This window comes from Vigna umbellata, chromosome 4 (genome assembly GCF_029865625.1).
Source record: "Vigna umbellata cultivar VRB3 chromosome 4, Vumbellata_1.0, whole genome shotgun sequence".
Taxonomy (NCBI): domain Eukaryota; kingdom Viridiplantae; phylum Streptophyta; class Magnoliopsida; order Fabales; family Fabaceae; genus Vigna; species Vigna umbellata.
In genome coordinates this window covers 47,291,378-47,405,559 of record NC_142168.1, presented here as the reverse complement: position 1 = coordinate 47,405,559, position 114,182 = coordinate 47,291,378, and the positions used below count along the sequence as shown (strand labels likewise).

The following is a 114,182-nucleotide window of genomic DNA, read 5'->3' as shown; positions in this document are numbered from 1 at the left end:
TAATAATTGAGTTATAGGGTTCTGGGAAATTTCATCCCCTTTCTCTTTGTTTCAGCGAGAAAGTTGCTAAGGTAGCACCTTTCTTTTCTTGAACCAAAAACTCTAGCAATGGGAGTCTGGCGGCGTACATAGGAAAATTCTTCCTCTTCCTCTTCTGGATTCTTCGTACCATGGTTGCGGTCTTGTGGGGAGAAGATCTGATTGTCGTTTTCGGCAGTGGTGCGTTTCGCTTTAGAGTTTGTTCCTCCTTTCGACCTTGTTCGAACTCGCGGAGTAGGAAGAATAGACGTCTTCCTTCCTTCTCTTCTTCTTGGTTCTGCTAGGGATTCTTTAGGTAGGAGATAAGCTTACCGGTGGCTAGGACGCAAACCCTTCCACGTGGCACGATGAGGGTGCGGTAGCGATGGCGTCCCGGCGGTGCTCTAAGCGTGGGCGTTCTCTGGGCGGTGGGGGTCGCAGGAGCTTTCCTCCTTGGAATCAACTCGCAAATGCGGGTTCAGTTCTGACCGAGCCTATGTGCGAACGGCGTCGCGGTGGTGAGAGAAGACGAAGACAATGCGTTAGGAGTGATCTCCAGCGACAACAACGAGGGCGAGTGACTGCCTTATCCGGCGACCACAACGTCAACGACGAGTTGTGATTGGGAAATTCTTGACTTTGCTATTTAGGGTTCCTTTTGTTATCTGATTTTGGAGATTAGGTTTTGCTCAAATTGAGAAATTAGGGATTCTCTGGTGTAATTGAAATTGCAATGTTTGAATTGGGATCTTGATTTCTGTTTTCGTTTCTGAGCTTCAAATTGATTTCTCAGTTGCTGGTTGCACTTAATTTCTTTTCTTTTACCTACTTTGCCCTTTAAGAAATCTGATTTCCCCTGTCTAAATCTGATTTCCCCTGTTTGCAATCTTTTTTTAATACAAAATACAATTCAAACACGTTTATAATGTCATGTCTAATTAAACAATATATTGTCTATGCCACGTAATTCAATATTAAACGATCGTTTTTCCAATTTAACGGTAAGCCTGTAATTGATTCAATTTTACAAAAATAAGGACTCAATTGAGACGCCAAAAAAGAAAGGATCATATTTGAGATTCTTGACGAAAATAGGAACCTATTAAGACATTAAACCTATATTTAAAGTATTACATTGACTTGAGTCAAAACTATTTAAAAAAAACTAAACTATTTTTGTAAAAAAATTATGGAATTTCAATTTGAAAATAATATTTTATAGAGTAAATTGATTATTTTAAAAGATAATGTAAGAAACATGATCATTTAAATTTTTAAATCAATTATTCCACTTATGTATGTAAAATATATTACCTTTTATTGATTGAAATGAAAATTGATTTAAAAAGCCATTTTTTAGAAAAAAGTAATTAATATAAAAGTGTTTTTTTAAAATTGATGTAAAACAGCCAATGATGTAAAGAAGTCATCTCTTCTTAACAGTATCATCAGTAAAAGATAATAATTTTACGAGGCAAGAAACGTAACTGTGTTTATCTAATTGATAGTTTAATGTATAGATATTTAAAGTCAGAAGTAAACTTTTATGAGCTAAAAATATCGAGCTTCATAGTATATGTATATTTTTTCTTAATAAAACTAATGTTAAACATTAGTATGTATTGTAATATCAAAACTAGGTTGATATTCTACAAGCACATCAATGATTCATTATTACATTAAAATTATTATTAAAAAATAATAACAAAATATTGGAATCATACTAAATCCATGTAAAAAATATATATATCTTTCTTCAAAAGAAACTAAACAATTTTATACATAAAAAGTATATGTTCATTATAGAAAATATCAATAACAATCACAAATAACGAATTTTAAACTTATTAGAGATATAATATCTTTGTTAGATTGTACCACTCAAAATTGGAAAAACATTAACAGTTTCCTTTTTTCCTCAAATAACTACTTCATAGTTGGTTTAGGCTACATAATTTATTAAATTTAACTCTTTATTTTTTATTTCTATCAATTTCTTTTATTGCATCCCACTTTTTTTTCATCTTTTTCTTTCTGAAGTCCATGATGTGGTTGATTGTCGTTGTTCATGTCGTCATTTTTCTTGAGTTGTGTCACGCCCCATTAATTATTCTGCTTAGTCACCTCCCTGCTTCCATTAATACGTGTGACACGTGTTCTGTGCCATTAAAGAAGCACACGCCCTCACTCTGCATGCCACCGCCAGGTGTCAAATTGGAAGGTTCTGAGTTTGATAGTGGAAGCCAAGTGGCAGCGCAGGAGAGAATGTCCGTTTGACTTGGGAAGAGAAACTAATTTTCTGAAACACTCTTCCCTTCTCTGCGTGCTCTTTCATCTTCCTCAGAAAACCAAACCCTCATTTTTCTCCTCCTTCTCTCTAGAACTCTCCGTCTTCCCTCTTCTGCAACTCACCCTCCTTTTCTCCGTTCACGTTTCAGCACCGTGATAATCAGCACTGCACCGTGAGCTTTCCATCAAACCGATTGGTTTTGGATTCTGAAACGGGTAAGTTTCACGTCCTCAACCACTCTTCATTTTCCACATGCAAGCTCGTTTTAAATCTGCATGCACCTTCTCTGAACCAGTATTGGTTTTCTGAATTTTTAGTTGAAGAGTTTTTGGGTTTTTGAACGAAAAAGGGTAGAAGAGTTGATACTGGGATCTGGTTTTCTTTTAAAGAACGAAAGCACGTTTCCAATCCAGGTAAGGGAAGCTTGTTAGAATTTAATTCACATGATCTCTGTACTGCATGCGCGTTACGTAATGTTTGAAAGTATGATTTATGATATTTGACTTTGGAGTTTAGGATTATGATTCTGAGATGATATATGAAAATGTTGCATGTATGTACTGGGAATTATATGCTGAGTGTATGAATGGTCTGTGACGTTGTACGTGGATGATTTTGATATTTGAATGTTAGTATATGATGTTGATTAAAAGCATGAGAAGTATGGAAAAATACTATGTTAAGATTGATTTAATGCATGAAAGTTTATACTGGAAAATGAGTTACTGTAAAAGAAGAATTATATGAAAAGTGCATGAATTTGAACGTTCGTATTGATACGGTCATTGACCGTTCGGTATTATCAGTAAATTCTTGTATTAGTCGGACCCTTTCATTTGGAAAGGACTCCCTTTGAGAACGAACGCCCTCTAATATATTTTTACGTTGTGCTTTCGGCCAGACGTAAACATCACGAGTGTTGTGTGAGAATTGAGAATTTTGATAATATCCCCGTGAACTTTTAGTCAAATTATTGAAACATAAACTTTAAATATCTCATCTTATATAAATCCCAATTTCTATGATTTTGAATTCAGCCAAGAGTCTCGATCTAAAAACGTACGTCCTAAGTGGCGTTCGGTCTTAGACCGAACGTTCGTTCAAAAAGGCAAACGATTAGTAGCGCTCTTTCTTTTGTCGAGCGTTCGTCTTTGGTGGCGTTCGACCTTATGTCGAACGTCCGTTCTTGATAGCGTTCGTTCTTATGTCGAGCGTTCGCCTGTGGTAGCGTTCGACCTTATGTCGAGCGTCCGTTCGTGATAGCGCTCGTTCTTTTGTCGAGCGTTTGTATTTGATAGTGTTCGACCCTTGTCGAGCGTACATCCTTAATAGCGTTCGTCTTCTGTCGAGCGTTGGTCTTTAAATAGCGTTCGTTCTGATCTTAAATAGCGTTCGTCCAAACAGTGAAATAACGTTCGTCTTTTTATGGAAGTGTAATTAAGAATGAAAATGTGATGTTGAGGGAAGTATAAATTGTGCGAACCATATATGATATGATATTATGATTTTGGAATTTGAACGAGCGTTCCAGGGTGGAACGACTCTTGACTGGATATTGATATTTGTAGTATGAACGTGGTAAGCTTAGATGGTGATCCATCCTGATATTCCGTGAGTGCTCGTTCTCAAGTAGAGAGGAGTAGGTCATGCGTGGGAATGGCAGGAGGTCTAGACCATAACTGTAACTTGGCAAAAAGACTAACCTCAGGTGGATACTGATGAGCATTCCAGTTACCCCACCTGAGTGCATGGACGCCTTAGCTACACAGGTTTCATACAGTCCGGACAGTCTGTCTAGTATCAGGAAGTTTGATTTGAGTTAATGTATGTATTGGATGCATGTGTTGTGATGTATTTGATATGATTGATAAGTATAAATTGTATGTTTGACTTGAATTAAATTCAATAAGCTTACCCTTGCATTTCCTTCGTGTTGTCTTGTCTATGTATATCCGTCTTGTCAAATGCAATGATCATCCGTGTGGATGTGAGCAGAGGGAGATGCGTCTCTGGAGCAAACTCTTGAAGAGGAACTCGTTACTGAAGAAAATTTAGTAGAAGTTGAGGTGAAGGCCGAACAGTGAGGCGTTCGGTTATTTAGTTAGTTTGATTAGAGTAGCGAGCGTCTGTGAGCGAGCGCTCTTTTGTTGCTGTATATATATTGGAACGTTCGGTCAATTCTTGTAAACCGTTCGTCCTCCTTGTTTTGTAAACGCTCGTTGTTTTAAATGAAAGGCCGTTCGGCCATTTATTCAATCTGCTTACTGTATTATTAAACTGTTTTGCCATATTGATTAATGTGATTATTCTAAGTATATAGTTGATGACTGTATATTTCTGGGATGTTACATTATTGGTATCAGAGCAGTTTTGTTCTCTTAAGGACGCTGTAGGTTATGAGTGCATTGCATTTTGCTGTGTGCTTTTTTAATGTTTAATGAGTTACTGTTTTAACTCTTAGACATGACTAACGTTCGTTTTCTCTGATCCAGAAAACGATGGCGCCTAGATTACCTCCTCCCCCACAACCAAACGAGTCTGATGCACCTAATCACACTAGGTTGTTGGAGACAGTGATTGAGAGGCTGCAACAGCAAAATACTACCCTCATGGAGCAGAACGCTGCTGCTCTACAGAGTTTGGAGGCCGCACGCGCCAACTCTGAAGCCACTCAAAGACAATTGATGGAATTAATTGCCGCCACCAGAGGCACGCCAGGAGCGTCCTCTTCCAATGCTGTTCATCATACTGAATGGAGTTTAGAGAGCTTTCTTCAACACCATCCGGCCAAGTTTAGTGGGAAGGGCCTTCCGGATGAGGCAGACCAGTGGCTGCAGGATATGGAACGAATTTACAATGCTAAAAGATGTCCAGATGAGAATCGCTTGGCTTTCACGGAGTATTTGCTTACTGGAGAAGCAAGCCACTGGTGGGCGAGCGCTAAGGCTATACTGACGGACGCTCAACGTCCTATTACCTGGGAAGTGTTCAGAGGGAAGTTCTATGAAGAATACTTTCCAGATAGCGTTCGTTTTGCTAAAGAGGTGGAATTTCTTCAACTGGTACAGGGAGGGATGTCGGTTTCAGAATATACAAACAAGTTCAAACATCTAGTGAGGTTCTATACAATGGCTACTAGTGAAGAGTGGCAGTGTAGGAAGTTTGAAAACGGGCTGAGAAGTGATCTCAAGGTGTTGATCTCTAGCTTGTGCATTCGGACGTTTCCAGCCATGGTGGAGAGGGCTAAAGTATTAGAGAAAAATATGGCTGAGGCGGAACAACAGAAGAAGCAACAAGTATCAAGAGGACCAGTTCTGACAAGGACCAATTTGAATCGTAACAGGACCCCGTACGCTCGTCCAGCTCAGTCAAGTGGTTCACAAGCTATGGTAGTTGCTGGACAGTCAAACCAACAGGGGCCGGTTAGATGTTTTCAGTGTGGAGGACCTCATTTCAGATCATCATGCCCGCAATTGGTTGGAGGAAAGTATTGTAATCGGTGTAGAAGAACTGGACATCTAGAGAGTGAATGCAATATGGGTGGACGTGCAGTGATGAGGCCACCCAACACTGGAAGAAATCAGACTAGAGGTGGTGGACGAGCCCAAGCTGTTGGGCGTGTTTATGCGATCACTGGTGCAGAAGCAGCGAGCTCAGGTACGCTCGTCACTGGCACATGCTTGCTGTATGGAATAAATTGTTGTGTGTTGTTTGACTCGGGGGCGACACACTCCTTCATCTCGAAGGCGTGCGTTGATAAGTTGGGGATAGTGGAGCGCGAGATGCAGTTTGATTTGGTGGTGTCTACACCAGCTGCTGGTGAGGTGAGAACGTCTACCGTATGTGTTAGATGTCCTCTTGAGATTGAAGGGCGTAGGTATAAGGTGAACCTCATATGTTTGCCTCTCAAGGACTTAGAAGTGATTCTGGGGATGGATTGGCTTACTACCAATCACATACTCATTGATTGTGGAGCAAAGGAATTGATTTTTCCTGAAGAATATGAAGAGAAGTTGGGTGTGACACTCGGCCAGTGGAAAGAAGATATAATGGAAGGAGCCAGTTGCTTTTTGATCATGACTCACGTGGATAATGAATCTGAAGGTTCTGAACGAACGCAGTCTAATTGGAGAGAAGCAAGTTCAGTAGTAGGTGAATATCTAGACGTTTTCCCTGATGAGGTGCCTGGATTACCACCCGTTCGTGAAGTTGAGTTTACAATTGATCTGGTAACAACCGCAGCTCCCATATCCGTTCAACCATACAGGATGGCACCTGCTGAATTGGTTGAACTTAAGAAGCAAATTGAAGAATTGATGGACAAGAAGTTCATCCGTCCAAGTGTGTCACCTTGGGGAGCGCCTGTACTGTTAGTAAAGAAAAAGGATGGCAGCTCACGGCTATGTATTGACTATCGTCAATTGAATAAGCTGACCATCAAGAACAAATACCCACTGCCTCGCATTGACGACCTGTTGGATCAATTGCATGGAGCGAATCATCTTAGCCGAAGGTCATCACAGCCGTCTTAGCATGCACCCTGGCATGACTAAGATGTATCATGATTTAAAGCAATCGTTCTGGTGGCCAGGAATGAAGAATGATGTTGCACGTTTTGTAACATCATGTCTAACATGTCAGCGTGCTAAAGCTGAATATCAAAGACCAGGTGGACTACTTCAACCTTTGGAGATTCCAGAATGGAAGTGGGACAGCATCTCAATGGATTTTGTGACACACTTGCCTCGCACATTCAAGAATCACGATTCCATTTGGGTGATAGTGGATCGTTTAACGAAGAGTGCTCATTTTCTGCCCATTAACCTGAAGATGTCATTGACTAACTTGGCAAAGCTCTACATTAAAGAGATCGTTCGTCTACATGGAGTGCCATCCAGCATCATCTCTGACCGAGACACAAGGTTCACCTCTCGGTTTTGGCAGTCTTTGCAAAATGAACTTGGCAGCAAACTCCAAATGAGTTCAGCATACCACCCTCAAACGGACGGTCAATCCGAGAGAACGATCCAGACGTTAGAGGACTTGTTGAGGACATGCGTACTTGATCACATGGGCGTTTGGGATGAAGTCTTGCCTTTAGTTGAGTTCACCTACAACAACAGTTTCCAGTCAAGCATTGGAATGGCTCCCTTTGAAGCGCTTTACGGACGCAAATGCCGCACACCTCTTTGCTGGTTCCAAGAAGGAGAGAACATATTAACAGGACCGGAGCTTGTTCAACAAACAACTGAGAAGGTGAAATTAATTCAAGACAGATTGAGGACGTCCAGAAGCAGGCAGAAATCATACGCAGATAAGAGGAGACGACCTTTGGAGTTCAAAGCTGGTGATCACGTTTTCTTGAGGCTGCATCCAACTACTGGAGTAGGAAGAGCATTGAGATCAAAGAAATTATCTCCCAAGTTCGTAGGGCCGTACCAGATCACAAGGAAGATTGGACCAGTTGCATACGAGATGGCTTTACCTCCACAGTTGTCCAACCTTCATCCAGTGTTTCACGTCTCGCAACTTCGGAAGTACGTAGCTGATCCCTCGCACATATTGGAGCTGGAAAACATTCAACTTCGCCAAGATCGAACGTTTGAAATGAAGCCAATTCGCATTGAAGACGAACGCACCAGGCTATACAAAGGGAAGGATGTTCGTTTGGTGAAAGTGTTGTGGGACGACAAAACTGGTGATTCTACTTGGGAAGTTGAGGATGCCATGAAGGACCTATACCCTCATCTATTTCCCTGGTAAGTCTTCCATTTTCGAGGACGAAAATTTTTTTTTAGTTAGGGGGATTGTCACGCCCCATTAATTATTCTGCTTAGTCACCTCCCTGCTTCCATTAATACGTGTGACACGTGTTCTGTGCCATTAAAGAAGCACACGCCCTCACTCTGCATGCCACCGCCAGGTGTCAAATTGGAAGGTTCTGAGTTTGATAGTGGAAGCCAAGTGGCAGCGCAGGAGAGAATGTCCGTTTGACTTGGGAAGAGAAACTAATTTTCTGAAACACTCTTCCCTTCTCTGCGTGCTCTTTCATCTTCCTCAGAAAACCAAACCCTCATTTTTCTCCTCCTTCTCTCTAGAACTCTCCGTCTTCCCTCTTCTGCAACTCACCCTCCTTTTCTCCGTTCACGTTTCAGCACCGTGATAATCAGCACTGCACCGTGAGCTTTCCATCAAACCGATTGGTTTTGGATTCTGAAACGGGTAAGTTTCACGTCCTCAACCACTCTTCATTTTCCACATGCAAGCTCGTTTTAAATCTGCATGCACCTTCTCTGAACCAGTATTGGTTTTCTGAATTTTTAGTTGAAGAGTTTTTGGGTTTTTGAACGAAAAAGGGTAGAAGAGTTGATACTGGGATCTGGTTTTCTTTTAAAGAACGAAAGCACGTTTCCAATCCAGGTAAGGGAAGCTTGTTAGAATTTAATTCACATGATCTCTGTACTGCATGCGCGTTACGTAATGTTTGAAAGTATGATTTATGATATTTGACTTTGGAGTTTAGGATTATGATTCTGAGATGATATATGAAAATGTTGCATGTATGTACTGGGAATTATATGCTGAGTGTATGAATGGTCTGTGACGTTGTACGTGGATGATTTTGATATTTGAATGTTAGTATATGATGTTGATTAAAAGCATGAGAAGTATGGAAAAATACTATGTTAAGATTGATTTAATGCATGAAAGTTTATACTGGAAAATGAGTTACTGTAAAAGAAGAATTATATGAAAAGTGCATGAATTTGAACGTTCGTATTGATACGGTCATTGACCGTTCGGTATTATCAGTAAATTCTTGTATTAGTCGGACCCTTTCATTTGGAAAGGACTCCCTTTGAGAACGAACGCCCTCTAATATATTTTTACGTTGTGCTTTCGGCCAGACGTAAACATCACGAGTGTTGTGTGAGAATTGAGAATTTTGATAATATCCCCGTGAACTTTTAGTCAAATTATTGAAACATAAACTTTAAATATCTCATCTTATATAAATCCCAATTTCTATGATTTTGAATTCAGCCAAGAGTCTCGATCTAAAAACGTACGTCCTAAGTGGCGTTCGGTCTTAGACCGAACGTTCGTTCAAAAAGGCAAACGATTAGTAGCGCTCTTTCTTTTGTCGAGCGTTCGTCTTTGGTGGCGTTCGACCTTATGTCGAACGTCCGTTCTTGATAGCGTTCGTTCTTATGTCGAGCGTTCGCCTGTGGTAGCGTTCGACCTTATGTCGAGCGTCCGTTCGTGATAGCGCTCGTTCTTTTGTCGAGCGTTTGTATTTGATAGTGTTCGACCCTTGTCGAGCGTACATCCTTAATAGCGTTCGTCTTCTGTCGAGCGTTGGTCTTTAAATAGCGTTCGTTCTGATCTTAAATAGCGTTCGTCCAAACAGTGAAATAACGTTCGTCTTTTTATGGAAGTGTAATTAAGAATGAAAATGTGATGTTGAGGGAAGTATAAATTGTGCGAACCATATATGATATGATATTATGATTTTGGAATTTGAACGAGCGTTCCAGGGTGGAACGACTCTTGACTGGATATTGATATTTGTAGTATGAACGTGGTAAGCTTAGATGGTGATCCATCCTGATATTCCGTGAGTGCTCGTTCTCAAGTAGAGAGGAGTAGGTCATGCGTGGGAATGGCAGGAGGTCTAGACCATAACTGTAACTTGGCAAAAAGACTAACCTCAGGTGGATACTGATGAGCATTCCAGTTACCCCACCTGAGTGCATGGACGCCTTAGCTACACAGGTTTCATACAGTCCGGACAGTCTGTCTAGTATCAGGAAGTTTGATTTGAGTTAATGTATGTATTGGATGCATGTGTTGTGATGTATTTGATATGATTGATAAGTATAAATTGTATGTTTGACTTGAATTAAATTCAATAAGCTTACCCTTGCATTTCCTTCGTGTTGTCTTGTCTATGTATATCCGTCTTGTCAAATGCAATGATCATCCGTGTGGATGTGAGCAGAGGGAGATGCGTCTCTGGAGCAAACTCTTGAAGAGGAACTCGTTACTGAAGAAAATTTAGTAGAAGTTGAGGTGAAGGCCGAACAGTGAGGCGTTCGGTTATTTAGTTAGTTTGATTAGAGTAGCGAGCGTCTGTGAGCGAGCGCTCTTTTGTTGCTGTATATATATATTGGAACGTTCGGTCAATTCTTGTAAACCGTTCGTCCTCCTTGTTTTGTAAACGCTCGTTGTTTTAAATGAAAGGCCGTTCGGCCATTTATTCAATCTGCTTACTGTATTATTAAACTGTTTTGCCATATTGATTAATGTGATTATTCTAAGTATATAGTTGATGACTGTATATTTCTGGGATGTTACAAGTTGCAAACGCACTTCTCTCATAATATCATCTTAATTTAGAGTCAAGGCATGATGTCTCTAATCTCATTCCTTAGTAGTCTGTAGATCTCTATTCGTCCCTGTCTTTTCTATTTGTCCCTAAGTTTTGTCTCTTTCCTTATTTGTATTGTTTTTTTATCCCATAAATTTTATGTTTTCATTGTTACCTTTCTAACATGACACTTTACATACAATTTTATGTGTTTATTGTGCAATGGTGTTTTGTTTAGTTTTGACACCTTACATGGGTTTTACTAGTGAATGCCTTGTTGGCAAAAGTAGAAGATGAATTTTGATGACGATATTTTTGAGAAAGATTAAAGACTTAAAAAATGATTTGGTTTAAATGAAAATGGTGTTTTGTTCAGTTATTGAAGACTTGTATTTACATCGTCTGGAGAGTTATAACGTCTGGAGCTTTACAACATCTAGAGAGTACAACGTCTAGAGCTTTACAGTGTGTAGAGAGTTACAACGTCTGGAGATTTACAGTGTTTGGAGCTTTACAGTGTCTGGAGCTTTACAGTGTCTGGAGTTTTACAGAGCCAGGAGTTTTACAGCGTCTGGAGAGTTACAACATTTGGTACTACAACGTCTGGTCTGGAACTCTGCAGCGTCTAGAAACCTGAAGTGTCTGGTACTGCAACCTCTAGGAAATTGAAGCGTCTGGTACATCAACCTCTAAGAAACTGAAGCGTATGGTACTGCAACCTCTAAGAAACTGAAGCGTATGATATTCCAACATCTGAAATTCTACAACATTAAGGGACTCAAAGTGTCTAAGGATTCAAGTGTCTATCAATTCAAAGTGGACCCCAAAAGCATCTATCAAATCAAACAACAAGTTGTATGCTAGACTTAACTATCCCAGTAAATATTCAGAATTAACCAAGTGCCTTTGGAATAATTGACTATTTCCTTAGATAATTAATTATCCCAGAAAAAAATGATTTTTTAAATGTCTAGAATAATTGATTACTAACTTAGAATAATCAATTATTTGTGACAGTTGCGAAGAGATTTTAACCTATTTTTTAAGATGGGTCTATAAATATAAAAAGCTTTTGCAAAAGTTTATGAGTCTATCTTAAGAAACTTGTGTGCAAAAAGTGAATAATTCATCCTTTTTTGTATCATCTCTTGTTTGTCAAGAGAGGTGAACCCTAAACCTGTACTCTACTTTGTACTGTATGTTCTTGATATTTTTAGTGTTTAGTTAATATCTTCTTTAGAGAGATTAACAATTGAACATATGATCTTTTGATTTGAACCAGTATAAAATATTTTTTGCAATCTTTTTCTTCCTTACACTCCTTTATTTATTTGCTTTTATTCAAAGTATTTTTTCAAATTTATTAGAAAAATTTTTAAAAGCAAAAATCTATTAAAAAGAAGCAATTTTGCGTTTTCTGCTTGCCTTCCTAATTTCATGAATATTGTTTGCATGTCATGTTTTATGTTTGTTAATATGTTATCAAGCAAGTTTAGGTTATACAGAGACTAAACTTCTAGAAGTTACTTCTTCATTAGATAGTTATGCTTCCCATGAAATTTAAATGAAATTAACAAAAAGAGATTACATTAAAATAGGGAAGGCTTACAAAGTATTTATAATTGTTAGATAGATTATCTTTTATCTTTAATTAGTTTGTTATTATTTTTTATTTGTATTTTGGACTTTATTCATATTTCTTCTAAAAAATCCTGTGTATATTCAATACAAAGAAGATTAATCTCATATATAATTTTTTATTATATTCAACAATAATTAATTATTGCAATAGTATTTATAGTTAACTGCTTTACACAAATGTTACAACAAATAACTATTATACATATTATACATACATATTACGAAAACAAATCTAGGAGATTCATTTTCATAATAAAAAAATTTTAAATTGATTTTACATTCAAGAAATAGTTAAATATATTTTTAATTACTAAATTTTGATGTAAAATTGGAATTTATCATTATGTGAAACTTTGATAAATTTAGGTCTCTAAACTTTAAAATTGAACGGATATATTTATCTTAATTATGTCAATATTTTAACGTATTTTCCAATTAATATTGAAACAAGAATATGAACTATTCAGACAACTCAAATGTTAACATAAAATACTATACATTAAAAACTTTTGAAGTAATTAAATTTAAAGGATTATATTTATTATTTTTAAAGTTTGAAAATAAAAATGTATTAAAGTTTTATACACAGACAAATTCTACTTTTGTATTAAAGTTTAAAAACTAAAATTATATTTAACTTTTTAACATAAATAAAAACAACTTAAAAATTAGGCTTGGTCAACACATCATCATTTCCCTTTTGATGTTCGGCATTCATGGACTGTAGTAGGATCTATCAACTCATTTGGAAGCAAATAACTTCTTTGAAAGTACTTAGAAGCTCTCGGAGAAGGGAAAACAAAAATAAATTAAGAAATAAGTGTGGAAAGAACACGTCATCTTAAAAGTACAATAGTGAAAGATTGAAATAATTTTACGATAAAATGGAAAGGTTTATCTAATCTATTATAATATAAAAAAGGTTTAATGTCTCGGTAGGTCCCTATTTTCGGCGTGAATCTCAAATAGGTCCCTTTTCTTTTCGGCGTCTCAATTGGGTCCCCATTTTTGTAAAATTGTAACAATTAGGGGTCTGCCGTCAAATTGGACAAACGGCCGTTTAATTGTTTCTTACGTGGCATGAACAGTGTTTTCAGTAATGACACGTGGCATGATTCCCATCTGACACGTAAGAAACAATTAAACGGCCGTTTGTCCAATTTGACGGCAGACCCCTAATTGTTACAATTTTACAAAAATGGGGACCCAATTGAGACGCCGAAAAGAAAAGGGACCTATTTGAGATTCACGCCGAAAATAGGGACCTATCGAGACATTAAACCTATAAAAAATGTTAATGTATGGGCTGAATTAAGGTTTATCTAATCTATTATAATATAAAAAATGTTAATGTATGGGCTGAACTGTTACCATCTAGGATCGTTTGGTCCACACGCTACACCAATTAAGTTCAACTAGCTCAAATGATGTTGGATTATAATTGGGTCAGCGTTTAAATCATTATTGGATCAAAAGTCTAGTCGACTATTAAAATAAACAAAGATATCTAATTAGAGATATTGATAAAGCTATTAATGAATAACTAACCGAATCTTCAGGTAAGTTTGTTATTATTTGGTCTATAAAGCACTTATAAATACAATGACAGGGCCAAAAGTCAGGTACGTTTAATTGAGACTCCACTACATTCTATTTACGTTCGATCAGGACTTAAATATTAAACTATGATAAATAGTTCATGAAATCGCTCATAACTTGAGCGTCGAAGTGCCTTTTGCAAGTACCTCCCCCATCAAGAGTACAACCGAACCGCATCCAGAGTCCAACCGAACGACATCCATAGTCAAACCGAGCGGCACAGACAACTCAAGCATTGGAAAGTAGCAAAGCCACGTTTGAAAGGTTAGTCTCTCAGTCCTACAAATCCCCACCGAAACATTTTGCCGCCCACCGTGGGACTGAGTGGCATCCCACTGAAACCGCAAGGAACCAGACAAGGGCGCAGTCTCAGCATCATCATGTTGACCAGGCCCCTACATATTGATCTCGATTGAAGAAACTCTCACCATCAATGTCAGCAAGCTTCTACGACTTTACAGATAAATATTTTGATATAACCATCTTAAATTTAATAAAAGGTTTAAAGAATAATTCTGATGTATTATTTCAAAGAGTAGAGTGTCATATATATACATTCAAGGATCTTATAATTCTTCATCTATTAAAGGAATGACAGGTGCACAAATATGCACAAATTATAATAATATCTAAATTATAACTAACACAATATTTGATTGCCTAATATCCTTTAATAGAATATTTGGCATATCTTAACACCCCCACTCAAGTTGGTGCATGGATATCACACATTCCCAACTTGAATAGAGACTCATTAAATAATCTTCTTGACACTCCTTTGGTGAGAACATCAGCCAATTGCAATTATGATCTTACAAAAGGAAATGAAATTATTCCAGCTTCAAGCTTCTTTTTGATGAAATGTCTATCTATCTCCACATGCTTTGTTCTATCATGTTGCACATGATTGTGAGCAATTGCTATAGCCGAAGTATTGTCATAGTACAAACTCATAGCTTCATTTTGTTTAAAGCCCAAATCTGATAGCACATTTTTAATCCATAAAAGTTCACATACACCTATTGTCATGCCTCTGAATTCTACTTCAGCACTAGATCTTGCTACTACAGGTTGTTTTTTACTCCTCCAAGTTACAAGATTCCCTCTTACAAAAGTAAAGTATCCAGAGGTAGATCTTTTATCATCTTTTGAACCTGCCCAATCTGCATCGATGTACCCTTCTACCTTTAAGTTTTCATGATTTGAGAACAAAATTCCTTTTCTAGGAGCAGACTTCAAATATCTCAAAATCCTTTCAACAACATCCATATGAAGCTTCCGTGGGTCATGCATAAATTGACTAACAACATTCACTGCATAGGTGATATCTGGACGTGTATGGCACAAATAAATTAATTTTCCTACCAGCCTTTGGTATCTTCCTCTGTCTATGCTTGCTGAATCTGTGCATTGAAAAAGTTTATGATTTTGTTCAATTGGTGTATCAACTGGTTTACTCCCAAGCAGCCCAGTTTCCGATAGTAAATCAATAGTATATTTTCTTTGGCACAGAAAAATATCATGTTTTGATCTAGCTACTTCAATACCCAAAAAATATTTGAGGTTTCCAAGTTGTTTCATCTCAAATTCAGATGAGAGGTATTGTTGTAAACTAGAAATCTCATCTTGGTCATTTCCTGTAACAATCATGTCATCTACATATATAATCAAAGCTGTAATTTTTCCTTTTTCTCTCTTAAAAAATAAGGTGTGATCAAAGTTACTTGCTCTATAGCCAAAAGCCTTCATAGACTTGGTAAACCTTCCAAACCATGCTCTTGGGGATTGTTTTAATCCATATAAGCCTTCTTTAATTTGCAAACCTTCATTCCAATTGAATCAGTCATGCCTGGTGGAATCCATATAAATTTCTTCTGAAATTTCTTCGTGTAGGAAAGCATTTTTCACATCAAATTGTAGAAGAGGCCAATCTTGGTTTGCAACTAGCGACAAAAGTATTTTCACAGTATTGACCTTGGCTACTGGTGCGAACATCTCTTGGTAATCTACACCATAAGAATGAGTGTAACCTTAAGCCACAAGTCGTGCTTTATACCTCTCAATAGTTCCATCAACTTTATGCTTAATTATAAAGATCCATTTGTAGCCCACAGTTTTCTTCCCTCTTGGTAAGGACATAAGATCCCAAGTGTTATTTTTTTCTAAAGCTGTCATCTCCTTAACCATTGCTTCGGTCCATCTAGGATCTGTCAAACCTTCCTGTACATTACTAGGAATAGAAATTGAAGATAATTGAGATACAAATGATGCATATGACTAAGATAACCTATGAGATGACACATATTTACTAATGGGATTTTTAACTTTGTCTTGGAGGTTTGGTTCATATTTAACTAGAGGTTGACTACGGTTAGAACGAGGTGGAAGAATATATTGAACAGTAGTAGACTCAGTGTTTGGTGTGGTGGTGGTCTCACGCAGAGAAGAATCAATTCCATGATCAATTTCATCTAAATTAGTATTATCAGAGATAAGATCAGAAGGTACCTCTAAATAGTCAAGTTGAACCTGTGGAGAAGATTGAGCCAATTGGTTATGATCAGAAGACACTGTATTATCCAGAAAAGAATGGTCCATATTTAGGATTGGCTCACTTCCTGCAGAATGATCCTCACACAATAATTTATCTTCACAATCAAACATACCAACATCATGATTATGCACTTCACTTTCATTGCCTCCCTGAAGTGGAGAATCAACATAAAAAAATTCATGCTCATTAAATTACACATCCATAGAAATATAAAATTTCCTTGATGGTGGATGGTAAGCACGATAACCTTTTTGAGTTGATCCATACCCAACAAAAACACATTTGATCGCTCGTTCTTCAAGCTTTGTACGTTGATGTGGGTGTAAGTGAACATATATAACACATCCAAAAATATGAGGTGGTAAATAAACTATGGGAGGAAGGATATAATGATCAGATAACACATCAAAAAGCCTTCTAAAGTTAAGCACACTAGAAGGGGTTCAATTAATTAAACAAACGGCAGAGCTCACAGCCTCACCCCATAAATGAGATGGGACATTACCATCTATCAAAAGTGATCTTGTCACCTCTAATATATGTCTATTTTTCCTCTCAGCCACTCCATTTTGTTGTGGTGAATAAGGACATGTTGTTTGATGCAAGATGCCTTTGGAGTTCATGAACTCTAATAATTCAGTCTTAAAATATTCCCCTCCATTGTCTGATCGAATGACCTTAATAGATGTGTTAAATTGTGTAATAATCAAATGATAGAAGGAACGAACCACATCACACACATCACTTTTATATTTAAGCAAATATACCCAAGTTACCCGAGTACAATCATCAACAAAATTGATAAACCATTTTTTTCCATTATGTGTAGATTGCGGGGCAGGTCCCCAAACATCTGTGTGAATTAATGAAAAAGGAAAATCAGTTTTGTTATTGCTTAAAGGAAACACAACACGATGATTTTTTGCCAAACACAAGTTTCATAAAAAAAAATCAGAAATATTGCATTTATGAAATAGTGATGGAAATAATTTTTTTAAATAACCAAAAGAGGGATGTCCCAATCATCTATGCCACAACGAAATTTCTTTTTTCTTTTTATCTTGTATGTGATCGTTCGCAAGACAAGTCAATCTTTTTTTATGGTTTGATTGTGAGACATTTTCAAGATAATACAATCCTTTACTCTCTCTCTACCACTAGCAATCTTCTCCTTGGAATGGATGTTCTGAAAAAGACAATGGGTTGGGTAAAACAAGGCAACACAAGAATGTGATTTGGTTAACTTGCTGACGGAGATAAGATTACAGTTTAATGTATGAACAAATAAAACATCAGGAATCGATAAGGAGGGTGAGAGGGATATAATACCTATACCTTCAATAGGAGATGAGACCCCATTGGCATTAATAATAACAGTTTTAGAAAAATTAGAGAAAAAATTATTAAATATATGAGGATCACAAGTCATATGATCAGTAACACCCGAATCAATTATCCAATCACTACCCTTAGTAACAACAGAAAGATTAAGGGCAAAGTTAGATATACCTGACTTGGTCACAAATCCGGCAGCAGTAGAAATATAATTCTTGGAATCAGCGAAAGTTCCAGAATCATGTTTCTCCGATTGATTGTCATCGGAAGAAGCCATCATAAATATTCAATGAAAAAAAGCACTAATTCCTATATTGTAGAGGATATCAGTGTTGGCTCTGATACCATATTAGAAAGTGGGTTTAAGCCTAACTCATCCCCACAAAACCGACTTGTAAGGTGAGGTTTGCACCTCACTTATATATTATAAATTGGCCTTATCTCTAGTCTATGTGGAACTTCCAACACACCTCCTTCACACTGAGGTATAGACATCTCGTTCGTGATGGTAGAAATTGGGTGGTCCGATAACGACTCGATAACGGGTGGAATAGAAGAATAGAATGTCCACATAGAACTCGTTAGGATAGACTCTAATCATGACTCTGATACCATAATAAAAGGTTTAAAGAATAATTCTGATGTATTATTTCAAAGAGTACCATATATATATATATACATTCAAGGATCTTATAATTTTTCATCTATTAAAGGAATGATAGGTGCACATATATGCACAAATTATAATAATATCTAAATTATAACTAATACAATATTTGATTGTCTAATATCCTTTAATAGAATATTTGGCATATCTTAACAAAATTCACTTTATATTATATGATTTAATTTATACTTCTAAACCATTTGGAATATTCATGTTATCCATCTTAACATATAAAAACATCTCCACGGTGGGCGTCAAAATGTTTCGGTAGGGATTTGTAGAATTGAGAGACTAACCTTTCTGACATGGCTTTGTTGCTTTCCAATGCTTGAGTTGCGTGTGCCGCTCAGTTTGACTCTGGATGCCGTTTGGTTGGACTTTGGATGGGGGGAATACCTCCAAAAGGCACTTCGACGCTCAAGTTAGGAGCGGTTTTATGAACTGTTTATCACAGTTTAATATTTAATTCCTGATTGGACATAAGTAGAACGTAGTGGAGTTTCACTTAAATGTACCTGGCTTTTGGCCCTGTCATTGTATTTATAAGTGCTTCATAGACGAAATAATAACAAACTTACCTGAAGATTCGGTTAGTTATTCATCAACAGCTTTATCAATATCTCTAATCATATATCTTTGGTTATTTTAACTGTAGACTTTTGGCCCAATAATGATTAAACATTGGTCCAGTTATGACCCAACATAATTTGAACTGGTTGAACTTAGTTGGTGTAGAGTATACTCTATACGGTACAATTAAGAAATTTATTTTATTATTTATTTATTTTGTAATCATTTAATATTGTTGTTTATATTTAATTTCCTGCCATATGTACATAGAAGTTATTTTATTATTTTATTTTATATAATTGTTTTATTTTTAAACTTATTTGCCTTAAAAATGAAATATGTTTGTGTACTATTTTTTTATTCTTAATTTTATCCTTTTAGAATTTTTAATTATTTAATTATTAATAAAGTTTAAAAAGATATATTTTATTTTTATTTTTTAAAATAACATTATTAGAAAAAAATATGTATTTATCAATAAAAAAATTCTTTTGTGCAAATATATTCGAACGCAGCTCCCTCCAGAGACAACATGCTTCACCCAGACGAATACACGATAATGTTATGCAAATATATTTATATAATTCATAATTAAACTGATTTTGAAAATAAAAATAAAAATAATTAGTAATTAATTTTATACAACTCTTAAACACTTTTATCATCAATACTATACCAAAATTAAATTATTTAATATTAAAAATTGTAAAATAAAAATAAAAGATATTTTTCTTTTATCCGTGTTTTACACTCCTTACCTTGGTGAATACTAAGGTTTTATGTATATCCCAAGGATTATAACAAATCTCTCTTTGCACTAAGGTTGATCATTTTCTTCTCTCCAATAACGTTTCTCTCTCTCTTTCTCCCTTCTTTATTTTTCTAATGATAAGAGTTTCTATATAGATAGGAGGTGTCTCTCCCTCTTGCACAGTCTTTTTATTTTTCTAATGACAAAAATTTCTATATAGATAGGAGGTGTCTAATATAGTGACAACTGTGTATGTGATTATTTTTTCTTGTGTGAAATATATACATAGATACTGTATTTATAATAAAGTCCCATAAATAATAACAACCAACTAAAATAAAAAAAATTTATCTTTAAATTTTGATAAGTTTCTAATATCTTCTATCTTAATATTTTTACTAGATAATATCTGTAACATCCCAAAATTATACAGTCATCAACTATATACTTAGAATAATTACACGTATCAATAACCCAAAACAGTCTTAAAACACAGGGATCGACAATAACGAAAGAGGATGAACGACCGTAAATGAAGAATAATTTAACGAGCGCTTACAAAAGATAAGGACGAACGGTTTACAAAACAAATACCGAACGTCCAACTATAAACAAACCATAAAAGAGCGCTCGCTCACAGCCGCTCGCTACTCTAACTACACTAACTAGAACCGAACGCTCACTGTTCGGCCTTCACTTCAACTTCTACCAGATTTTCTTCAGCAAGCAACCCTTCTTCAAGCCTTTGTTCAAGGGATGCACCACCATCTGCTCACACCCACAACGGATGATCATCACATTTTGACAAGACGGAAAATACATGGACAGTAGACAACACAATGGAAATGCAAGGGTAAGCTTATAATATTTAATTTATACAATCAACACATACATTTACATTTCAATTCGTACAAACAACATGTGACTTATCCAATAACAAACATAAAAATACATATATATATAAGACAGACCGTCCGGACTGTATGAACCGTGTAGCTACAGGCGTCCTTGCACCCGAGTGGTGTGGTAACTGGGAAACTCTCAACAGCTGCCACTCGAGGTAAATCCTTCGCCCCTGCTAAGTGAGGGATACGAAAGACCTCCTGCCATTCCCACACATGACTACCCCTTCTACGTGAAGATGAGTATCACGGAATATCAGGATGGACCAAGCCAGCATTAGCATGCCCACAGTCATACTTTACAAAACTTCAATAATCAATCATATCTGAGACGTTCCTCCTTGGAACGCTCGTTAAAATCCATTTCCAATAATTCGTTCAAAATATCATTCGTCCATATTAAACATTTCTCATATTCACATTTTCATTCTATGTTCCACTTTCTTAAATACACGAACGTTCATCACTCAATCAATAGGGACTAACATGTTACAGTACTCCTACATCCTCGTTTCTGAACAAAAGAAACGAACCATTTATCCACTCAATACGTTTCAACACTTAAAAATTTGAAGGTACTGATCTTAGAAGATATGGATGATACTTAGAAAAATTTTAAGTATAAAGACTCCAGGTAGAATCCAAAGGATACAGTCAGTAAGAAAATATTTAGATACACAACCAAATATGATTGGATTTCAGAAAACAACACTGCCAGTCAACGAACGAACGTTAATTAACAATTTGGACGAACGCCAGTTACGTTCGCTCAGAATTCAATGATAAGGACGAGCGTTCAGTTATAAAACCGAACCCTCCTTGGACGAACGCTGGGTCAATGACCGAGCCCAAATCAGAACGAACGCTTGGTATAAACCGAGCGCTATCTTGGACGAACGCTTCGGTATAAGACCGAGCGCCAATTGGGACGAACGTTCAATATAATGACGAACGCTCTGTAAAACGAACGTTCGACACAAGGTCGAACGACATTAAGGACGAACGCTCGACTTAAGGCCGAACGTCACGTATTTATAAAGTTTCAAATATTTATCTATACTGAGCTGAAACGAACGCTCATTCACTAAATTGGGGACGCTCGTTCTCGAGCAGAATTCATTCCAAATGAACGAATTCCAACTAAGTTATTTTAATGAAAAACCGAACGGTCTATGACCGTACAGTGACGAGCGTCATTCATAAAAGGGAAGATTAAAATTCCAGATTTCTCAAACTTAACAGAATTTTCCAGATTTCATTTTTCCAACTTTATAACATTCATTCCAGATTTAATTCACCTTCAACATCATTATCATACAGTTTCAATATCCAAATCCTTCCAAATATATCATAAACATACTCCATTCATACATAATCAATTCAACATGCTTTTTAATCAAGATCAACAACATATATCATACATAAAAGTCAGTGTTCATCCATAACAGATCAATCAAAACCAGAATTCATATCAGATCTCAGTAACCATTCATAACAGCTCAACTTCATGAAATTCATACATGCACAATAACAGTGATCATCCATACAACTCAAATCTTATATTCTTCATTCATGCAACTCAGATCATTCAACATACAGTATAAATTAAACATATAAGCTTCCCTTACCCGGATTGCAGTGAACTTTTAACAGTATAACTTGCTTCTGTCCAACTAGGGCTTTCTACCCGCTACGCTCTTCCTTACGCTCCTCAACTAGGTTTAACCAAAGAGAACTCAGAAACTCAGATTTTATTCTTTGCATGCAACTGAAACAGTGTTCCTAGAAATTCTAGATCTAGGTTATGGTTTGGAACTTACCAGTTACAGGATCAAAAGAGGTTCGGATCAAAACGAAGCTTACTGGCCCGTGAACGTTTCTATGGTTTCAGAAAACTGATTGAAGTTGAAAGAAGTGAGAAATGGTAGAGAGAAGATGAGAGTTCTTAGTGAGAAGTTGGAGAAGATGGAAGGTTCCTAGAGAGAAGGTGGGGAAGTCGTAGAGAGAAGGAGGAGAGAAAGAATTTTCCAGAATCAAGAAAGGAGTGTGCGTGTAGAGCGAGGGATGAGTTTTTCTGAGAATGCATGCCTTGTTTCCAGTGCCGAACGAACGTCCGCTCCTCGTCAGCCACGTGCATTCCACTAACGTTTTCCAGATTCCACTCGCAGTGACACCTGGCGTTCTCTAGTGAACTGTCGTGCTCTCCGAGTGACACGCAAACTGCGCTGCGTTTTCCCCACTCCAAACTCCATGCAGCGTGACACCTGGCGCAAGCTGTTGGAATGCTCCTCCCTGCTGCCGCCACGTACGCTGTTGAAGTGTCTAGTTCTCCAGTTGCCACGTGTACTCCAATGTACGTTATTTTCCAGGGTCTTACATTCCCTCCAACTACAAAAATTTTCGTCCTCGAAAATCTAGGTATATTAAAGTGTAGACGGAGTACTTTGTCCATGCTAGCAAACCTTCAACTTATCTTGTAATGTCGTCATTCTTCTCGTTCCAGACCACTTTCACCCATCTGATGGATTTTCACTTGAACACTAGATGGGGTATCTCCAATACCTACTGGTTGGATTTATACAATCGTTATCCTTAAATACGAACGTGTTCTAGTCCTTCTAGTCCTAGCACATCAGACGAGTCTCCAATATATAACCAAAGTGACGATGCGTGAAAACTAAATGAGGATTAGCCAATTGAGAAGACAATGATATCTTCATACGCTACCGTCCCAAAGCGTCTACAATCCAAGAACATTCGGCAGCAGCTTCCTAGGACAAGTGACTTCGTCCCACACACATGTCTTTAGCAATTCTTCAATGTTGACTGGTTCCAACTATAACGAACGGTTATGTTTGGGTAAGGACTAAAGATTTATGGGAAGATGATAAATTACAAGGGAACCGTGAAATAAGGAACCAGTAGATGATTTTGAAATAAAGAGACATTGGATTTGAAAGGTTAATGGATTGGTAACATCATACCGAACGAGAGAAATTATCATTAGGAAGAGTCACAAGTTTTCCAAGAGGAAAAGAATTAATATTGAAGTATTTTACTATTGGATTAGAATGTTGAAAGGATAAACAGAATCAACAGATGAGAGAGAACATAAAAGATTAATCTGAATATTCCGGAATAAATTGATTATGGAAACTAAGACAAGTAGATATATATATATATATATATATATATATATATATATATATATATATATATATATATATATAGCAAATTCAAGTAAAGGGTATAAATGACGAACGTTAAAGGACAAACTAATCCGAGCAGTCAAAGAACCCGACCCTTAACAACCTAGTATAACGGATTCAGAATAACCTTGGATATAAAGATCGTAGGCCAACTTTAAAAGGAACAGGATATAATCAAACGAATATTTAGTGCCCTGAGAAAGAGTGTTAAATAAGACCAAGAGTGGACATTTATTTACTGGTAATTTGGGACGAACGCTATTTAAGTACGTTCTGAAATTCAAAGTATGGACGAGCGACCGGTATAAGACCGTACACTTCTTAGAACGAACGCTCATTTCGAAACCGAGCGCTTGTTAAGAACGAACGCTCGTTTCAAGACCGAGCGTTATTAATACGAACGTTCAGTGTCGAACCAAACGATATTTAGGGCGAACCCTAGGTAGTTGACCGAGCACAAAAATAGAACGGACGTGCTTTTAGAACGGACGTTCGGTGTTAGACCGAACGCTAACTTAGGACAAATGCTCAGTCTAAGATCGAGGGTTCACTTGGACGAACGCTCAGTATAATACTAAGCGCTACTTATGACGAACGCTGGTGAACAAAACCGAGCGGTCTAAATACACTTCAATTTATTTTCAATCGTTGGACACGCTAGGCTGAGCCGAACGCTCAAACCTAACCCTTCACACAAAGGACGCTCGTCTCAATCAGAATCCTTTCCAAATAAAAGAATTCTTATTCTAAGTCATTTTCATGGGATACCGAACGCCAACATCCCATTCACATTAAATCTCTCCTAAGTTAGTCAATTCTAGAAAATAACACTCTCACTAATCATAGTAATAAACATCTATCTCACTGGTCGGATATCTAAACTAACCCAATTGTTGGTGTTTACACTGTCTGACCGAACAGCTTCCTTATCACAGTAATTAAAACAGTGTACGGCAAGGCAATTCATACCACAAGAAAGTGCGGTGGATGAATATACCTGAGCTAGCCGCCTCCGCTCCAGTTATCGCATATACACGCCCAACAGCTTGGGCTCGTCCACCTCTCCCTTGCTGATTCCTTCCAGCGTTCGGTGGTCTCATCACCGCTCGACCACTCATGTTGCACTCGTTCTCCAAATGTCCATTTCGTCCACACCGGTTACAGTATTTTCCTCCCACCAACTGAGGACATGACGAACGGTAGTGTGGTCCTCCACACTGGAAACAAGTAACGTTCCCGTACTGTCCGGCTTGTCCAGCAGGAACTAAAGTTTGAGAACTGCTCGTGCTAGATGGCCGACTAGGACGAGGGTAAGGTGTCCTTCTCGGAACGGTACCTCCCCGGGATACTATAGGTCCCCTACTAACTTGTTGTTGCTTCTTGTGTTGTTCAGCTTCTGCCATATTTTTCTCCAAAACTTTGGCCCTCTCAACCATGGCAGGAAACGTTCTTATGCACAAACTTGAAACCATAACCTTCAAATCACTTCTTAGACCGTTCTCAAACTTCCGACACTGCCACTCCTCACTGGTTGCCATAGTATTGAACCGCACAAGATGTTTGAATTTATTGGTGTATTCGGAAACTGACATACCCCCTTGAACCAACTGTAAGAACTCAACTTCTTTTGCAAAACGAACGCTGTCAGGGAAGTATTCTTCATAAAATTTATTCCTGAAAAACTTCCCACGTGACTGGTTGTTGAGCGTCCGTTAAGATGGCTCTAGCGCTCGCCCACCAGTGGCTTGCTTCTCCCGTCAACAAGTACTCAGTGTAGGCTAAACGGTTCTCATCCGGACACCTCTTAGCATTGAAGATCCTCTCCATATCCCTTAGCCACTGGTCTGCCTCATCAGGAAGACCCTTTCCATTGAACTTTGCCGGATGATGTTGGAGAAAACTCTCCAAGCTCCATTCTGTAGCAGGCTGGGCAGCGTTAGAAGAGGACGCTCCTGGCGCGCCTCGGGTAGCAGCAAGAATATCCATCAGCTGCCTCTGAGTTGATTCTGAATTCACCCGCGAGGCCTCCAAACTTTGCATTGCATCCTGATTCTGCCTCATCAAAGCAGCGTTTTGCTCGATCAAGGTCGTGTTCTGTTGTTGAAGTCTATCAATCACAGTTTCCAAAATCCTAGTGTTGTTGGACGTGTCAGTTCACTTGGTTGGGGTGGAGGAGGTAGCCTAGGTGCCATTCGTTCTCTGAACACAGAGGAAAACGAACGTTAATTATGTTCCAGAGTTAAATAATAATAACTCATTAAACATACAGTAAGCACACAGCAAAAACGCAGTGCACTCATAACCCTACAGCGTCCTTTAAGAGAACAAAACTGCTCTGATACCAATAATGTAACATCCCAAAATTATACAGTCATCAACTATATACTTAGAATAATTACACGTATCAATAACCCAAAACAGTCTTAAAACACAGGGATCGACAATAACGAAAGAGGATGAACGACCGTAAATGAAGAATAATTTAACGAGCGCTTACAAAAGATAAGGACGAACGGTTTACAAAACAAATACCGAACGTCCAACTATAAACAAACCATAAAAGAGCGCTCGCTCACAGCCGCTCGCTACTCTAACTACACTAACTAGAACCGAACGCTCACTGTTCGGCCTTCACTTCAACTTCTACCAGATTTTCTTCAGCAAGCAACCCTTCTTCAAGCCTTTGTTCAAGGGATGCACCACCATCTGCTCACACCCACAACGGATGATCATCGCATTTTGACAAGACGGAAAATACATGGACAGTAGACAACACAATGGAAATGCAAGGGTAAGCTTATAATATTTAATTTATACAATCAACACATACATTTACATTTCAATTCGTACAAACAACATGTGACTTATCCAATAACAAACATAAAAATACATATATATATAAGACAGACCGTCCGGACTGTATGAACCGTGTAGCTACAGGCGTCCTTGCACCCGAGTGGTGTGGTAACTGGGAAACTCTCAACAGCTGCCACTCGAGGTAAATCCTTCGCCCCTGCTAAGTGAGGGATACGAAAGACCTCCTGCCATTCCCACACATGACTACCCCTTCTACGTGAAGATGAGTATCACGGAATATCAGGATGGACCAAGCCAGCATTAGCATGCCCACAGTCATACTTTACAAAACTTCAATAATCAATCATATCTGAGACGTTCCTCCTTGGAACGCTCGTTAAAAATCCATTTCCAATAATTCGTTCAAAATATCATTCGTCCATATTAAACATTTCTCATATTCACATTTTCATTCTATGTTCCACTTTCTTAAATACACGAACGTTCATCACTCAATCAATAGGGACTAACATGTTACAGTACTCCTACATCCTCGTTTCTGAACAAAAGAAACGAACCATTTATCCACTCAATACGTTTCAACACTTAAAAATTTGAAGGTACTGATCTTAGAAGATATGGATGATACTTAGAAAAATTTTAAGTATAAAGACTCCAGGTAGAATCCAAAGGATACAGTCAGTAAGAAAATATTTAGATACACAACCAAATATGATTGGATTTCAGAAAACAACACTGCCAGTCAACGAACGAACGTTAATTAACAATTTGGACGAACGCCAGTTACGTTCGCTCAGAATTCAATGATAAGGACGAGCGTTCAGTTATAAAACCGAACCCTCCTTGGACGAACGCTGGGTCAATGACCGAGCCCAAATCAGAACGAACGCTTGGTATAAACCGAGCGCTATCTTGGACGAACGCTTCGGTATAAGACCGAGCGCCAATTGGGACGAACGTTCAATATAATGACGAACGCTCTGTAAAACGAACGTTCGACACAAGGTCGAACGACATTAAGGACGAACGCTCGACTTAAGGCCGAACGTCACGTATTTATAAAGTTTCAAATATTTATCTATACTGAGCTGAAACGAACGCTCATTCACTAAATTGGGGACGCTCGTTCTCGAGCAGAATTCATTCCAAATGAACGAATTCCAACTAAGTTATTTTAATGAAAAACCGAACGGTCTATGACCGTACAGTGACGAGCGTCATTCATAAAAGGGAAGATTAAAATTCCAGATTTCTCAAACTTAACAGAATTTTCCAGATTTCATTTTTCCAACTTTATAACATTCATTCCAGATTTAATTCACCTTCAACATCATTATCATACAGTTTCAATATCCAAATCCTTCCAAATATATCATAAACATACTCCATTCATACATAATCAATTCAACATGCTTTTTAATCAAGATCAACAACATATATCATACATAAAAGTCAGTGTTCATCCATAACAGATCAATCAAAACCAGAATTCATATCAGATCTCAGTAACCATTCATAACAGCTCAACTTCATGAAATTCATACATGCACAATAACAGTGATCATCCATACAACTCAAATCTTATATTCTTCATTCATGCAACTCAGATCATTCAACATACAGTATAAATTAAACATATAAGCTTCCCTTACCCGGATTGCAGTGAACTTTTAACAGTATAACTTGCTTCTGTCCAACTAGGGCTTTCTACCCGCTACGCTCTTCCTTACGCTCCTCAACTAGGTTTAACCAAAGAGAACTCAGAAACTCAGATTTTATTCTTTGCATGCAACTGAAACAGTGTTCCTAGAAATTCTAGATCTAGGTTATGGTTTGGAACTTACCAGTTACAGGATCAAAAGAGGTTCGGATCAAAACGAAGCTTACTGGCCCGTGAACGTTTCTATGGTTTCAGAAAACTGATTGAAGTTGAAAGAAGTGAGAAATGGTAGAGAGAAGATGAGAGTTCTTAGTGAGAAGTTGGAGAAGATGGAAGGTTCCTAGAGAGAAGGTGGGGAAGTCGTAGAGAGAAGGAGGAGAGAAAGAATTTTCCAGAATCAAGAAAGGAGTGTGCGTGTAGAGCGAGGGATGAGTTTTTCTGAGAATGCATGCCTTGTTTCCAGTGCCGAACGAACGTCCGCTCCTCGTCAGCCACGTGCATTCCACTAACGTTTTCCAGATTCCACTCGCAGTGACACCTGGCGTTCTCTAGTGAACTGTCGTGCTCTCCGAGTGACACGCAAACTGCGCTGCGTTTTCCCCACTCCAAACTCCATGCAGCGTGACACCTGGCGCAAGCTGTTGGAATGCTCCTCCCTGCTGCCGCCACGTACGCTGTTGAAGTGTCTAGTTCTCCAGTTGCCACGTGTACTCCAATGTACGTTATTTTCCAGGGTCTTACAATATCAATTATATATACTATTATTATCTAACCATAATATCTAATTATATACTAATATCTTAATATATCTTTTAATTAATTATATAATAATATCCAATAATAGGTAACAATATCCAATAATATCATTTTCTAATATTAATATTTCTTTTAAATATCAAGATTATATTTTCTATTTTCTTTCGACTACTTCCTAAAATAACAATAACTAAATCTTTAAAAAGAATTTATATAATATCTTCTTATGAAATTCGCACGTTATTTAATTTGCATATTTTTTTTTTCTACCCTCCTACTTTAATTTCTTACATAAAAAGGTAAGTATACACGTAATAATAGTAATTTTCAAAAAAAAAAAATTATCCATCCGCCGTTATGTTACTTGCACACATTAACTCTCCCTTCTTTCTTGCAGAAGAAGAAAAAGAAGAAGCAGAAGCATGATCACTCTCTTAAATTGGTGAAGAGCACTGTCATACACTTCATTGCTAACAGTAAAACCAAATGCCTTCAATTCTCAAATGTTTCTCCTTCAACTCATCACCTTCTTCCTCAACCATTCAAAACCCTTCCCAAGGTAACAACAACACCATCTCCGACGAGTACCACCACGCCGTACACACCACGTCTTTTTCAGAGATTCGCTCAAACGTCGAGGCCCAAGCCTACCACCTCAAACCCACGCGCGAGCGCGTCCAGCAAGCTCTAGCCCACTCCAACCCCGAGAGCCTCACACGCCTCTTGTCCGCGTTCTTTGAACACACTGAAGCTGCCTCTGACCTCTGCCTCAACCTCCACCACTCCGTCCTTCACGCGCGTGCCCTCCACGCGCCGCTCCTCGACCTCTTCCGAACCCTTGACCCTTCCCACCCCTCCCAAAACGACTGCGTTCGCGCCCTCGACGTCTTCCACCCTTTCCACACCCTCCCAAACCCCATCCCCGACTTCCACACCTTCTCCGCCATCCGCACCGACCTCTCCGCCCTCAAAACCACCCTCGACCGACGCGCCGCCAGATCGCTCAGGAATCTACGCCTCTCCCGCCGCGTCCTCCGCGGCTCAGCCGTCTGCCTCGTTGTGGTCGCAGCTGCCGTGATTGTCGCCACCGTGGCCGTCGCGGTGCACGCTGTGGTTGCAATTGCTGGAAGTGGTGCCGGTTTTGCTCTGCCGGTTTGTGCCTCTGAGAAGAGAGAACTTGCGAGACTGAGGCAGCTTCATGCTGCTGCCAAATGTGCTTACGTTTTGAGCAACGATCTCGGGACGATCGACGCCCTGGTGTCGCGGCTGCGCGCGGCGGTGGAGGGGGACAAAGTATTAGTGAGCCTTGGATTGGAGAGGGGGAATGAGAGGTATCTTGTGGAGGAAGTAATCAAGCAGCTCTGGAAGAGTCACCAGGGGTTTCTACACCAGGTCGAGGATCTTGAGGAGCATATTTTCCTCTGCTTTTATAACATTAACAAGGCAAGGCTTTTGGTTCATCAAGAGATATGCTCTGATTCAACTTCTAGTTCTAACTCCTAACCAATTGATCAACCCTTTAAATTGTGTTTCTCATTCATAGCTGCAGCTGCATTGCAATTATTTAGCCAATGCATACTGCTTTAGGGTTTTAATTTGCATTGCCTTCATAATATTTTGATGTTGAAGAACTTTGTGAACATATGTTAACGTGATTATTTATGAGAAAAGGAAATCTATTTATAGTAGCTTCAGGTTGTACACATTTGATGTTATACATTCTATACTATTTTCGTAGCTTTTGTAAGTCCTTTGAGTGATTATAGCCCTGATGTTATGCACTTTTCTTTTGTTTTCTCATTTCTGCGTTTGTTCTGTCCATTTTTGGACATATGTAGATACCAGTCTTGATGCAATTCACAAAATGTTGCTAGATTCTGACCGAAAACTTTTATTTAAAAGTTAACCATGTGCCTCCTATGCTAGATTTCATAATGATAGGGTTACAGTTTTTATGATAATAAGAGTCATGTAAATCAAACTGTGAAATGTGTGACAAAAATAGTAGTAGATATTGAAATGACATCAAAGCCTGCATTCTGGGTTTAATATATTTAAATGGATAAATAGATTTTATTTTAAAGCTTTGTACAAATCTTTTTTAAACTGCACTTGAGATGTTATTCAGAAACGCGACCATGAGATCTTGGAATGTTTGCTATACTATTGATCTTGGTTGTGATTTCTGAAGCATAAACACGTGAGCCTGGGGGGCAAGGGATGAAGGAATGTAAAACTCAAATACTGGCCATGGGGTTTAAGGTAATAGATCCAATTTCCCTACTATTTCAAAAAACTATACTAATGAAACTGGCCAAGACTTTATTTGTTTACTAATTGTTTCAGGAACATTGCAATGATTTAAAAGGACGAGGAAGTTTTACAGTGAAATTATGGGACTTAACATGATTATTGACAAATATTCCAAACCACCATCAAGGAGAGGTGTTTCCCTGCCTTGCCTTGAGGACAAGCTCTTCTGTGGTGGTGCCTATGATCTCGTTAGCCCGTTTCAGCCCAACGCATTGGTATCGGTTAATGACATCCTGAATTCAAAGGAAAGCTTTCAGTTAAGTAAAATTCTTAATCTTCTGATCAAGCATCTTAGGTAACAACAATGGAAGTCGTCTCCCACTTTTATGAACATATTTACTTAAGATACATACAAAATAGCCATAAAGTCACAAACAAGATGTCTAAAAGTTCTTATTACCATTTAATGTACTCTTACATATACATTTGAAGCGTCTAATAAACAAAATTATACTATCAGTTAATCCTCAATCATGCTAAACACAACTTTTATTCCTTGATTGGTTAACTAGAAATAGGATGGAAAAAAAGTAAATAAGTGGTATATATAACTTACTATGATGTATAAAATGGACACAACTTGTGTATAGATTAAATAAAACGACTTATGCAGTTGGCTAAAAGACAGGGCTTCAAAATCACCAGTACCGAACATAGTGATAACATAAAGTATTAAACTAATCATGGAAGTATTGAAGCATTATATACTTAATCAAACCAAAAACATAATCACTTTGGAAGGGAGTCTACCTTGGTGACGATTCCCAACTTCTCTAATTTCTGAACTGCGTCATCCACATCAAAATTGCAGCTCTCCCCAAACTCGTCTTTGATTAGTTCCTCACACCATTTATCGAGGTCCTGATTCACATTACCATATATAGCTTATATGAATGAGTATATCTACAAAACTCTTGTTTCATAAGTTAAAATTGAAAAATTGTAAAGAAAACAAGATTGCTTAATTGATAGTGATGTTCATACTTGTCTATTAGCTTTCCCCTGCTCCATCAGAATAAAAAATGATATTATTACCTCTTTAACCTGCACATAAGATCACAAGATCAGCGTGACTTTTAGATGTTAGCCCTGTGCATAGCTACATGCAGCAAAATCACAAGCTGGCCTAAAACTTAAAACAGGTAGAGCTGCGTATACATATACGTTTTAGTTCCTTGAAGCCTCTGTCATGTAAAATCGTAGCAATTAAAACAGATTAAAAAATATACGTATTAAGTTTGAGTAGAATGTAACCTAATTTCATACTTCAAATTCTCACAATTTCCTCCTGAAGTATGAGTCCCTATCACATATTCCAAATTTCCTCTCAAAATCTAATTGTTTTTTCTGACAAATCCCCTAGTCATATAACACTTATGCCACATAACCTATCTTATGGGAAACTCAATCTTGCAAAATTGATTTATAAAGTGAGTTTAATTATAATCTATAATCTGGTAAATACTTAGGTTTATAAGTAACTTGAATAAAAAGCATTTTTCTAGTTTTAGTCTTTGGAGTCAATATCATTTAATCTTATTTGTAATGGGGATGCCTAAGGATGAGTGTAATACTTCATGATCTACTAGAAATTGATATTTCATGCTTAAGCTGGCGCTTAATGCCTTTAGCAAGGTCATGTGAACTTTGACCAATTTTAGACAGACATGGTTATTGTGGAGACAAATATTTTTCAATTACAGTTTTTCCATCTGAAGCCCTATAATTGTTTTCGTGTAATGGCAAAAACAAGTTAACAAAAATCATGTATACTAGTTTATTGGAAATAATTTAAAAAGGTAAAAGAAAATGTAGTTAAAAAAAGCACATCAAGCTAGCACTTACTTCCTGTTGAATGACATCATCGCATAAATGGAGAAGTGTACCCTTTCCACTGTCCAGTTGTTTGTCATACATTGACTGTGTAATCAAATTTTGGTATTGGACCAAGTTTTGTTGGAACCTATGAGAACTTAGCATTTAGAAGCCACAAAGGAGACATAGACTCATTTACCAAGAACTTGTTAATCCATACTTTTTGGAATTTTGCATGTATATGTGTGTATATATATATATATATATATATATATATATATATATATATATATATATATATATATATATATAATCAATTGGATAATATAGCATAAGTTTCATTCATAAACTTTAACTTCTGGAATTAAATGTGTTATTTTATCAAAGTTGACAACTGATTTGATTAAGAATCTTCTCGTTCCGAAACTAGATGATTTGGCGAAGATTTCATGTTAAATATAAGCATTTTCTTTTTTTTTTTTTTAAAAAAACTAAACTATAACTTTGATTCTCGAAGGTGTATTTACTTTTGCTTAAATTTTTGAAGTATTAAAATTTAAAAAAAGAAAAAGTCTTGGGAGTGTACACTGTTTATCAGTTTAGTTCGGTTGTAGGAAGATTTATATTAAAATTAATATTTGTGTTTAAGTAACAACTTTATTTTAGTATATGAATTCCAATATTAATTATAATTTTAGTTTTTAAAAAATCATTCAAATTTTCAATTAAATTCTATATATAAATGTTATGGTTCAAAGTTAAGTGATGTCAAACCATACCATGAAGTGTCTTTTGAATCTAAATATAGAGTGGGGGACTTTTGGAATAAATAATTGATTATTAAAAAATAATCTCCTATTTGAGAAAAAAAAGTTAATACTTGATTCGAAGATAGATAAAGAGCACCCAATATCTGATCTAGCCTTAAGAAAACTTGAATGGTATGCAGTAGTTGAACTAAATGCAATGCAGGTGAAAATCTCAAACTGATAAATGCAAAGCATATATTTCCAAGGGAAGGAAGCAGGTAACATGCTTACGTGAAATATGTCTTTACAAAATATCCAATTACTGTGGAAAGAATAGCACCAATGACCCTCAAATCAGCTTTATCAACATCAAGAGAACTACCTACAGCAGCCTATGAAGAAAAACATATCAACTGCATAAGTGCAAGATGGCAAAGATCAAAAGCACTGTATCACAAAAACTCAAACCTGTGATTGAAAAACTAACCAGCCCAACTATAGCAGATCCAAGAAACTTGACCCAATCCATTGGAGTCAATCCTGGATTTTTCTTTTCTGGCTGTCAAGTAAAAAGTTGTGACCAAGTCATCACTTATGCACCTTGGGGGAATAGGTAATTGGTAATAACACAACCATTGGATGTTGATGAGATGATTCACAAATGAGGTAACTCACAAGAACTATTTCCATATCAGCCATTGGAATGTTTTTGAAATGCTTCACATAAATTCCTCTTTCTTGTTTTGATTTGGTGCTAGCTGGCCTGATGAATCATTTTCCAACTTAGAATTCAGTAGAATACAACTACTCATGGATTTTTTACATCTTGTTTGATTCTATCCAAGCATTACTTGTATCCTTGTTTTTCACACAATACACTTATATGAGATTTTTCAGAATAGTCTTTTAGGTATTTCTTAAGATGATGATAAAAAAGCATGTTTATAGCTATCATTGTCTTAAATGAAAGGATTTTGTTCTCTCAAAATAGCATGCATATAGATCAGAAATGCAAGGAAAGACTGATAATTTTATACAAAGAGGGATAATTTTCATCAAACTTTTTATTATTTCTTTTAACAGTTCTATAATTTTCAGTCTATATAATACAATCAAATAATTTCATTTTACAAATTAGCATAGTAGAGATCAGAGATACAATTGAGCATTACCTGTAGACAACAATTATCCTATCAAATGTTGGTTCTTGGATTGTGTTCTTGTTCAGCAAACTACCGATTCTGAAAATTAGCAAACAATTTCATGAGTGACAAGATAATCAAACATTCAAGATTTAAACAGTTTTACATGCATGAGCTCAGCAGTTGTGAGACAAAGCAACATGCATTTCTCAGACAAACGAGTAGTTGGATTTCTTGATAGAAAATTGAGATTTAACAAATAAGAATAATTTTCAAAATCCTTTGCAAAAATCTGTATTCAAACTTTATACTGGAGGACTACTGTTAACGTTTAGAATTTTCCAATGCCATACTGCTGGTAACTGTGATGATTCTAGAATAAATAACCATTATTAATATTGATCAGAAGGTGAGAATTTAAATCTTTGATAAAGTGGAAACTGCTAACATTCAGCTTTTACTCTACACAAATCTAAATTAGCAGAATACATCAAAGTGAGAGGTGAATGCTTATTTCAAGAAGAGGCAGCCATAAGCATACTTCAAGGGTGAATGTTGTGAATGAAGTATGAAAAGTCCTACTCCAGAAAGAAAAGAAGATAACAACAACACCACACAGAGATTCAGCAAGACCTCAATGGCATTTTTTCAAGACGTATCCGTTCATATACATCATCCTGATAATCTTCTGACTCCAATTCATCCTCCTTCTTGGGATCCTTTGTCCCACTCCCTTTTGACCTTCCGTAAAAAAACTTCTCCAACCTGCAAGAATCATGTGCTAAAGTTTTCTGCAGAAATAACCTAAAAAACATGCCATGCTGCATCTACAGAAACCATGATTTTCCTAATGAATTCTTCATGAACATAAGTTAATAAAATTGAACTGCCAGTGTGATTGTTCGTTACCCGGTTATTCTTAATACATATGACCAAAACCGTGCTATGAGCATGTCCACTTTCTCCATGATAAAGAAATCAGTCGTTTGCTCAATTCCAATGCCACGTCGAAAAATAATATACTTCACAGCAACAGTATATGTCAGCTTTCCCCTCTCAAAAATATTAAAATCGAGTAAACAAATAATTCTGATTGATGTTTCTATGTTCATCCTATCAAATAAGTAGTTCTGATTCACAAAGTAAATAGGCGCAATTCTTCTTAACAGCACCAAAAGTACCTTGGTGGATAAGTGCCCCTTGTACTAAAATTTAAAGACATACCTTATCATGGAAATCTGGAAGGTTATCTTGCGGATGTGTTTGAAAATATTTTTTCAAAAGAACCTTGTCAAGCTACATCAGCAAAACATAGATCAGCAACTGTTAACAGCACGATCAAGCATTCAAAGTCATCTGGGCCATTTAAGGCACATATATTATGCCTGGATATTGAGTAAAAAGGTAGAAACATTGTTGCAAACCTTGGATTCATTAACTGTAATGGGAAGATTTAGAAGATACTGTCCAGAAAGAGCAATATCAATCTCTTCTTGAGTAGCAATCTTGAAGTTGCTTTTTTTCATGACCTGCGTGAAGTCACAATTTTTCAATCAGTCCTTGAGTATTTTGTTATGCTTTATCTTATTCACCATATACATTTAGGCTAAGCAATTGAATAAATCTTTCACACACCTTATACTAATGCTTGTCTTTAAAATATGAGTTCTTGCTAGTAATTTAAGACTTTTATTCTATGTAAACTTCATATACTATATAATATTATACGCTTGTCAAGTCTTCTTTTTAAATTGGAAAAAGATTGTTTGACAGCAATAATTACCATTTTACAACCCACTGACTGAAGGGTCATATCAAAAGTAAACTTTTGCATTAGTAAAGAAATAGAGAAATTGTATTTGTAAAGAAATAGAGAAAGCGAATGATAACGAAGGATAGTGTTAAATGGGCGTAAAATTTGTTTGGATACTTTAATATTTACCACATTTTCATGTCTATACTTCCTAGCCTTTAGACGAGATGTCCATAGTATTAAGAAGTGGACTTGAGCATGACACCAACAAACAAAAAATATCATTATTAGGATAGGTTCTGTCATTGTTATGATACTATGTTAAAAAGTAAATTTTAAATCTAATTCAATCTTACATTTGTATCCATTTATATATTATAAATTAGTCTCATTTCTAGTCGAGGACTCCGAACAAATAGATAACTACAGAAAATGGAAATTCATGAAGTATTCAAAGTACCTCAAAAAGGTAAGCCAAGAAATTCTGTTCAAGAACATCAACTTCTTCACTAGGTATCTTCTGCTGTTTCAACTTCTGAGCCCCGGATACAGGATCAAAGAGAGAATAGATTTGCTTTTAAGCACAGAAAAGTAAGAGAAAAGAATCAGGCTTCCAACCATATCACTAGACTAGTTGTATCACAAGAAATGGTAAAGAAAATAATACCATCATGTCCTCAAACTGTAGAAGGTACCAAGCTCTGATTGTGTACTCTATTCTCTTGCAGAGCTTCAAAAATTCAACTCGGTCAGCACTATGTTCTGCACATAATACCCAAATCACTCAAAAGTCTACAAAGAGAATATCAAGCTTTTGAAAGAGGCTTGTGGTGTTGTTCATATATTATTTCATCTGAATAAGAACTGCAAACTTTTATCACCACAGATGCACCAACTAATTAGTAAGAATTTAAATTGATTGCACTTACAGAGTCAACATTTATATTGTTATCCAATCATGATTCTCATGTTTGATATAGTTTTTGACTTTTTAAGTAAATTACTTTACAAGTCATGGAGTGAATGGTGATAAGATAAAAGTTTTTTTTTCTTTTTTTTTGCATTAGTTAGCAAGTTTGGTATTTTTAATAGCAATTACTTTAAATTTATATTTATTATGATTTCTAGTTGGTTTACACATTAAAAACCTTTTAACTTATAGTTCTTACAAATTAAACTCTAAGTCATATATTTGAATATTTTCAAACGATTGCAGTTTTAAAGGATTTACACTATCATTGTATCAAAGATTGAAAATTAAACTCAATAATTTTCAAAGATGCTAACAACTTTTTTAATTGCTGCTACAATCATAGTTTCAACTACAATCACTGCTTCACTATTTTGTGATATTGGTGGTCTTTGCAACCATATTGCAGCAGCAGCCTCATCCACTGCTTTTTCTCTTAATTTCTATACATAGAAAAAAACTGCAACAACTATCTGCATTTAAAATTACAATCTGATATTGTTGTCACAATCATATCATATCTGCTTATAATTTTTGGGTAATTTCAGAAACAGTAGCAAAAATGCAAGAAAACAAGATTCATAAACCAGCTAGAGGTATAACTAAAACTACAAGCTCTTACTATAATGCAAAAAACAGACCCAGACAACAATTCTGACTGCATAAATTTAGGAGAGCCTCTACTGAACTCACAATCACGCCAAGAAAAAATATTACCATATAATATACGGGTTAGATTTTATGATTAATATAAAAAAATAATATTTAACATAAAATGACGAATAAGTTCTATTTTTCTTATTGAAAAAAAATCAGATAATAAGGTTTATATGATAACTATTCTATATGCTATCCCTTATAGAGACAAAGGATCCATTTATATTGATGGGATAATTTTTGTTACTTAATATAGATTTCTTAACAAACGAAGACACATATAAGAAATTAAAAACGTATCTAAAAAAACAAAAGGCTGTAAAAATGTGAATTAAGAAAAGAACTTGTTTGGGATTGAAAGGAAGGAGAGAAGAAGAAACATACTGATAAGGTTGGTCAATGTCATGATAAGGTGAGGCTTCAAAACGGGAATAACAGATTCACGTTCAATCCGAATAACTTCCTTCTTGTGATGATCATGAAGCGTTCCTTCCCAACCTGAACGTGTCATTTTTCTTTTTCTTTTTCTTTTGCACCAAACCAAAAAATCAAACAAACTCTAATTTATATCCAAAAGCACAGAAAGAAGAAACAAAGCGTTTCTTCGCAACACATTATGGAATAAGATTCATGCTTCGCAAACTAGGCATAAGATGCTTCACACTGCTGCAACAACCACGCATAAACCAAAAAAACAAAAATGTCTCTGTCATGATAAAATATAAATTTAAAATAGAAAAGCATGTTCATGTTTGAGATGAAACTACCACCACCAACAACGTTGTCTACAAAACACAAATCTTCATGGCCAACCGGTTATTATTGTTCATAGTTTGCAAAGTGAACATACGCTGTTTACGTGTGTGTCGTGTGTCTCGTTGTCAAATTGATTTGTTCAAACATTCTTCTATCTTCTCAAAATAGATTTATTCCTTCTAAGTTTTCTTTTTCTATTTTTTTATGAGTAATTATTTAAAAATAAAAGAATATAATTTAAAGTATATATATGTAACTTTGTAAATATAATATTAAAAAAAATTATATAATATTTATCTTTTAAATGATAAATTATTTAGTTATTTGGAAATAAAAATATTATCTAATAATTTACTTTATTAGTTAAATACATTAAATTATTTTTTTATTTATCAAAGAATAAATTTGTCCAATTAAAAAAATATAGATTCTAATAATATAGTAATATATACTAATACATATTAGTAGTTTAAGTTAAAAATATAGTTAAATATTAATGTGATGACGTTAAGCAGTTGTTCTTTATTAGTGAGTGTGAAAATATTGCATAAAAAAAAGTCATAATTTTGGTTGTATCTTAGTAACTTTTGATTTCAAATCTAAGAACCATCAAAACACATTTTGATAGAAAGTTTATACACAAATCTCTGTAGTTTTAGTACTTGTAATTTGTCTAAAAGTAACGTATATTTTCTATTTATTTATTAATTATTTTTTTAAAATTATTCTCAGATAAGTTATCTCTTATTGATAAATGAGTGAAGTATATGTAATATATTTATGGAGAGGATAAAACTATATAATAAAATTGTAGAAAAATATATACATTTATCATTTTTTTAATCTGTGTACAAAATCTTAAACTGAAGTTAAATTGCGAGATAGCATATTTTTCTTCCTTTGCTTATACTTATAATAACTTTTACTTATTTTTGGTAGGCCCCTTTTTAGGAATTAGTACTATACTTAAAACATGATATTTTTATATGTAAAGTGATATCGGGCATCTTTTATTGCAAACAAAAATTATTTAATTTATTTAAAGTAATAAATGTATCTTAAAATGATCACACATATGCAAACTATGACAAGCTAAGAATCTATTAAAGTATAAACTAAAGAAAACTAGCTGTTATAATTGTAGTTCATTCTTTAAGCCATATTAAAGGAGATATCATAGATGAATGAAAAAAAAAATAACCAAAAAACTGAGAAGTTATGTTAAAAGGTTATTATGAAATTTGGTTAAAAGTTTTAGATTTATATTTATTAATAGAAAAAAACTAAACAATAACATATTCATTTGTTATATAAAAAAAATCATTTATGTAGATATTAATATGTTTTTTATAAAGAAAAATTATGATGAATTTTTTGATGTATGTAAGGACATGACAAATGAATTATTTATCAAGATGTTATCTAAATTTGTTTCATTTTGACGAAGAAATTTTATATTGATTATATATCGATGTAACTATGAATAATATTTAATTTTTAAAATTAAAGATAAAGATACATTGATGAGTATGTATATATTTATGTCATTTTTGTCTCTATCATATCATACTCATACTTATATTAAAAATAAAGATAGAGACCAGTATATACATATTTGTTTCATTTTTATCTCTATGCATACAGACATGCACGCGCACACACATATAATTAATGTAAATTTGATGAATAATTAAAATTAATTTAAAGAACTTTTAATTTTATATGTTAATGTTAAGGAGGTTTGTGTAGTGTTAGGTTCAATACCAATTGAGTCCTTAAGTTCAATAGTAATAAAAATAATAGATAACTTGAATGATAATCATTATGTTGGTTATATATAGAAAGTGAAGGGTTAAATAACAAAGAAGGAAACATTAAAGATAAGATATTGGAGTTAAGAGTGTTTTTGTTGATGTTAAAAAAACTAGAAATAATAACAGATTGAATTACACAAGAATAATATCTACTCACAATCTCACCACATTAAAAAGAAATCGATTACACCTGCTCTATTTACTCCATTGCTACCCATATAATTTTTTGGATTTTTTTTAATTCGTGATACTGGCTGAATATCTATTTTAAAAATAATATTTTATATGTTGAATATTTTAAAAACAAAAACTCAAGAAAAAAATTCAAAATTTAAATGAAAAAAAAAAGGAATCTGGAGTGGAAAGGTTGTTGATGCAGGAAGAAAAAAGGCATTTCATCATACACCCTATTTTCACAGGTTCAAAGTTTAAAAATAAGTTTGATTTGTAAATGTTAATTCCAATATATGTTGTGTAAAAGTTAATTCCAAAATCTACAGTGTAAAAGTCTCTCTTCTTAGCTAATTCCATATCTATAAACACCAAAAAAAATTGACCCAATCAATCATCCTCAAATATTACTTAGAACCTCTTCTACCGATCCATCACTCAATAATAGATTTCGATTTAAATTTCAATGAACACCTCCATCACATGTTTATAACACTTTTCAACTAACAATCTCTTTCAAGGACAATGAGAAAGAAGAAAATGAAACGAAGTACAAGAAGATAACAAAAATAAGAAATAAAAGGAGTGGTAAACAATAAAGTTTATAAACTTCGACGCTCAGTTAATTTGGTTAAACACTTAATTCAATAAAAAATTATTTACTCTCACCAACCTTATTAATCACGAAAACAATTATGGAGATTAGAAATACAAGACGAAACCCTTAGAAGTACAATATAAAACCCCAGAAAAAAAGAAGAAGAAAATGTAGATAAATCTCATTTGAAATTAGAGTAAAACCCTTTCTACAAACTTTAATATTTCTTAAGAGCATTAATGATTTTTTTTAAGACTAATATATTTTTCTTTTCAATCACAGAAACATTACACTTTTCTTTTCTAAAATTAATCATAATTTAAAGGATCTTGTATCATAAAAAATTTCCAATAATACGTATCTAATGCAAGTTTTGAAAATATATTTCTGAAGTTTATTTCCTAGCAAAATGTTCGCATTTAGTGGGGATGTAGTATAAGTATCTCCAGCTCCCCCTTACTAATTCAGAAAATTTTACTTTATTAATTAATAAAATTAAAAAGTGAAAACAATATGAAATATTACTTATTAAATAAAATTAATTTTTTTATGAAGTAATAAATATCGACAAAATATGTTCACATAAATAACATTTTTAGACATGAAACAGACCTACCCAATTTAAAAATGATACTATTATTCTTTGGACCACCGTCTAAATATTATTATTCTTACAGTACCAAAATGTCCCCCTAGTCACATGTATCTTTCTACACTCTTTTTACTCTTATACGTCATTTTCTGAGGTGTTTGATGTTTAAATTAACAGTTTGCAATATATAAGTAAACACATTAATAAAAAAATCACATTTTATGAACAATAAATATATATATATATATATATGACCTTTATGGACCTAGGATTTATAGTCCTATCTTATTTTTAGGGTTTTCCCGTTCCATTAATTATTCTTAATTTTTTTTAATCTAATATTGATTATTACTACGGTAATATTGCTAGTATGTACATCTGACTACATGTCGACCCATGCCGATGTATTGAACGAGGTGTCCCTTCCTCTGCCTCCAAATACAATTATACTCAAAATTTATCAATTTTTTAATCAAATGTAATATTTCAAACATATTAGGATTAAATTCATTCATAATTGTATTGTTTTCAAAAGTACTCATTGAGGAAGAAAAAATAACAGTGGAGCTTCATTTCTTAGAATAAAAATCTTGAATTCTCCAAGTAGGAAAAAAGAATCAACTTAACAATTATTATTTATTAATAATTAAAAATATTTCAATAAAAAATTATTAATTATAAAACGATAGTCATACAGGAGAGGAGAGCAGAAGTATATATGGAAAAGAAGTGAAAGTAGGTGACTCAAAAAAGAGGGAGCAGCCTCCAGCATTTCTTACTTCCAAAATTATTAAAGAATGTCTCTCTAGAAGCAAAGAAAAAAATAAATAAAAAATAAGAATAAAATATGTAACTTGCCTAATAACCTTGGTTTCTTTCCTGCGCATCTAATATCTAGATATGTACATGGTGTTGAGTTGGTCTCAGTATAGGTATGTACAGAAACCTATCTCATCTTACAGGGTATGTGTGTACCCACCTTCTCTGGATCTTGCTTAAGTCAAAATTCTATCACATGGACAACTGTGCACTTCTTCTCACTGTCAAGCTTACATAGCTAACATTTGGTAAAACATTCACTACCGGTTCCATGATCTTAGGTATGGCTTTCCCATTTGATCATGTAATGATGAATTCTGATGTGGCAAGCTCATCCATGTCATATCATCAGGCACCAGACCACTGGCTGCTTCACGTCCGGTGAAGTAATCTAATGGATGAGAAGCCGCCGGTGGTCCAATTGTGTTCACCCTTGGCGTACCTGCATCTACTAATCCATAAGTTCTGTGTGCAACAAACTGGTCAGTATTTCTAACTGAATCATAAGAGCTACCTGAACGTAATTGATTACACTCTGACAGAATACTAAATAAACTCTGATCAGAGCTAGCTCCAGTGCCAAGACTTTGACTTGAAAGACTACCACTGTCAGATCCGTTCCAGCCACCACGAATTTGTTGATCGGCAGGAAACCAATGATTACCAATAAAATCTCCAGTATTTAAGTGAGATTGGGAAGGCCCAGCTATGCGAGCATTATTAGAAGTCCAATCCGTCATATTTACTGCAACCAATGGATCTTGCCTGGGCATTAATTGTTCTTGTCTGGAGATTATTGGATCTTGCCTGGGTACTAATTGTTCTTGTCTGGGGATCATTGGATCTTGCCTGGGGATTGAGTACCTTCCTCCATCTGAATAAATATTATGTGACATGTTTTCTGGCATGAAAACCTCAGTAGCTCTCCTGCGGCCCTGGTCCAATGTCAGTGACGTTTGTAAGGGCTCCTTGAAATGACTGGAAAATTGACCATCACCCATCATAACATTGTTAGAAGTCTGGAACTCTAAATCAGCTCCTTTCTGTTGACGATGATACGGTAACAGCCCCTCGCCTTTAAAGAGAGATGGAAGTAAGACACTTCGATCCTGGATTTGGTAAGAGCTGAAGGTACCATCATCTAATTGCCTACCTAACAACTCTTTCCCGGTCTCTTGACACAAATCAGTTTCAAGATCAATTATACGGGTTGGCTGCTCTTCACTGGCTTGAGGATTAGCCAATGATAACCCACTGGCAGTGTACTCATGAGTCACTGCAGAATCATAGTATGAGTGTGGCATTTCAACTCCTTGCCAGACATCACCACTGGAAGAGAAAGGCGTTCCTTCATCAACAGAAACATCCCGAGAGTTCATATTCCTTGAATACCCATCTTTATTCGGTGAAGTATTATTTGATTTTGATAAAAGAAGATTCTTTTCTGTATCCACAGTCATGGGGTTGAACTCGTCATCACCACCAACATAAGAATTGTGCAGGGACTGATGCTCGGGGGACCTAGAAATAAAATCTTCATCATCCTTCAAGTCAGACTGATCTCCATCCTTCACCTGACCCTGAAGCTCATCACCTGAGTTTACGCTATCCTCCCCCTGATCTTCATTCTGATCCTGTACCTCACCTCCTGCATTGACTTTATCATCATTCTGATCCTTCGGCTTGCCTCCAGAGCTTATGCTATCCTCATTCTGATCCTGAAGTTCACTCTCTGAGTTCATGTTGTCATTGTCCTGATCCTGAAGTTCACTCCCAGAGTTCATGTCCTCATCCTGATCATGAAGTTCACTCCCTGAATTAATGTTGCCCGTGACATGATCATGGAGTTCACTCCCTGAATTCATATCATCCTGATCCTTAAGTTCACTACCTGAGTTTACATCATCCTCTTCCTGAGGGAATTTTTTTAAGTAAGCTATTATGAAAAATGCCCATGACATGGGACTAAGGAAACTGAGAAACTGATACAAGATATGCAATCAAATTATAACAAATTATAGAAGACTCTAATAAGAAAACTCTACAACAAACCTCTATGAATGAATTTGATCTATCCTTCATCTCTGCCACCAAAGAGTTTATCACAGCATGTCTTTGTCTCTGTCTCTCTTTCCAATTCACATATGCTTCAGGGAGGTCTTTGTTTACTAGTAGCAACCTATGCAAATAAAATATATTCTATTGAGAAATCACGAGAAAAGTTTTAAAATGTAATCTGTTCAATCATAAGCTATTTGCATAAGTATATGGCCACGTGAACATCTCACTAACCAACGCTCCTGCAACTTCTTCTTTTCCTCTTTGACAAATATATTGTATGGTTGTACATTAATTTTTTCAAGGTTACCCAAAACACGGTTAAGGGACCTAGATTGAATGCTTTTACCAGACTGCTTCATATTCTTAACAAGTTCATGCTGCTGCCTACTAATCTGAAACAATGGATAAAGAAAACAATTAGCAAATGCCCTAACAAAAAAAATATCTTCAGAAATACCCCTCTTTTGTTGTTTTTAAATCTATATATAACTGAAGTTACCCTAAAATACCTAACCCCAACAAAGTAATAGGAAACAAAGAAGTCACCGAAAAAAATAAGCCAGTGTCTAAATATTTATAAGTTTCAATGTTAATAATTGATTTCACATAACTGAGCAACTATTGCTGTCCCTCTAATAATTGATACTGAAGAAATAACTGACCCAGTTACCAGCTGTTTCTCTGCCAATTAAGTATTGCTTGAAAAGAGAAAAAAAATAAGTGGAGAGCCCAACCTTGATATATGACATGTATTTGTCTCCATCACTAGAATGACTGTTACGTTTGGGCAGTTTGTCTCCTGTCTTGGGCTTTTCTCCCACATTAGGCACTCTGTCCAAAGTATCCATCAAATTTCTGGACTTACCTTTAACAATGTCCTTTTCAAGCACCCTGCCAGACATATATTATTTCATGAACATATTTGCACATACAGCCAAATAAACCATTTCACTGGAATAAAAAACCAGAGAATTAATTTTACCCTAAATGACATTGTTCCTTATTACAGTTATCATTCATGTACACTCAGTTATGTGATCACAGTGAAACAGGGACAAAAACTTTAATATAAAAAGTTGCATAGATTATGGATTACATTGAGGATCATTGTACAATGGAAAAATATTACAAAAAATCTAAGGTGTAGGTGACATTTTAAGTACAATGCCAGAAGCCTTATTCAATAGTATCATTCATCAGTCCAGTAAACATCACAAGAGAAGAAGCAAAACTGCACTACTTGCATTGCTAGTTGATGTTCCAAAATAACAACAGTCCCCAAAGTTAAGGACAAATATGCCAACGGATTTTCTTATCCAAAGTGTTCAAATTTCCTAAAGTTATTCGTTCAGAAACTGAAGGTTTGGGTGTACACATTAACACTAACTACAGAATAAGATTTCCAGGAATTGCTCATGGTTATTTTGTTTTACCCAACTTTATCAGACTTGGAAGTTGATTTTGTTACAACTACAGAGATGATAAGAACCTACAATAACTAACAAAAGAATGAAAGGGTGTAAAAAGTTCCTTGTCTTCAGGTATAATGCACTGTGATGATGATCATGATGGCAATGATGAAGGAGAACCAAAAGCAGCTCTAAAGAAGACAGTACGCCAATGACAAAAAATAATGATAGCACCACAATGTGAAATAACAGGTTAGTGAAGATGATATTAAACTAGTTATTCATATTGCATTAAACTCTAAAATGTGAGTTTTCATCTGATTGGATGACGTAAGTAATCAACTTAAAGTGAGTTAGGAAGTTCATTTATTGATGCAGAAATCTTAATAATCCAAATAAGCAATCATGACCAATATACAAATATCTTAAATTTCTATATCACAGCTTTAACAGAACAATAGTCTACTTTGCTTAAGAGATGGAAAATGGAGGCACTGATAAACCAAAATCACTACAATCATAAAGAATTAAAATTTGACAGAGATTGCTGAGTCAAGAGAGCCTATAAGTCCTAAATATTGCAGCAGAATTTATTAGTTACCTTCTTTGAAGTTTATCATCATTTCTCAGTGAGGAAATTTGGTTGTCACTACTGCATGCTTTATCCTCTGCATCCCAGGAGATTGACTCAGATGTCCCTGTAACATTCCCATCATGATCATAAACTCTAGATTCAATAACTTTTGAGGGTATTCTTTTCTCTACACGTTTTGACCTGTGTAATCCAACAATATTACAACGTCAATGATTAGCACTTAAAATTCCAAGAAAGAAGGAACATAACCTCATTAAATCCAAGTTCAGTAATCAGGACTTTTGAGTGCCCAACAAGAGATCACATGTAGCATAACAGAAATACTTGCATATCAACAAAAACGACAACTAATTCATGACAGTAGCACTCATCATAACCACTACCTCTACCACAAATAATTATCATTAATAAGCCAATTATCATCCATTTAGGACCCAAAAATAAAATCCACCAATTTATTTCACCAAACAATTATCAAAGGATTTCATTCTACAAAGTCACAGCTAAATATCAATTGAAACAAAATAAAATGTTGATGCTTAAACAATCTAAAACTCTATCAGTAAACATATAAAACAGACAGATACACATGAATGAAGACATTGTTTACTGAAGACAGTAGTCAAGTGGAAATATGGGAAAGTCCCATTTGATCATACAAACATCACAGAAAAGATTCACAGGATTTTACCATCTTAGATTTCAAGTAACATGATGTCTCAAGCTAATTAAGAATCAAAATTATCATCTGAAGTAGAATATGCATTGACCCAGCTTGTGCAACAATGAGCTATCTTGTTACATTCAGGGAATAACCAATGCAAGTATTGAAAACAGCTAAGATATCCTTTTAATAAAAAAGGAACTACATAATATGTCTTGTCCTAATTTTGAATGTCGTCAGCTGTGTAATGTATGTAAATTGCAATACATGGAAAGTGTCAACCTCCATATCCTTTGCACAATCTCCTTTTCTGGATCTTTACAGTTTTGCCAGATTTGCTTCAAGTTGGACAGAAATCCTATCATACTGCAAAATATAAGAATTACAATACTTGTTAAACAACATACCAAAAATAATACATGTTGAGCATGTATAAGGCTTACTCATTGTGATAATTATGTATGTGCGAGTAGTATTCCCTCTTTAGAGATTTAAGATGCTGTTCCCGGTAAACAATCATATCTGGATGAAGATCACCTAAACAAAGCGAAGCACCCCTGCAAATATATATTTTAGACATTTGTGACTCTGAAAAAGAGAAGATTTTCATGAATGATTAGCAGATTAGATAAATAGCTTACCATGTCTTAACGATATTTTTCTCCAAAATAATAAATAAAAAAAGAGGATCTTGATGAGATTGCAATATGATTTTGTCATAAATTCAGAATCCATAAATTATCTCAACCCAGATGCGCATACAGCGATGGTTTCCTAATTTCCTAATGAATATGAGGAAGGAAAAAAAAAAGAATTGGAGCTGTGAAGAACAAGACATAATTTCAACCAAATAAAATCATTTCAAGTTGCAAATGAGAAATTTGTGTAGAAAAAAGGAGACCCAAGAAAAGTGGTCAGTGTGCTGTGGATATAATAAACCCCAGATTAAATATAAAGTAAGCACCAAATGGAATTCATAGCTGAAATATGCAATCTGTAATGCTGGTAAACTCAACCCAAAGGCCAATAATAAAACTAAATGACACATTACCTCAACAACAAATCCACTGATTCATTGAAATTTAAAGAAATTGTCACATATAGCATGTACTTATGATATAAACTGTAAAATATAGCAGAGTGAGCACATAATGTATTTAAAGAAAAAAAAAATAAGAAAGAGATCTTGCCATTTCGTGAAGGGGTTTCCAAAGTTGAAGTTAATCCCAGCAAGCAAATCTTCCACAACTTGATGTGGCTCAAAGCCACTAGGAAGAAAATTCATGAGAAGGTTTCTCTCATTTTCTGAAAGATGGGTCATCCAAACCTGCCAATTGCCAAAAGTTTCATGGAGGATGATTTAGGCATAATTCCCAGACAAAATAAAATCTATTTTCGACTGTAAACAATAGAAACATACCACAACATGGTATTACCTCGTATGAAAGCACATCACTTAAGTTGTCTAAGTCAAAAATTTCTTGAGGCACTGTAAGCACATCTGCCACGAGTTTGTGACCATTGGCAACAGAATTGATAAATGGTTTGGTTTGTCTCCAACTGATGCCAACCTGTTCCCTCTTAGCAACAACTTTTTTCTGATTACCATCCCACTCAACAGAGATGTGAGATCTCATGTTTAAATCATTTTGAACTAATCCCAAATTCTTCCTTTTGATCCTTTGTTGCTCTCTGGAACCATAACCAGCAATGTTTGCACCATTAACTCGTTTTCTCCTTTGATCAGCAGCCATGGACACGAGAACAATTCTTCAAAAACACACTATACCAAAATATAGTAAAACACCACCTTCTTGACTTCTAATGAACATCTTTCATCCATAAACGACTTCAAAGTGCCACTGTTAAACAATGTCAATTATATCAACTTTCCATTTCCAAGTTTAATATTCAGAAAAGTTAAACAGTATTATCTCTATAAAAATCACCACCCTTTACATAATATCTTTTAGCATATTTGGAATTTAACGCATCAATCTGTTCTTATCATTATTCCATAAGAATAATTATGGCTAAGTTTAGAAGAAAAGAAAAATTTGATGCCATGCTTATTATTAGAGGCAGAAATTTCCATGCCAATGAAGAGAGGTAAATGGCTATAACAAATTAATGTTTGCCTTTGAACCTTTTTAGTGAAAGGTTTGGCTAAAATTGATTTTGAATCACTAGATGTGATTGACAGGCCTATCTAAATCAGTTTGTATAAAAAAATTACACTGGAATTTATTTCATCATTCCTCGTTAATGAAGATTCAATTTTATCTTTATTTTCTTTACCAAACATAAAGCAGAATGAAAAATAAAAATATCATTCCATTCCTGAGCAAACCTAGCAACACAACAGGATTGGCCACTCCTCTGCCATTATATTCTAATTATGAAAACATCAAATCCCCGCATTAAGTATGCCCTTAGATATATCACATCAACAAAACACCCTAGCAACTTAAACTCAGATAACATACAGAAAGGGATGTTATTCATAATGAATGCCTACGAGAAGCATACCAATATAATATAATACAAGTTTATACACTTGTCTCGTAGCTGCACAACAAACAAATGTATAATAATTTATGCATACCAACATGAGCATAGTGTATAAAATTAAGCTTATGTTTTTCAGGCTTTCTTTAACAGATTTCCAAAAAAATAAATGTTTCCCACTAAAAGAATGTTCACTAACACCCTCTCCAACTGCACATTAGGATGAATTTCCCATGAACAAACATTTACAGTGGCTTTTCATAGGATTTCTAGTCTCCACAAAGTAATGAATTCACATTGCCTGTTAGAATACATCACGTTACCTTGCATATTCCGTAATAATTCCAATAAACAAAGTGCATCTTCTTCAAATCAAGAAAGAACAGTGATAACAAATACCGGTGAGCCACAACAGATGGCCAAGGCAAGCACATATTTGAATAGTTAAATCAAAGTGGGTGGGGACAAATGTGAGCTTTTCGAAGTTCACCCCATTCATAACACATGCAAGTACAACGAATCATGTGTTCAACAAGTCAAAAGGATGAATGATAAAATATTGAAAACCACCAACAGAAAAAAAAAACATCATGCATGCTCACGAAAAATGAAAAACAAAAACACTGTATATCTGTTGTTTAATGGAGAATCAATAAAAAATTAAATCAATATTCCTTATACCAAAAATTATAGTTTTTAACAGGTCTTCGCAAGGCTAACTGCTTAACTTGACGTTTAGAATTATTTTCAACAACTCACAAGTCTATATTAGATAAAATCCAAACCTACCATCAGAAAAAAAAAAATGACACCACGCACACTCAGTAAAATAAATTACATAGCTATTGCTCAATTGAGAGTCAAACAAAAAATTAACAAACATTCGTTGTACAAAGATTTTTAGTTTTCGCAGGTTTCCAAGCAGCCACACTTGTAGAGCGCAAGTTCAAGTATCTAGGAAAAAAAATAAATCGAGTAATTTTCAACGAGAATTACAATCCACAATGCAAGTCAAAACTCAAACCAGTGCTATTCAATCATTCAAATCACCAAACATAGTGAACCCTAGTGGTCCACACTCAACACCATCACCAGCAAAAAAAAAAATTCAAAACACAAAAAAACACTGAAAAATTTCAATTCAAGAAACAAGCAAACCACCGAATTCCACATCCAATTTCAAAAACCGCATCGGAATCGCATTCGACTTACCTCCTTGCGCATCCGAAGCAGCGAAACCCTAAACATCAGAAGAAAAAAAACACTTCTAAGAAAAATTACCAGTGAATAAATTCGTCTGCCTGTTCCAGCGACACACCAAGCAGAACTCGAAGTTGCGCAATTAATTAAAGTTAATCGGAAAAAAAAAAGCTCAACAGAAATCGAAAGAGAGATAGAATAGGCGATAACCTAAGAGCGAGGGCAGAGCGAAAGAGAGAGAAAAATCGAAGAGGTGGAGAGAGAAATGTAGAGAGAGAGTGATAGAAGGTTTGGTATTATTAAGAGAGAGCATCGAGGGAAAAGAGACACACACCACAATTGGCAGAGAGAGAGAGAAAGAGGATCAGACGACTGTGGTTTGGTTTCCCCTCGAAACCGTTATTTTCCGCATCGAATCTTGATGCAGCTTCGCGCGCGTGTCGGCTCGGCTCACCGGCTCCCGCACGTGCGAGATGCTTATGGTATGTTGTGGATGCGGTTTGTGTTGGGTTTAGATATGTCAACGACACAACGTGAAGAAAGAGAGCATGTGTTTTCTTTCTTTCTTCTATTTTATTTTATTTTATTTGTTTATTTTTTATTTTTTATTGTTTATTTCTTTGTTTTAAAGGTGAATTAAATATGGGAATTCCATTGGGTGTTGGTAACAATCATTATAATTAAAATTATATGGAACGTTGACTTTGATGTCAACGGAACAGAATCTAGGATGGTAGGTTTAGATACATCGAAATAAATAAATGCGTATATTATATATATATATATATATATATATATATATATATATATATATATATATATATATATATATATTATTCATGCATAATATTTTTTTGGTTTAATGTCTCAAGGTCCCTATTTTTGTTCAGAATTTGAAATAGGTCCCTTTATTTTTTGGCGTCTCAATTAGGTCCTTATTTTTGTTAATTTGATGCAAATAAATGTTTTCCGTCAATTTCATCAAACGGCGTTAATGAATGTGTGACGTGGCCTGAGGACAGTATTGACACGTGTAAGGCCACGTCACACATTCATTAACGCCGTTTGATGAAATTGACGGAAAGGATTTATTTGCATCAAATTAACAAAAATAAGGACCTAATTGAGACGCCAAAAAATAAAGGGACCTATTTCAAATTCTGAACAAAAATAGGGACCTATTGAGACATTAAACCTATTTTTTTTATAAAGTGTATGTGATTTAAATATAACCTATTTTAAGATATTAGAAAGATAATATTTTATTGACAATTATATGAATTATGTTGAAAATAGAAAGAAAGGCGCGTCATCTCAATGAAAGAAAATTCTTTAATTTTTTTTACTAATTTTCTTATTACTTTTTCACATTTGACTATTTTTAATTTGGATAATGATACTCGAACAACCAAATTTGACAACATTTGAACACGGCACACGTGTCAGCGTTTGAGAGGTCCACGTTTTCAAGGGAAAAAGCTGCTGCATTCTGAGAAAACCTGCTTGAAGTGTGACGTGGCGAGGGACGGGCACGGGCAGTTTAGGGTGTGCGTTTCAAATTTGAAATTGATTTTCGAACTTTGCAGAGAGAGAAGCGGCGCGAACATTGGGGACCTAGACAGAGAGACGAGAGAGTTGGAGAAAGGGTTCACGAGCGAGAGAGAGAACGACGGAGTGGTTGCCGGAGTGCGCCGTTGAAGGTCGAAGGCCGTGTCGGAGAGATCGAAACCCTCCAGCCCGTTCCGTTTGACGGCGCCGCAGCTCCGACGTCGACCGCTCGACGCGAAGACGGGATCGTGTTTGGTCCGTTCCGGCCCAGCGACTTAGGGAGGCGTTGAAGGTGTCGCTTCGTCCTAGGTGGTTCCGTCCCTGTCCCGGAGTGCCGCCGGAGTGCCGCGAGAGATTCGCCGGAGTCTCGCCGGAGTTTGGGCTGTTCGGAGGACCAAAAAGAGGGGTTTTCCGGGTTGTCAGTCCCACCCACACCTTAGGCAATCGGCTCTGTTCCAACCGCCACGCGTGGTCTTCACTCAAGGTTGGTTTCTTTTTTGATTTGTCAGTGCAATGAATGTTGAATACATGGATGATGTTGTATTTGGATTTGATTTGCTTATGTATGAAACGTCTCCCAAGTGGATGTTGTTCTGTTCCCAATTTTTATACAACTTCTTTGCTTAATCTTACATTGTTGCTGTAATGTTGTTCGATTGGTAGTCATGGACCTAGTTGGCCTTGCTGTCAAAAAACTTCAACCCAATAACCCACTTCATTCGACTTTGGTAGCAGTAATGTTGGTGAACCAAGGGTCCTAGAGAATGTATTTTTATGCGAGACGAATTTGTTAATAAAATGTTAAGAATTGTTCCCAAATTTTGTTGGATTGGTAATATGTTGTATGTGTATGAGTCCCCTTGTTGGGGCTTTAACTTTAGAGGCTGTAATGATTGGCTTGTGGAACTGAATTTTGAGATTTTCTGTTGAATTTATACAGACCAAAAAGGGTTAGGTTTCCAAAGGGCAAGAAAGTGAAGCCAGGAGATGAAGTTGTGGACAAAGGAAATGTCGAGGAGGGTGAAGTTGACTTAACGAATCCCCAAGTAGCTGCCAAAGCTGCCAAAGAGCGGGCAAATCTAAGAAATCAATCTAGTATTTACTTAACATTGTTCTACTTTTCTTTCAGGTGGAGCATTGCAAAATGATTATGTGTATGATGAATCTTCTGGGTATGGCTCTTCTCTTCCATGTAAATTTTGGGAAATAGTCTGATATACATGACATTATTTATCTTTGTTGTAAATTTCGAAACCAAAAAAAAAATCATTATGGTATTAAGGAGGTGGCAAAAGTTGAGGGTTTGTACCCACTTCTTCTTCTAATGAATTCTGTTACCAAAAAGAGCTGTTATAAGCTTGTTCTGACATCAATATTTGATGGTCCAGGTACTATTATAGTAGCAGTTTGGGCTATTATTATGATCCAAATACCGGGCTTTATTGCTCTGCAGCATCAGGACAATGGTACAACACATTCCTTTATCATCTTTTCGTGTGGTTTGTCAATTTGTATGCTGACATCTTTTAGCCTTTGTTTACAGTAAGTGGTTCCAAACATAGATGTGGATTTGGATGTGTCTTTAGTTGTTTGTTAAAATTTAATCTTGATTTGTGATATATTTTGTTGGAAACTATATCAAGAGATGTGATATGTGTACGTCAATTTATAGATCTTTGGTGGCATAAAAACATGCAGGGTGATTAGTTGTATAATTAACACCTTTGGCTGAGAGGAGTGATAGGTGTAAATTTTACTTGTTTTTGTTGCTTAAATTGTTGTGCTTTTGAGTAAGTTTTAGTGTTAATTGTCATGAAAAGTATATAATTGTTGATATAAGTATAATTTTCACTGTTTAAATGTTTTTTATGCTTTTGTTTGTTTATTTCGAAGTAGAATAAGGATTGGGAGCGCATCATTTGGCTGTCGGCATCGAGAAGAGGACGCTCGTCCAGCGCGCAGAGGACGCTCGTCCAGAAAGTGGACGCTCGTGCAGAGAACGGAGATCGCTCGCCCAGCTGGCAGAGGACGCTCGTCCAGACGCTTGTTGCCCAGAGGGGACGCTCGTCCAGCGCGCAAAGGACGCTCGTCCTATCGACAAATCAGGATCAAGTGCTTGGGTCTTCCTCAAACCATTTACAGCAGATATGTGGTGTGCTACGACTGTCTCATTTTTTGTGATTGGAATTGTTATATTGATTCTTGAACACCGAGTCAATAGTGACTTTCGTGGTCCTCCTAAGAAGCAAATTGTAATTATGTTAATGTACGCCTTTGTAGCGTCATATGATAACCTTTTACGGCCAGTTTATTGAATTTGGTGCAGCAATAGGTGCCCCAATGTTCATCTTTTGTTTAAGATTCTAAATCCATTTAACGAGTTATTGATGATTTGAATTAATCCAATATTGCGGTTCAGTCATAGATCACACACGAAAAAAAGGGGGTTTTTTTTTGGATTGTTTTGCAAGGAAAATTAAATTAATTAAAAGTTGAAAGTTAAAAACAATTGACAAAATTATGAAAATTAAAAGCTGAAAGCAGAAAACCGAACGGTTCTAACCAGTGTTAAAACCGAACGGTGATATAAAAGACCGAACGGTCCAAAGCACAGAACGAAAGGTTGAAGTATAAATTGCACGGAAGTAAAAACCGAGCTGTAATAACATTGAGACCGAACGCTAATTACCGAGCGTCCTAACCGCACGGTTCTTATAACAAGGCCGATCGGTTAAGGCAGTAAATCAGAAATGAGCACAATAAAGCCGAACGGTAAAAGCAGTTAATGAAAAGGACGAACGGTATTAGGTGACCGAACGATATGAAGATAACAGGCAATGGAAAATGATATTGAAAACTAAACCAAACACAAAAACGAACGTTAATGACCGAACGGTACAAGAATATTCATTCATCAAGCTAAAGGTTCCAAGACCAGAGCTAAACCAGAAAATAAAGAATCAACCCAACGGTTAAACCAGCAAGGTAAAGACCGAACGTCCATACTGTGACCGAACGGTAGATGTAAGTATAAATGAAGGAGCCATTCGATCTGTAACAGACCGAACGGTATGAAGATTAAGAACGAACGGTCAATAAACAACAAGCACGAACACAGAGACAAGCCGAACGTCACGGAGCAAATACAAATCAGATGAAAGATGGACGAACGATCTCTAACAGTGACGTTAAAGACCGAACGATTTGACAGGCAGAAACAGTAAACGTGCAGAATTCAAAACCACCAGAAACGCAATTGCTGGAACAGTAAACTCGCACAATAAAGCTATCAGTACAAACGAACGTAAAAATTAAATTGCAAACAATCAAGAACAGTATAAATTAAATGGCAGACACACAACAACACAGATCAGATTTCAGCAGAAGTTTAATCGCATCAGTAGAATAAAATTGACAATTCAGTAACAGGAAATTAAATGACATTGTTCATTCAAATTAAAATTCATTACAATCTCACTATGCACCTCACAGCACCTCACGGCACCTCTACTCTCATACAACAATCTCACTACATTACATTATCTGGAGTTCAAAACTAATCTACTGAACTTGGAGGAGAAGAACCGAGAGCCTCCTCCCAAGCGTAACCCTCTCACTCTTTTAAAGCCAAATTCTCAAGTCTCGTTCTGGTGCTGCCTCGTGCGTTTCCAGCCAGGTTGCCATGCTGTTGTCTCCCATTAGCAACCTTTAATGAATTTCTTCCATCACTCTTTTGCTTCTCTGTCAGATAAAGCCATGTGGGGCCCTCCATTTTGTTTACACTTCTGCATGTTCTGCACACCATCGCTGCCCATGCTGGAATAAACAAGGTCTGTGTCAGCTTTCCACTTCTCTCCCATCTCAACATGTGCATCCAATTCGGCTGGACTTGAAGACGGTGTGTGTTGTCGTTGCTGCTGTTTGATGCAGCTGGACGTGAATGCTTCCAACGTTGCAGCTCCCAAGCTTCTCATGGGCGTGCTGCTGGAACTGCTAGACGGATGGGGTGTGAATGAACAGAAAACGGAAACTTAATACATAGTATTCATATTCAAGCACAATGAATTTAATTTAAACTCTCTTTAAGAAATGCCAGATATTTGAACTAGACAGGAGGTGACCAACATGACAGTAATCCCCAAATCAAAATAACACAGAATTCAATGTATAATAACACTACACCAACACAAAAACTGAAATTACATTACACCAACACAATCAACTAAAACAACAAATTGGAAATCATAACAAACATTGTCAGCATTTATTAAACCACGACAAAAAAGAGAACAAAAAAATAATAGTCATTTACTAATTCATATAATTCGTGCCACATAAAACAACATTTTCTAACACTCATGGTACAGGGACAGAATTGGTACCTTAGGCAAAATAAGTGGGTACCTGTGTGCCAGTTTTTGCACAACAAGGCCAACTACGTCCATCACTTTCATTTTGGGGTGTCTTGTTTGTTTTCCCTCATTTTATCTACTTCTAAGTAATCTGGGAACAATTTCTTAACATTTTTTTAACATATTCGTGCCACATAAAACAACATTTTCTAACACTAATGGCACAGGAACAGAACTGGTACCTTAGGCAAAATAAGTGGGTACCTGGGTGCCAGTTTTTGCACACCAAGGCCAACTACGTCCATCACTCTCATTTTGGTGTGGCTTGTTTGTTTTCCCTCATTTCAGCTACTTCTAACTAATTTGGGAACAATTCTTAACATTTTGTTAACAAATTCGTCTCGCATAAAAATACATTCTCTAGGACCCTTGGTTCACCAACATTACTGCTACCAAAGTCGAATGAAGTGGGTTATTGGGTTGAAGTTTTTTGACAGCAAGGCCAACTAGGTCCATGACTACCAATCGAACAACATTACAGCAACAATGTAAGATTAAGCAAAGAAGTTGTATAAAAATTGGGAACAGAACAACATCCACTTGGGAGACGTTTCATACATAAGCAAATCAAATCCAAATACAACATCATCCATGTATTCAACATTCATTGCACTGACAAATCAAAAAAGAAACCAACCTTGAGTGAAGACCACGCGTGGCGGTTGGAACAGAGCCGATTGCCTAAGGTGTGGGTGGGACTGACAACCCGGAAAACCCCTCTTTTTGGTCCTCCGAACAGCCCAAACTCCGGCGAGACTCCGGCGAATCTCTCGCGGCACTCCGGCGGCACTCCGGGACAGGGACGGAACCACCTGGGACGAAGCGACACCTTCAACGCCTCCCTAAGTCGCTGGGCCGGAACGGACCAAACACGATCCCGTCTTCGCGTCGAGCGGTCGACGTCGGAGCTGCGGCGCCGTCAAACGGAACGGGCTGGAGGGTTTCGATCTCTCCGACACGGCCTTCGACCTTCAACGGCGCACTCCGGCAACCACTCCGTCGTTATCTCTCTCGCTCGTGAACCCTTTCTCCAACTCTCTCGTCTCTCTGTCTAGGTCCCCAATGTTCGCGCCGCTTCTCTTTCTGCAAAGTTCAAAAATCAATTTCAAATTTGAAACGCACACCCTAAACTGCCCGTGCCCGTCCCTCGCCACGTCACACTTCAAGCAGGTTTTCTCAGAATGCAGCAGCTTTTTCCCTTGAAAACGTGGACCTCTCAAACGCTGACACGTGTGCCGTGTTCAAATGTTGTCAAATTTGGTTGTTCGAGTATCATTATCCTTATGGTTTAGGATTTAGTTATTTGTTATGATTTCAATATTTGTTTTGGGCATTGATTTTAATTTTTGGTTAATTTTGTTTGTTGTAAGAATGGTAAAAATACGACGTGTTTCTAGCTATAGGAGTAGACCTTAAAAATAACTATAAATAATAATATTATTAAAAGAAATATGTTTTTGACAATGAATTTAAGGGCAATATATTAATTTAAAAAGTGATTTTTGTATTTATAGACGACAAAAATAAAATTAGTAAAATAAGTTGTAAAATTAGAATAAAAAATTTATAAGTTAACCTATATCACATTGCAATATTTATGTTTCCTGCAAAAGGGGAAAAACTATTTTTGGACACCTTTTTTGACATGTTCTACTAGTTATGAGTAGTAAAAAAAATGAATTAAGTTATTTAATTAAAATATAAATTAATAAGGGTTATAAATGAAAATAATAATACACTAATACATTTATTTGACATATAATATAAAGATAAAGTGTTTATCAAAAATAGTTATTTTTTATATTTAAAAAAATATATAGTATTAATTGAATGTAAAAGATTTGTGGCAGTTTGAGTGCTATTGTGGCGAGTGTTGCAAGCCCAAACGTCACAATGATAAAATATATATATATAGAAGGTTTTCTATTACTTAATGGAAGGATGTTTTAATGTTAATTTTTTAAGGATTTTATTATCCTAATTAATTGCTATAATCTTCTTTATAGAGAATTATTATTCTAACGTTTACCTTAGAAGTTTACTATTGATTTCATGTCAACCAGATCCTCCTAAGTTGTTTGGAACACTTTAGTATAATTTTCCAAATAACCGTACTAAGCTATAGAGATATTCTTTCATGCATTAAATTTTCTAATTTTATAGAAGTGCTAGTAAAAAGATAACTTATCAAACTTCCATTTTAATATGTTCCTATGTTTTTAGATAGTTATGACATTATATAGAATAATTTTGATGTTAAGTTAAAGAAGGTGACTCATATTTAATTTTTCATATCTTAGTTTTGAATCACTCGTTTAACTTGTAAGGTAGCTTGGATCTTAACTCCTCTTCAACAAGCTTTATGATTGATTTATATTCCTAGAGTTTTCTTGATTTCTTTTATAGATCACTTTGGTTGCTGCTTCTTATCCTTTTTATAATCCTTTTTTGTACTTATGAACGTAATTGTTTTATATCAGATTGAAAGGATTGAACGACTTATAAACCAATTGTTTCATATGGGATTGAAAGGATTGATTGACCGATAAACTAATTGTTTTATATGAGATTGAAAGGATTGACTGATCGACCTATGGTTGATCCGGTGGTCATAGTATACATTATTCTTATGTTATCATAATATTATTAAAAGTTATAAATTTTTATATAATTAGTATTTATAACTAATATTATTGTAATAAAATTAAAATTATATAAAGAAATATAACTTCAATAATATTACAATTAATTTCTTAAATAGTATGTTATAATATTATTGTAGTCATATTTCTTTATATTATTATATATAAAATATGTTATAAACATATTTCTCCCCTTTACTTAATATTTATATAAAAATATTATAAAAATGATCATAATTAGATATTGATTATAATAATTAAATTTATATTAAAAAGTATTATTAGAATTGAATATAAGTATTATATTATTAAAAAATGTATTTTCTATAATAGTAATATTATAATTATGATAATAATATATTATTATTAAAATAATTTTTATAGTTATAATATTATAATTATAGCTAATATATAGTTAATAATTTTAAATAAAATATTTAAATTATTTTAATATTTTTTTTAAGTTATAAATAAATAAAATAAAGGACAGAAAGATGAGAAAGATGAAAGATGAGAAATAATATTAAATTATTTTAATATTTTAATAGTTTTTGTTTCATCACTATTGAATCTTTTGAAAGTACAGACCTTCAGTTTCCAAATGGAATCTGAAAATTATTTAAAGCGGTAACAGCTACCATCCTCTCTGTATATAAGGCTCAAAAGTATATGAGGTCGTTATTACAGAAAGATGAGAAAGAATGCAAGAAGACCTATTCTTGATCTCAATTGCCTTTCTCCTCCTGAAGAATCAGAATTTTCTTCTTCTCCTCATCATCATGATGATAAGGTTTTATTCTATTCATTTACTTATAATCATATCTTATTCATTTATCTATAACTATAACATTGTTATTATTGTTGGAAGAAGAGAGTGAACTATGGAAGAGAGTCTCTTCCTGATCTCAATTATCCTCCTCCCGAATAATCAGAATCATCATCGTCTTCTTCTCCTCACAAAATTACCATAAGGTTCTACACTTCTCTCTCTATATATAAATATATGCATTCATTCATTACTTCATTCATTTTCAATTCATTTCTTAGTTCTTCTCTTTTAACTGTCAGCTTCAGCTTATGGAGACTGCTCATTCATTATATCGTGTCCATTTTCAACAAGAAGGATCACTCTGCACAATGAATTCAACAGTCTTTAAAAGCTCTTCCACAACAATGTTATATGTATTTTAGTGATGTTTTAAACTTCTATCTTTTGCTTTCGGTTCTCTCAATTTGTGTTGTCTCACTGTGTTCAAACAGCATGGCTGTTGTGTGTTATACTAAATTCAGTATTTTTATATACTCTTTTTTTTTTTTTTACAGATTTCCTTACAAATTTTGTCATGTAAAATATATTAAATAAAAGTTCAACTTATTTAATGTCCTTAAATTTAAAATATTTGTTATTTTATTTTATTATGACATAAAAAAATTTATATTTGTGAGTCCTGATATGTTAAAAAGGGAATTTTAGTTGATGTGGTATTTCCGATCCTTGAGAAGAGATTAACTTGGGTTTATTTGGATTTTATTTCTGGACCTATTTTAGTTATCATCTCTCTCAGATATCCTACTTTATTTTGGATTTATTTACTTTTCTTTCTAAACCTCATAATGATTCTAAATATTCAATCCATTCAGACTCTATTGTCTGAAAATGAGTGGGATATAATGTGACTTTGCATTAATAAACTAAGAGTAAATAATGGTTTAGTAGTAAACATTAATTGATTTTATTCTTAGTATAATGAAAAGAATTTTACTTTTAAGATATAATTTTAATTTTGTTAATTTTTGTAAACTTTATTTATAATTAATATGATTAAGTACAAGTTTAGTGTTTAATAATGATTACATATATTTATTAAGAAAATAACATTAATGTATAATTAACTTTTTAATTTCAATAATAGTCAAAAACAATTGACATTAATTCAAAGTATACCGTATTATTTGTTAAAAAAATATTTAAAATTCTTGCATACCTTAAATATGAAACTAATAAACTAGAATATAACTTCCTACATTCAAATCTAACATCAAAGAGGAAAAAATTCTACATTTGACACAGTGAAAAAAAAAAAACAGACTTATGAAACATATGGTTCATGAACTTGTAAATGTAATGTTTATGCCATTTTAGAAGTAAATTTTTATATTAAATTTTAACCAAAAGTTCTTTATTTATTTAAAAGTTAATGTATTAAATAATATATGTGAGTGTTGTACATTTCTCGTGTCAACTTAGTGAAGTAAGTGCTGTTTGAATAGATTTTTTTTATTAAGTATTCAAAGAAGAAAAGTATAATAATGTAGTTTTCCTATTAAAGTAAGTTTATGCATATGTTCTCAAAATTCCATTTAAATCATGATAGAATTAAATTTAATTCATAATCAAAAAATTAAATAATCTTTTCTTTTTATTTTATTTCTCTATAAGGAATTTTATTGAAAAGTTTACACACATGAAATGGAAAGATTTGGCATTGGCATTTCTTACTGCACCTCTTTATAAAGAAAATTTCAATTTTACTGTTTTTGAATTACATACAATTTAAAAATTATTTTGGGAAATTAAAAAATATTTAAGATTGTATAATTCATTAATAATTTTTAAATCTCAAAAAAGAAAAGTCTGAGATCGTCTAATTTCAAAAAGTCGAATGACTTCTGGATTATGCATTTTGCTAACTACTTTTACTTGTTACTTTTTATTTGCATATGTAAAAGTTATTTTTAATTTTTAGATTTTACAATATAGAATTTTCTTTTAAGAAAATTTATTTTCAGAATATATAATTCGGAAGTTGAGTTATATCCAAGAGATATTTTTTAATTTTAAAATATACAATCTGAAACCATTAAAATTTGTTTTATATATATATATATATATATATATATGGAAGTACAGGAAGAAACGGTTTATTCAATTTAGCAGTGCATTTGATATCATAGAATAAAAAAGTTGGGCCTTGGCCCAAATCTTTGGATGAGGTTTATTGAATTTGAGGGAAAAAAAAAAGATTATTGTGATTAGGCATAGAATATAGAATAAATTTGGTTTAATTTGAATGTAATCTCTAATTCAAATTAAATCAATTTTAACTTTAGATTGAAGACAAGGAAAAAAATCATTGAAAATACACCATTAATGTATTTTGAAGATATAACATAAAGATGCTATAAAAAAACTCAGAAAAAAAATCAAATTTATTTTGAACAATGCCAATAAATCATTTTGCAACATGTGAAAGTAAAATGTTTTCTTTATTACGAAGAGAGAAATAGTTATAAATTATTTAATACTTGTTGTATGTAATTGTAACAAAAATCACATATTGACTATGTTTTAAAGACAGTATAATGTCCCTTTATTTTTATTTTAATCCTCCATTCTTTTAGAAACTACGATTAGATTTATATAGCATGTGCGGTAACAAACTACGAACAATGAACAGATACAAACCTGTTGCAAACTCGATGGAGGAGGCGACACTAGAGTTTGACAGCAACGATACTGCTGCACCTTCACATCACTTACTACGTTAATTTGACTCAATCTACCAACCTGATGAATGAAGCCACGCTAATGAAAATGGAGGCGATTACGAAAACGAGATAAAGAGAGAAAGAGAGACTCACGAGATGAGAGATTCGAGGTGACCTTAACCTCCACATGGTGCTTCGCGGTGGTGACGACCTCAACCAACTGAACCCGCCTTTCTTTCCTTCTCCCTCTCTATTTTCTGGGTGTTTCACCCTGCAGCATTTCCCTATGCAGTACCTCCAATTTTATAAAGTACCCCTAATTAATAATAAGGTGGTTATTTGTTAATTTTTTTTATTGAAAATTACTATGCTAACGCCCCTGAGAACTTGTATGTTACAAAAATACACAAAATTTAAAAATTTTGCATCAATAGGTAAAATCTGTCATGTCTCAAATATGAAAATCAATTAATATATTAAACCTTAATAATTTCAATATATAACATAATTCACGTAAAAAAAATTATATAAACCTTGAAATAGTCCTTAAACAATTCCAACTCGATAATAATGAATTTAGTATAATTCTTTAATCTTTTATGTAAACCAACTAAAATCTGAAGTAATATTCACGGTTGTAAATCTCCTCTCTCATACAAGTAAACGAGGAAACTCCCCTTATCTTAGAGTTGAGCAGTACAATCTTCTAGAATGCTCTAACCAACAAGGACTTAAACAATGCTCTACAACCACCAAAAATGTGATGGAAACCGCTCTTAGAGCTGGGATGGACAGAGAAAACAAAAGGACAAGCTACCAACTGCATGCAACCAATAAAGTGGCATGCCCTAGGTTCCAAAACCAGTGGAGGAGAAGGGAAAACGACTTACCCGTCGAAATGAAGAAAAGTGAGTCTAAGTTTTAGAGACAGAGAGTGGAAAAGCTGAAATAAGGAACTCAGATTTTTTAAAAGTTCCTCCTAAGATCTTAGTGTCCTTAGTCTTTTGGGCCTGGCTGCCTCAACATAAGGCCCAACTGCCCTAAGATTTCTCTTATCCTCCTTTATACACCTGTTTATATCTCCAGTTCTCCTTCCAAGCTTAATTCACACCATGACATATTTCCTACTTTAAATTTATCCTCTAACAGTACCCAATCCTCCAAACATTGATATAACTACATTTAAACTTCCAGACATTTACACACCAAACAAAAAATACATATCCGCCAAAATTACTAAATTCTTATTTTGTAACCTCAAAATTTAGAACTCAATATATATATATATATATATATATATATATATATATATATATATATATATATATACCCCTTACTTCCATTTATCCGAAAGGTGTATATATATTCAGTACTTCTACAAGACATCTGTGAGAACCTGATAAATTAATAAACACTAATCTATTCTCTGATCACATTTTACTGCACCTTGCCACGTCAAAATCCACTCTCTTTCTCTCTGCATGCACTGAATGCCATATGTCACTTTGGAAGCTTCTAAAAGCTGTAGTGGAAACCAGGTGGCAGTGAGTAACTGCTCAACCGTTTGACGAGGGAGAGAAAATAATTTCTCTGAAAACTCTTCTCTTCCTTTCATGCAATCTTCTTCTTCCTCACGAATTCTGATCTTCCATCTTCTCTGCATTTTCTCTGCACTCTTTCATCTTCTCTCTAAAATACCTCACTATCAACTCCTCTGATCTAATTTCAGAGACCGTAGACACCTTCACTGCACCGTGAGCGTTATTCTGATCCGAACCAAACTGAGAACTGAACTGGTAAGTTCTCGTCCCTGCACTTGTCTGTTTTAGTTCATGCGAACCAAATCCTGGTTGCATGCATGGGTTATAGGTTTGAATCTGATGTCCTTTTTGGTATCTTAGATTTAGTGAAAATCGTGGAGGGATTCATTGGGTAGAAAGCTGTTATTGACCGAGAGAAAATCTTAAGCAACTGGAAGTGCACTGCTTGAACCGGTAAGGGAAGCTTTAGTAATTTAATTTAATATATGTTTGATCTGTATGACAGTAATGAATAGTGCTGGATGTCTGAAATGTATGCAATATATGAATTTTGAATATGCGTGAATGAGCAGATTTGAAATGGATGTATATCAGGAATGTGGTGTGAAATTATGCAGTGAATGAGATGTATGATTTGTAATGTGATTGATTTCTGCATAATTTGGAATGATAATGATTTGAACTATATGTTGGTGATGATATGTTGGAAACTGGAAAATGGAAGATTCTGTATTTATGAGATGATAATATGAATGTTGTAATGTATAAGATTTATGGTGAAGAAGAAAATTCTAAGTTATGAATCGTATAAAAACTGTGCAGTATAGTGTCTGAAAATCTGGAAATCTGATACTCTATGATTGATGATGTACGCTCGTCATCGAACGGTCTTATACCGTTCGGTTTCCCTGGAATATCACTTAGAATAAGGACTCTTTCATTTGGAAAGGACCTGATCGAGAACGAGCGTCGTTGGTGTTAAGAGTTAGGTGAGCGTTCGGCTTAGCCTAGCGGGTCCAACCATTAAAAATATAAAGTGAAGTATAGTTAGGACGCTCGGTTTTGTTTACCAGCGTTCGTCATAAGTGGCGCTTAGTATTATACTGAGCGTTCGTCCAAATGAACTCTCAATCTTAGATTGAGCGTTCGTCCCAGTTAGCGTTCGGTCTGATACTGAACGTTCGTTCCCATGCGTGTTCGTTTCCATGCACATTCGTTCCTATGTGCGTTCGTTCTATTTGGTGCTCGGTCATTGACCTGGCGTTCGTCCTGAGCAGTGTTTGCTTTTATAATTGAACGCTCGTCTTATTATTGCTTCGTGAGCGAACGTATATGGCGTTCGTTCAAATTGTTAATTAACGTTCGGTCTTTGACTGGCAGTGTTGTTTTCTGAATTCAATTATATTTGATTGTTTATCTAAATATTTCTTATTGGCTTTATCCTTTGGATTCTACCTGGAGTCTTTATATTTAAGATTTTTCTAAGTATTACCCATCTCTTCTCAGATCAGTTTTCTTCAAATTATTAAGTGTTGTAATGTAGTTAAGTTGATAAATGGTACGTTTCTTTTGTTCAGAAACGTGGACGTTTGAGTACTGTAATATGTTCGTCCCTATTTATTGAGTGATGAACGTTCTTTAAAATAAAGAGAGTGAACACAGAATGAAAATTTGAATAAGAGAAATTGTGAATATGTGCGAATGGTATTTGGAATGGATTTATTGGATTGGATTATGAAAGAGCGTTCCAAGGAGGAACGTCTCCATGATGTGAATATGAGAAGTAGTGTAGTATGACCATGGTAAAGCTGCTGATGGCTGTTCATCCTGATATTCCGTGAGTGCTCATCCTCATGTAGAGGGGAGTAGGTCATGCGTGGGAATGGCAGGAGGCCCTAGTCCTATTGAGTACTTTGGACTGATAGGGTTAACCTCGGGTGGCAGCTGATGGATGTTCCAGTTACTACACCACCCGGGTGCAAGAACGCCTGTAGATACATGGCATCATACAGTCCGGACAGTCTTTAATTATGAGAATTTGAATGAGTTACTGTATGCTGGGATATGTGTTTAATATTGTATGAACTGCATGACTTATTTTATAAGTTAAATTATGTTGATTTTATTGAATTAAATTACCTAAGCTTACCCTTGCAATTTCCTTGTGTTGTCTACTGTTTCTGTATGTCCGTCTTGTCAATGCAATGATCATCCGTTGTGGATGTGAGCAGATGGTGAGGCACCCCTTGAAACTATACTGGAAGAAGAAAATTTGGAGGATGCCAACCTTGTGGAAGTTGAAGTTAAAGCTGAGCAGTAGCGACCCGTTTCTGTAATAGCATTAGTCACTTTTCAGTGCTGTATTTTTGATAGTTCTGTGTATAGTTTTGCAGCGCTGTTCATACAGTATTAGTAGTAGTTAGTCTTTCTGTATAGCATTTTGGGACGTTGACTGTATATTTCTGCAGAACGTTTGTTCAGTAACTGGTTTTGTACCTTTTATGGATTTCTGAATACTGTAATTTGCTGAACATGCTGTTTTATTTTGAAGCAGCTGTTAATTATGCTAAGACTGCACTGTATTTTCTGTAAATGTGATTAGTTCTGATTAATAGTAATTACTATTTATTGGGATGTTACATTTATTGGTATCAGAGCAGTTTTGTTCTTTTAAGGACATATAGGGTATGAGTGCACTGTGCTTTTCGTTGTGTGCTTGATATGTGTTTGATGAGTTATTAATTTTTAACTCTTGAACATAGCTAACGTACGTTTTCTCTGATCCAGAAAACGAATGGCTCCTAGACTTCCTCCCCCACCTCAGCCGAATGAATCTGATGCACCAATTAGTGCCCGTGTGTTGGAGGCAGTCATAGACAGGCTTCAACAACAAAACACAACTTTGGTTGAGCAGAACGCTGCCTTGATGAGGCAAAACCAGGAAGCAATGCAAAGTATGGAGGCTTCTCGTGTTCACTCAGAAGCAACGCAAAGACAACTAATGGACATCTTGGCAGCTGGCCGAGGCACACCAGGAGCCTCCTCCTCTAATGCTGCACCCCATGCAGAATGGAGTTTGGAAAGCTTCTTGCAGCACCATCCTGCCAAGTTCAATGGCAAAGGGCTTCCGGATGAGGCGGATCAGTGGCTTAGAGATATGGAGCGGATCTATGATGCCAAAAGATGCCCAAATGAGAACCGTTTGGCATTCACAGAATACTTATTGACTGGTGAAGCTAGTCACTGGTGGACAAGTATGAAAGCTATCTTGACTGACGCGCAGAACCCCATTAATTGGGAGGTTTTTAGAGCAAAATTCTATGAAGAATACTTCCCGGACAGCGTTCGTTTTGCAAAGGAAGTTGAGTTCTTACAGCTGGTTCAAGGGGGTATGTCAGTTTCAGAATACACTAATAAATTCAAGCACCTTGTGCGGTTCAATACTATGGCAACAAGTGAAGAATGGCAATGCAGGAAGTTTGAGAACGGGTTGAGGAGTGATCTAAAAGTATTAATATCCTGTTTGTGTATCAGATCTTTCCCTGCTATGGTGGAAAGGGCAAAGGTCCTTGAGAAGAACATTGCTGAGGCCGAAAAACATAAGAAACAACAAGTGAGTAGGGGTCCGGTTTTGTCCAGAGGTACATCAAATATGAGAGGGTCCCCATATACTCGTCCAACTCAATCCTCTGGTGGATCACAAGCTTTGGTCACTGTTGGCCAATCTGGACAGCCGAGAAGCTTGACCTGTTATCAGTGTGGAGGACCACACTATCGGTGGGCGTGTCCGCAGCTGGCAGGAGGAAAATATTGTACTCGTTGCAGGCAGAGTGGGCATTTAGAGAACGAGTGCAGTATGGGAGGAAGAGCGGCAATGAGGCCGCCAAACGCTGGGAGGAACCAACAAGGGAGAGGTGGACGTGCACAAGCCACAGGGAGAGTTTATGCTATTACTGGTGCTGAAGCTGCTAGTTCAGGTACACTCATCACCAGCACTTGCATGTTATATGGAAAGCCTTGCTGTGTACTGTATGACTCGGGGGCAACTCATTCCTTCATCTCGAAGGCGTGTGTTGAGAAACTGGGAATAAAAGAGAGTGAATTACAGTTTGATCTGGTGGTGTCAACCCCAGCAGCTGGTGGGATTAAGACATCTACAGTTTGTGTAAGATGTCCTATAGAAGTTGAGGGGCGTAGATATAAGGTCAATCTTATTTGTTTACCCCTGCAAGACTTAGAAGTAATTTTGGGGATGGATTGGTTGGCTACCAATCGGATCCTCATTGATTGCGGGAAGAAGGAGTTGGTTTTTCCCAATGAAGAAGAAGAAGAATTGTCTCTCACTCTCGGTCAATTGAAGGAGGATATCATGGAGGGAGCAAGCTGTTTTCTGATAATGACGTATGAAGATAATGGGGTAGAGAGTTCGTCCAACAATGATGGCAGCAGAGGACGAACAGTAGTAGATGAGTTTCCAGATGTTTTTCCGGATGAAGTCCCTGGTCTACCTCCTATTCGTGAGGTAGAATTCACAATCAATCTGGTAACCACTGCTGCACCCATCTCGGTCCAACCTTACAGAATGGCACCAGCTGAATTAGTGGAACTCAAGAAGCAAATTGAAGAATTAATGGACAAGAGGTTCATCCGTCCAAGTGCTTCTCCTTGGGGAGCGCCTGTATTGTTGGTAAAGAAGAAGGATGGCAGCTCACGGCTATGCATTGATTATAGACAACTTAATAAGCTGACCATCAAGAACAAGTATCCTCTTCCAAGGATTGATGACCTGCTGGACCAGTTGCATGGTGCCTGTGTATTTTCTAAGATTGATTTACGTTCGGGCTATCATCAAATTAGAGTGAAAGAGGAGGACATTCAGAAGACTGCATTTCGGTCTCGTTATGGCCATTATGAGTATGTGGTGATGCCCTTTGGAGTGACAAACGCACCTGCAATCTTCATGGATTATATGAACAGAATTTTTAGACCGTACCTGGATAAGTTTGTTGTGGTATTTATTGATGACATCCTCATTTACTCCAAGAGCTTTGACGAACATGAAGAACATTTGAGGATCGTCTTGAGCGTGTTGAGGGAGAAAGAGTTGTATGCCAAACGTTCAAAGTGTGAATTTTGGATGAAGGAGATCCAATTCTTGGGGCACGTTGTTTCTGCTGGTGGTATTGCAGTGGATCCAGCCAAGGTGAAGGCAGTGCTGGATTGGGAGAGTCCACGTTCAGTCATGGAAGTTAGAAGCTTTGTGGGACTCGCGGGCTATTATAGGAGATTTATTGAAGGATTTTCCAAGATAGTAGCCCCTCTGACTTACCTCACCAGGAAGGACCAGCCGTTTGCTTGGACAGATAAATGTGAGGAGAGCTTCCAGGAATTGAAGAAGAAATTAACAAGCGCTCCTGTGTTGGTCATTCCAGATACAGCCAAACCTTTTGAAGTGTATTGTGATGCATCATATCAAGGTTTGGGCTGTGTACTGATACAGGAAAGAAAGGCAGTGGCATACGCTTCCAGGCAGTTGAAAGTTCATGAGAAGAATTACCCCACACACGACTTGGAGCTGGCAGCAGTGGTGTTTGCGTTAAAAATCTGGAGGCATTATCTGTATGGTGCAACGTTTCAAGTATTTAGTGATCACAAGAGTCTCAAGTACCTCTTTGATCAAAAGGAGTTGAATATGAGGCAAAGGAGGTGGCTTGAATTCTTGAAGGATTTCGAATTTGAATTACTGTATCATCCTGGAAAAGCAAATGTGGTGCTGATGCATTGAGTAGGAAAGCCGTAAGGGTCTCTGCAATGATGGTGAAGGAGCTGAATTTGGTGGAAAGCTTTAGAGATCTAAGATTGCAGTTTGACTTGGGAACGGACGTTATCAGATGCTGTAATCTCAGAATTTCCAGTGATGTATTTGACCGAATCTGGAAGAAGCAACGTGAGGATGAAGAGCTGGTGAAGATATTGGGCGAGCTCGGTTTGAGTAAAGATAAGGATTTCAATGCAGGAACAGACGGTATGTTGCGTTACCGGGGAAGGACGTGTGTCCCTAATGATGGCGAGCTGAAGAAAATCATATTGGAGGAAGCACATCACAGCCGTCTTAGCATGCACCCTGGCATGACTAAGATGTATCAGGACCTTCGTTTGTCATTCTGGTGGCCTGGTATGAAGAGTGACATTGCACGTTTTGTGTCCTCTTGCTTAACTTGTCAAAGAGCCAAAGCTGAACATCAAAGACCGGGAGGATTGCTGCAGCCATTGGAAATTCCAGAATGGAAGTGGGACAGCATCTCTATGGATTTCGTGACTCATCTGCCACGTACAGTCCGAAACCATGATTCAATTTGGGTAATTGTGGATAGATTGACTAAGAGCGCCCATTTCCTGGCTGTTAATTTAAGGATGTCCATGACAAATTTGGCCAAGCTGTACGTCAAAGAGATTGTTCGGTTGCATGGAGTTCCCTCAAGCATTATATCAGATCGAGACACGAGATTCACATCTCGTTTTTGGCAGTCATTGCAAGGAGAATTGGGAAGCAAACTTCAAATGAGTTCTGCATATCACCCTCAGACGGATGGCCAATCTCAACGAACCATCCAAACTCTTGAAGACTTGTTGAGGACCTGCGTTATAGATCATATGGGAGTATGGGATGAGGTTCTGCCGCTTGTGGAATTCACGTATAATAACAGTTATCAAGCAAGCATAGGAATGGCACCGTTTGAAGCTCTTTATGGAAGAAAGTGTAGAACTCCTTTGTGTTGGTTCCAAGAAGGTGAAACTGCAGTCACTGGACCAGAATTAATCCAACAAACAACAGAGAAAGTGAAACTGATCCAAGAGCGTTTGAAGACTTCCCAAAGCAGGCAGAAATCGTATGCTGATAAAAGAAGAAGACCCTTAGAATTTGTTGCTGGAGATCACGTGTTTCTGAGGTTGAATCCAATCACTGGTGTGGGAAGAATCCTTCGTCCAAAGAAGCTTTCTCCCAAGTACGTTGGACCTTATCAAATTCTGAAGAAGATTGGAGCAGTGGCGTATGAATTGGCTTTACCACCTCAACTGTCCAACCTTCATCCAGTCTTTCATGTCTCTCAACTCCGTAAATATATAGCTGATCCATCACACGTATTGGAGTTAGAAGATATCCAACTTCGGCCAGATAGAACCCTGGAGATGCAGCCTGTTTGTGTGGAAGACAGCCGCACCAGACTTTACAAGGGAAAGGATGTTAGTCTCGTGAAAGTGGTGTGGAATGCAAAGACTGGTGACTCAACATGGGAGGTTGAAGAGGCTGTGAGAGAATTGTATCCGCACCTATTCCCTGGTAAGCTTTAGAATTTTCGAGGACGAAAATTTTTGTAGTTAGGGGGAATGTGAGAACCTGATAAATTAATAAACACTAATCTATTCTCTGATCACATTTTACTGCACCTTGCCACGTCAAAATCCACTCTCTTTCTCTCTGCATGCACTGAATGCCATATGTCACTTTGGAAGCTTCTAAAAGCTGTAGTGGAAACCAGGTGGCAGTGAGTAACTGCTCAACCGTTTGACGAGGGAGAGAAAATAATTTCTCTGAAAACTCTTCTCTTCCTTTCATGCAATCTTCTTCTTCCTCACGAATTCTGATCTTCCATCTTCTCTGCATTTTCTCTGCACTCTTTCATCTTCTCTCTAAAATACCTCACTATCAACTCCTCTGATCTAATTTCAGAGACCGTAGACACCTTCACTGCACCGTGAGCGTTATTCTGATCCGAACCAAACTGAGAACTGAACTGGTAAGTTCTCGTCCCTGCACTTGTCTGTTTTAGTTCATGCGAACCAAATCCTGGTTGCATGCATGGGTTATAGGTTTGAATCTGATGTCCTTTTTGGTATCTTAGATTTAGTGAAAATCGTGGAGGGATTCATTGGGTAGAAAGCTGTTATTGACCGAGAGAAAACCTTAAGCAACTGGAAGTGCACTGCTTGAACCGGTAAGGGAAGCTTTAGTAATTTAATTTAATATATGTTTGATCTGTATGACAGTAATGAATAGTGCTGGATGTCTGAAATGTATGCAATATATGAATTTTGAATATGCGTGAATGAGCAGATTTGAAATGGATGTATATCAGGAATGTGGTGTGAAATTATGCAGTGAATGAGATGTATGATTTGTAATGTGATTGATTTCTGCATAATTTGGAATGATAATGATTTGAACTATATGTTGGTGATGATATGTTGGAAACTGGAAAATGGAAGATTCTGTATTTATGAGATGATAATATGAATGTTGTAATGTATAAGATTTATGGTGAAGAAGAAAATTCTAAGTTATGAATCGTATAAAAACTGTGCAGTATAGTGTCTGAAAATCTGGAAATCTGATACTCTATGATTGATGATGTACGCTCGTCATCGAACGGTCTTATACCGTTCGGTTTCCCTGGAATATCACTTAGAATAAGGACTCTTTCATTTGGAAAGGACCTGATCGAGAACGAGCGTCGTTGGTGTTAAGAGTTAGGTGAGCGTTCGGCTTAGCCTAGCGGGTCCAACCATTAAAAATATAAAGTGAAGTATAGTTAGGACGCTCGGTTTTGTTTACCAGCGTTCGTCATAAGTGGCGCTTAGTATTATACTGAGCGTTCGTCCAAATGAACTCTCAATCTTAGATTGAGCGTTCGTCCCAGTTAGCGTTCGGTCTGATACTGAACGTTCGTTCCCATGCGTGTTCGTTTCCATGCACATTCGTTCCTATGTGCGTTCGTTCTATTTGGTGCTCGGTCATTGACCTGGCGTTCGTCCTGAGCAGTGTTTGCTTTTATAATTGAACGCTCGTCTTATTATTGCTTCGTGAGCGAACGTATATGGCGTTCGTTCAAATTGTTAATTAACGTTCGGTCTTTGACTGGCAGTGTTGTTTTCTGAATTCAATTATATTTGATTGTTTATCTAAATATTTCTTATTGGCTTTATCCTTTGGATTCTACCTGGAGTCTTTATATTTAAGATTTTTCTAAGTATTACCCATCTCTTCTCAGATCAGTTTTCTTCAAATTATTAAGTGTTGTAATGTAGTTAAGTTGATAAATGGTACGTTTCTTTTGTTCAGAAACGTGGACGTTTGAGTACTGTAATATGTTCGTCCCTATTTATTGAGTGATGAACGTTCTTTAAAATAAAGAGAGTGAACACAGAATGAAAATTTGAATAAGAGAAATTGTGAATATGTGCGAATGGTATTTGGAATGGATTTATTGGATTGGATTATGAAAGAGCGTTCCAAGGAGGAACGTCTCCATGATGTGAATATGAGAAGTAGTGTAGTATGACCATGGTAAAGCTGCTGATGGCTGTTCATCCTGATATTCCGTGAGTGCTCATCCTCATGTAGAGGGGAGTAGGTCATGCGTGGGAATGGCAGGAGGCCCTAGTCCTATTGAGTACTTTGGACTGATAGGGTTAACCTCGGGTGGCAGCTGATGGATGTTCCAGTTACTACACCACCCGGGTGCAAGAACGCCTGTAGATACATGGCATCATACAGTCCGGACAGTCTTTAATTATGAGAATTTGAATGAGTTACTGTATGCTGGGATATGTGTTTAATATTGTATGAACTGCATGACTTATTTTATAAGTTAAATTATGTTGATTTTATTGAATTAAATTACCTAAGCTTACCCTTGCAATTTCCTTGTGTTGTCTACTGTTTCTGTATGTCCGTCTTGTCAATGCAATGATCATCCGTTGTGGATGTGAGCAGATGGTGAGGCACCCCTTGAAACTATACTGGAAGAAGAAAATTTGGAGGATGCCAACCTTGTGGAAGTTGAAGTTAAAGCTGAGCAGTAGCGACCCGTTTCTGTAATAGCATTAGTCACTTTTCAGTGCTGTATTTTTGATAGTTCTGTGTATAGTTTTGCAGCGCTGTTCATACAGTATTAGTAGTAGTTAGTCTTTCTGTATAGCATTTTGGGACGTTGACTGTATATTTCTGCAGAACGTTTGTTCAGTAACTGGTTTTGTACCTTTTATGGATTTCTGAATACTGTAATTTGCTGAACATGCTGTTTTATTTTGAAGCAGCTGTTAATTATGCTAAGACTGCACTGTATTTTCTGTAAATGTGATTAGTTCTGATTAATAGTAATTACTATTTATTGGGATGTTACTACATCATCAATCATAGAGTATCAGATTTCCAGATTTTCAGACACTATACTGCACAGTTTTTATACGATTCATAACTTAGAATTTTCTTCTTCACCATAAATCTTATACATTACAACATTCATATTATCATCTCATAAATACAGAATCTTCCATTTTCCAGTTTCCAACATATCATCACCAACATATAGTTCAAATCATTATCATTCCAAATTATGCAGAAATCAATCACATTACAAATCATACATCTCATTCACTGCATAATTTCACACCACATTCCTGATATACATCCATTTCAAATATGCTCATTCACGCATATTCAAAATTCATATATTGCATACATTTCAGACATCCAGCACTATTCATTACTGTCATACAGATCAAACATATATTAAATTAAATTACTAAAGCTTCCCTTACCCGGATTGCAGTTTCACCTTCTTGGAACCAACACAAAGGAGTTCTACACTTTCTTCCATAAAGAGCTTCAAACGGTGCCATTCCTATGCTTGCTTGATAACTGTTATTATACGTGAATTCCACAAGCGGCAGAACCTCATCCCATACTCCCATATGATCTATAACGCAGGTCCTCAACAAGTCTTCAAGAGTTTGGATGGTTCGTTCAGATTGGCCATCCGTCTGAGGGTGATATGCAGAACTCATTTGAAGTTTGCTTCCCAATTCTCCTTGCAATGACTGCCAAAAACGAGATGTGAATCTCGTGTCTCGATCTGATATAATGCTTGAGGGAACTCCATGCAACTGAACAATCTCTTTGACGTACAGCTTGGCCAAATTTGTCATGGACATCCTTAAATTAACAGCCAGGAAATGGGCGCTCTTAGTCAATCTATCCACAATTACCCAAATTGAATCATGGTTTCGGACTGTACGTGGCAGATGAGTCACGAAATCCATAGAGATGCTGTCCCACTTCCATTCTGGAATTTCCAATGGCTGCAGCAATCCTCCCGGTCTTTGATGTTCAGCTTTGGCTCTTTGACAAGTTAAGCAAGAGGACACAAAACGTGCAATGTCACTCTTCATACCAGGCCACCAGAATGACAAACGAAGGTCCTGATACATCTTAGTCATGCCAGGGTGCATGCTAAGACGGCTGTGATGTGCTTCCTCCAATATGATTTTCTTCAGCTCGCCATCATTAGGGACACACGTCCTTCCCCGGTAACGCAACATACCGTCTGTTCCTGCATTGAAATCCTTATCTTTACTCAAACCGAGCTCGCCCAATATCTTCACCAGCACTTGCATGTTATATGGAGATACCAATAAATGTAACATCCCAATAAATAGTAATTACTATTAATCAGAACTAATCACATTTACAGAAAATACAGTGCAGTCTTAGCATAATTAACAGCTGCTTCAAAATAAAACAGCATGTTCAGCAAATTACAGTATTCAGAAATCCATAAAAGGTACAAAACCAGTTACTGAACAAACGTTCTGCAGAAATATACAGTCAACGTCCCAAAATGCTATACAGAAAGACTAACTACTACTAATACTGTATGAACAGCGCTGCAAAACTATACACAGAACTATCAAAAATACAGCACTGAAAAGTGACTAATGCTATTACAGAAACGGGTCGCTACTGCTCAGCTTTAACTTCAACTTCCACAAGGTTGGCATCCTCCAAATTTTCTTCTTCCAGTATAGTTTCAAGGGGTGCCTCACCATCTGCTCACATCCACAACGGATGATCATTGCATTGACAAGACGGACATACAGAAACAGTAGACAACACAAGGAAATTGCAAGGGTAAGCTTAGGTAATTTAATTCAATAAAATCAACATAATTTAACTTATAAAATAAGTCATGCAGTTCATACAATATTAAACACATATCCCAGCATACAGTAACTCATTCAAATTCTCATAATTAAAGACTGTCCGGACTGTATGATGCCATGTATCTACAGGCGTTCTTGCACCCGGGTGGTGTAGTAACTGGAACATCCATCAGCTGCCACCCGAGGTTAACCCTATCAGTCCAAAGTACTCAATAGGACTAGGGCCTCCTGCCATTCCCACGCATGACCTACTCCCCTCTACATGAGGATGAGCACTCACGGAATATCAGGATGAACAGCCATCAGCAGCTTTACCATGGTCATACTACACTACTTCTCATATTCACATCATGGAGACGTTCCTCCTTGGAACGCTCTTTCATAATCCAATCCAATAAATCCATTCCAAATACCATTCGCACATATTCACAATTTCTCTTATTCAAATTTTCATTCTGTGTTCACTCTCTTTATTTTAAAGAACGTTCATCACTCAATAAATAGGGACGAACATATTACAGTACTCAAACGTCCACGTTTCTGAACAAAAGAAACGTACCATTTATCAACTTAACTACATTACAACACTTAATAATTTGAAGAAAACTGATATGAGAAGAGATGGGTAATACTTAGAAAAATCTTAAATATAAAGACTCCAGGTAGAATCCAAAGGATAAAGCCAATAAGAAATATTTAGATAAACAATCAAATATAATTGAATTCAGAAAACAACACTGCCAGTCAAAGACCGAACGTTAATTAACAATTTGAACGAACGCCATATATGTTCGCTCACGAAGCAATAATAAGACGAGCGTTCAATTATAAAAGCAAACACTGCTCAGGACGAACGCCAGGTCAATGACCGAGCACCAAATAGAACGAACGCACATAGGAACGAATGTGCATGGAAACGAACACGCATGGGAACGAACGTTCAGTATCAGACCGAACGCTAACTGGGACGAACGCTCAATCTAAGATTGAGAGTTCATTTGGACGAACGCTCAGTATAATACTAAGCGCCACTTATGACGAACGCTGGTAAACAAAACCGAGCGTCCTAACTATACTTCACTTTATATTTTTAATGGTTGGACCCGCTAGGCTAAGCCGAACGCTCACCTAACTCTTAACACCAACGACGCTCGTTCTCGATCAGGTCCTTTCCAAATGAAAGAGTCCTTATTCTAAGTGATATTCCAGGGAAACCGAACGGTATAAGACCGTTCGATGACGAGCGTACATCATCAATCATAGAGTATCAGATTTCCAGATTTTCAGACACTATACTGCACAGTTTTTATACGATTCATAACTTAGAATTTTCTTCTTCACCATAAATCTTATACATTACAACATTCATATTATCATCTCATAAATACAGAATCTTCCATTTTCCAGTTTCCAACATATCATCACCAACATATAGTTCAAATCATTATCATTCCAAATTATGCAGAAATCAATCACATTACAAATCATACATCTCATTCACTGCATAATTTCACACCACATTCCTGATATACATCCATTTCAAATCTGCTCATTCACGCATATTCAAAATTCATATATTGCATACATTTCAGACATCCAGCACTATTCATTACTGTCATACAGATCAAACATATATTAAATTAAATTACTAAAGCTTCCCTTACCGGTTCAAGCAGTGCACTTCCAGTTGCTTAAGGTTTTCTCTCGGTCAATAACAGCTTTCTACCCAATGAATCCCTCCACGATTTTCACTAAATCTAAGATACCAAAAAGGACATCAGATTCAAACCTATAACCCATGCATGCAACCAGGATTTGGTTCGCATGAACTAAAACAGACAAGTGCAGGGACGAGAACTTACCAGTTCAGTTCTCAGTTTGGTTCGGATCAGAATAACGCTCACGGTGCAGTGAAGGTGTCTACGGTCTCTGAAATTAGATCAGAGGAGTTGATAGTGAGGTATTTTAGAGAGAAGATGAAAGAGTGCAGAGAAAATGCAGAGAAGATGGAAGATCAGAATTCGTGAGGAAGAAGAAGATTGCATGAAAGGAAGAGAAGAGTTTTCAGAGAAATTATTTTCTCTCCCTCGTCAAACGGTTGAGCAGTTACTCACTGCCACCTGGTTTCCACTACAGCTTTTAGAAGCTTCCAAAGTGACATATGGCATTCAGTGCATGCAGAGAGAAAGAGAGTGGATTTTGACGTGGCAAGGTGCAGTAAAATGTGATCAGAGAATAGATTAGTGTTTATTAATTTATCAGGTTCTCACATTCCCCCTAACTACAAAAATTTTCGTCCTCGAAAATTCTAAAGCTTACCAGGGAATAGGTGCGGATACAATTCTCTCACAGCCTCTTCAACCTCCCATGTTGAGTCACCAGTCTTTGCATTCCACACCACTTTCACGAGACTAACATCCTTTCCCTTGTAAAGTCTGGTGCGGCTGTCTTCCACACAAACAGGCTGCATCTCCAGGGTTCTATCTGGCCGAAGTTGGATATCTTCTAACTCCAATACGTGTGATGGATCAGCTATATATTTACGGAGTTGAGAGACATGAAAGACTGGATGAAGGTTGGACAGTTGAGGTGGTAAAGCCAATTCATACGCCACTGCTCCAATCTTCTTCAGAATTTGATAAGGTCCAACGTACTTGGGAGAAAGCTTCTTTGGACGAAGGATTCTTCCCACACCAGTGATTGGATTCAACCTCAGAAACACGTGATCTCCAGCAACAAATTCTAAGGGTCTTCTTCTTTTATCAGCATACGATTTCTGCCTGCTTTGGGAAGTCTTCAAACGCTCTTGGATCAGTTTCACTTTCTCTGTTGTTTGTTGGATTAATTCTGGTCCAGTGACTGCAGTTTCACCTTCTTGGAACCAACACAAAGGAGTTCTACACTTTCTTCCATAAAGAGCTTCAAACGGTGCCATTCCTATGCTTGCTTGATAACTGTTATTATACGTGAATTCCACAAGCGGCAGAACCTCATCCCATACTCCCATATGATCTATAACGCAGGTCCTCAACAAGTCTTCAAGAGTTTGGATGGTTCGTTCAGATTGGCCATCCGTCTGAGGGTGATATGCAGAACTCATTTGAAGTTTGCTTCCCAATTCTCCTTGCAATGACTGCCAAAAACGAGATGTGAATCTCGTGTCTCGATCTGATATAATGCTTGAGGGAACTCCATGCAACCGAACAATCTCTTTGACGTACAGCTTGGCCAAATTTGTCATGGACATCCTTAAATTAACAGCCAGGAAATGGGCGCTCTTAGTCAATCTATCCACAATTACCCAAATTGAATCATGGTTTCGGACTGTACGTGGCAGATGAGTCACGAAATCCATAGAGATGCTGTCCCACTTCCATTCTGGAATTTCCAATGGCTGCAGCAATCCTCCCGGTCTTTGATGTTCAGCTTTGGCTCTTTGACAAGTTAAGCAAGAGGACACAAAACGTGCAATGTCACTCTTCATACCAGGCCACCAGAATGACAAACGAAGGTCCTGATACATCTTAGTCATGCCAGGGTGCATGCTAAGACGGCTGTGATGTGCTTCCTCCAATATGATTTTCTTCAGCTCGCCATCATTAGGGACACACGTCCTTCCCCGGTAACGCAACATACCGTCTGTTCCTGCATTGAAATCCTTATCTTTACTCAAACCGAGCTCGCCCAATATCTTCACCAGCTCTTCATCCTCACGTTGCTTCTTCCAGATTCGGTCAAATACATCACTGGAAATTCTGAGATTACAGCATCTGATAACGTCCGTTCCCAAGTCAAACTGCAATCTTAGATCTCTAAAGCTTTCCACCAAATTCAGCTCCTTCACCATCATTGCAGAGACCCTTACGGCTTTCCTACTCAATGCATCAGCACCACATTTGCTTTTCCAGGATGATACAGTAATTCAAATTCGAAATCCTTCAAGAATTCAAGCCACCTCCTTTGCCTCATATTCAACTCCTTTTGATCAAAGAGGTACTTGAGACTCTTGTGATCACTAAATACTTGAAACGTTGCACCATACAGATAATGCCTCCAGATTTTTAACGCAAACACCACTGCTGCCAGCTCCAAGTCGTGTGTGGGGTAATTCTTCTCATGAACTTTCAACTGCCTGGAAGCGTATGCCACTGCCTTTCTTTCCTGTATCAGTACACAGCCCAAACCTTGATATGATGCATCACAATACACTTCAAAAGGTTTGGCTGTATCTGGAATGACCAACACAGGAGCGCTTGTTAATTTCTTCTTCAATTCCTGGAAGCTCTCCTCACATTTATCTGTCCAAGCAAACGGCTGGTCCTTCCTGGTGAGGTAAGTCAGAGGGGCTACTATCTTGGAAAATCCTTCAATAAATCTCCTATAATAGCCCGCGAGTCCCACAAAGCTTCTAACTTCCATGACTGAACGTGGACTCTCCCAATCCAGCACTGCCTTCACCTTGGCTGGATCCACTGCAATACCACCAGCAGAAACAACGTGCCCCAAGAATTGGATCTCCTTCATCCAAAATTCACACTTTGAACGTTTGGCATACAACTCTTTCTCCCTCAACACGCTCAAGACGATCCTCAAATGTTCTTCATGTTCGTCAAAGCTCTTGGAGTAAATGAGGATGTCATCAATAAATACCACAACAAACTTATCCAGGTACGGTCTAAAAATTCTGTTCATATAATCCATGAAGATTGCAGGTGCGTTTGTCACTCCAAAGGGCATCACCACATACTCATAATGGCCATAACGAGACCGAAATGCAGTCTTCTGAATGTCCTCCTCTTTCACTCTAATTTGATGATAGCCCGAACGTAAATCAATCTTAGAAAATACACAGGCACCATGCAACTGGTCCAGCAGGTCATCAATCCTTGGAAGAGGATACTTGTTCTTGATGGTCAGCTTATTAAGTTGTCTATAATCAATGCATAGCCGTGAGCTGCCATCCTTCTTCTTTACCAACAATACAGGCGCTCCCCAAGGAGAAGCACTTGGACGGATGAACCTCTTGTCCATTAATTCTTCAATTTGCTTCTTGAGTTCCACTAATTCAGCTGGTGCCATTCTGTAAGGTTGGACCGAGATGGGTGCAGCAGTGGTTACCAGATCGATTGTGAATTCTACCTCACGAATAGGAGGTAGACCAGGGACTTCATCCGGAAAAACATCTGGAAACTCATCTACTACTGTTCGTCCTCTGCTGCCATCATTGTTGGACGAACTCTCTACCCCATTATCTTCATACGTCATTATCAGAAAACAGCTTGCTCCCTCCATGATATCCTCCTTCAATTGACCGAGAGTGAGAGACAATTCTTCTTCTTCTTCATTGGGAAAAACCAACTCCTTCTTCCCGCAATCAATGAGGATCCGATTGGTAGCCAACCAATCCATCCCCAAAATTACTTCTAAGTCTTGCAGGGGTAAACAAATAAGATTGACCTTATATCTACGCCCCTCAACTTCTATAGGACATCTTACACAAACTGTAGATGTCTTAATCCCACCAGCTGCTGGGGTTGACACCACCAGATCAAACTGTAATTCACTCTCTTTTATTCCCAGTTTCTCAACACACGCCTTCGAGATGAAGGAATGAGTTGCCCCCGAGTCATACAGTACACAGCAAGGCTTTCCATATAACATGCAAGTGCTGGTGATGAGTGTACCTGAACTAGCAGCTTCAGCACCAGTAATAGCATAAACTCTCCCTGTGGCTTGTGCACGTCCACCTCTCCCTTGTTGGTTCCTCCCAGCGTTTGGCGGCCTCATTGCCGCTCTTCCTCCCATACTGCACTCGTTCTCTAAATGCCCACTCTGCCTGCAACGAGTACAATATTTTCCTCCTGCCAGCTGCGGACACGCCCACCGATAGTGTGGTCCTCCACACTGATAACAGGTCAAGCTTCTCGGCTGTCCAGATTGGCCAACAGTGACCAAAGCTTGTGATCCACCAGAGGATTGAGTTGGACGAGTATATGGGGACCCTCTCATATTTGATGTACCTCTGGACAAAACCGGACCCCTACTCACTTGTTGTTTCTTATGTTTTTCGGCCTCAGCAATGTTCTTCTCAAGGACCTTTGCCCTTTCCACCATAGCAGGGAAAGATCTGATACACAAACAGGATATTAATACTTTTAGATCACTCCTCAACCCGTTCTCAAACTTCCTGCATTGCCATTCTTCACGTGTTTCTGAGGTTGAATCCAATCACTGGTGTGGGAAGAATCCTTCGTCCAAAGAAGCTTTCTCCCAAGTACGTTGGACCTTATCAAATTCTGAAGAAGATTGGAGCAGTGGCGTATGAATTGGCTTTACCACCTCAACTGTCCAACCTTCATCCAGTCTTTCATGTCTCTCAACTCCGTAAATATATAGCTGATCCATCACACGTATTGGAGTTAGAAGATATCCAACTTCGGCCAGATAGAACCCTGGAGATGCAGCCTGTTTGTGTGGAAGACAGCCGCACCAGACTTTACAAGGGAAAGGATGTTAGTCTCGTGAAAGTGGTGTGGAATGCAAAGACTGGTGACTCAACATGGGAGGTTGAAGAGGCTGTGAGAGAATTGTATCCGCACCTATTCCCTGGTAAGCTTTAGAATTTTCGAGGACGAAAATTTTTGTAGTTAGGGGGAATGTGAGAACCTGATAAATTAATAAACACTAATCTATTCTCTGATCACATTTTACTGCACCTTGCCACGTCAAAATCCACTCTCTTTCTCTCTGCATGCACTGAATGCCATATGTCACTTTGGAAGCTTCTAAAAGCTGTAGTGGAAACCAGGTGGCAGTGAGTAACTGCTCAACCGTTTGACGAGGGAGAGAAAATAATTTCTCTGAAAACTCTTCTCTTCCTTTCATGCAATCTTCTTCTTCCTCACGAATTCTGATCTTCCATCTTCTCTGCATTTTCTCTGCACTCTTTCATCTTCTCTCTAAAATACCTCACTATCAACTCCTCTGATCTAATTTCAGAGACCGTAGACACCTTCACTGCACCGTGAGCGTTATTCTGATCCGAACCAAACTGAGAACTGAACTGGTAAGTTCTCGTCCCTGCACTTGTCTGTTTTAGTTCATGCGAACCAAATCCTGGTTGCATGCATGGGTTATAGGTTTGAATCTGATGTCCTTTTTGGTATCTTAGATTTAGTGAAAATCGTGGAGGGATTCATTGGGTAGAAAGCTGTTATTGACCGAGAGAAAACCTTAAGCAACTGGAAGTGCACTGCTTGAACCGGTAAGGGAAGCTTTAGTAATTTAATTTAATATATGTTTGATCTGTATGACAGTAATGAATAGTGCTGGATGTCTGAAATGTATGCAATATATGAATTTTGAATATGCGTGAATGAGCAGATTTGAAATGGATGTATATCAGGAATGTGGTGTGAAATTATGCAGTGAATGAGATGTATGATTTGTAATGTGATTGATTTCTGCATAATTTGGAATGATAATGATTTGAACTATATGTTGGTGATGATATGTTGGAAACTGGAAAATGGAAGATTCTGTATTTATGAGATGATAATATGAATGTTGTAATGTATAAGATTTATGGTGAAGAAGAAAATTCTAAGTTATGAATCGTATAAAAACTGTGCAGTATAGTGTCTGAAAATCTGGAAATCTGATACTCTATGATTGATGATGTACGCTCGTCATCGAACGGTCTTATACCGTTCGGTTTCCCTGGAATATCACTTAGAATAAGGACTCTTTCATTTGGAAAGGACCTGATCGAGAACGAGCGTCGTTGGTGTTAAGAGTTAGGTGAGCGTTCGGCTTAGCCTAGCGGGTCCAACCATTAAAAATATAAAGTGAAGTATAGTTAGGACGCTCGGTTTTGTTTACCAGCGTTCGTCATAAGTGGCGCTTAGTATTATACTGAGCGTTCGTCCAAATGAACTCTCAATCTTAGATTGAGCGTTCGTCCCAGTTAGCGTTCGGTCTGATACTGAACGTTCGTTCCCATGCGTGTTCGTTTCCATGCACATTCGTTCCTATGTGCGTTCGTTCTATTTGGTGCTCGGTCATTGACCTGGCGTTCGTCCTGAGCAGTGTTTGCTTTTATAATTGAACGCTCGTCTTATTATTGCTTCGTGAGCGAACGTATATGGCGTTCGTTCAAATTGTTAATTAACGTTCGGTCTTTGACTGGCAGTGTTGTTTTCTGAATTCAATTATATTTGATTGTTTATCTAAATATTTCTTATTGGCTTTATCCTTTGGATTCTACCTGGAGTCTTTATATTTAAGATTTTTCTAAGTATTACCCATCTCTTCTCAGATCAGTTTTCTTCAAATTATTAAGTGTTGTAATGTAGTTAAGTTGATAAATGGTACGTTTCTTTTGTTCAGAAACGTGGACGTTTGAGTACTGTAATATGTTCGTCCCTATTTATTGAGTGATGAACGTTCTTTAAAATAAAGAGAGTGAACACAGAATGAAAATTTGAATAAGAGAAATTGTGAATATGTGCGAATGGTATTTGGAATGGATTTATTGGATTGGATTATGAAAGAGCGTTCCAAGGAGGAACGTCTCCATGATGTGAATATGAGAAGTAGTGTAGTATGACCATGGTAAAGCTGCTGATGGCTGTTCATCCTGATATTCCGTGAGTGCTCATCCTCATGTAGAGGGGAGTAGGTCATGCGTGGGAATGGCAGGAGGCCCTAGTCCTATTGAGTACTTTGGACTGATAGGGTTAACCTCGGGTGGCAGCTGATGGATGTTCCAGTTACTACACCACCCGGGTGCAAGAACGCCTGTAGATACATGGCATCATACAGTCCGGACAGTCTTTAATTATGAGAATTTGAATGAGTTACTGTATGCTGGGATATGTGTTTAATATTGTATGAACTGCATGACTTATTTTATAAGTTAAATTATGTTGATTTTATTGAATTAAATTACCTAAGCTTACCCTTGCAATTTCCTTGTGTTGTCTACTGTTTCTGTATGTCCGTCTTGTCAATGCAATGATCATCCGTTGTGGATGTGAGCAGATGGTGAGGCACCCCTTGAAACTATACTGGAAGAAGAAAATTTGGAGGATGCCAACCTTGTGGAAGTTGAAGTTAAAGCTGAGCAGTAGCGACCCGTTTCTGTAATAGCATTAGTCACTTTTCAGTGCTGTATTTTTGATAGTTCTGTGTATAGTTTTGCAGCGCTGTTCATACAGTATTAGTAGTAGTTAGTCTTTCTGTATAGCATTTTGGGACGTTGACTGTATATTTCTGCAGAACGTTTGTTCAGTAACTGGTTTTGTACCTTTTATGGATTTCTGAATACTGTAATTTGCTGAACATGCTGTTTTATTTTGAAGCAGCTGTTAATTATGCTAAGACTGCACTGTATTTTCTGTAAATGTGATTAGTTCTGATTAATAGTAATTACTATTTATTGGGATGTTACATTTATTGGTATCAGAGCAGTTTTGTTCTTTTAAGGACATATAGGGTATGAGTGCACTGTGCTTTTCGTTGTGTGCTTGATATGTGTTTGATGAGTTATTAATTTTTAACTCTTGAACATAGCTAACGTACGTTTTCTCTGATCCAGAAAACGAATGGCTCCTAGACTTCCTCCCCCACCTCAGCCGAATGAATCTGATGCACCAATTAGTGCCCGTGTGTTGGAGGCAGTCATAGACAGGCTTCAACAACAAAACACAACTTTGGTTGAGCAGAACGCTGCCTTGATGAGGCAAAACCAGGAAGCAATGCAAAGTATGGAGGCTTCTCGTGTTCACTCAGAAGCAACGCAAAGACAACTAATGGACATCTTGGCAGCTGGCCGAGGCACACCAGGAGCCTCCTCCTCTAATGCTGCACCCCATGCAGAATGGAGTTTGGAAAGCTTCTTGCAGCACCATCCTGCCAAGTTCAATGGCAAAGGGCTTCCGGATGAGGCGGATTAGTGGCTTAGAGATATGGAGCGGATCTATGATGCCAAAAGATGCCCAAATGAGAATCGTTTGGCATTCACAGAATACTTATTGACTGGTGAAGCTAGTCACTGGTGGACAAGTATGAAAGCTATCTTGACTGACGCGCAGAACCCCATTAATTGGGAGGTTTTTAGAGCAAAATTCTATGAAGAATACTTCCCGGACAGCGTTCGTTTTGCAAAGGAAGTTGAGTTCTTACAGCTGGTTCAAGGGGGTATGTCAGTTTCAGAATACACTAATAAATTCAAGCACCTTGTGCGGTTCAATACTATGGCAACAAGTGAAGAATGGCAATGCAGGAAGTTTGAGAACGGGTTGAGGAGTGATCTAAAAGTATTAATATCCTGTTTGTGTATCAGATCTTTCCCTGCTATGGTGGAAAGGGCAAAGGTCCTTGAGAAGAACATTGCTGAGGCCGAAAAACATAAGAAACAACAAGTGAGTAGGGGTCCGGTTTTGTCCAGAGGTACATCAAATATGAGAGGGTCCCCATATACTCGTCCAACTCAATCCTCTGGTGGATCACAAGCTTTGGTCACTGTTGGCCAATCTGGACAGCCGAGAAGCTTGACCTGTTATCAGTGTGGAGGACCACACTATCGGTGGGCGTGTCCGCAGCTGGCAGGAGGAAAATATTGTACTCGTTGCAGGCAGAGTGGGCATTTAGAGAACGAGTGCAGTATGGGAGGAAGAGCGGCAATGAGGCCGCCAAACGCTGGGAGGAACCAACAAGGGAGAGGTGGACGTGCACAAGCCACAGGGAGAGTTTATGCTATTACTGGTGCTGAAGCTGCTAGTTCAGGTACACTCATCACCAGCACTTGCATGTTATATGGAAAGCCTTGCTGTGTACTGTATGACTCGGGGGCAACTCATTCCTTCATCTCGAAGGCGTGTGTTGAGAAACTGGGAATAAAAGAGAGTGAATTACAGTTTGATCTGGTGGTGTCAACCCCAGCAGCTGGTGGGATTAAGACATCTACAGTTTGTGTAAGATGTCCTATAGAAGTTGAGGGGCGTAGATATAAGGTCAATCTTATTTGTTTACCCCTGCAAGACTTAGAAGTAATTTTGGGGATGGATTGGTTGGCTACCAATCGGATCCTCATTGATTGCGGGAAGAAGGAGTTGGTTTTTCCCAATGAAGAAGAAGAAGAATTGTCTCTCACTCTCGGTCAATTGAAGGAGGATATCATGGAGGGAGCAAGCTGTTTTCTGATAATGACGTATGAAGATAATGGGGTAGAGAGTTCGTCCAACAATGATGGCAGCAGAGGACGAACAGTAGTAGATGAGTTTCCAGATGTTTTTCCGGATGAAGTCCCTGGTCTACCTCCTATTCGTGAGGTAGAATTCACAATCGATCTGGTAACCACTGCTGCACCCATCTCGGTCCAACCTTACAGAATGGCACCAGCTGAATTAGTGGAACTCAAGAAGCAAATTGAAGAATTAATGGACAAGAGGTTCATCCGTCCAAGTGCTTCTCCTTGGGGAGCGCCTGTATTGTTGGTAAAGAAGAAGGATGGCAGCTCACGGCTATGCATTGATTATAGACAACTTAATAAGCTGACCATCAAGAACAAGTATCCTCTTCCAAGGATTGATGACCTGCTGGACCAGTTGCATGGTGCCTGTGTATTTTCTAAGATTGATTTACGTTCGGGCTATCATCAAATTAGAGTGAAAGAGGAGGACATTCAGAAGACTGCATTTCGGTCTCGTTATGGCCATTATGAGTATGTGGTGATGCCCTTTGGAGTGACAAACGCACCTGCAATCTTCATGGATTATATGAACAGAATTTTTAGACCGTACCTGGATAAGTTTGTTGTGGTATTTATTGATGACATCCTCATTTACTCCAAGAGCTTTGACGAACATGAAGAACATTTGAGGATCGTCTTGAGCGTGTTGAGGGAGAAAGAGTTGTATGCCAAACGTTCAAAGTGTGAATTTTGGATGAAGGAGATCCAATTCTTGGGGCACGTTGTTTCTGCTGGTGGTATTGCAGTGGATCCAGCCAAGGTGAAGGCAGTGCTGGATTGGGAGAGTCCACGTTCAGTCATGGAAGTTAGAAGCTTTGTGGGACTCGCGGGCTATTATAGGAGATTTATTGAAGGATTTTCCAAGATAGTAGCCCCTCTGACTTACCTCACCAGGAAGGACCAGCCGTTTGCTTGGACAGATAAATGTGAGGAGAGCTTCCAGGAATTGAAGAAGAAATTAACAAGCGCTCCTGTGTTGGTCATTCCAGATACAGCCAAACCTTTTGAAGTGTATTGTGATGCATCATATCAAGGTTTGGGCTGTGTACTGATACAGGAAAGAAAGGCAGTGGCATACGCTTCCAGGCAGTTGAAAGTTCATGAGAAGAATTACCCCACACACGACTTGGAGCTGGCAGCAGTGGTGTTTGCGTTAAAAATCTGGAGGCATTATCTGTATGGTGCAACGTTTCAAGTATTTAGTGATCACAAGAGTCTCAAGTACCTCTTTGATCAAAAGGAGTTGAATATGAGGCAAAGGAGGTGGCTTGAATTCTTGAAGGATTTCGAATTTGAATTACTGTATCATCCTGGAAAAGCAAATGTGGTGCTGATGCATTGAGTAGGAAAGCCGTAAGGGTCTCTGCAATGATGGTGAAGGAGCTGAATTTGGTGGAAAGCTTTAGAGATCTAAGATTGCAGTTTGACTTGGGAACGGACGTTATCAGATGCTGTAATCTCAGAATTTCCAGTGATGTATTTGACCGAATCTGGAAGAAGCAACGTGAGGATGAAGAGCTGGTGAAGATATTGGGCGAGCTCGGTTTGAGTAAAGATAAGGATTTCAATGCAGGAACAGACGGTATGTTGCGTTACCGGGGAAGGACGTGTGTCCCTAATGATGGCGAGCTGAAGAAAATCATATTGGAGGAAGCACATCACAGCCGTCTTAGCATGCACCCTGGCATGACTAAGATGTATCAGGACCTTCGTTTGTCATTCTGGTGGCCTGGTATGAAGAGTGACATTGCACGTTTTGTGTCCTCTTGCTTAACTTGTCAAAGAGCCAAAGCTGAACATCAAAGACCGGGAGGATTGCTGCAGCCATTGGAAATTCCAGAATGGAAGTGGGACAGCATCTCTATGGATTTCGTGACTCATCTGCCACGTACAGTCCGAAACCATGATTCAATTTGGGTAATTGTGGATAGATTGACTAAGAGCGCCCATTTCCTGGCTGTTAATTTAAGGATGTCCATGACAAATTTGGCCAAGCTGTACGTCAAAGAGATTGTTCGGTTGCATGGAGTTCCCTCAAGCATTATATCAGATCGAGACACGAGATTCACATCTCGTTTTTGGCAGTCATTGCAAGGAGAATTGGGAAGCAAACTTCAAATGAGTTCTGCATATCACCCTCAGACGGATGGCCAATCTGAACGAACCATCCAAACTCTTGAAGACTTGTTGAGGACCTGCGTTATAGATCATATGGGAGTATGGGATGAGGTTCTGCCGCTTGTGGAATTCACGTATAATAACAGTTATCAAGCAAGCATAGGAATGGCACCGTTTGAAGCTCTTTATGGAAGAAAGTGTAGAACTCCTTTGTGTTGGTTCCAAGAAGGTGAAACTGCAGTCACTGGACCAGAATTAATCCAACAAACAACAGAGAAAGTGAAACTGATCCAAGAGCGTTTGAAGACTTCCCAAAGCAGGCAGAAATCGTATGCTGATAAAAGAAGAAGACCCTTAGAATTTGTTGCTGGAGATCACGTGTTTCTGAGGTTGAATCCAATCACTGGTGTGGGAAGAATCCTTCGTCCAAAGAAGCTTTCTCCCAAGTACGTTGGACCTTATCAAATTCTGAAGAAGATTGGAGCAGTGGCGTATGAATTGGCTTTACCACCTCAACTGTCCAACCTTCATCCAGTCTTTCATGTCTCTCAACTCCGTAAATATATAGCTGATCCATCACACGTATTGGAGTTAGAAGATATCCAACTTCGGCCAGATAGAACCCTGGAGATGCAGCCTGTTTGTGTGGAAGACAGCCGCACCAGACTTTACAAGGGAAAGGATGTTAGTCTCGTGAAAGTGGTGTGGAATGCAAAGACTGGTGACTCAACATGGGAGGTTGAAGAGGCTGTGAGAGAATTGTATCCGCACCTATTCCCTGGTAAGCTTTAGAATTTTCGAGGACGAAAATTTTTGTAGTTAGGGGGAATGTGAGAACCTGATAAATTAATAAACACTAATCTATTCTCTGATCACATTTTACTGCACCTTGCCACGTCAAAATCCACTCTCTTTCTCTCTGCATGCACTGAATGCCATATGTCACTTTGGAAGCTTCTAAAAGCTGTAGTGGAAACCAGGTGGCAGTGAGTAACTGCTCAACCGTTTGACGAGGGAGAGAAAATAATTTCTCTGAAAACTCTTCTCTTCCTTTCATGCAATCTTCTTCTTCCTCACGAATTCTGATCTTCCATCTTCTCTGTATTTTCTCTGCACTCTTTCATCTTCTCTCTAAAATACCTCACTATCAACTCCTCTGATCTAATTTCAGAGACCGTAGACACCTTCACTGCACCGTGAGCGTTATTCTGATCCGAACCAAACTGAGAACTGAACTGGTAAGTTCTCGTCCCTGCACTTGTCTGTTTTAGTTCATGCGAACCAAATCCTGGTTGCATGCATGGGTTATAGGTTTGAATCTGATGTCCTTTTTGGTATCTTAGATTTAGTGAAAATCGTGGAGGGATTCATTGGGTAGAAAGCTGTTATTGACCGAGAGAAAACCTTAAGCAACTGGAAGTGCACTGCTTGAACCGGTAAGGGAAGCTTTAGTAATTTAATTTAATATATGTTTGATCTGTATGACAGTAATGAATAGTGCTGGATGTCTGAAATGTATGCAATATATGAATTTTGAATATGCGTGAATGAGCAGATTTGAAATGGATGTATATCAGGAATGTGGTGTGAAATTATGCAGTGAATGAGATGTATGATTTGTAATGTGATTGATTTCTGCATAATTTGGAATGATAATGATTTGAACTATATGTTGTGATGATATGTTGGAAACTGGAAAATGGAAGATTCTGTATTTATGAGATGATAATATGAATGTTGTAATGTATAAGATTTATGGTGAAGAAGAAAATTCTAAGTTATGAATCGTATAAAAACTGTGCAGTATAGTGTCTGAAAATCTGGAAATCTGATACTCTATGATTGATGATGTACGCTCGTCATCGAACGGTCTTATACCGTTCGGTTTCCCTGGAATATCACTTAGAATAAGGACTCTTTCATTTGGAAAGGACCTGATCGAGAACGAGCGTCGTTGGTGTTAAGAGTTAGGTGAGCGTTCGGCTTAGCCTAGCGGGTCCAACCATTAAAAATATAAAGTGAAGTATAGTTAGGACGCTCGGTTTTGTTTACCAGCGTTCGTCATAAGTGGCGCTTAGTATTATACTGAGCGTTCGTCCAAATGAACTCTCAATCTTAGATTGAGCGTTCGTCCCAGTTAGCGTTCGGTCTGATACTGAACGTTCGTTCCCATGCGTGTTCGTTTCCATGCACATTCGTTCCTATGTGCGTTCGTTCTATTTGGTGCTCGGTCATTGACCTGGCGTTCGTCCTGAGCAGTGTTTGCTTTTATAATTGAACGCTCGTCTTATTATTGCTTCGTGAGCGAACGTATATGGCGTTCGTTCAAATTGTTAATTAACGTTCGGTCTTTGACTGGCAGTGTTGTTTTCTGAATTCAATTATATTTGATTGTTTATCTAAATATTTCTTATTGGCTTTATCCTTTGGATTCTACTTGGAGTCTTTATATTTAAGATTTTTCTAAGTATTACCCATCTCTTCTCAGATCAGTTTTCTTCAAATTATTAAGTGTTGTAATGTAGTTAAGTTGATAAATGGTACGTTTCTTTTGTTCAGAAACGTGGACGTTTGAGTACTGTAATATGTTCGTCCCTATTTATTGAGTGATGAACGTTCTTTAAAATAAAGAGAGTGAACACAGAATGAAAATTTGAATAAGAGAAATTGTGAATATGTGCGAATGGTATTTGGAATGGATTTATTGGATTGGATTATGAAAGAGCGTTCCAAGGAGGAACGTCTCCATGATGTGAATATGAGAAGTAGTGTAGTATGACCATGGTAAAGCTGCTGATGGCTGTTCATCCTGATATTCCGTGAGTGCTCATCCTCATGTAGAGGGGAGTAGGTCATGCGTGGGAATGGCAGGAGGCCCTAGTCCTATTGAGTACTTTGGACTGATAGGGTTAACCTCGGGTGGCAGCTGATGGATGTTCCAGTTACTACACCACCCGGGTGCAAGAACGCCTGTAGATACATGGCATCATACAGTCCGGACAGTCTTTAATTATGAGAATTTGAATGAGTTACTGTATGCTGGGATATGTGTTTAATATTGTATGAACTGCATGACTTATTTTATAAGTTAAATTATGTTGATTTTATTGAATTAAATTACCTAAGCTTACCCTTGCAATTTCCTTGTGTTGTCTACTGTTTCTGTATGTCCGTCTTGTCAATGCAATGATCATCCGTTGTGGATGTGAGCAGATGGTGAGGCACCCCTTGAAACTATACTGGAAGAAGAAAATTTGGAGGATGCCAACCTTGTGGAAGTTGAAGTTAAAGCTGAGCAGTAGCGACCCGTTTCTGTAATAGCATTAGTCACTTTTCAGTGCTGTATTTTTGATAGTTCTGTGTATAGTTTTGCAGCGCTGTTCATACAGTATTAGTAGTAGTTAGTCTTTCTGTATAGCATTTTGGGACGTTGACTGTATATTTCTGCAGAACGTTTGTTCAGTAACTGGTTTTGTACCTTTTATGGATTTCTGAATACTGTAATTTGCTGAACATGCTGTTTTATTTTGAAGCAGCTGTTAATTATGCTGAGACTGCACTGTATTTTCTGTAAATGTGATTAGTTCTGATTAATAGTAATTACTATTTATTGGGATGTTACATTTATCAAGACATCCCACAGAAAGAAATTACAAAGCAAGACAAACATAAAATCTCATAATTCAAACAACCATTGCAGACCAAGATACCCAATATAATGCAAAGAAAAAGAAGAGCAAATAAAAAAACACCAGAGAGAAAGAAATAAAAGCCCAAAAACTAAATCTGATGCCAAAAATGAAATACAAAATTAAAAAAGAAAACCAGTTTTGTACTAAGGATTCGAAATGAAGGCACACAAGCTACACACAAACCATTACATCACCCTTTCCACTGAACCAAGCTTAGTTTGCTAATTAAGTAACCTCTTAATATTTATCTAACTTATTGCTTTTCGCTTATTTCTTCTTCTCCTTATTATTTTTATTTTAATTATAACTTGATTCAATTAAGTTCGATATGGCATAAAACATAATTATTAGACCTTTATTTCACTATACTAAATTAGGGCTAATTAAACAATATTATAATCGAGTTATTTTATTCAAAAGACAAGATTCTTATTTAGATCAAATTTTCAAATGAATCTACCAACAGGGTCTTACAATAATAATAATAATAATGATAATTAAAAAATAATAATAATAATAATGGTTGGGTCTCCTGAAAAGAAGTTTAAGGTTGGAAGAAAAAAATGGTTGTACTAGAAAGACTACATATATATATATATATATATAATGGTGTATTTTTAATTATATTTTTAAAATTTAAATATAATTTTATTTTAATTTCTTTAAATATAATTTTTTTAAAGATAAATAATCGATTTAGTACCATCAACATTAATATATTTTATTTTTAATGTAATAAATAATTATAATTAAAGTTTTAGTAGAAAATTTTATTTTTATTAATTTTGTTTGAATTCTATTGATGTAATTGAACTGTTACATATATTATTAAAGCCAAATAATATATATTTATTAAAGGTAAAATTAGTATTAATATATAATTAATTTTTAAAATATATTTTTTATTTTATAAATTTAAAATAATTAGTGGTGTTTCAAAATTAACTAATTATTATTATGATTTTTATTATTATTATTATTGTTATTTATTATTATTATTATTATTATTTGTATTATTATTGTTATTATTATTGTTGTTATGATTATGATTATGATTATGATTATGATTATGATTATTATTATTATTATTATTATTATTATTATTATTATTATTATTATTATTATTATGATTGTTAGAAAACTACCCTATTTATCATGATTATATTCTGTTTAGGATTATTCTATTTATCATGATTATATTGTGTCTAGGTTACCCTATTTATTATGATTATATTGTTTTTAGGTTACCTCAATAATTATTTCTTTTTAATGTTAAGTTAGTATCAGAGCACGTTGTCTGAGTCTCTTCCTACTCTGTCTTTGTTGCCGCAGGTGGCAGCGCCGCCACCGGCGGCCTTAAAAATTTCATCTTTTCTTAAATACCTCAATGAGCAATCATGTTGTAGTTTCTATATAGTCTCCAAACCCTAATTGTTGTCCGCAATCGTCTAGCACTGTTTGCCGCTGTCTGGTGTAATTTGTTGTTGTCTGGCGTCGTTTGTCATTGTCCACTTGGCACTATTTTTCCACTACGAGGAGTTGTCCACATAAGTTTGTCACCATCAACCTCTATTTAATATCATTCCGACGTTGTCCGCTAATGCCCGCCACCGACCACCGCCACAGTTTAGTCTGACAACCAATGGATCTGGATCGCCTCCTTGAGCCATGGTAAACCATGCCTGTGTCGAGGGCTAGTTCTCATCCAAGCACCACCACATGCGCCACATCTGTTCAACCTTCGTCGCCGCTGTCGTCTCGTTTTCTCTGGTGAAGTTATGGGTTTTGTGCGCATCGAGGAGCGCGACCCATCCTTGGTTGTCGCTGCCATTTTTCTCGCTGGACCAAAAGAAAAAAAATATTCTTTGTTTCAGCATTGTTCCTTAGCCTCTTTAACGTGTGTTTAGCTTTGCATATTGTAATGTTCCTGATGGCTTTGTGTCATTTATTTACAAGTCTCCAAGGAGAGTCAGTGCTATTAGCATGTTAACACCAAGGAATTTCAACACCAAAGTCATAAATGTGAGGTTCTCATGGCATGAGGGGAGTCTATTTCTGGCAAGATTCAGAATCTTAGTCAAACAATTTCACCAGTTCCTTGTCAGATCTGTTTTTGGATCCTTTGATGAATAAAGGAGACCATTATGATCTTCCACCTTCATGATTTGTCATTGGCGCATCGTCATTTTCGTCGTTTGTCGTGAGGGGAGTATGTTTTCAGCCATTGCAATATGTTTCCAGCCACTGCATGCCCCATAAGTCAGTGATGATAGTCGTTGCAGTTTTGTCGCTTCCAGCCATCACCTCGTTAGTTAGTGATGACAATTTAGTCCCTACAGGCTCCATCAGTCAGTGATGACAATTTAGTCCCTACAGGCCCCATCAGTCAGTAATGGCAATTTAGTCCCTGCAAGGAGGGGAGTATGTTTCCAGCCACTACAGGCTCTATCAGTCAGTGATGGCAATTTAGTCCCTGCAGGCTTCATCAGTCAGTGATGACAATTTAGTCCCTACCGACCCCATCAGTCAATAATGACAATTTAGTCCCTGCAGTGAGGGGAGTATGTTTCGAGCCACTAGTCAGAGGCCCCAACTAGTCAAATATGAAAGTCCTGCTTTCAGCCACTGCAGGCCCCAATTAGTCAAAGATGGCACTCCCTGTAGTTTTGTCGCTTTCAGCCACTACAGGCCTCATCAGTCAGTGATGGCTCGTTGTCTACCACTCATCATTCACTTTTGATGGAAATCAACTCTGTCAAAGTCATCCTACTTGAAGGTTCATGGTGCTAGATGAAGTTTCGTGGTTGTCCAATATTATTCTTCATAAGCTTATGAGGAGTCTCTTTGCTTATGCTGGTTTGTGAGTTCAATTTGGTTTATAGACATTCTTTCTTGATGGTCTGAAGCATATCTAGATCTTATTCGAAGCAGAGTTACCACGTTTATTGCCTCGACATTTTAGACAAGTTGATTTTGTTGGACTGAGTTTATTTATTCCAAGCATGACACATACAAGTTGTATGCTCCAGCTTGAGGGGGAGTGTTAGAATATTTATCCTATTTATCATGATTATATTGTGTTTAGGATTATCCTATTTATCATGATTATATTGTGTCTAGGTTACCCTATCATGATTATATTGTGTCTAAGGTTACCCTAATTATCATCTACTCTTGTATCAATTTATTTTTATAAATAGAAGATTATGAGAGGATCAATCAAGTATTATTATTATTATTATTAATAAATAGGCTTAAATGCTTAGTTCGATGTGAATTTCTATTTAGTATCGGTTTCAAAAATAAAGACATTGGATCTTGTCTTATAAAAAAGATATAGGTGTTGCTCCCTCCACCACCACCCTATATTTCCTCCACCTCTCCACATTATTTTAAATACAATTATATCCTCAAGTTAAAAAGATTTTTACTTTTATCCTATTTTAAATAATTTGAAACCGTAATTTTACTTTCCCAGCACCCACCCGAAACTCTCTTCTACTTTCCTCATTTTCGTTTCACCTCCCACCTTTCGCACTTCCATTCCTTTTTCTTCCCAGTTTATATTTGCCGCCGTGGTGTGAAGGAGCGTCGCCGCCGTGGTGTGGAGGAATATCGAGGAGCGTCCAGAGCATCAACCAGCGTGAGGAAATATACATCAACGGAGGTGACATCTTCCAACGGATGACCCCTAATAAACGGAGGTGACATCTTCCAACGGATGACCCCTAATAAAGGAAGAAATATAATGTTAAAATGAAAGAAAAGTATTTTACCTAGAATAGGTTATTAGTGAAATAGGTTCTGAATGGGTAAAATTAAAAAATAATAACCCTACAAATAAAATTTTACCGAGAAACAAAATATTAAAAAAAGGTGAATGGAGAAAGGTGTGATGGTGAAGCGGTTTGGTATCCGGTTCTGTGGTATTCAAAAAATTAGAAATTAATCATTTTTTTATTCTAGTTGATTTATCTGAAAATTATCTTCTAAAGAAAAAATTTATTTTCAAATTGTGAAATTAAAAATTAATTTTAAGTTATGAATAGCATAATTAAAAGTTATTTTTTATTTTTAGGTTTAATAGCCAATTTTGTCCCCAGTTTGGTTGACAAATCTCAATTTAATCCCTCATTTTAAAAGTGTTTGAAATAGGTCTTCTCTTTTAAAATTTTAAGTCAAATTAGTCCCTTCCGTTAAATATAACCAAACGGCGTTAATGAGTGATGATCTGGCAGTAATTAGTGGTTACGTGTCAAAATTTACTTGTGTGTCCTAACGTATTCCTTAATTACATAAGAAGGTATAGCGCGATCTTGCTTGCGTTTGTTGCGTTTGTGTCGCTAACTATAGGTGTGAATCTCGATTCAGAGAAGACATTCCAAAGTTGTTCACGATTCTGGGTGAATTGACATGGGAATTGAAGATCGCGACTTAGGGTTTTGATTTGGGGCTTTTCTTGGATCTTCTGTGTTGTCCTTGGTTACAGGTTTGAATGGAGGCGCTGCGATTCTGTGGTTTGTTTCTGGAACTTCCTACGAGAAGACGAACTCACTAGACGAAGGTGATGAGGCACGAGGTGGTGGCGGCATTAGGGCCCTTCTGCGTCACGGCTTGCACGAGGTGGTGCTCCTATGAAGATGCTTCACGGTGGCGGCAACGACTTTGGCTAGTGCGAGGGTGATTTCGACATGTTTTATTCATTGGATTGAATATGAATATATACACTATGGATCTCAATTGTTAGAATTTGTGGCATTATAGTGTTCCATGGCTTCACATTGCTTTCTTCGTTATTCTTCATCCTCATTTCTCCTAAACCCCAAATTCAGAAACCCTCCAAAATCCCCTTATTACCCTTCCGTCTTCTCCCGAATTCCCACCACAAAATCCAACAAAGACGACAACCACAAAACCCCAAACCACAACCGCTTCGACTTACTCAAACTCTCTGTAACCCTTACCGTCGTCTCTACCTCCCTCCCCAACCCATTGTCGCTGCCACCAAAGGTAAGAAACGCTCTTCCAAAAAGGAGTCCTCCAAAAACTCTGAAGCTCTCTCATCGGAGGAGCTTAAAACATGGTCTCGAGAGCTTCCCATGGTCTCTGATTGCCTTCCCTGCAGCAAAATCGTCGAGCTTAAAAGAAGGATGGGATGGGAAGCTGAAGCACATAATCAAACCTATTTTTGCGAGATTGAGGCAGCGGTTCTGGTTTTTTTTGAATGATTCGAGAGTTTTGAGGACCAATTAAAAAAAATCTAAATTTTTAATAAAACCCTATCTTTAGAACACGTTGTCGCAACCGGGATCGCGACGGGACGACGATCCGAAAAAGAAACGGGTTTAGAAAAAGTGATTTGGAGTCGCCACCATAGTTTATTATGGAAAACTACGGAAAAACCATAAAATGATAAGGCATGGTCTGCGAAACTGAGATTCTTGGTTCGGGAGTCGGTTACGTGTAGGGAAGGTATTAGCACCCTACAACGCCTGCCCTAAGGCAGTACCTTTAACTAAATATGCGAATATGATGTGGTTTTCAAAATGTTTAACTTTCCCCTAAAAATAAAATTCTAAAGAAACAAAATATTTTTTAGTTTTTTGGGCCCGACAAGGATTGACCTTGCTCCTACGTATTCTCATTAAGAATGAGAAATCAGGGTTCCGTAGTTCTTTTAGAAAACTGCTTGGAAATTTATTTGAAAATTGTTTGAGAATTTTGTTTGCAAAATGATTATGGATAAATTTGGATTTTTGGGGAAATGAACCTGACAAGGACTGGCCTTGCTCCTACGTATCTCCACTTTTGATGGAGAATCAAGGATCACGTAGTTCTGGGGAGCAAGACTGTTTGTTGTTTGACAGTATTAATATTTATAGTTTTTGTAGATTTTATATTTTTTTGGTATTTTTATTTAAGAAAGAGAAAAGGTTTTAGCACAAGGACGATGCGAGCGATCACACGTGTGCTTAACCTTTAAAACATATTTTTGTAATTTATTTGAGAAATGAGGAAGAAAAGGTTTTAGCACAAGGACGATGCGTGCGATCACACATGTGCCTAAACCTTCAAAACATATTTAAGAAAGAGGAAAGGTTTTTAGCACAAGGACGATGCGAGCGATCACACGTGTGCTTAACCTTTAAAACATATTTTTTATAATTTTTATTTAAGAAAGAGGAAAGGTTTTTAGCACAAGGACGATGCGAGCGATCACACGTGTGCTTAACCTTTAAAACATATTTTTTGACTAGATGCAGTATAATTTCGAAATCAGGCTTGACTGTTTCGTTTCCGGCACTGACCTTGGTTTACTGTTTGGCTCATATCTTTTTCCACAGAGCTCTAAATGCAATGAAACTTTTTGGGTTGGATTCTAGACTCAAAGGGCTTTCATTTGAATACTCACACATAATTTTTGGACCTCTGGACTAGATGCAGTAAAATTTCGAAATCAGGCTTGACTGTTTCGTTTCTGGCACTGACCTTGGTTTACTGTTTGGCTCATATCTTTTTCCACAGAGCTCTAAATGCAATGAAACTTTTTGGGTTGGATTCTAGACTCAAAGGGCTTTCATTTGAATACTCACACATAATTTTTGGACCTCTGGACTAGATGCAGTAAAATTTCGAAATCAGGCTTGACTGTTTCGTTTCTGGCACTGACCTTGGTTTACTGTTTGGCTCATATCTTTTTCCACAGAGCTCTAAATGCAATGAAACTTTTTGGGTTGGATTCCAGACTCAAAGGTCTTTCATTTGAATACTCACACATAATTTTTGGACCTCTGGACTAGATGCAGTAAAATTTCGAAGAGATGAGTGGGGAAAGGATTTTAGTGTTTGGTCATGATTATGGTAATCAATTTTGCGGGTGAAATATGTTGGCACTGGTTTGCTGAAGGGGTATAAGAAATACGGAGAATACAGAATAGGAAAGAGATTGAAAGTAATTGGGTTTCATATGAGCAAGAGTCCAGATCTATGGATTTGGTTTTGGAAGAATGAAGAGATTGAAAGGAAAAGGAAAATTTCCCTCTACTTTGGAACGTCCTCCCCTTTTGGAAAAAACACCCCCTGGTTGCTTGGTGTCCAACTTCTTTTAAAGCCAACGTCCCCACTTCTTGTGCTTCCTCTACGGCGCAGAAAAATTTAAACCAAAACACGGGCCCTCCACTCTCTTCATTTCAGTAGAATGAGTGCACTTTTAAAAGAGACAAAAACAATATTCTCCACCAAAATAATGGGGCGGCTGGTGCAGTGAGATTAGATGGTGAAGTATGGAAGCAATGAGAGCTATTGATGACGGGATGGGGTGATGAAGGAAAACGTATATTTTCCATTCATAATGATATTAACATTTAAACAGACTTCCGCCCAAAGGTGGAATAACTATAGCATGCATTTAGTCAACATCATACACAGAATATCATATACATGCAATCTTAAGGTTCAAATTTAGTGGCCTACCTCTTGAAGCTATCTTTTATTTTCCCTTTCTGTTTCAGCTTCAGCAACCCATGGTCCAGTAGCCTCTTGTTTTCATTTCCGCTTCTATTTACTCTCTTCGTTTCACCTCTGTGATCCAGCAACTTCACTTCCAGTCTTCCTTGCTTCAGTCTCGTCCACCCTTTTCAAAAACTCCTCTCCTCCTTCTTTTTTTCTTTCCTCTTCTAGATCCGTTTTCTATTGCCAACCTCCTGTCCCCCTCAGTCTCAGCTGATTCCTTTTTTTTTTTGTAAGGTCCCCCCCTTTGGTTGGTGAGAATCCAGAGTCTTGTAGTGGTGTAAAGGGACTTTACAGAGTTGCAAGATGGGCAGCCATGCAAGAGGGATACCACCCTTCGTGGTTTACAACCCAAAAGCCAAGGTCAAGCCAAAAATAATTAAATCCCTTTTGAGAAAAAGCCAACGCCTCACTGCTTCCTAGGCGTTCCACATTCTCTTGTTTTGTCTTCTTTTATTATTTTTAAACAACTTTTCAGAAATTCAGGGACAAACATCCCTTGATTCCAGATTTTGTTTTGGCACATATTAACACTTACCTTTATTTACTTTTATTCCTCTTTTCTTTATTTACTTATTTTTTTATTTTTATTATTATTTTTTATTGTTATTATATATTTTTATTAAAACAAATAAAACGCAACAAAATAAAAAAAACCGAACGCCACACTATTTGGACGAGCGACCCACCACACTATTTACCGAACGCCATGATCAAACCAAAAGGGATCAAACGCCCCAAAAACCGAACGCTGGACGAAAATAAGCATCGTAAGAAAGCTAAAGAGGGACGAGAGACCGAGCGTTCAAATGAGAATAACAATATCAGGACCGAGCGTCCAACACAGCAAGACCGAACGTTCAACATATCAAGGCCGAACGTTATTTGCTGAACAAGAACACTACCGAACGTTCTTTGCTGAACGGCTAAAGATCATGCGATACTAGGGCGAACGTTAAAAACCGAACGTCAGTCATCACTAGTACACCAAGATCGAACGCTCTCTACCTGAGAGCAACAGGTATCGGTTTGACAAAACTAAAGGACGAACGGTAACGCTACACGGCTGAACGAACGAACGCTGGAGGCTGAAAATTGCCGAACGTCCACGACACCAAATGGCCGAACGATTTAGGACGAGCGGCCGAACAGTTGGAAAGCTTGTGGATAACCGAACGGTTGAGCTTGAGAGTTGCCGAACGTCAATGAGACGTAACCGCCGAACGGTTGAGGACGAACGGGAGACGAGCGGCAGATAAGAGAGGACGAGCGTTAGAAAGGCAGGATTTGGACGAACACCTCATTAAACTCTTTACCGAACGCTATTGGTTCTAGGCCGAACGCCTAAAACCGAACGCTCATTAAACGATGAAACCGAACGCTCACTAACACAAAACATGACCGAACGTTCACATAACATGATCGAACGTTCACTAACACAAAACATGACCGAACGTCCTAAATGTAAGAATGGACGAACGTTCGAATAAAGTAAAGTACGAACGGTGGAGGACGAACGTTCGTGAAATTTAAAGGACGAGCGGTTTCATCCAGAGGATTGAACCGAACGCGCTCAGTGGAGGACGAACGTTTTTTTTTTTTATTTTATTTTATTTTATTTATTATATTTTCTTTTTCCCTTATTTATTTATTTATTTATTTGGTTATTTATTATTTTTTTCTTTTTATATACATATTATTTTTTTTATTTTTTTATTTTTATGGGAAAATGCAATAAAATAAATTTATTTGTCAATCCGGACGAAATTGGATGTTGACACACGTCAGGACACACACAAGCAAATTATGACACGTAACCACTAACTGATGCCAGATCATCGCCCCATTAACACCGTTTGGTCATATTTAATGGAAGGGACTAATTTGACTCAAAATTTTAAAAAAGAAAACTCATTTCAAACACTCTTAAAATGAGGGATTAAATTGAGATTCATCAACCAAACTGGGGACAAAATTGGCTATTAAACCTTATTTTTAATTACATCATATAAAAGAGGTAAAATGAATGTCTTTTATTGGATCGCGGGAAAAAAATTTACTTTTCTTTCTATTGTCTAAAAAGAGGAAAAAAAATGTATTATTGAGAATATGTATGACTTCGTGATTGAGCACGTTTATTCTATTGGTTTAGTTATACATATTATTGAGAATAAATATGACTTCGTGATTGAGCACGTATATTCTAGTTATACATATTATTGAGAATATGTATGACTTCGTGATTGAGCACGTATATTCTAGTTATACATATTATTGAGAATATGTATGACTTCGTGATTGAGCACGTATATTCTAGTTATACATATTATTGAGAATATGTATGACTTCGTGATTGAGCACGTTTATTCTATTGGTTTAGTTATACATATTATTGAGAATAAATATGACTTCGTGATTGAGCACGTATATTCTAGTTATACATATTATTGAGAATATGTATGACTTCGTGATTGAGCACGTATATTCTAGTTATACATATTATTGAGAATATGTATGACTTCGTGATTGAGCACGTATATTCTAGTTATACATATTATTGAGAATATGTATGACTTCGTGATTGAGCACGTATATTCTAGTTATACATATTATTGAGAATATGTATGACTTCGTGATTGAGCACGTTTATTCAGTTGGAGGTGGTACATACACTATGTTATTTACTTGTAACTTCGTCGGTCTTTTTAGCATTTTTGCTAGTCTCACGCGTGAGACGGAGATTCGAGTGTCACCTTCTTCTGCGCGAGGAGGTGAATGTCTCGCCCACTGACTTCGGCTCGTGTTGAGTATAGTGCATCGTTACGCGTAGTATCGATGTTTTTACTCGTTAGTCCTTGAGGAGTCGGGGAGATAGGTCTGAAGTCGCGATGGATGACGGCTCGGGTCGCCTGTTATTGAGAGCAGGTTATGACGACGAATTACAAGTAAACGACATCAGTTTATGAAAGACTAGTATGCAGTGTCATGTGAGTCGATTTATCATGGGAATTATTATAGTATATGTAGTGGGTTTATAATGTGATAATTTTGGTTATTCATTCTTACATGTTGTGGCTGTGGTTTCTAACCGTGATGGTCGTACGGATACAGGAGAGATGGTAGTGCAGATAAAGTTGGATTTGGAATACTTCGAGAGAGAGACGGGAAGTAAACTTGTTGGATCTATAGGTAGTAACGAGCGTTCTTACTAGTGACGTTCGGTCTTGGTGTTATTTATTTCCAGGTAGCGAGTGTTATTAGGTAACAGTTGATCTTGATGTTAGTGGATCTGAGGTAGCTAGCGTCCGATCTTAATTTGGTAACCTGAGGTTTAGTTTGATTACGTTCGGTCAGTACTGAGGTGTTCAGCAGAGTACTCTAGGCGTTTAACCCAGACTCAAGCGTTCTTTATTATAGTGTTCTGTCTCGTAGCGATGGTTCATAGGGAATGATCTTTATTGGTGATGTTGCTCTGAGGTTGTAATCATTTATAGGGAGTGACCAGCCTTGATAGTCGTTGAGGTAACGATTGATTAATAAATAGTGATTAGTTGTGATGATGCATGATTCAGGAAGTGATCATTCATAGGTAATGCTCGGGTCGGATGATGATTGTCTCAGGTAGGGATCATTAATAGTTAGTGGTTGTACGTAGGGAACATCCGGTCTCGATGAGGTTACCCTCAGATAGAATTAAATCCAGTAAAGTGATCAATAAAGTGTTCGTCTGAATGGTACTTAATCTGTGGTGTGCGAGATTTGATCTTTGAGCAATCGTTCGAATAATGTTTGAAATAATAGTAATTGTTCTAGCAGAGTACTCTGTTTTAACGTGAAGTCTAAGTACTTGATCTTAATCAGCGTTTGATCTTTTGGTATTCGACCTAATGGTAATCGGTATAATAGCGGTTGATGTTTAGTTTCGAGCTTAAGTGATCAATCTTAATGTTCGTGTAAACAGTATCCGATGTAATATAAGTTCGTTGTTTTATCGTTTGATTCAGTAATGATATGATATCTGGGTATGTATTGAGGTTGAGGGTAATGTAGTAGGATGTCTTGATTTGTGGTTGATTGTGGACATATTGAGGGGACTAAGAATGAAATTACAAGTGGGGCACTTTCCGTTGATTTGTTCATCAACGTATCGTCCGGATGAGAGTTTATTGTGTACTGGGTTGATTATTAGGTACTATGGAATGAGTGTCCAACAGGAATTGTGGTACGTTGGCTTGAGGATGTCTGATTTAATTATTATATGATATTTGTATTGAAATAACTATGCACGTTTTATAAATGATGTGTTTCAGGTTAGCTCACCCTTACTTTGCTTGTTTGTGCATGTGAATGCGATGATCGTATAATGTGTGATGTTATACGGGAGCAGTTGAAGGATTGTCACGTGATCCTGTGCAAATGGAGGAAGAGATGGAAGATCGAATTAGAAGGATTCAAGGTTATCTTTGCAGTTGCGTCTGAGCTTAAAACTGATGTATAGATTTTAGTTTATGTTCGGGATGTTATGTATTATTACAACATTTAAGTTTTGAATATAAATTTTAATTTTTAGGGTGAATTTTTGGGATGTTACAGTAATGGTATCAGAGCAGTTCATCCTTAGGATGACCTCTGTGTTGTGGGTTTACCGTGTCTTCGCTGTGAAGAATTTAGTGTAAATGGTTTGATTTACCGCTTCCTCCGTGTCTATATAGTAAGATGTGTATCTAACTAGATGTTTTGAGAACAGAAAACGTCTTGATAAGAGTAATGAGGGTGCACACTCATGACTTTTACCATAGACGATTTTCCTTTCTTGATTCTGAAGGTTAGAGTTAAGAAAAGGTTAGAGTTTTAGTGGTGTTTCCTGTAGTAATTTGTGTCTTGTTCTTGCTTTTGTGGTAGTCTTTTGTGCTCGATAGTAGTAGAGGAATGCATATTCAAGGACAACTTGAGTTGTATACCTTTATTAGAATTGGTTTAAGCCTTTGAGACAAGATCTTGCCGCGAAGATAGGAGTTAGAAGACTAAAAGTTAAGCTTCGGAGGGCGAGTGAAGATATTGGAGTTTAGGAGTAAGGTTATGAGTGATGAAAATGTCCAGAAATCAAGTCATAAGGTCATATGTTGTACGTTCGCAAGAAGTTCAGAGGCTAGATTAAGAGAAGCTTTGGATAAATATGGTTGTAACAAGGTTGGAGAAATGAGTTGGGTTTAGAATATCAGTAACGTTAACAGTCAGAAGAAAAGGACGTGTTGGCGAGAAACGGGGTGACGCTGTGAGAGTTTGGTAACATGAACCTATGTATTAGTGATGGTTGGAATCTGAATAAGAAAATGGTGGATGACCTAAAATTTAAGTTAAGAAAGGAATAGGAAATTCTATAGCAGACTAGGGGAAATAAGTATCAAGAAAGGAAGTAGAAGGAGAAAATTTCGAGAGGTAGTCAGATAAGGCAGGACATGAGGTATTTGAAAGAGAATGAAGTATTGTTAGGATCTTAAGTTAAGTGGGAAAATTTGAAGGAGATGATCAAGTTGTATCAGTAAGTGGATGATTCAGAGTCAAGTTTAGTTGGATGTTTCAAGATTAGTAGTTCACACAGAAGAAAGGTCTGATCATAGGCTAAGATGAAAGGTTTCAAACGATGAAGACAAAGGTATGTTTTTGTCGATCAGTGTTTTAAGGCAAGACCTCCTAGAAAATGATAGTTGCTTCTTAGTGTTATCACCCATGGAAGCGACTCAAGCTGCAGATCTTGCGGTGCAGGAGAACTCGGAGTGTAAACTTTGCGGTTGTGAATGACTTCTTAGATGTTTTCCTGAAGAAGTTTCTGGTTTCCTCCTTCACGAAAGCATGAAGATCATTTTAGGTAAGTGTTTAAGGTTGAGAGTATGCAAGCCAGAAAGGATTTGTCATTTGAAGTGCAACCAGTAGGGATCGAGGACGAACTGTTAAACGATTTAAGGTCATCTGGAATGGTATCACAGGCAACCCTACCTGGAGGTTAGAGGATGAGATGAGAGAAACTTACCTCGACTAGTTCCGATAAGCTTAATTTTCGAGGACGAAAATTTTTGTTGTTGGGGAGAATGTAAGACCCGTATTTTTTTGGACATGGTGGGGACATGGTGGTCACCCACCTCTTTGACTATCAAGATGCAATTATTGGGGGTGCATTTTACGGGAAGCTTTGCAAGGTGTGGGATTCATTTTTGGCAGGAGAGGGAGAGAGAGAGGGAGAGCAACCAAAGGGAGGGAACCCTTTCTCCCATTTTCACCCGTCCAAAGAGCACCCATGGGAAGCTGTTCCAACCTTGGAAGGGGCTTAGAGGAGGACCTGAGTTGGGCATCTGGTGATGATGGAGTTCTTGCATCAAGAGCTGGAAAAGGAAGTGAAGAGCTGCTGAAGTTCCTAGAAGATCTTGATCTGCACGTCTGGGAAGAGATTGATCCCAAAACTTACATGGAAGTCTTCAAGAGGTAAGGGGAGTTTGATTTATTTCATTAATTGTTGAAATAATCTGTATTTGATGCAAATCTGGGAAGAAGGAATGAAAATGGAGGTTTTCTGGGCTTTCTGGCGCGATTCTGCAGAATTTCTGCAGAATGCGCGTTCGTCCAATTTTGGGAAGTCAAAATTGGACGTTCGTCCTAACAGTGCTCGACCAAATAGTGGTCGGTCAACTTCTGAACGTTCGTCCAATTCTGGTGAAATTGGACGTTCGTCCAAATTCTTGAGCGTTCGGTTCTGAACGAACGTCCGCGTTCGTTCGTCATAATATATGGGACGCTCGTCCACGTGGTATTTAAACAGTGAATTATGAGCGTTCGTCCGTAACTTAGTATCTTCGTGGAGTAATCTTGAACGTTCGGCCTAGGTCTCAAGACGAACGTCCGTAGGTTATGTAGAGCGTTCGGTCTTTGAGGATGTTTGATCTTATGCGCTCATCCAAAGCGTCCAATGATTTAGCGTTCGGCCTAAATGATTGATCTTAGCGTTCGGCTCAGTAATTGAGCGTTCGGCCTTGTGATAATTATGAGCGTTCGGCTTTTGGGGTATAACGAGCGTTCGGTTTTTGAGTATAAGTGAACGTTCGGTTTTTGGATATAAGGAGCGCTCGGTTGTAAGTGTTCGGTGTGGATCTTGGACGTTCGTCCTTGTTTTCTGGGAGCGTTCGTCCTTTTGTTTTGGGAGCGTTCGTCCTTGATTTTGAGAGCGTTCGTCCTTGGTTTTATGAGCGTTCGTCCTTGGAGCTCGGCAGCGTTCGGTTTTGATGAGGATTGATTTCAGGACGTTCGTTCAGACAGCATCAGAGTTGGAAATAGCGTTCGGTAATAATGCATGAATCCGTGGGAGTATTTTGAAGCAATTATTGAGAATTGTTGGTTATTTTCCTTGATCCAATATTGGTTTAGTTATACATATTATTGAGAATATGTATGACTTCGTGATTGAGCACGTTTATTCTATTGGTTTAGTTATACATATTATTGAGAATATGTATGACTTCGTGATTGAGCACGTTTATTCTATTGGTTTAGTTATACATATTATTGAGAATAAATATGACTTCGTGATTGAGCACGTATATTCTAGTTATACATATTATTGAGAATATGTATGACTTCGTGATTGAGCACGTATATTCTAGTTATACATATTATTGAGAATATGTATGACTTCGTGATTGAGCACGTATATTCTAGTTATACATATTATTGAGAATATGTATGACTTCGTGATTGAGCACGTATATTCTAGTTATACATATTATTGAGAATATGTATGATTTCGTGATTGAGCACGTTTATTCAGTTGGAGGTGGTACATACACTATGTTATTTACTTGTAACTTCGTCGGTCTTTTTAGCATTTTTGCTAGTCTCACGCGTGAGACGGAGATTCGAGTGTCACCTTCTTCTGCGCGAGGAGGTGAATGTCTCGCCCACTGACTTCGGCTCGTGTTGAGTATAGTGCATCGTTACGCGTAGTATCGATGTTTTTACTCGTTAGTCCTTGAGGAGTCGGGGAGATAGGTCTGAAGTCGCGATGGATGACGGCTCGGGTCGCCTGTTATTGAGAGCAGGTTATGACGACGAATTACAAGTAAACGACATCAGTTTATGAAAGACTAGTATGCAGTGTCATGTGAGTCGATTTATCATGGGAATTATTATAGTATATGTAGTGGGTTTATAATGTGATAATTCTGGTTATTCATTCTTACATGTTGTGGCTGTGGTTTCTAACCGTGATGGTCGTACGGATACAGGAGAGATGGTAGTGCAGATAAAGTTGGATTTGGAATACTTCGAGAGAGAGACGGGAAGTAAACTTGTTGGATCTATAGGTAGTAACGAGCGTTCTTACTAGTGACGTTCGGTCTTGGTGTTATTTATTTCCAGGTAGCGAGTGTTATTAGGTAACAGTTGATCTTGATGTTAGTGGATCTGAGGTAGCTAGCGTCCGATCTTAATTTGGTAACCTGAGGTTTAGTTTGATTACGTTCGGTCAGTACTGAGGTGTTCAGCAGAGTACTCTAGGCGTTTAACCCAGACTCAAGCGTTCTTTATTATAGTGTTCTGTCTCGTAGCGATGGTTCATAGGGAATGATCTTTATTGGTGATGTTGCTCTGAGGTTGTAATCATTTATAGGGAGTGACCAGCCTTGATAGTCGTTGAGGTAACGATTGATTAATAAATAGTGATTAGTTGTGATGATGCATGATTCAGGAAGTGATCATTCATAGGTAATGCTCGGGTCGGATGATGATTGTCTCAGGTAGGGATCATTAATAGTTAGTGGTTGTACGTAGGGAACATCCGGTCTCGATGAGGTTACCCTCAGATAGAATTAAATCCAGTAAAGTGATCAATAAAGTGTTCGTCTGAATGGTACTTAATCTGTGGTGTGCGAGATTTGATCTTTGAGCAATCGTTCGAATAGTGTTTGAAATAATAGTAATTGTTCTAGCAGAGTACTCTGTTTTAACGTGAAGTCTAAGTACTTGATCTTAATCAGCGTTTGATCTTTTGGTATTCGACCTAATGGTAATCGGTATAATAGCGGTTGATGTTTAGTTTCGAGCTTAAGTGATCAATCTTAATGTTCGTGTAAACAGTATCCGATGTAATATAAGTTCGTTGTTTTATCGTTTGATTCAGTAATGATATGATATCTGGGTATGTATTGAGGTTGAGGGTAATGTAGTAAGATGTCTTGATTTGTGGTTGATTGTGGACATATTGAGGGGACTAAGAATGAAATTACAAGTGGGGCACTTTCCGTTGATTTGTTCATCAACGTATCGTCCGGATGAGAGTTTATTGTGTACTGGGTTGATTATTAGGTACTATGGAATGAGTGTCCAACAGGAATTGTGGTACGTTGGCTTGAGGATGTCTGATTTAATTATTATATGATATTTGTATTGAAATAACTATGCACGTTTTATAAATGATGTGTTTCAGGTTAGCTCACCCTTACTTTGCTTGTTTGTGCATGTGAATGCGATGATCGTATAATGTGTGATGTTATACGGGAGCAGTTGAAGGATTGTCACGTGATCCTATGCAAATGGAGGAAGAGATGGAAGATCGAATTAGAAGGATTCAAGGTTATCTTTGCAGTTGCGTCTGAGCTTAAAACTGATGTATAGATTTTAGTTTATGTTCGGGATGTTATGTATTATTACAACATTTAAGTTTTGAATATAAATTTTAATTTTTAGGGTGAATTTTTGGGATGTTACATTAAACATCTGCCACTGTAACTCAGCGATTTGATGTTGACGATGATAATCGTTGCGCTCATCACGGTTGTGACATCCCAATTATATACATCATTAATATATAATAAAGACGTCATCATGCATAATATAGGAAAGCAGTCAAGAGTAATTTAAGGATTACAGTCATCCTCAGAATAGTGCGGAATTGACAACAAGAGTATTAGAATTTCTCCATGAAAATCACGGAGAATTTAAAACTTAAAACATACACGAGTTCTACCAAACATTAAGAATTACGAAATAATACTAGCTAATCTAAGCTGCAGTACTTCCGTCTCCATCAAGGGCCGCTTCCAAAGTATCCTCTCCGTCATCTACTCCCATCCAAGTGGATGATCATCGCCAAAGAAACATACCCAAACAACACATAACACAAACAATGCAAGGGTGAGCTAGATATAAAAGCATGTTATACATACAGCACAATTAATTCATGCAATCAAGAACAATTAAAGCATAATCATTGATCCATATTTCACACACTCCCATGACATGTAAACATTCATCCAAACATGGTAAACTGACATCACGAGACTTGTTACTTTATACCCCGACTCGTCCGGACTAGAATGATTACCGAGCTATGGCGAGTCTTGCACTCGTGGTGGCTTTATGAAACTTGGGCACTCCCGCCCTGGCACTACCGCCTTGTGGAACATTAGGCACTACCGCCTGGTGGAACATTAGGCACTCCCGCCTGGTGGAACATTAGGCACTACCGCCTGGTGGAACATTAGGCACTACCGCCTGGTGGAACATTAGGCACTACCGCCTGGTGGAACATTAGGCACTCCCGCCTGGTGGAACATTAGGCACTCCCGCCTGGTGGAACATTTGGGCACTCCCGCCCGGCCACAATCACGAGGTTAATCCGTTATTACTCACCTTGGATCATATGGAAGCATCCAAGACTAGGACCTCCTGCTACTCCTCACCACATGTTCAATCCTCTCTACATGAAAAGAAAGACCATTGAAGATTCAGGATGACCCCCAAAACTGAGCTACCATGTAATCATTCTATACAACCCCAAAACACCACCATGTATCCTCTCCTTGAGAATCATGGAATTACATTCATGAATCATACTGTTACTTTAAACCTTATCCAAAGTCATGAATAACCAGATACCTCCATAATATCACATTAAATCCAACGTATTTCATACATTCACATAAATCCCATTTACAGTATACATTTTCAAACATTTTGCAGACAATTCAATTCAAGAGAAATGAACTTAAAACCATCACCATTTGCAGATCATTGGATGGACGAACACTATTCACCGAGCGTTATAAACCGAACGCAAACTATGCCAATTGGACGAACGCTCAGAGATTTAACACAATCTGGACGAACGCTAAAACCGAACGCTGAATCACAACTAGGCCGAACGCTAAAACCGAACGTCATATTGGATTCAACACTATTTGGCTGAACGCTAAAACCGAACGCCTGAACACATTTTGCCGAACTCTAAAACCGAACGTCATATTGGATTCAACACCATGTGGCCGAACGCTGATTGATACTTAGGACGAACGCTATTTATTAACTGGCCGAACGTTATTTCACTGATCACACCATTAGGACGAACGCTTATATTGATACCTAGGACGAACACTATTTGGACGATAGCTCTACTGCCGAACGCTATACCACTTGGACGAACGCTAAGAGATTCAATAGGCCTAACCCTAATATTGAATATTTAGAACGAACGCTATTTAATCCATTCTGACCGTGCAGTACTTAATCCACTACAAGGAATATTGATCCGAACGCTATAATTTCTAATACTCCAATACCGAACGCTCACATCACAACCATAGGCCGAACGTTCAAGAATTAACCTAAGAATACTACTCAATACCGAACGTTCATAATCACACCAGTAAAAAGCCGAAGGCTCACATCATAACCATACCAAGGCTGAACGACTAAGATTCAAACTTAGAATACTAAATAAGACGAACGCTCAAAGTTAGAATTTAATGATGGCCGAACGCTGACTAATACACCAAAACCGAACGTTATTGATCTAGACTTAATAGTATCAACTTAAGGTCGAACGATCAAGATTAAACGTAAGAATCCATTAAGAACGAACGACTGCAATTTCTAATACTAAATGCCGAACGCTCAAGATCACGTAAATATCAATTTAGGGACGAACGCCTAAAATTACTAATTCCTGTATACAGTTTGGACGAACGTGTAATATGTCACTGTAAACGAACGAACGCTCGTTAACACAGAACCGAACGCTCAGGTTATTTTGGCCGACCACTACTTGGTCGAGCCATTTGGACGAACGTCCCAATTTTCAATTTGGACGAACGTTCAGTACATCAACCGAACGTTCAGAATTTTGGTTGAACGAACATCCAATTTGGCATCAAATTGGACGAACGCGCGTTCTGCAGAATTCTGCAGAATCGCGAAATCCAGAA

At 37.2% G+C, this 114,182-nt stretch overlaps 3 protein-coding genes and 2 long non-coding RNA genes across 10 annotated transcripts; 1 reads left to right on the top strand and 4 right to left on the bottom strand.

Annotated features, from left to right (window-relative positions):
• Positions 1 to 29,481: 29,481 nt before the first annotated feature.
• On the top strand, positions 29,482 to 30,841 carry LOC124845640 (UPF0496 protein At3g19330-like). The gene has a single exon (XM_047322766.2). The coding sequence runs from the start codon at positions 29,627 to 29,629 to the stop codon at positions 30,641 to 30,643; it is 1,017 nt and encodes a 338-aa protein (XP_047178722.1). The 5' UTR covers positions 29,482 to 29,626; the 3' UTR covers positions 30,644 to 30,841.
• A 150-nt stretch (positions 30,842 to 30,991) lies between these two features.
• LOC124845639 (uncharacterized) lies at positions 30,992 to 39,147 on the bottom strand. The gene is made up of 15 exons (XM_047322765.2): positions 38,924 to 39,147; positions 37,580 to 37,674; positions 37,373 to 37,486; positions 36,584 to 36,688; positions 36,384 to 36,455; positions 36,069 to 36,181; positions 35,793 to 35,924; positions 35,190 to 35,258; positions 34,693 to 34,780; positions 34,505 to 34,576; positions 34,309 to 34,409; positions 33,299 to 33,416; positions 32,438 to 32,497; positions 32,204 to 32,314; positions 30,992 to 31,686 (listed from the first exon to the last, which is right to left on the bottom strand). The coding sequence occupies exons 1-15, from the start codon at positions 39,048 to 39,050 to the stop codon at positions 31,576 to 31,578; spliced, it is 1,488 nt and encodes a 495-aa protein (XP_047178721.1). The 5' UTR covers positions 39,051 to 39,147; the 3' UTR covers positions 30,992 to 31,575.
• A 4,063-nt stretch (positions 39,148 to 43,210) lies between these two features.
• LOC124845645 (nuclear factor kappa-B-binding protein) lies at positions 43,211 to 52,084 on the bottom strand. Of its 5 annotated transcripts, none has more exons than XM_047322772.2 (11): positions 51,937 to 52,063; positions 51,739 to 51,766; positions 49,455 to 49,880; positions 49,209 to 49,345; positions 48,462 to 48,575; positions 48,301 to 48,384; positions 47,361 to 47,534; positions 46,085 to 46,241; positions 45,582 to 45,742; positions 45,342 to 45,468; positions 43,211 to 45,202 (listed from the first exon to the last, which is right to left on the bottom strand). In XM_047322772.2, exons 3-11 carry the CDS (start codon positions 49,770 to 49,772, stop codon positions 43,550 to 43,552), a joined length of 2,925 nt encoding a protein of 974 aa, XP_047178728.1. In that variant the 5' UTR covers positions 49,773 to 49,880; positions 51,739 to 51,766; positions 51,937 to 52,063; the 3' UTR covers positions 43,211 to 43,549. The 5 variants fall into 5 exon arrangements, with proteins under 5 accessions (XP_047178728.1, XP_047178730.1, XP_047178731.1 ...); XM_047322774.2 differs by lacking the exon at positions 51,739 to 51,766 and having other exon boundaries at positions 43,211 to 43,737; positions 43,804 to 45,202; positions 51,808 to 52,043; XM_047322775.2 differs by lacking the exon at positions 51,739 to 51,766 and having other exon boundaries at positions 43,211 to 43,731; positions 43,804 to 45,202; positions 51,808 to 52,042.
• Positions 52,085 to 56,675: 4,591 nt separating this feature from the next.
• LOC148200414 (uncharacterized) lies at positions 56,676 to 59,028 on the bottom strand. Of its 2 annotated transcripts, none has more exons than XR_015786229.1 (3): positions 58,324 to 59,028; positions 57,891 to 57,980; positions 56,676 to 57,267 (listed from the first exon to the last, which is right to left on the bottom strand). It is a non-coding gene; the product is annotated as an uncharacterized LOC148200414 (long non-coding RNA). The 2 variants fall into 2 exon arrangements; XR_015786228.1 differs by having other exon boundaries at positions 56,676 to 57,264; positions 58,324 to 59,006.
• A 4,585-nt stretch (positions 59,029 to 63,613) lies between these two features.
• Positions 63,614 to 102,514, bottom strand: LOC124847040 (uncharacterized). The gene is made up of 3 exons (XR_015785786.1): positions 101,899 to 102,514; positions 63,971 to 64,133; positions 63,614 to 63,896 (listed from the first exon to the last, which is right to left on the bottom strand). It is a non-coding gene; the product is annotated as an uncharacterized LOC124847040 (long non-coding RNA).
• Positions 102,515 to 114,182: the final 11,668 nt, after the last annotated feature.

Excerpts from the sequence above, each read along its gene's own strand:
- LOC124845640 (XM_047322766.2), top strand. The coding sequence starts at position 29,627 with ATGCCTTCAATTCTCAAATGTTTCTCCTTCAACTCATCACCTTCTTCC.
- LOC124845639 (XM_047322765.2), bottom strand. The coding sequence starts at position 39,050 with ATGACACGTTCAGGTTGGGAAGGAACGCTTCATGATCATCACAAGAAG. Across the intron at positions 36,456-36,583 it reads TTACAGTTAATGAATCCAAG|CTTGACAAGGTTCTTTTGAA; the intron begins GTTTGCAACAAT and ends TTGCTGATGTAG. Across the intron at positions 32,498-33,298 it reads ATGATGTCATTCAACAGGAA|GTTAAAGAGGTAATAATATC; the intron begins GTAAGTGCTAGC and ends TCTTATGTGCAG.
- LOC124845645 (XM_047322773.2), bottom strand. The coding sequence starts at position 49,772 with ATGGCTGCTGATCAAAGGAGAAAACGAGTTAATGGTGCAAACATTGCT. Across the intron at positions 45,743-46,084 it reads AATACATGTCATATATCAAG|ATTAGTAGGCAGCAGCATGA; the intron begins GTTGGGCTCTCC and ends CCATTGTTTCAG. Across the intron at positions 45,469-45,581 it reads AAGAAGTTGCAGGAGCGTTG|GTTGCTACTAGTAAACAAAG; the intron begins GTTAGTGAGATG and ends TTATTTGCATAG.